General features: G+C 44.1%; 1 protein-coding gene across 1 annotated transcript; it reads right to left on the bottom strand.

Moving 5' to 3' along the window:
• Positions 1 to 52,123: 52,123 nt before the first annotated feature.
• On the bottom strand, positions 52,124 to 53,255 carry LOC123185364 (uncharacterized). Its single transcript, XM_044597255.1, has one exon. It carries the CDS (start codon positions 53,122 to 53,124, stop codon positions 52,546 to 52,548), a length of 579 nt encoding a protein of 192 aa, XP_044453190.1. The 5' UTR covers positions 53,125 to 53,255; the 3' UTR covers positions 52,124 to 52,545.
• Positions 53,256 to 144,179: the final 90,924 nt, after the last annotated feature.

Here is a 144,179-nt window from a genome sequence, read left to right on the forward strand (position 1 = left end):
GGTCTACAAAGAACTACCCACGCATCATCGGAGAGGCACCAATGGAAGTGGTGAACCCCTCCGTGATGGTGCCTAGATTGGATCCGGTGGTCCTGGACTCTGTGGCGGCTGGAATTGTTTTTCATTGACTCCCCTAGGGTTTCTGGAATATTGGGGTATTTATAGAGCAAAGAGGCGGTCCGGGGGCACCCGAGGTGGGCACAACCCACCAGGGCACACCTGGGCCTCCTGGCACGCCCTGGTGGGTTGTGCTCCACTCGGAGCACCCCCAGGCGCTGCCTTGGGCCATTGGGTGTTTTCTGGTTAAAAAAATTCTCCGTAAAGTTTCGTTGCATTTGGATGCCGTTTGGTATTGATTTCCTGCGATGTAAAAACATGCAGAAAACAGCAACTGGCACTTGGCACTATGTCAATGGTTAGTACCAAAAATGATATTAAAGGACTATAAAATGATTATAAAACATCCAAGATTGATAATATAACAGCATGGAACAATCAAAAATTATAGATACATTGGAGACGTATCGACTGCCGTTACACTTTACAATATCCTAAGTTCCAGAAAACATGATCACCAACAACACTAGAGTTACTCTTAGAGGTAAGCCCAGGAACCTAATCTTTATCGTTTATCATTCACACATGCATATGAGTTTTCCACTGAACTGTATATTCCAGAAGCACAAAAGTTATAGCATAGAATATAAATTCTTAATTATGAAAATAGAAATACAATAATACAATGTTATTGCCTCTAGGACGTATTTCCAACAACCACCACACCACCCGGACCAAGCCCAACCTCACCTACCCAGGGCAAGAGTGTCGACCCGCCTTGGGCCTCGATCTGGTCCGCCCGAGCATGAGCCCCATCTCGGAGCCACCGCAGTCGCCTGTGCCTCTGGTACCGCAACCGGCACCCACCGAGCCCCGCATTCTACCGTCTCGAACAAAGGAGAAGAGAAGGCCGCACCACCACCCTGCGCCGCCTACTGGAACACAAGCACACACCACCAAACTCGGTAGCCCACAGTCGCACGAACCCGCGGACCTAGCCAACCTAGCACCCACAACTGCCACTAACCCTGATCCCTCATCACTAATCGACATTTGATCATGTTAGTGATGAGCATTAGCACTGACCAGCCACCATAGCACGTCAGTGATATGTATCATATTCTCGTTTGACAGTTAACACAGACTGGTAAAAAATGACCGGTATGTGATATGTTGTACCCTGATTAAATTGGACAGAATATAATCGCTGATCGACTTCTTTATGTGCCCCATCATCGACTTAAATCTAACCCTTCTATTTTTCCACATGTCAGTGTTGTTTTGTATGCAGCCTATTATATTCATCATTGACTCCCCATTTCCATTCCATACCCTTACTGCCACCGTCCAGTCCCTCCCTCTCATCAGCCTCAGTCTTATCCCTCCTCTACCTTAGGCCTGATATGCGGCGGCCTCTCCAACAGCCCCGCTGCCTTCCTTCCTGGCTGCACCATCTCCACGTTGCCGCTCGTAAGCCATCCGGACGCCGTGGCAACACTCTCCCGTTGGGTCCTTGCCGCATTCTTGTCTATCCATTGTTGCCCTGTCGTGCATGTCACATTAGTGTGCAAACGAATGGCATGATCATCGAGAGGTATATTTTACCGGGGGGAAAAGGAGTTTTATTAAAAATCTATAGTTACAATAAAGAGGCAGCGGATCATCAATAGAAGGTGGGGTATGGTGAAACCACACCACTGTAGTACTCTCGGTGCGACTATAGTGTGCCAAATGACGTGCTACTCTATTTTGATCTCTCGTAATATCTTCTATGGAATAAAGTTCCCAAGAGCCAGCAAGCTATTGATCTCTGCTACTAGTTTCCATAAGATGAGCAAGCTAGATCACCAGAACAAAGGGAATTGATGGCCTCCAAAGAATCAGGTTGAACAATGACTGGAAGCCTTGTATGTTGGATAGCAAGTGCCAAACCTTGCATGATCACATGTAATTCAGCTTACAAAGCCTCGTTGTAGTTGAACAGAACACGAGAGACTAAGAATATGATCGACCTGTCAAGTTTTCGCAACACCAACCCAGCCACCGCTGAGCCATCTAACTCCATGAAAGAGCCATCGACAAACAAGGGCACATGATATGCCAACGGCGGAGGCCATGGAGCGATCAGCAAGGCCGTAGCTCCCTTCGCTAATTCTTGAACTTCAAGTGCATGCATATTCCCTTTCATCGCTTCCTCGACACTATATCTCTGAGTGGATGCAAGTGACTTCATATAACTGTCGAGATAGTCCACTGTAACATAAATGCAGGACACCTCCTTACCACGAATCATATCCATCCGGGGTTGCCCGCAAAAACAACATAATTGCCCTATCATGTGTGTTACTAGTACACTATATGAGCACATTTAGCAACCACTTCCTGTCATTATCAATTAACAGATTGTCATATGCTAGAGGCTAAACCCTCCACATCTCAGCCCACATGTCCCTTTCATGGCGGTAGCTTATTAGTGCATGAAAGTAACACTCTATATCCATTCAGTAGAGGAGGCAAGTGGACCGGGAGGACAGATGACAGCGGGCCATGCATGCGGTCATAGCCATCGCCCTAAGTGTAGTCTTACAAGCCAAGAGTTGCATTTTACAAGGGATGACCGAGCGCTAGATACAACTCCAAATGGATCAGTCCCCAGCTAGGCGGCTATTTGAGGAACCACCAGCATATGCATCATCATGAGCACAGCATATGCATTGTCATAATCTACCATCGCATGAAAATATGCATTCTTGACCATTCAACATCCACTCTTCTCTGGCTGCCAAGCGAAGAAATCTTGGCGGCGGCTTGGCGATGCATGGGTTTTTAGTATGTTGCGCACATCCATGGTCCTAAAATATCCATTCAACCGTTGGACATTCTTGGCGATGCATGGGTTTTTAGTATGTTACGCACATTCATGGTCCTAAAATATCCATTCAACAGTTGGACATTCCAAGCTCCATTCTCGTCCAAAAATCTGAAACCCAGTTAAAACGACAATTACGTTTTGAGATGATTGGCCTAAAGGACGGTCCTAGAGGAATCCATGAGTATCTCCAAGTTTTGATTGATGTACCATCACCCACTTGCCAAATAATTTCTCTTTTAAGCTCGATAACATGCCCAATACCATTCCATGCTGCTGATGAGTTACCGGAAATAAAAATGAATCCAGTAGATTGCCTTTAGGGTGGTACTTTGACCTAGGAGGTGGGTACATAAGCTATTTGGGTTATCCAATAACCTTCAAACCTAGTTTGCATGTAAAGCCTGATTGAAAGCTCACATCCCCCGGATGCCCATACCACCCTTTGACTTTGGTAATCTCATTTTATCCCAACTTAGTCGTGCCTATTTGCGCTTAACCCACAAATATTGTTACATCATCTGTGTTAGATCATCGCAAACTGACGTTGGCAAGCGAAAAACACTTATCACATAGGTGGGAGTGGCTTGAGCTATAGAACCAATTAATAACTCCTTCCTCCCATAAGAAATGTATTGTTTGCTCACATCCCCCGAAAGCCCATACCACCCTTCTACTTAACATCTCTTGTAAGGTCTCAAATCTTCCTTTATGAATCCTCGTCCCCCCCCCCTTCCAGAACTGGCAACCCCAAATACTTGGGTTCAAAAATCTGTTACGTGAACTCCAAAATATTTCTTACTGCCGTTGACACCGTCGGCTGACAGTTATCAGAAAAAATGATGGAGTACTTTAAAGGGTTAATCAACTATCCCACCCAGGACACATAAGTGTTCAAAAAACCTTTAACCAACAATGTCTGCTTCTCAGTAGCTTGGGATTAGAGAAATGAATTATCCAGAAATAGGAGATGCGAGATAACCAGGGCTCTCTCACATATCCTGACACCTTTAAGACCATCCTCAGCCATGGACTTCTTGATTATCGCAGAAAGGGTGTCATTGCTCCCTGACTATAGCGCCAGAAAGCTCCTGTCTGCTAGGACTACATCGGTATTTACCCAAAGAGGAAGGGATGATGTAGCACAGCGAAGGTAGGTATTTCCCTCAGTGATGAAACCAAGGTTATCGAACCAGTAGGAGAACCAAGCAACACAACGTAAACATCACCTGCACACAAATAACAACACCTCGCAACCTGACTTGTTAAAGGGGTTGTCAATCCCTTTCGGGTAACGATGCCAGAAATTTGTAGTAGATTGAAATAATAGATTGTAAATAAAATAAAGTGCAGCAAAGTATTTTTGTATTTTTGGTTTAATAGATCTGAATAAAAATGCAAAGGAAAAGTAGATCGCAAGCAAATATATGAGAAATAAGACCCGGGGGCCGTAGGTTTCACTAGTGGCTTCTCTCGAGAAAGATAGCAAACGGTGGGTAAACAAATTACTGTTGGGCAATTGATAGAACCTCAAATAATTATGATGATATCCAGGCAATGATCATTACATAGGCGTCACGTCCAAGATTAGTAGACCGACTCCTGCCTGCATCTAGTACTATTACTCCACACATCGACCGCTATCCATCATGCATCTAGTGTATTAAGTTCATGGAAAACGGAGTAACGCAATAAGAACGATGACATGATGTAGACAAGATCCATTTATCTATTGCGTAGATAGATATCCCATCTTTTTATCCTTAGTAGCAACGATACATACGTGTTGTTTCCCTTTCTGTCACTGGGATCAAGCACCGTAAGATCGAACCCACTACCGGGCAACTCTTACCATTGCAAGATAAATGGATCAAGTTGGCCAAACAAAACCCAAATACCGGAGAAGAACTATGAGGCTATAAGAGATCATGCATATAAGAGATCAAAGTAACTCAAATAACTTTCATGGATATAAAAAGATATGACTGATCATAAACTCAAAGTTCATCAGATCCCAACAAACACACCGTAAAAGAGTTACATCATATGGATCTCCAAGAGACCATTGTATTGAGAATCAACATAGAGAGATGAAGCCATCTAGATACTAACTAAGGACCCGAAGGTCTACAAAGAACTATTCACGCATCATCGGAGAGGCACCAATGGAGGTGGTGAACCCCATCCAAGATGGTGTCTAGATTGGATCTGGTGGTGCTGGACTCTACGGTGGCTGGATGAATATTTCGTCGACGCCCCTAGGGTTCTGGTATATTTGGGGTATTTATAAAGCAAAGAGGCGGTCCGAGGGGCACCCGAGGTGGGCACAACCCACCAGGGCACGCCTGGGCCTCCTGGCGCGCCCAGGTGGCTTGTCCTCTCCTTGGGACTCCCCCAGGTGCAACCAGGGCCCAACATATTCCTTCTGGTCCATTAAAAAATCCATAAAGATTCATTGCATTTGGACTCCGTCTGATATTGATTTTCTATGATGTAAAAACATGGAAAAAATAGGAACTTGCACTTGGCACTATGTCAATAGGTTAGTACCAAAAATGATATAAAATGACTATAAGATGATTATAAAACATCCAAGATTGATACTAAAACAACATGGAACAATCAAAAATTATAGATACGTTGGGGACATATCAGCATCCCCAAGCTTAACTCCTACTTGTCCTCGAGTAGGTAAGTGATAAAACAGAATTTTTGATGTGGAGTGTTGTTTAACATGTCATATCATATTCTTTTCGTTATAGCATGGACATTTGGACTTTTTATGTGATTCAAAGCAATAGTCTAGTCTTGACATGATAATTTAGATACTCAAGCATATCAACAGGCAACCATGTCTTTCAAAATATCAATGCTAAAATCACTTATCCCTAGCCCATCATGCTCAAACATTGATCCATTCATGAAACACACTCTAATATTATCTACACCCAATACTTAAGTACGATCATATTGCCTCCTGGTTGGTGCTTTTTATAAGAGAAGATGTAGACTCAATTTAAAAATAAAAATTTCATAAACTAAAAGAAAGGCCCTTCGCATAGGGAAGTAGGGATTTGTAGAGGTGCCAAAGCTCAAAGCGAAAAACTCAGAGATAAAAACATTTTGGGAGGTGTATCCATCCCACCAACGAAAACGACTTAGAGTTTCCAATACTTTCCATGCATAGATATATCATAAGCGGTTCCCAAACAGAGAATAAAGTTTATTCCTTTTCCACCATACTTTCACTTTGCATGGCTAACCGTATCCACGGGTGCCCTCCATACCAACACTTTCCAAGGAATTTATTATTTGACAACATAAAGTAAATTCAATTTTTTGCATTTCGGGACTGAGCATCCCTAATACCTTTGCCTTACTCTCGTGCAATGACAAGTGAATAAACACTCATCTTGAGAATAACACATCTAGCATGGAAATTATTAGCCACCCCTCACCGCTCCGCGAGCGAAACAAACACAGTAAAGAGAAGCTTATTTTGAAAATTAGAGATGGCACATGCAAATTTGCTTAGAATGGCAAAAGAATACCGCATATGGGTAGATATAGTGGGCTCATGTGGCAAAACTGGGTTAAGGGTTTTTGGATGCACAAGTAGTGATCATACTTAGTGCAAAATGAAGGCTAGCAAAAGATTGGGAAGCGACCAACCAAGAAACGAATAATCTCATAAGCAAGCATTAAGCATAAATTACACCGAATAATGCACCATAACTAGGATATAATTTCATTGCATGACTATTGACTTTCGTACTTGTATAGGGAATCACAAACCTTAACACCAATATTCTTACTAAAGCATAATTACTCATCAAGATGACTCACATATCACATCATCATATCTCAAAACTATTACTAAGAATCAAGTTTATTTTGTCCAATGATCTTCATGAAAGTTTTTTTCCTTTTCTTTATCCTTCTTGGATATCTAACACTTTGGGACTAATTTTCATGTGTTGCTTTTCATAAGCTCAAACAAATATAAGTGAAGATCATGAGCATAACAAATTTTTCTTTCTCTCAAATTAATTTAAGTGAAGCAAGAGAGAATTTCTTCAAAATTTTACTAACTCTCAAATAAATCTAAGTGAAGCAAGAGAGGATTTCTTCAAATATACTAAGCACACCGTGCTCAAAAAGATATAAGTGAAGCACTAGAGCAAGTCCTAGCTCACAAAAGATTTAAGTGAAGCATAGAGAGCAATTCTAACAAGTCATGACATAATTTTGGCTCTCTCAAATAGGTGTGTCCAGCAAGGATTGATGACTCGAAAAACATAATAAAACAATCAAAGACTCATATCATACAAGACGCTCCAAGCAGAACACATATCATGTGACGAATAAAAATATAGTCTCAAGTAAAATGCCGATGGTCATTACAAGAAAGAGTGGATGCCACTCGGGGGCATCCCCAAGCTTAGTTGGTTGCTCATTCTTGGATAGTAGCTTGGGATTCCGGGGCACCCCCAAGCTTAGGCTCTTCTATCCTTCTTTCATCCATCGTAAGATAACCCAAAACTTGAAAACTGTAATCACACAAAACTCAACAAAACCTTCATGAGATCCGTTAGTATAAGAATAATAAATCACTACTATAAGTACTGTATCAAACCAATTCATATTCTGTTTTTGTATTATATCTACTATATTCCAACTTTTCTATGGAAAAAACTCATCAAAGAAAACCATACAGCCATCAAAATAAGCACACAACACAAAGAAAACAGAATCTGTCAAAACAGAACAGTCTGTAGCAATCTGACTATTTTGAATACTTCTGTAACTCTATTTTTTTGAAAAATTAGGAAGACCTGCGCAAAGCGCTATAGTTTTATGCCCTTAGCTAGGCATAAAGCAAGGATCTAAGTCTTGTCATCCTTGTTCTTAACTTTCTCAGAGGTATTTCCATCATTGAGTTTTGTGAACACAACATAAAACATATTATCCATGGAAACCTCAGCATTCCTAAGTTGGTGTTCATCATAACCCTTTTGATTCCCCGCAACAATCCATGAATAATGTTGATTAACAGCATTGAAAACCTGTTGGATTATATGTAAAATGGGGACTTCCTTTTTAAGATTCTCATCGAAGATTTTATTATCCCCAAGCAAATGTCTTAAAACATAGTCGCTATTGTAAAGAATTTCATCTATCATGGGTTTTTCACAATTCATACCATAAAAGTCAAAGATTTCCCTACCTCTCCGTATTATCTAGTCAAACTCATTCATAAGAACGAGGGTGGCCAACTTTTTAGCTCTAGGATTCTTTATAACGGGGAGCTCAAAAAAAACTTTGCAAGGTAGGATGGGTACGAATAAATTTACTTTCAAGTTTCAGAATTAATGCTGAAATAGCATCCGCATAAGATCTAGTATTTTTAAGTATAGGAGCATCATCAAGACTTAGCTTCCCAACACAATTGACAAATTCTTGGATACGTTTTTTTCCCACAACGTTCCCTTGCCCCAAGATAAAGGTTTTAGCATCTAGATTGCTCGTACGTCCAATTTAAGGAGTTAGGCCATCATCTATTGGTGTCATACCAAAATCTCTCATGATTGCAAGCAAATGATAGATCTGACAAGAAAACAATGAACGAAAAAAGAGAGGCGAATAAAACAGCAAATTTTTGTGAAGTGGGGGGAGAGGAAAACGAGAGGCAAATGGCAAATAATGTAAATTGTGAGGAGATGAGATTTGTGATTAGGAACATGGTATATGTTGAAGATCCTCCCTGGCGACGGTGCCAGAAATTCCTTTTGATTGCTCCCTAATTATAGCGCCAGAAAGCTCATGTCTGCTAGGACTACATCGGTATTTACCCAAAGAGGAAGGGATGTTGTAGCACAACGAAGGTAGGTATTTCCCTCAGTGATGAAACCAAGGTTATTGAACCAGTAGGAGAACCAAGCAACACAACGCAAACAGAACCTGCACACAAATAACAACACCTCACAACCAGACGTGTTAAAGGGGTTGTCAATCCCTTTCGGGTAACGATGCCAGAAATTTGTAGTAGATTGAAATAATAGATCGTAAATAAAATAAAGTGCAGCAAAGTATTTTTGTATTTTTCGTTTAATAGAGCTGAATAAAAATGCAAAGGAAAAGTAGATCGCAGGCCACTATATGAGAAAGAAGACCTGGGGGCCGTAGGTTTCACTAGTGGCCTCTCTAGAAAAAGATAGGAAACGGTGGGTAAACAAATTACTGTTGGGCAATTGATAGAACCTCAAATAATTATGACGATATCCAGGCAATGATCATTACATAGGCATCACGTTCAAGATTAGTAGACCGACTCCTGCCTGCATCTACTACTATTACTCCACACATCGACCGCTATCCAGCATGCATGTAGTGTATTTAGTTCAAGGAATATCGGAGTAATGCAATAAGAATGATGACATGATGTAGACAAGATCTGTTTATCTATTGCGTAGATATAGATCCCATCTTTTTATCCTTAGTAGCAACGATACATACGTGTTGTTTCCCTTTCTGTCACTGGGATCGAGCACCGTAAGATCGAACCCACTATCGGGCACCTCTTCCCATTGCAAGATAAATAGATCAAGTTGGCCAAACAAAATCCAAATACCGGAGAAGAAATACGAGGCTATAAGTGATCATGCATATAAGAGATCAAATAAACTCAAATAACTTCCACGGATATTAGAAGATATGACTGATCATAAACTCAAAGTTCATCAGATCCCAACAAACACACCGCAAAAGAGTTACATCATATGGATCTCCAAGATACCATTATATTGAGAATCAATATAGAGAGATGAAGCCATCTAGCTACTAACTACGGACCCGAAGGTCTACAAAGAACTACTCACGCATCATCGAAGAGGCACCAATGGAGGTGGTGAACCCCATCTGAGATGGTGTCTATATTGGATCTGGTGGTTTTGTACTCTGCGGCGGCTGGATGAATATTTCGTCGACGCCCCTAGGGTCCTGGTATTTTTGGGGTATTTATAGAGCAAAGAGGCGGTTCGGGGGCACCCGAGGTGGGCACAACCCACCAGAGCGCGCCTGGGCCTCCTGGCGTGCCCTGGTGGGTTGTCGCCTCCTCGGGACTCCCCTCTGGTGCAACCAGGGCCCAACATGTTCCTTCTGGTCCATAGAAAATTTCCGTAAAATTTCGTGGTATTTGGACTCCATCTGATATTGATTTTCTGCGATGTAAAAACACGGGAAAAACAGGAACTAGCACTTTGCACTATGTCAATAGGCTAGTACCAAAAAATGATATAAAATGATTATAAAACATCCAAGATTGATAATAAAACAGCATGGAACAATTAAAAAATATAGATACGTTGGAGACGTATCAGGGTGTCAGCAACAAATAGAAATGAAAAGGGAGATAGTATGTCACCTTGGCGAAGGCGTTTGGATGGCATGAAGGGCTCCAGAAGTTTCCCAATAAATTGTATTGAATATTTAACTCAAAAGACACTGCTATTATACGAGAAATCCATAATTATGAGAAACCCACTGGACCAAGGCCTTCTCCAGAAACTCACTATTAAATAACTGAGAGGTATCTTAGTAAATAATAGTGATGTGGGAGGTTTAATAGCACATCATACGTTATTTGAAAAGAATTGTATTCTACTATTTAATCTGCGTATATATCTTATATTGATAAACTTCACTATAAATCACAAAATAGCTATTTCTGCACAGATGTGCTTTCACATCATCATAGTCGCTATATTTACTAGCTTGGTTCACTAGTATCTATTTGACTAGGCATAGGAATCTCTCTATCATGCTACATGCACTCCTGGTTGAAATGAGTGTTAAAATACATTGCATTTAATTGTGATATGAACAACTTTCATGTTAACATTTTATATTTATGCAAAAAATGAAAATCCACATAGTTTGAATCATAAGGATTGAATTTCTATTCTACGGAATGTTTAAAAACTATATATCTAATTCCCAAGTAACATGTGGGGTATCGTCTAATAAAAATGTTCAAGTTGATGTTCGTTCAGCGCTATGTCGATATGACAATCGGTGCTAATCCATTGGAGGGGAACAAACAATGTATTATATAAACCAACTTTAACGAAACAACAACTTTAAACTGGTTTTTCCAAAAATCCTCATCAAACTGATTTTTTTGCCAAAATTGTTTCCAAAAACTAGTTATCTAAACAACCACTTATATTATTTGAACCCGATTTTTGTTGTTGATTAAATCTGTTTTAGTGTACTTAAAATAAAGTTCATGTTCAACCTGCTACAAGGTAAAAACAAAGTGATACCTACAGATCAATATGATCATGTGAGCATTTAGTTATCAGTGATTCCTCAGTTCAATTTCCGTTGTTCTTTCCAACAAAGTTGTCACTAGAGATCATGTAGTGTTTCGGTCCCACAGGCAGGCTCTTGAACCAACTACTTTCTTTCGATGCTTCGGCATGTCATGACAATAAGCGGCGACGTTGGTTGTGTCAAATATGGTTTGGTTAGTTGTACTACGGTTTTCGATCCTTTTGTGTTGCTAGTCTTTCTTCCTAACAATATGGTGTCAAAATAACATTTCAATGACAAGTTGAACATACTATGAGGATGATCAACCTTGTGCGGATTTGATCTTCCATAATACTTTTGTCGGGGTCATGGTGAAACGTTAACATGCAAAAGTTGAAGCTCGACGTCAATCACAACTTTGAAACTCCTTGATGGAAACTTTAGTTTTAGTACAGATGTTTATGATTTTTACGTATCGGTTTGCTTGGTTTGATGTACTTTATTTTGCTTAATTAATAAAATTCACTTATTTTGCAAACAACCAAGAACCATGGTGTGCAGCCATACCTACTTTCTCTAGATTTTTCTTGTGGGGTCTTTAGATTTGTCAAATGTAATATGCATTTTATTGTTGTGTATTTAACTTCTATACTTTGAGGCTAAGAAAAAGAATCCACGAAGGGTCGCTGGAGATGGGTCATTGATGCTCCTTCTGATCAGCAAGTCTAGCATCTTTAAGTGACGGCACGACATCGTACATTGTGGGGAGACATTGTTTCTAATGGTGATGGAGATAGTGCATCCAAGAATAATGCCATAGCTCCATCCCCGTTTTGATGGCATCAAGGAGCTTGTGGGCTCGGTCTCCCATCGATCCTTCTAGAAGGCAATTTTAAGTCTTGCCGGCAGTTGTCATCCCTTACGGTGCCAACGGTGGGCATGATAGGATGGTGGTTCTAGCTCTCGGCTTGCAGCTTGATGGTGGTGGATCTTGTCCTGGGCCTCGACAACTTCAATGACTGAAGGTGGTTGAGGGAATTAAGGAGGATGCGGATGATCTCGGGTCGACACGCCACAACGATATAGGCCCCACTGACTGTGGGCTTCTTCCTCGACTCACTATACCCTTTTGGATTATGGTTCTCCTCCAAAACCGATGATGGTTAGTATGGTAATGATAGTTGTAAGAATTTATAAGGACCTTGATGTAATTTAATATTTTTAAAGGGATTTTTCATAGTACTATGAACATGTGTGCTCCCTCAACCTTTCTTAGGGCATCCCCAAGGCGGACAAACCTGCTGCAACAGTCCAGATCGCGCTATCCAGACCGCCGAAGCCATCCAACGCGGTCCTGTATCGGTCAACGGGGCGGTCCGGACGCGATTTCTCCCACAAAACGGATACAAAAGTGGGGGGACTTTGCGGGAGTCTGGACACGTGAAACATAGGAATCCGACACCCCAGGCCGCCCAAAACCCTTTCCAGACCCCGCGACTCCATCCTCCTCATTTTCTTTCCTTCTTCCTCTCTTGCCGTCGCCGCCGCTCCACCACCCCAACCACCACGCCACACCCCTACCAGAAATCTGCGTCTTCGTCACCTCCGGCGCTCCAGCAGGGCTCCCCGCCGCTTCTCCTCCGTCTTTGTTCAACCCCTGACCTCCGACTGCCCCGCCAGGCACCATCCTCTACCATGCCCGACAACTGCTCGATGAATCGCCGGAGCTAAAAATAGTTGTCCCTTCTTTTTTAAGCAATGGATTCCGATTTGGAGTACATATACGAGCAGTATGTTGAGTCGTCTGACGGCTCGTCGGACAAGGAGGAGTACTCCGATGAGATGATGATGATTCAGGTGGTCCTTGAAGACATGGAGCGTGCGGAGGAGCATGTTCTCAATTTCAAGGGCTCGATCAAGGGTCATAGAGTGCTCAACTACAACAGGGCGCACAAGCATTTGACACTGATGGATGACTACTTTGCCCCTGATGCTCTATTCACTGACCATTTTCATCGGCATTTTTGGATGCGCAAGACTGTCTTCGATAGTTCGTACCATGGCGTCCGGTCCTACGATGACTACTTCATCCCGAAGAAGGACGTCCTGGAAATGATTGGCTTCTCTGGTTACCAGAAGTGCATGGCCGCACTCCCGATGATTGCATATGGCACGACCGCTGATTAGTGGGACAAGTACTTATGAATGTCAGAGAGCACATGCGGAGATGCCATGGCCAGGTTTGCAATTGTCGTGGTCGAGGTTTGCGGACCTAAGTACCTAAGAGAACCAACTATGGCAAAGATGGAGAGGCTCTTGGCAATCTCAGAAGCAAGAGGGTGGCTAGTTTTTGCTTGGATCTCTTGACTACATGCATTGGAAACAGAAGAACTGCCCAAAGGATTTACAAGGGCAATATCAGGGTCATGTTAAGAAGCCCACCATTATTCTTGAAGAAGATTCTTCACAAGATCTTTTGATTTGGCATGCTTTCTTTGGCATTGAGGGAGTCCTGGACTAAGGGGTCCTCGGGCATCCGTCCTGTTATCTATTGGGCCAGACTGATGAAGACATGAAGGCCGAAGAATGTACCTGAGTCCGAATTGGACTCTCCTTGGCGTGGAAGGCAAGCTTGGCGACCGATTATGAAGATTCCTTATGTAACCGACTCTATGTAACCCTAGATTCCCTCCCCGGTGTCTATATAAACCGGAGGGGTTAGTCCGGAAAGGATATACTCATTACCTTAGTCATACAGGCTAGGCTTTTAGGGTTCAGCCATTACGATCTCGTGGTAGATCAACTCTTATAACACTCATATTCATCAAGATCAATCAAGCAGGATGTAGGGTATTACCTCCATAGAGAGGGCCCAAACCTGGGTAAACATCGTGTCCCCCGTCTCTTGTTACCATCGATCCTAGACGCAGAGTTCGGGACCCCCTACCCGAGATCCGCCGGTTTTGACACCGACATTGGTGCTTTCATTGAGAGTTCCACTATGCCGTCAACGAAAGGTTCGATGGCCCCTTGAATTGTCTATAGTGACGCTATCCAAGGAGAAACCTTCCTCCGCGGACAGATTTTTTTGTTCGGCGGCTTCGTACTGCGGGCCAACTCGCTTGGCCATCTGGAGCAGATCGATAGCTACGCCCAACATGACTTAAATCTGTCATTGGATCACGTCCAGGAGATGGTTCCTGTTGCTGCAACGGCCTTAGAACCGAAGCAGATCATGCCATCCGAGGCCACAGAGTCCGCGGCGTTGGAGCCTCACACGGACTCGGCACCCCGCAATACTTGTGTCAATGGAACTCCGAATTCGTCTCCGGCTATAAGTTTCGGATCATGTACGCTTGCGGACACCGAGCTAGATCGGTTATGAATCTTCGAATTCAGTGCCGCAGATGCTTTTCAGCACTCACCTTTGGGTGATGTGCTAAACTCTTTAAAGAACTTGTCATTCATGGGAGACTCGCAGCAAACTATATCGGGCTCGAACTAGGGGCTGACGACGGAGAATTTTGCTTCCCACCCGCCACCCACTGCATGGCTACCGTTGAGGACTTAACCGACGTGCTGGATTATGACTCCGAAGACATCGATGGTATAGATGACGATGCTGATAAGGAGCAAGGCCAAGACCCGCAATTCACGGGACGTTGGACGGCCACCTCTGCATACGATGTGTACATGGTTGATATATCTAAGAATCTAGCGGCGATGACAAAGAAGACCCAGATGTGAATAAACCTTCTGAGACATAGTCCATGCATCGGCACCTTAAACGCCGCTCTAAGCCATGCCGCTCAAAAGATGGCAACACTAGCACCGGAGAAAATAGCACTCCGGACGACGCCGAAAACAACGAAGACCCTATTGGAGCAGCATCCGAACAGGAGGAACGGGACAATGAGCAAGCTAACCCTGATAAACAGGACATGCTGAGCGACCCAGATGACGATAGTTATCGTTCACCCTCCAAGGATGAGGAGAGCCTCGGCAGTGAGGATTTCATCATGCCTAACGCACCCCTACAATAGGAGCGCTTCAAGCGCCAGCTAATAGCCACTGCAAGAAGCCTAAAGAAAAAGCAGCAGCAGCTCCAAGTCGATCAAGACCTACTCATTGACAGATGGACCGATGTCCTGGCAGCCAAAGAAAACGGCCTCAAGCGCCCAACCAAGAGTCACCCAAAGTGCAGACTGCTACCTGAGTTTGATGAGGAGGCACCAAATCCCATACCTCCCTTGCGCAATGCGGAACGACCACCATGCGGTCAGGATAGTTCGGCAGACCGACCACCCCGTGGTCGGGATAAAATGGCAACTCAGGTCGAACAACAAGCGGCCCCACCGCCTCGCAAAAACAGGGATAGTAGGGCAGGACACACCAGATCAATCTACAGATCGCGACGACGCTTCCCCACTCGGGATGACAGCCACCTACTCGGACGTGACAAACTTAATCACACCTGGGCCGATAACCGCAGACGGACTTCATCAGAGGTGCGCCGTGATGCAGCCTGCTATAGGGGCACGCACACCCTCTCTGCTTCACAGATGAGGTGCTGGATCATGAGTTCCCCGAGGGGTTCAAGCCCATCAATATTGAACCATACGACGGAACAACCGATCCCGCAGTGTGGATCGAAGATTTTATTCTTCACATCCACATGGCCCGAGGAGATGACCTCCACGCTATCGAATACCTCCCATTAAAGCTCAAAGGACCAGCTCGATACTGGAATACAACCCAGAGAATCAGCCAGAAAATTCTGGACTAGGTTCCTAACCAAAAAGAACTAAATCGTTGATTGTCCGAATGTCGAAGCCCTGGCGGCCATTAAACAGAGCATCCGTGACGAATGGCTAGCCCGCCACCTCAGCAAAGAAAAGCCGAGGTCCATGGCAGCCCTCACAGCACTTATGACCTGCTTTTGCGCGGGAGAGGATAGTTGGCTGGCTCGCAGTACAAACACAGCCAACAAAGAAGGCCCCTCCGAGGCCAAAAACAGCATCGGCAAGCTCCGGCGCAACAGACACAAACGCCAAAGCAATGGCGATAACACCGATGACACCACAATTCACGCCGGATTCAGTGGCTCCAAATCCGGCCATTGAAAGAAGCCCTATAAAAGGAACGGTGGAGGACCATCCAGCTTGGACCGCAACTCGATCGTTCGTGCCAGATACATGGCACCCCAGACAAACCCGCCAACCGTACTAACAGAGATTGTCGGGTCTTTAAGCAAGCCAACAAGGTAAATAGCACTAACAAGGAAGGGGAATCGCAGAGCGAGGACAATCACGAGGAATCCTGGCAGCCGAACACTAGGGGGCATAAGAAATTCCCGCCTCAAGTCAAAACGGTGAACATGATATATGCTACACACATCCCCAAAAGGGAGTGCAAGCGTGCACTTAGGGACGTTTACGCGGTAGAGCGAGTCGCCCTAAAATTCAACCCATGGTCGTCATTCCCGATCACCTTTGATCGTTGTGATCATCCAACTAGCATCAGTCATGGCGGTTCGGCCGCATTGGTACTCGACCCAATCATCGACGAATTTCACATGACATGAGTCCTAATGGATGGTGGTAGCAGCCTCAACCTGCTCTATCAGGATACAGTACGCAAAATGGGCATTAACCCCTCATGAATCAAGCCCATGACAACTACCTTTAAAGGAGTGATACCAGGCATAGAGGCCCATTGTACGGGCTCGATCACGCTGGAGGTGGTCTTCGATTCCCCGGATAACTTCTGAAGCGAAGAGCTAATCTTCGATATCGTCCCCTTCCGCAATGGCTACCACACACTGCTTGGATGAACCGTGTTTTCTAGATTCAACTTGGTGCCACATTATGCTTATCTCAAGCTCAAGATTCCCGGTCCACGCGGTGTCATTACAGTAAATGGAAACACAGAACGTTCCCTCCGTACAGAGGAACATACCGCAGCCCTAGCAGCAGAAGTATAGAGCGGCCTTCCCAAGCGGCACCATAATCCGGCCACCGAGCCCCTGGACATCGATAAGAAGGTCCGGACTACACCGCAACAGGGCAGCTCGGTTCGTCAAGAGCTGAATTAGTAAATTCAGCCTCTGTCCCAACCCCAATGAGGAAATGGCATCCGTACCGCGCGTACATAACTACGCACTCAAAACCCCATGGGTACGGACGGAGGCATAACTCGCTCGCGATCCACAGTGCGGCTTGACCGACCCTGGGATTCACACACCTTTATTTTTCCTTTTTATTACATGTTTTTTTTTCTTTTCGAAGTCTATGTGGACGACCCATTTGCAGAACACACCAAGGACGCAAGGAGCTCTAGCATACAAGGGAATCCCCAGGTGGTCTCTATTAAACGATTGCCATACTTGTTTTACATACCCGCACGCAGCTCTTCCTTGGTTAGGGCATGTTAAATAGCCTTACTTGCTTATCACATTACTTGCACACAGTACGCTTCGACGTACTAATTACATCACAATGGTGAATAAATGGTGGCATCAGCTTATTACTTAATTTTCCTGTTCCCTCACCTTTGTATATATTACTTATTGCACACGTATACCATGCTACATATTACTGCGCCAGGGGCTTCATTACACCCCGCATTACGGCAATAAAAGTCTGAACACTTTTACAGTATAGTTCGGCACCCCGAACTTATAGCATTATATGCATCGGCTCCGAATCATGTCTTTGCTCAATAGTTGGGTTGCCCGGCTCCTGTGCTTACTACCTTACGTTCCGCTATATCGATTAGGGTAGTAAAGGGAGAACTTCTGCGATTGTGTCCCGGTTCTTCCGGACGAGCACCTCAGTAGAGAAAGCCGAAAATTGACTATAATGATGCGGCGAGAGCTGGTCAGCTGTTCGAGAGGTTCCAAATCGTTAGAGATTTTTCTGCTTCTTGCGAAGAATCGGCTGCTCCGATTAGGCGTGTATAACGCCCCTAGTTCGGCCTTCCGAACACCAGGGGCTTCGCCAATTTTCTTAATTGTCAAACTCCTATGGCTAAGTGAGGGCGGTAAAGGCCGCATAGTCTGATTGCCTTGTTCGTTGCGCTAAACACCTCCTTTAAGGACCAGAATGTGGAGTAAAGAGTGTTTAGATGTATCCCGAACACCCCCATACAACCTACGTGGGGGCAGAAGCCGACGACTGGTCAACCCTCAGATTTCATAAAACGGCCGCACAGGAGGTAAAATGTAAAACATTATAATACATAACATCATTGTTCCATATTACAGGACAGGACAATACAAATGTTCTCATGGGAATATGACATCCTTCAAACATTGCTCCGCCACAAGGCGGAACCCCTCCAGGACGCCATCAAAATAGAGTTCGGGTTGACGATGCTCCTTGCCCTTCGGCGGCCCCTCGATCATCAGCTTCTTGGCATCCATCTTTGTCCAATGCGTCTTGACACGGGCAAATGTCATACGTGCACCTTCAATACAGACTGATTGCTTCACAGCTTTGAGACGCGGACAGGCACTTACAAGCCGTTGAACAAGCCCGAAATAGCTGCTAGGTATAGACTCGGCAGGCCACAACCGGACTATCAGGTCCTTCATGGCTAGCTCTGCCGACCTGTGCAGCTCGACCAACTGCTTTAGCTGGTCGCTGAAGGGCAACGGATGTTCGGGTCCAAGATATTGGGACCAGAATAGCTTCTTAGTAGACATCCCTTCTTCGGCTCTATAATGCTTGGCAGCATCTGATATACTGCGCGGCAGGTCCGTAAATGCCCCTGGAAAACCCAAATTCGGATAAGTACAAGGAATGTTTCTTCTACATACTTGCATTGCATGGTGAAAGAATTACCCGCCGCAATCTCCTTGGCCGCCTGAATTTCCTGGAGGGCGTTCGGGGCTTCGGCTCGTGCATCCTGTGCGCTCTGGGGGCCTTCGCCAGTTCGGACTCTTGCGCCTTACAATTGCGCTCCAAGGACTCAAATCTCTCGATCGCGCCCTGGAGATGTTGCTGCGCCTCGCCAACCTGGGCCTCATGCTTCTCGCACGTGGCGCGTTCCTTGGCCGCTATGTCCTCGGCCTCGGCTAATGCCTTCTTGTGGGCTGCCACCTCGGTCGTGGCCCCTAATAAAGTTTGTGACACCTCAGTCCGGACGGACTATTCATTTTTTTCTTAAAACGTACCCTCAGGTTACTGCATACCTTGGCTATCCTCCAGCTGCTTCTTCACGAGGCCGAGCTCTTCCTCGGCCCGCTCCAGTTTCCGCTTCAGTCCGGAGACCTCCGCAGCATGAGCGGTGGCAGCCTGCAGCGATACCTACTTATTCACATAGACAACTTATGTTAGACTCCTGTGATATTTCTTCTCGATCCTCTGTTCAGCTTTTTCTTTCCGAACACCGAACAGAGCATCAGGTGCTAATGTCCATATTGCGATATTCTTCCTGCAAATGTATTACTTACCTCAAAGCCTGATAGAAGGCTAGTGCAGGCTTCGGTCAATCCGTTTTTTACGAACTGGACCTTCTCTATTACCGTGCCCATAAGGGCGCGGTGTTCATCCACAATGGAGGCGCCTCGTAGCACCTCCAGTAGATTATCCGGTGCCTCTGGTTGGATAGAGGTCACCGGCGGAACAGGCACATTCCCTCGTTTTGGGGAATGCCGTTCGCTAGACTACGGAGCCGCTTAGATCTTCGGAATGGTATCCGGCTCGGGTGTGAAGGGAACTCGGCCCCCCTCACCAGTCCCCATAGGGGCTTTTTTCCCCATGTGTCCGGCGACTAAGGAATCGTCCCGGGGTGCCACCCTGACGATCTCCGGAAGCCCCCCCCCCCCGGTCGGGGAAGGTCTTTTACGACACCACCTCGTCGTCATGCTTGGGAGAGACGAAATGAGCAGGTGGCGGAGACATGCTAGCCATCTCCTTTGAGTCTAGCGACCCCTCTGTCAAGGATCGCGGGGAGCCATCGCGTGGTGGACTGCAATAACAAGGTTTAAGGTATGTCAATATTACGAACCGGGAAGGCCAGATGTTTTCGGATTCTTGTACTTACGAGGCGGCCCGAGGCTTGGCCTAGCGAGGTCGCTCCGGACTGCTATCAACATCCCACACGGAGTTATCCGTGAGGGAGCCTGTAACCCTCCTAGGCGCTTTCGCCTTTGGATCTGTGGGTGCCGCTCTCTTCTTCCTCCCCACTTCAGGTGGGGAGTCGCTTTCCTCTTCCTCTTCGTCGTCATCGTTAGCGAATGAAGAGGAAGTCTCGTCTTCGGACATCACATTCGGAGCGCCTTTTTGGCGAGGGCCCTTCTTGGCCCCTTTGGCCGCTTTCTTGGCCGTCTTCTCTGGCACCTCATAAGGTGCTGGAAAAAGCATTTTTGCCAATAATGGGAATTCTTGGTCTTCAGGCAGCGGAGCCGGACAGTTAATCCCCTTCGCTATCTTGGTCTAGGCCTGAAATCACGGGTAGGAAAGCTTAGGCTTTTTCTCAAAACATGCCCTCATAAGGTGCTGGAAAAAGCATTTTTGCCAATAATGGGAATTCTTGGTCTTCAGGCAGCGGAGCCGGACAGTTAATCCCCTCCGCTATCTTGGTCTAGGCCTGAAATCACGGGTAGGAAAGCTTAGGCTTTTTCTCAAAACATGCTAGTAAAGGGTATGCCTTGAAAACATTAAAAGAGCTTACCGGGTTAGCCTGGCGTTTTAAGCTAAGCCCGTGATCTTCGATCGTGGGCGGTGGCATCTCGCCGGCCTTGAAGAGCACTTTCTAGATTTCTTCGTGTGTCATGCCGAAGAGCTCTAGTAGCGTATGGTTCTTGGCCGGATTGTACTCCCACATATAGCAAGTCCGACGTTGGCACGGAAGGACCCGGTGAATGAGCATGACCTGGACCACGTTGACGAGCTTGATTTTCCTATCTATCATGCTCTGGACGTACGTCTGGAGCCCAGTCAGCTCGTCCGAGGGACCCCAGGTTAGGCCCCTCTCTTGCCAGGTGGTGAGCCACATTGGGATTCCGGATCGGGATTCGGGGGCCACTACCCAGTTGGCGTCATGCGGCTCGGTGATATAGAACCACCCCGATTGCCACCCTTTCACCGTCTCTGCAAATGAGCCTTCGGGCCAGGTAACGTTGGGCATCTTGCCTACCATGGTGCCTCCGCACTCTGCTTGTTGACCTCTCACCACCTTTGGCTTCACATTGAAGGTCTTCAGCCATAGGCCGAAATGAGGCGGGATGCGGAGAAAGGCCTCGCTCACGATAATGCATGCCGTGATATTGAGGATGAAGTTGGGGGCTAGGTCATGGAAGTCTAGCCCGTAGTAAAACATCAGCCCACGGACGAAGGGGTGAAGAGGGAAGCCCAGCCCGCGGACGAAATGTGTGAGGAACACAACCCTCTCGTGGGGCTCTGGAGTAGGGACGATATGTCCCTTGGCCAGGAGTCGGTGAGCCATCTCCTTGGCCAGATATCCGTCCTCTCGAAACGCCTTGACATCCCTCTTCTTGACGGAGGAGGCCATCCACTTGCCCCCAGCTCCGTATCCGGACATCTTTGGAGTGCTCTCTCTGACGAGGGAAAGGCTAAAAGCTTGGGCGCTAGAGCACAGGGACGGAAGGACTGGGGAGGAGCAGGGGTGTGGGTAAAAAAGGGAATCCTTATCACCTTATGAAGGCCATGAATATCATGCGTCTCCCCACTCACCTTAAACTCGCATATTCCCAAGGGCCGTGCAAACGACACGGTTGGGTCGCCCACGCCCATATTGATGAGAATCTCGTAATAGGGGGACACAATCCCTACTTCAACAAGACGTGTCGATGGCAACCACGTCTCGAAACGTGGAGCGTCAAACGAAAAACGGTTCGAAATTATGACCGGACAGACGTGAGGTCATCAGCAGATTAGACTCGTGTAAAAATATATACTCTCTCTGCAGCTATGTATGGTGTATGTGACAGGTCCGGATACTATCATCGCATCCGAAGACTATCTTGAAGTTCGGATAGAAGGGAACCCGCCTTCCAATGCGGAAGACAATCTGAGCGCCGGACTCCTCGTCATTGAAGCCAGGTTCAGGGGCTACTGAGGGAGTCCTGGACTAAGGGGTCCTCGGGCGTCCGGCCTGTTATCTATTGGGCCGGAATGATGGGCTGTGAAGACATGAAGGCCGAAGACTGTACCTAAGTCTGAATTGGACTCTCCTTGGCATGGAAGACAAGCTTGGCGACCGATTATGAAGATTCCTTCTTATGTAACCGACTCTATGTAACCCTAGATTCCCTCCCAGGTGTCTATATAAACCGTAGGGGTTAGTCCGGAAAGGATATACTCATTACCTTAGTCATACAGGCTAGGCTTTTAGGGTTTAGCCATTACGATCTTGTGGTAGATCAACTCTTATAACACTCATATTCATCAAGATCAATCAAGCAGGACATAGGGTATTACCTCCATAGAGAGGGCCCGAACCTGGGTAAACATCGTGTCCCCCGTCTCTTGTTACCATCGATCCTAGACGCACAGTTCGGGACCCCCTACCCGAGATCCGTCGGTTTTCACACCGACAGGCATGTCTGGGACTCACAATAACATCACTGTGTTGCAACGATTGCTGTTGTTTGCGAGGCTGACTGGAGGAAAAGCTCCTCCTTGCCACTATATTGTCAATAGACATGAGTACAACATGAGCTACTATCTGGTTGACAGTATCTATCCTCCATGGGCTACCTTTGTCAGCACCATCTCAAACCCATTTTTCAAACAGGGGCACTTTATTCCTTAAATAATTTAAGCATTACACCCAAGCTCTCCATAACTAAGATGCACAGAGCCAAACAAGGTCCTCTCATAGAAACAAAAAATAAAAGGCAAAATACAAAGAAACACGTAGAGTCCGTATAACGCCTAAAGTGAAGGGGGGCAATCCTATGATCATGTTGCCACCCATGTTGGGTAAAAGTATCCCTCGCTGTAGCCTCCAATCATGTATACACCTCCGTAAACAGGTCTCGATTCTCCACGCTTGTAGAGAGGACCATAGACGAAGAGTCCCAGTACATCTATAGATAACCTGCAACCAGGAAGTACTTTTATCGCTAAAAACCTTATCATTTCTACATAGCCGAAGCGACCAAATAACAGCAAGAGCTCCCACCTTGAGAAGAGTTCTAAACCTGTGATCAATCCCATGTAACCAGTTGCCAAATACATTAGCAACACTATAGGGAGGATACAATTCAGAAGCTATTTGGATGACTAACCATATAGAATGAGCCAATTTGCATTAGAAGAATGAATGTTTTATTGCCTCATCATGGTCTTAAAAAACACATTTCGGACTTCCATGTCAATTCTTCTTAATAAGGTTTTCTTTAGTAAGAATGACTCCGCCATGAAGATACCATGAAAAGGTTGCATTCTTAAGAGGTATCTTCATCTTCCAAATCTTCTTGTTATTATCAACTGGCACATCAAACTGTATTAACACTCTATACATAGACTCCACTGAGAATTTTCCATTCCCATGGAGATTCCATCGAAATACATCAGACCCATGTGACAATTGCACCGCGGACAACCGCTGGAGCAGGATGTTCCATGATTGGACTCTGGGTTCAATTAAATCTCTTCTGGAAGTCACATTTGGTGGAAATTATTCCGTTACTATGGCGATAGTGTCACCCTTGTGGCGCAAACGCCGTATAGAGCCGGATATTGTTCTCGAAGTGTGGCATTTTCTAGCCACTTGTCATCCCAGAATCTAATTTCCGAGTTGTTCTTAATCGAGAAGGATCCATAGCAGAAGAAATATTTATTCATAGCTATTAGACCCACCCAAAAGTGGGAATCCTCAGGCTTCTAGTGTACTTAGGATACCGCCTTGGAACCCACATATTTTCTCCTTAGGAGGGTTTGCCATACACCATCTTCTATCAGTAATTTAAACAACCATTTGCTGAGGAGGGCTCTATTCTTAACCTCAAGGTCATGAATGCCCAACCCGCCTAGGTTTTTGGGATGACAAACCACACTCCATTTAGCCAGTCAATATTTCCTTCTCTCACTATCTCCTTGCCAAAATAATCTTGATCGGAAGTAATCCAATCTATGTAAAACTCATCTCAACAACTGGAAGAAGGAAATCATATATAGTACCATATTACTTAGTACTGAATTTATGAGGAACAATCTTCCACCTAGAGATAGCAGTTTACCTTTCCAACTGCTAAGTCTTTTCCGTAGTCTCTCCTTGATGTGTTTCCATTCGGCATTTCTGAGTCTCCGATAATGTATCGGTATCCCCAACTATGTGATCGGAAACTGGCCCAACCCGCATACTGGTGGGCCTCCTCTTGGGCCTCACCAAAGCAAAACAATCCACTTATATGAAAATTTATCTTAAGACCCAAGAGTTACTTGAATGCTGATAAAATTAGTTTCAAATTTCTCGCTTTCTCGAGGTCATGATCCATGAAGAGAATCGTATAGTCGACATACCGAAGTATAGAGAGGTCACCATCAACTAGATGATTTACTAGCCCATCGATTTGGCCATCAACCTTGGCACGATCAATCATGATCGCTAGCATATCCGCCACTATATTGAATAGCATGGGCGATAATGAGTCACCTTGTCGTAATCCAATCTTCGTTTGGAAATAGTGTCCAATGTCATCATTGACCTTAATGGCAACACTACCTCCAAAAATGAAGCTATGGATCATAGTGCTCCACTTTGCAGAAAATCCTTTCATTTTGAGAGTCTGTTGAAGAAAGGTCCACTTGACTTTGTCATAAGCCTTTTCAAAGTCTATTTTGAGTACCACCACATTTAATTTTCCGGTGTAATTCATGGACTATTACATGAAGGATAACAACTCAATCTTGGATTTGTCTGCCTTGCATATAAGTTGTTTTCGAAGGCTGAACTACATGTTCGACAACCGAATTTAGCCTAAAAGCCGCAACCTTCGTGAATATTTTAAAACTAACATTAATGAGGCAAATAGGTCTATACCATTGTATCCTTTCAGCCTCATTAACCTTAGGTAATAAAATAATCTCACCAAAGTTTAAGCGAAACAATTCTAGTTGGCCAACATGTAGGCCGCTAAACAAAAGTTGGAGATCCAGTTTGATGACTTCCCAGAAGTTCTTATAGAACTCAGCAGGAAAACCATCCAGACATGGGGCTTTGTTATGCTCCATTAGGAAAACCGCCTTCCTAACTTCCTCCTCCGAATATGGGGCTGTTAGAAGGTTGTTTTCCTCATTAGGGACCTGTGGGATGTCATCTGTTCGAGACTCATCCATCAAGAAGTTTCCTTCCTCTAGGGCTCCGAATAGATTTTTATAATAATTAGTGATATAAGATTTAAGTTGCTCATGCCCGTCAATCGACCTTCATCCTGTTGTAGGGAATGAATAATTTTCTTCTGGTGTCTGCCATTGGCTACTCCATTAAAATACCTAGTATTCGAATCACCTTTCAAGATAAATTGAGAGTTGGAATGTTGATACCATTTGAGTTCTCTTCACGCAACATGTTAGCTATTTGTGCATTCGAATGATTCTTCATCTCGATTTCATGCTCAGATAGAGGTAAACCTGGCAATGGTTTGTACTGAAACTATAGTTTCAGTTAGTTTTCCTGTTGGACAGCTTTGGATTGGATGAAATAGGCTAATCCCCAAAGATAGTTTAGTTTAGTCTGGGCTCTACCTATTGTGGGATTGGTTCACTTTAGTCTGGACAGACACTGATCGGTCTTGAACAATTTTAACGCATAGACGGAAACCAAATCGTAGAACCAGTCCGGCAGCGCGTTGTAGCAAAACAGCACGTACATCGACGAAAGCATCCCTGGATGCATGCGTGATGTGCATGTCCACCAGGCGGAAGCAGCAGCATCAAGTGCATGCTGATGACTGACCTGGAGCGCTACGGTCAAGCCTACTCGTTGCGGCAACGCAAGAAGGCCTAGCGTATTGCCGATGCCCAGCTTCAGTGCGACCATGATGACAGTGCACATGGCGGCCTCGCACGACACGACATGTCGTGCCTTGCTTCGACGCTCCAACGATCGAGGTGCTCGTGCGATCCCTGCATGCCTCCATGTGCCCCTCACACGCGGACCCTCCGCCGCCGCTGCCGCAGGGCCGTATGCCGCGGATTACTGCAAATGTCGCCACGCCAGCCGAGACATGCCGCCTAGCTAGCCCACGATCTGTGTGCACATGTGCATGTGTCCATAGTTTGAAATTTGGACTCAAACAATGTTCGGGGAATGGATTGGTTGGGTTTGACTTCAAAACACAAACAATTTGGTTTGGTTTGGATTCTAGCACTAATAGTTTGGATTGGTTTGGTTAGGCTAGTGGATTTGTACATGTATGGGTTGGTTTCGATTTGGTTTGGATTACAAACTATTCCCAGGTTTAGATAGAGGTCTAACCTTTGTCAAAGCTTCTAATTCATGAATGATAGATGAAAGGCGAAGCTTCTCATTTTTAAGGATACCCACCGTATGCCTAGCCCAACCACCAAGGAATTTACGTAATGCACGCATTTTGTTATTCCATCTGTGTATTGGGTAGGCCCGACCATTGGTTTCTCTCATGCCTCCTTTACCATGTCATGGAAGCCATCCCGAAGCAACCACCCAAGTTCGAACTTGAACTTGCTTCTATGTTGTGGACAAGGCAGCCCAGTAGTTAGGACTAGGAGAATGGGTGTGTGGTCTGATATAGCCTCGATACGAGGTAGAGCACGGACATACACCATCGGAAATTTAGATTCCAAGTCGGTATCCATTAAAACATGATCTAGTTTCTCATATGTCGCTTCCGGAAGACTGTTCACCCAAGTGAATTGTCTTCCAATCATGGAAACCTCCCGCAGATCTAGACTGTCGATGACAACATTGAAAAGGAAAGGCAATGATTATCAAACCTACCATGGCTTTTGTCATTTGGAAATCGAAGCAAATTGAAATCCCCAGCTATAAGAATGGGATAGGGATTACCTTTCGCCAGATGAACCAATTCACGGAGAAAATTGACCTTGAACTCATCCTGGTTGCCCCATACACGGCGACGAGGGTCCATGTGAAGTTGTCGGCCTTGTTGCGAATATGGAGTTTAACGTGAAACTCACCATCCGAACTAGCCAAAACATCCATGGTCCCTGTATTGACGCCAAGTAAAATGGCCCCAGGACGACCTCTAAGCGGTCGTGAAACCCAAGTAAAGTATATCCCACCAGAAAGACGGTTAAGCAGACTTACTGAGAAATCACGTCCCCACGTTTCAGAGATAGCCAAAAAATGTAAAATGTATTCCCTATTACATTTCGCAATGAATAAATGTTTAGCCAAGTCACGAAGACCTCTACTATTAAAAACATTCCATTCATGAGGAAACAATAGGAGATTTAGAACACTTCGCCCTCTTATGGGACTTATAATCTTTTTTCAAATGTGCGGTCTTTGATTTACATCTGGGTGTTGTAATCTCAATCAATGAACCAAGTTCGAGTTTATCTAGACCCACGTTCGAAACCGCTCCTACTCAATGAGAGAGTAGTTGGCCATCTGATGTGGCATGCAGCTCCTCATCGGTATGGGGGCATAAGACTTGCTAGAAACACGTGGAATAACTTTTAGTCGGTCATATTTCAAATGTGGCAAAGCGTTACTCAAAATCGAAATATCCTTCTGATTCTTTCCAAGACTAACACCCACATTATTCAATTTAGAAATGATGGCAGTATTGGAAAAGGCTAAAAATGATTTGGATGACGACGTAATTCCTTGCTTGTCGAGGTTGTGCGCTGCTTTACGCCGCATAGCCTTGGTCAAGGAGTCCTCATCTGTGTCCGTAGAACCTTCGTCGGCAACCATGTGCCAACAACTACGGCGTGTAGGAGTCAACCCCAGTTGTGGTCGTGGCGCCGGTTCTGCTGCCAAAGGAGGGGATGATGGTGAAGTAGCAACCCCCTCCCCAACAGTCTCAATTGTTGGCTCTAGCGACGAGGCTACCGTCAGAAGCATGTCAGGGACCGGATCCACGTGTGGTTGAAGGTTGGCCAACGACATAGCGGCACGTGGCTGCACATCCAAAGGCGGGCGAACTAGTCCTCGCTCGTGGGTAGCCAACGCGACTGGCTCAACGTGAGCCACCCCGTACAGCAACATGTGGTTGCACCGCCGCATCTGGCTCCTCCTAAGACGAGTGGCGGGTCGCCACCATCTGAGCCACCGGTGAAGCAACTCAAGGATGCACGCCCGAGATCGGCTCCTCCTGAGCTGAGGGCTAGGTGGCCTCCACATGAGCCTTCGCCTGCGGCCGCTCCGGAGATGCAATCGAGCGCTCCACCGGGCCGCCGGTGGCCTGTATCGCCGCGCGGGGCGGCAGTTGGCCATAAAATGGCTTAGTTTGCCCAAAGACAAGAAGCAATTAGAAAGGATGTCAAGAGGGCATTTGGAGTTCCGCAGACCTGTTTTGCAGTTTTCCGTGGACCTACTAAACAATGGGATCCGAAAACCTTCTGGGAGGTGATGACATGATGTGTGATCATGCACAACATGATCATCGAGGATGAGGGTGACAATGTTGCTGCAGCTCTGGAGTTTGAGAATATGGGTCATCATATCCAACTTCCGGATCAGAATCCGGCCACATTTGAGGAATTTAGTCAAATGCATCAACAAATTCGACATCGACCAAATCACAAGCAGCTGAAGGAAGATCTTATTGAGCATTAGTGGGCAGTGAAAGGGGGACAACAATGTTGGGATGTAATATTTGAACTTTTAAAATTTTAGAGGGACCACCACTTGATCGTGTGGACTAGGAAAAAGTTCGAAAGACCAAATGTATGTGACTATGATTGGATGACTGCCTCGTGCGTGCGGGCCCGAGCACGACGGCAGATTTGGAGCGCATGCACGCTGCCACGTACTACTACCACCAGTAGTGTCTATTAGCAGATGAAATGAGGTGCACTAGTTTTTTCTTAATCTAAACAAGTCAATAATTCAGCACAGTGCTTGCTGTCTGTTCCTCCCCTGAACCTGAAGCTGATTATTCCTTCACGTGGACTCATGATGCACCGTCGCTGCCTGCGTCGCTGGCTTGCCCCAGCTCAACAGTTGTTTGGTACTCCTGATTTCACTGCTCACCACATTATTGTTATCGGCACATGTTTTTCACTCTGGATCTTGGCCCGATTGTTCCAGACAAAGTTTATGTGCAGCGTCGCGGCAGTAAACCATCTTGTGATCCCGGCAGAGACACGTCTCCCTATACTATGCAGAGTTGGATTGATTCATGGCACGGTCGATCTGGTAGGCAGCTTTTCCCCATTTGTATGCATGGATAGAAAAAGGACATACAGTATACTACTCCTAGAAAGCATCATTCAAGAAAAGACAAGAGGCAAGAGCACACGCACCGTGCTACTTCTCCTTTGACCACGTGATGCTAATATGCGACAAGAGGAGTACGAGGCAACGCTTGCGATTAGATGCCTTTGCGATGCGTCTCTATTGGCGCGTTTCCGTCCGAGGAAACAAATCCCGTGCAATAACTACGAGGTGGAGGAACCATGGCCACTGGTTGCCGCTACCTAAGTACATGTACAATGATTAATAATATAGTTTTATCTTAAATCTTACGTGTAATTTAGAAATTATAAAAAATATCTATAATGGTCCATTTCTTAGCTTTATCTTCAATGACTAGCTATTCCTAAAAACGTGGTGAGACATATTGTGCTAAAAAATCATCTCTTGTCTTCTCTTAAATAAGATACGACAATCCTTTTCTTATGAGTTCCCTCTCTTTCACCTCATCATTTATCCTACGTGGTACTCTTAAGATAACACCATTGTACGTGCCCTAAAAACGCGCATGAGTTTATGTAAAACCGTCTCATTTTGCCTGCTTTGACTTTTGACAGACGCCCCACTACTTTTCCACTTTATCCCTTTATTACCGGTAGCTTTCATACAGTACATCAGTCCAAAATATATAGCACTAGCATCCTTGCCGGAAGCTAGTGTGATATTTTGGCCAGTTTAACAAGAAACATTCATTTTGTCAAATACAGTAAGTAATGCGTGGAGGAAACGATCTTACCGTGGATGGCTCTCCCCTCTCCCCTCCTCCTTGTAGCGACGGCGCCGCCGAGCTTGCCTTCTCCCCCCTCTCATCTGACGCCTTCCCCCCGCTCCCCTCTGGCTTCGTCCCCCGCCCATCCCCCTGCCCCGTCGGCCTCGCCCCGCTCCATCCTTCCTGTTCCTCCCCCGCCCAACAGGTTTTGGGCGCTCGACTCTGTGGATTCGGGATCAGACTCTGATGCTCCCCCTCCCCCCTCGTTCGGTGCTTGTGTGCGGTCTCCCTGTCGTCTCGGCTCCGGGTCATTTCTCGTAGGTGTCGCCGTGCTCCTGCTATGTCTCCGGCGCGGGGGCTCCTGGGCCCTGGCGGGGGTGGCGTGGTGGTGTCGGGCCCGCCCTCCCCCTCCCCTCTGGTGCCTTCCCCTGCTTGCGCTTCATCGGGGGGCTCACTGCTGCTTTCGTCGTCGACAACGGCGGCGTCGTCAACCCTAGATCTCGCGTTGGTGTCTGTGGAGGGCCCTGTCCCTGGGCCGCAGGCCCACGAGTCGCCTACTGGGTGTAACACCCCGGATGTAACTTTCCCAATTTGTACTCCAACTCTTGCCGTTTCCGGCGTTAAGTTATATTTATTTTCTCGGGTTCGGGTTTTTGTCTCCGGTGTTGTTATCATTGTCATGCATATCATATCATGTCATCATGTGCATTGCATTTGCATACGTGTTTGCCTCACGCATTCGAGCATTTTCCCCGTTGTCCGTTTTGCATTCCGGCACTTCGTTCTTCTCCGGTGGCCATTTCTAGCTTTCTTTCGTGTGTGGTGATTAAATATTTCCGGATTGGACCGAGACTTGCCAAGCGGCCTTGGTTTACTACCGGTAGACCGTCTGTCAAGTTTCGTACCATTTGGACTTCATTTGGTACCCCAACGGTTAACCGAGGAACCGAAAAGGCCTCGTGTGTGTTGCAGCCCAACACCCCTCCAATTTTGGCCCAAAACCCACCAAACTCTACTCCATGTCCTAGAGCGTTCGATCACGATCGCGTGGCCAAAAACCGCACCTCATTTGGACTCTCCTAGCCCCCCTCTACCTATAAATATGTGCTCCCCTCCCGAAATTCGCGGATGAACCCTTGCCATCTTCCTCCTCGCGCCACCGGACGTGTCCATCCCGCCGCTGGAGTGTCCACCGCCGCCGCCACATCACCCCGACGAATCAGGGTCCGCCACATCTGCCGCGCCACCGCTCCGGCCCAATCGGACACCGCCACCTCATCCCAGCCGCCTCCTCTCTCTCCTCCCCACAGCGCCGGCCCGCGGGGCCCAAGGCAGGCCCGCGCGGGCCCAGATCCGCCGCCGCCCGAGCTGCCCAGCTCCGCTCGCCTTGCCGGATCTTCGCCGTCGCCGGTGACCAACTCCGGCGACCGGAGCACGCCGCCGCCGTCCTCCGCCTCGCCAGCCTCCCGGCCTCGCGCCTCCGCCGCCCGCCGCCAAGGCCAAGCTCGCCGGAGCCGGCCGCCGCCTCCATGCCGGCCCCGCCGCCCTTCGTCCGGCCCCGCCGCCCCGGCCATCGCCGGCCCCAGGCGACGCTGGCCGCTGCCTCCTCCCTCCACTCGCCGGCTGCTGCTTGCTTCTTCCCCGACGAACAGCTACAGTGCCGCCGCCGCCTCAGTTTCCGTGCCAACCCTAGATCTGGGGTTGTTTTTTTTCTCCAAGTCCTTCAATTTTCAGTCCATATGCCCCTGTTCGCGACCCCGTAACTTTGCATTCGTAGCTCTGATTTGGGCATATAGCATATCAAAATGCTCACCTCAGAGAGTACATCTTTTAATTCCATTGCATCATTTTCATTTGAGTTCATCTTGATGCCCGAAATGCTGTTAGAAGAGGGCTACTTGAGTTAATTGTCAGATCTGCTACTCCGTTTAGCACTTTTGTCATTTTTGCCATGATTAATGTGTGCATGATATGCCCGTGAGTTCTTCATATGTTTTGTTAAGGGTTTTGTCATCTATCCAGAGGTGCAACCCATGTATTTTTAGGATGTGTGTGGTGACTTGTGCAAGCTTGCAAAGTGGTGCACTTGCTAATTCTGTTTTCAGGGACTTAGTAATTTCACTAAGTCCTGGGATTGTTTAGTTCATGATGCCATATGTTCTTGTTGTTTCCTAGTGATCCGTGCCTCTTTTGAGCATGATCAGTAAGGGAATTCTGTTAATCTTGTAATGCTCTATCCATCCATGTCCTTCTTTGCAATTATGGAGCACCCTAGCTTGAGACAATCGAGCTCTACTTTTGCTTCGTTACGAATCTGGGCAGATCGTCAACTTGTTTGCGATTTTGCCGATGTTATTGTAGTTGATCCGTGCATGCTATGCCATTGTTCTTGCCATGTCTAGCTTGTATTTTATGCCTTCTTAAGGTATGTATGCTTGTCTTGCCATGACTTGCACCGTGGTGAGTTTATCGAGCTCGTAAACATGCCTTCGTGAGTTATGTTTCAGCATGTCCCAGTTTTCATTAACTCTGAAAATTGATTATGTTTTTGCTATGTTCGTGTGCTTGTTAGTATATTTTGTGATCCCTTTTGGCTCAAGGTCACTAAGGGACTTTTGTTAAGCTTGTTGAGTAGCTCCATGCCATGTCTTTCTTTGTCATGTTCAGGTCCTGTAGCATGTTGTTTTGTTGCTCCAAAGAGGGCTATATGATCTGAAATTCCAGACAAGTGTTAATTTCACTAAGTCTGAGATCTATTTTACCATTTGCGTTTTTGCCATGCTTGTTTGAACCTCCTAATGGATGAATTGGTCGTAGCTCAGTGTTAGACTTTTGTTAAGCATCTTGTGTGCATCCCTGCCATGTATTTTGTTGTCATGTTTGGGTGATGTAGCATGTTCATCTCATTGCATTTAGATGCCTACTTGCTGTAAATCGCAGACCGGTGTCATTTTTGAATCGCTTGCCATTTCCAAACCGTAACTCCGATTCCGGCGTTCTTTATATCGTTTTCAAGCGATTTCATCTCATCTTTCCAGTGACACACTTGAAATCCCAAGTCGAGGCCAGGTTCATGCGTTTCCTGTCATATCTTGCATTTTGCATCCCGCATCGCATCCCGCATAGCATATCATCATTTCATCATATTGCTTGGTCTTGCACGTGGTTGATTGTATCCTTGTTGCTTGTTTGTCTTGTTTGGGTAGAGCCGGGAGATGAGTTCGCTAACGAGGAGCCCGTTGAGTTTGCTTTTGAGGATCCAGTCAACTCTGACAACTGTGCAGGCAAGATGATCATACCCTCGAAATCACTACTATCTTTGCTATGCTAGTTTGCTCGCTCTTTTGCTGTGACATTGCTACGATGCCTACCACTTGCTTGCAAGCCTCCCAAATTGCCATGTCAAACCTCTAACCCACCATTGTCCTAGCAAACCGTTGATTGGCTATGTTACCGCTTTGCTCAGCCCCTCTTATAGCGTTGCTAGTTGCAGGTGAAGATCAGAGGCCGTTCCTTGTTGGAACATCTTTTATTTACTTGTTGGGGATATCATTATATTTCCATGTTATCTTAATGCATCTATATACTTGGTCAAGGGTGGAAGGCTCGGCCTCTCGCCTAGTGTTTTGTTCCACTCTTGCTGCCCTAGTTTCCGTCATATCGATGTTATGTTCCCGGATTTTGCGTTCCTTACGCGGTTGGGTTATAATGGGAACCCCTTGATAGTTCGCCTTGATTAAAGCTTTTCCAGCAATGCCCAACATTGGTCTTACCATTTGCCACCTAGCCTTTTCTTTCCCTTGGGTTCTGCAGACTCAAGGGTCATCTTATTTTACCCCCCCCCCCCAGGGCCAGTGCTCCTCTGAGTGTTGGTCCCACTGAGCGATGTCCGGGGGCTACCAGGGGCAACTCTGGGCTGGCCTACCCGACGTCTTGCTCATCTGAGTGTGCCCTGAGAACGAGATATGTGCAGCTCCTATCGGGATTCGTCGGCACATTCGGGCGGTGTTGCTGGATTGGTTTTAACCTGTCGAAGTGTCTTGAATTACCGAGATACCGAGTCTGATCGGAACGTCTTGGGAGGAGGTCTATTCCATCGTTGACCGTGAGAGCTTGTCATGGGCTAAGTTGGGACTCCCCTGCAGGGATTGAACTTTCGAAAGCCGTGCCCGCGGTTATGGGCAGATGGGAATTTGTTAATGTCCGGTTGTAGATAACTTGAACCTTAATTTAATTAAAATGAATCAACTGAGTGTGTTACCGTGATGGCCTCTTCTCGGCGGAGTCCGGGAGGTGGACACGGTGTTGGAGTAATGTTTGCGCAGGTTGCTCTCTAGTTTCTCGCTCGCGCTTTGCCTCCTCTTCTCGCTCTCCTTTGCGAATAAGTTAGCCACCATACTTGCTAGTCGCTTGCTGCAGCTCCACCCATATTTTACCTGGCCTTACCTATAAGCTTGAATAGTCTTGATCGCGAGGGTGCGAGATTGCTGAGTTCCTGTGGCTCACAGATTACTATATCACCAGATGTAGGGCCTGATGATTCCACTCCAGGAGACGCGTACAAGCTCAAGTGGGAGTTCGACGAAGACTCTCAACGATACTATGTTTCCTTTCCTGACGATCAGTAGAGGTGCCCAGTTGGGGATGAACGGGACCGTTGTCGCATGTTGGGTTCTCTTTTATTTTGGCGCCGTAGGTGGGCCTTGAGTGTATGGATGATGTAATGTTATTTATGTACTTGATTGACGTGGCGAGTGTAAGCCAACTATGTTATCTCCCCTTTTATTATTATTACATGGGATGTTGTGAAGATTGCCTAACTTGCGACAAATGCCTTCAATGCGATTATGTCTCTAAGTCGTGCCTCGACACGTGGGAGCTATAGTCGCATCGAGGGTGTTACAAGTTGGTATCAGAGCCTTCCCCGACCTTAGGAGCCCCATTGCTTGATCGTTTTTAGCGGTCGAGTTGTGTCTAGAAAAATATTTTGAGTCTTTAGGAATTATATATCGGAGAGTTTAGGAATTCTTTTTACTTCCCAGTCTCCTCATCGCTCTGGTAAGGCATCCTGACGTAGAGTTTTGACTCTTCTCTTCTCAAATTTTACTAAATTTTTTTTTAGGATCACGCGGGTATCTTGGAATCGTTCCGATGGTTTTATGATGAGAACATTGTCTTGGTGCCTCCTGTCAGGGGTTTAGTGGAAGTGTCCCGGGGAGTTGAGCTCTGAGGTGTTGTCATCATAATTTAATCGTTACAGTTCTGGAATACCTGAGTCTAGTACGCCGACATCGAAAATCTCTTTTATGCAGTTCGTTGGTGAGATAACCTCGACGCCACCCAGTACTGGGGCGGGAGTTCGGGAGTATCGCCATAACTTGTATAACGGATGCTTTTCGAAGGTTGAGGTAGATGGTTTCCCAAGGTTTCTTGGTTATGTGTTGAAGGATGGATACAGCTGGATGTAAGATTTGCTAGTTTGGGTGAGATATTATGCTTCCCCTGTATCCCCATCACCTGATTGCATAACCGGAAAGGTTCGGAAGTTTCATAGGTGGGAATTCTAGTAGCTTTAGTTTTTCTTCCACGGATATTGGTTTGAGATTGGGATTTCTTACCGATTATTCGTTCTTGATCCGTACCTTGTTGATTTATTTCTCTACCTTAATTCTACGTGGCTTCTCAATTTATGGATATGTGACCATTTCAAGAGGAATGCATTCGTTCATTTTGTTCGGATGTGAAGACTATATGTTGCAATTTTCATTCCGTTGGATTCAGCTTCAATATTTTATCTATCAATGTGCTAATGGTGGTCACCCTCTTCAGGATGGCTCCTCCAACGCGCACGACTCCGAATCCTGATCCGCCACCACCTCCACCTCCTCCAGAGGCGTGGCAAGCTGTGATGGCCGCAACCAATGCAAACACACAGTTGATCATGCAAATTCTTCAAGAGCGCAATTAAGGCAGTCAAGGGAATCAAGGCAGCAATCAGAGTCACTTTGCTACACTCAACCAGTTCCTTGCTAACGGGCCAAAGACTTTCAGCAATTGTGTTGAGGCAACCGATGCCGACGATTGGCTTGTGGATCTGTGTAAGCATTTTGAGTGTAGTAACGTCAGGCCTGAGGACTTTGTTAAGTTTGCTTCCTTCCAACTCAAAGATCAAGCTGCAGAATGGTTCCAGCAGTACAAGGACTCCAGAGGTGGACGTGTTATCACTTGGGATGATTTCCGTCGAGATTTCCGAGCTCATCATATTCCGCAGAGCGTGGTTGAAAGCAAGCGTGAGGAATTCCGCAATCTGAAGCAAGGCTCTTTGTCTGTCTATGACTACAACAAGTTGTTCCAGAAGCTCGCCCGCTTTGCCAAGCAGGACGTCCCTGATGAGAAGAGCATGATATATCAGTTCAGGGGTGGTCTTAGAGAAGATATTCAGCTCGCTCTTGTTCTCTTCGAGCCCTTGAGATACGATGAGTTCTACAACATGGCACTGAAGCAAGAGGCTGCTCAGTTGAGGTGTGATGCTTCCAAGAAGCGATTCAGAGATGTTACTCCTTCTTCCTCTACTCAAGTGGCCAAGCAGCAGAAGTTTTGGCTTCCTCCTCCTCCGTTCCGTCAGCCGTATCAGCAGAAGAGTAAAGGTGGCAGTGGTTCTTCCCACCCACCCAACCCTGGCTTTCAGAACAAGACTTCGTCTCAACTCCAAGATCGAGTGCTCCGTATCACCGTCCGCTTTCAGAGGTCACGTGCAACAAGTGCCAACAGAAGGGTCACTATGCCAACAAGTGTTTCAACCAGAGGCGTCTTCCTCCTCCTCCTCCTGTTAGATCGGCAAGTACAACTGTGGTCAAGCATAACCCCAAGTCCGCCAAGGTCAACTTGCTGAATGCAGCTCAGGCAGAGGAATCACCAGATGTGATAATGGGTAACCTTCCTGTTAATGACATTCCCGCAAGAGTTCTTTTTGACACTGGTGCATCTTTATCATTTTTGTTGAAGCCTTTTGCATCCATGCATGATGTGCATACTATTGATTTGCCTAAGCCGATAGCGGTTTCTTCTCCGGGTTTGTTCATGAACACCAAAATGATGGCTCCGGATGTTACTATCACATTGGGCGACTACAAGTTCCTTTCTTCTCCTATGGTGCTTGGTAACTCAGATATTGATCTTATTCTCGGAATGGATTGGCTTTCTAAGCACAAGGCTTAGCTTGATTGTGCAGCCAGGCTGATTCAATTGACTCATTTGTCTGAGGATGTTATTATCTTTGCGGCTCGGGATAATACAATCCGTCTGTTTTCTCTCAATGAGAAGGGTGAATTGGATGCCATCTCTCAAATTCCAGTCGTTTGCGAATATCAAGACGTCTTTCCAGAAGAGCTCCCAGGAATGCCTCCGCACCGGCCAGTTGAATTCGTTATTGATCTTGAGCCTGGTACGGAACCTGTTTGCAAGCGTCCTTACAAGCTCGGACCTGAAGAGTTGAAGGAGCTGAAGAAGCAACTCGATATGCAAGAGAAAATGGGTCTCATCCGGCCTAGTTCTTCTCTATGGGGTTGTGGTGTTCTTTTTGTGAAGAAGAAGGATGGAACGGACCGACTTTGTGTTGATTACCGTCTAGTGAACAAGAATACCATCAAGAACAAATACCCACTTCCCAACATCAATGAGCTGTTTCGAACAACTCAAAGGTGCCCAAGTATTCTCCAAGCTTGATCTCCGTATGGGTTATCACCAGATTCGCATTCATGAAGAAGATATTCCCAAGACAGCATTCAGAACAAGCTTTGGTTCATATGAATACACTATCATGTCTTTTGGCCTCGCCAACGCTCCTCTGACGTTCTCTCGCATGATGAACTTCATCTTCAACACCTACACCAATGACTTTGTTTTGGTCTATCTCGACGACATTCTGGTTTTCTCGAAGAACAAGGAAGATCATGCCAAGCACTTGCGTTTGGTTCTTGATAAGCTCAGAGAACATCAGTTCTACGCCAAGTTCTCCAAGTGTGAATTTTGGCTTGATGAGGTTCTTTATCTTGGTCATATCATCTCTGCCAAGGGCATTGCCGTGAATCCTGAGAAGGTGTCTGCAATTGTGAATTGGGAACCTCCTCAGAACGTGAAGCAACTCCGTAGTTTTCTCGGTCTCGCAAGCTATTGCCGAAGATTCGTTGAAAACTTTTCTAAGATCGCGAAGCCTCTCTCAAATCTTCTCCAGAAGCATGTCAAGTACGTTTGGTCTCCGGAGTGTGATATTGCTTTCAACACTTTGAAAGAGAAATTGATCACTGCTCCAGTTCTGACTCCGCCTGATGAATCCAAGCCGTACGAGGTCTTTTGTGATGCCTCTCTCCAAGGTCTTGGCGCAGTATTGATGCAAGAGAAGAAAGTTGTTGCTTATACATCTCGCCAGTTGAAGCCTAATGAGAAGAACTACCCCACTCATGATCTCGAGTTGGCGGCAGTTGTGCATGCTCTTTTGACTTGGAGACATCTTCTATTGGGAAGAAAAGTGGACATTTTCACTGATCACAAGAGTCTCAAGTACATCTTCACTCAGCCTAATCTCAACCTCAGGCAAACTCGTTGGGTCGAAATGATTCAAGAGTATAATCCGAGTATTGAGTATACTCCAGGCAAGGCCAATGTGATTGCTGACGCTTTGAGCAGGAAAGGCTACTGCAACAGTCTGATTCTCAAGCCTTATCAACCCGAGCTTTGTGAAGCTTTCCGCAAACTTAACCTGCAAGTTGTTCCTCAAGGTTTCCTCGCCAACCTTCAAGTCTCTCCTACCTTAGAAGACCAGATTCGCCAAGCCCAGCTTCTTGATGCTATGGTGAAAAAGGTGAAGATTGGGATTGCCAAGAGTCAGTCCAAGTACAAGTGCTACCGCCTTGATGACAAGGACACTCTCTTCTTCGAGGATCGTATTGTTGTACCCAAAGGTGACCTCCGTAAAGTGATCATGAACGAGGCTCACAATTCTCTCCTCTCCATCCACCCTGGGAGCACGAAGATGTATCAGGACCTTAAGCAAGCTTATTGGTGGACTCGAATGAAGCGCGAGATCGCTCAATTCGTGAATGAATGTGATGTCTGCAGAAGAGTGAAGGCAGAACACCAAAGGCCAGCAGGTCTCCTCCAACCTCTTGCCATTCCAGAATGGAAGTTTGACCACATTGAAATGGACTTCGTGACTGGGTTTCCAAAGTCCAAGCGTGGCAATGATGCTATATTCGTTGTCATCGACAAACTCACCAAAGTGGCTCACTTTCTGCCTATCAAAGAGTCGATCACTGCAGCTCAATTGGCGGAACTCTATACCTCTCGCATTGTCTCTCTGCACGGTATTCCTCAAGTGATCTCTTCAGACCGTGGCAGCATCTTTACCTCGAAGTTTTGGGATTCTTTTCAGAAGGCCATGGGCACCAACATCCGCTTCAGCACAGCTTTCCATCCTCAAACTAGCGGTCGAGTCGAGCATGTCAACCAGATTCTTAAAGATATGCTCAGGGCTTGTGTGATCTCCTTTGGCATGAAGTGGGAGGATTGTCTTCCTTATGATGAATTCTCCTACAACAACAGTTTTCAAGTAAGTTCGGGCAAGGCCCCTTTTGAAATTCTGTATGGCAGGAAGTGTTATACCCCTCTCAACTGGTCTGAAACCGGTGAACGTCATCTTTTGGGTAATGACTTAATCACAGAAGCAGAAGAAATGTGCAAAGTCATTCGTGATAACCTCAAAGCGGCCCAATCCCGCCAGAAGAGCTACTATGATAGTAAGCACCGTGATTTGGCTTTCGAGATCGGAGATCATGTTTACCTCCGTGTCTCTCCTATGAAAGGTACTCGTCGCTTCGGTATCAAAGGGAAGCTTGCCCCTAGATACGTGGGACCTTTCAAGATTGTCAGCAAGAGAGGCAACCTCGCCTATCAACTCAAGCTTCCTTCAAACTTTGCAAATCTTCATGACGTGTTCCATGTCTCTCAGCTTCGAAAGTGCTTCAAGACTCTTGAGCGCACCGTCAACTTCGAGGACATTGAGCTCCAAGAAGATCTCTCTTATCGTGAGCACCCAGTTGGTATTCTTGAAGAGACTGAACGCAAGACTCGCAACAAGTGAATCAAATTTCTCAAAGTCAAGTGGTCACACCATTTCGACCATGAAGCTACCTGGGAACGCGAGGATCACCTCCGTTCTGAGTACCCGGCGTTCTTTCAGTCCTAGATCTCGGGACGAGATCCTTTCGTAGTGGTGGAGTGTTGTAACACCCCAGATGTAACTTTCCCAATTTGTACTCCAACTCTTGCCGTTTCCGGCGTTAAGTTATATTTATTTTCTCGGGTTCGGGTTTTTGTCTCCGGTGTTGTTATCATTGTCATGCATCTCATATCATGTCATCATGTGCATTGCATTTGCATACGTGTTCGCCTCATGCATTCGAGCATTTTCCCCGTTGTCCGTTTTGCATCCGGCACTTCGTTCTCCTCTGGTGGCCATTTCTAGCTTTCTTTCATGTGTGGGGATTAAACATTTCCGGATTGGACCGAGACTTGCCAAGCAGCCTTGGTTTACTACGGTAGACCGCCTGTCAAGTTTCGTACCATTTGGACTTCATTTGGTACCCCAACGGTTAACCGAGGAACCGAAAAGGCCTCGTGTGTGTTGCAGCCCAACACCCCTCCAATTTTGGCCCAAAACCCACCAAACTCTGCTCCATGTCCTAGAGCGTTCGATCACGATCGCGTGGACGAAAATCGCACCTCATTTGGACTCTCCTAGCCCCCTCTACCTATAAATATGTGCTCCCCTCCCGAAATTCGCGGATGAACCCTAGCCATCTTCCTCCTCGCGCCGCCGGACGTGTCCATCCCGCCGCTGGACGTGTCCACCGCCGCCGCCACATCACCCCGACGAATCAGGGTCAGCCACATCAGCCGCGCCACCGCTTCCGGCCCAATCGAACGCCGCCACCTCATCCCAGCCGCCTCCTCTCTCTCCTCCCCACCGCGCCGGCCCGCGGGGCCCGAGGCAGGCCCGCGCGGGCCCAGATCCGCCGCCGCCCGGCCGAGCTGCCCGAGCCGCCCAGCTCCGCTCGCCTTGCCGGATCTTCGCCGTCGCCGGCGACCAACTCCGGCGACCGGAGCACGCCGCCGCCCGTCCTCCGCCTCGCCAGCCTCCCGGCCTCGCGCCTCCGCTGCCCGCCGCCAAGGCCAAGCTCGCCGGAGCCGGCCGCCGCCTCCACGCCGGCCCCCCGCCCTTCGTCCGGCCCTGCCGCCCCGGCCATCGCCGGCCCCAGGCGACGCCGGCCGCCGCCTCCTCCCTCCACTCGCCGGCTGCTGCTTGCTTCTTCCCCGACGAACAGCTACAGTGCCGCCGCCGCCTCGGTTTCCGTGCCAACCCTAGATCTGGGTTGTTTTTTTCTCCAAGTCCTTAAATTTTCAGTCCATATGCCCCTGTTCGCGGCCCCGTAACTTTGCATCCGTAGCTCCGATTTGGGCATATAGCATATCAAAATGTTCATCTCAGAGAGTACATCATTTCATTCCATTGCATCATTTTCATTTGAGTTCATCTTGATGCCCGAAATGCTGTTAGAAGAAGGCTACTTGAGTTAATTGTCAGATCTGCTACTCCGTTTAGCACTTTTGTCATTTTTGCCATGATTAATGTGTGCATGATATGCCCGTGAGTTCTCATATGTTTTGTTATGGGTTTTGTCATCTATCCAGAGGTGCAACCCATGTATTTTTAGGATGTGTGTGGTGACTTATGCAAGCTTGCAAAGTGGTGCACTTGCTAATTCTGTTTTCAGGGACTTAGTAATTTCACTAAGTCCTGGGATTGTTTAGTTCATGATGCCATATGTTCTTGTTGTTTCCTAGTGATCCGTGCCTCTTTTGAGGATGATCAGTAAAGGAGTTTTGTTAATCTTGTAGTGCTCTATCCATCCATGTCCTTGTTTGCAATTATGGAGCACCCTAGTTTGAGTCAATCGAGCTCTACTTTTGCTTCGTTGCGAATCTGGGCAGATCGTCAACTTGTTTGCGATTTTGCCGATGTTATTGTAGTTGATCCGTGCATGCTATGCCATTGTTCTTGCCATGTCTAGCTTGTATTTTATGCCTTCTTAAGGGATGTATGCTTGTCTTGCCATGACTTGCACTGTGGTGAGTGCATCGACCTCGTAAACATGCCTTCGTGAGTTATGTTTCAGCATGTCCCAGTTTTCACTAACTCTGAAAACTGATTATGTTTTTGCTATGTTCGTGTGCTTGTTAGTATATTTTGTGATCCCTTTCGGCTCAAGGTCACTAAGGGACTTTTGTTAAGCTTGCTGAGTAGCTCCATGCCATGTTTTTCTTTGTCATGTTCAGGTCCTGTAGAATGTTGTTTTGTTGCTCCAAAGAGGGCTATATGATCTGAAATTCCAGACAAGTGTTAATTTCACTAAGTCTGAGATCTGTTTTACCATTTGCGTTTTTGACATGCTTGTTTGAACCTCCTAATGGATGAATTGGCCGTAGCTCAGTGCTAGACTTTTGTTAAGCATCTTGTGTGCATCCCTGCCATGTATTTTGTTGTCATATTTGGGTGCTGTAGCATATTCATCTCATTGCATTTAGATGCCTACTTGCTGTAAATCGCAGACCGGTGTCATTTTTGAATCGCTTGCCATTTCCAAACCGTAACTCCGATTCTGGCGTTCTTTATATCATTTTCAAGCGATTTCATCTCATCTTTCCAGTGGCACACTTGAAATCCCAAGTCGAGGCCAGGTTCATGCGTTTCCTGTCATATCTTGCATTTTGCATCCTGCATCACATCCCGCATAGCATATCATCATTTCATCATATTGCTTGGTCTTGCACGTGGTTGATTGTATCCTTGTTGCTTGTTTGTCTTGTTTGGGTAGAGCCGGGAGATGAGTTCGCTAACGAGGAGCCCGTTGAGTTTGCTTTTGAGGATCCAGTCAACTCTGACAACTATGCAGGCAAGATGATCATATCCTCGAAATCACTACTATCTTTGCTATGCTAGTTTGCTCGCTCTTTTGCTGTGCCATTGCTATGATGCCTACCACTTGCTTGCAAGCCTCCCAAATTGCCATGTCAAACCTCTAACCCACCATTGTCCTAGCAAACCGTTGATTGGCTATGTTACCGCTTTGCTCAGCCCCTCTTATAGCGTTGCTAGTTGCAGGTGAAGATGGAGGCCGTTCCTTGTTGGAACATCTTTTATTTACTTGTTGGGATATCATTATATTGCCATGTTATCTTAATGCATCTATATACTTGGTCAAGGGTGGAAGGCTCGGCCTCTCGCCTAGTGTTTTGTTCCACTCTTGCCGCCCTAGTTTCTGTCATATCGGTGTTATGTTCCCGGATTTTGCGTTCCTTACGCGATTGGGTTATAAAGGGAACCCCTTGATAGTTCGCCTTGATTAAAGCTTTTCCAGCAATGCCCAACATTGGTCTTACCATTTGCCACCTAGCCTTTTCTTTCCCTTGGGTTCTGCAGACTCAAGGGTCATCTTATTTTACCCCCCCCCCCCCGGGGGCCAGTGCTCCTCTGAGTGTTGGTCCCACTGAGCGATGTCCGGGGGCTACCAGGGGCAACTCTGGGCTGGCCTACCCGATGTCTTGCTCATCTGAGTGTGCCCTGAGAAAGAGATATGTGCAGCTCCTATCGGGATTTGTCGGCACATTCGGGCGGTGTTGCTGGTCTTGGTTTTAACCTGTCGAAGTGTCTTGAATTACCGAGATACCGAGTCTGATCAGAACGTCTTGGGAGGAGGTCTATTCCTTCGTTGACCATGAGAGCTTGTCATGGGCTAAGTTGGGACTCCCCTGCAGGGATTGAACTTTCGAAAGTCGTGCCCGCGGTTATGGGCAGATGGGAATTTGTTAATGTCCGGTTGTAGATAACTTGAACCTTAACTTAATTAAAATGAATCAACTGAGTGTGTTACCGTGATGGCCTCTTCTCGGCGGAGTCCGGAAGTGGACACGGTGTTGGAGTAATGTTTGCGCAGGTTGCTCTCTAGTTTCTCGCTCGCGCTTTGCCTCCTCTTCTCGCTCTCTTTTGCGAATAAGTTAGCCACCATACTTGCTAGTCGCTTGCTGCAGCTCCACTCATATTTTACCTTGCCTTACCTATAAGCTTAAATAGTCTTGATCGCGAGGGTGCGAGATTGCTGAGTCCCTGTGGCTCACAGATTACTATTACACCAGATGCAGGGCCTGATGATTCCGCTCCAGGAGACGCGTACGAGCTCAAGTGGGAGTTCGACGAAGACTCTCAACGATACTATGTTTCCTTTCCCGACGATCAGTAGAGGTGCCCAGTTGGGGGTGAACGGGACCGTTGTCGCATGTTGGGTTCTCTTTTATTTTGGCGCCGTAGTCGGGCCTTGAGTGTATGGATGATGTAATGTTATTTATGTACTTGATTGACGTGGCGAGTGTAAGCCAACTATGTTATCTCCCCTTTTATTATTATTACATGGGATGTTGTGAAGATTGCCTAACTTGCGAAAAATGCCTTCAATGCGATTATGTCTCTAAGTCGTGCCTCGACACGTGGGAGCTATAGTCGCGTCGAGGGTGTTACACTGGGCATGTTGGGCCTGGGGATGTTCTCCCCCTGTGACGCGTGTCTGATTTCCCCCTCCCTCTTCTGGTGCCTGGGCCGCAGTTGTCCCAGCCCCCCCCCCGCTCCCCTTCGGCCCTTCTTGGTGGCCCAAGCCTGGCTCGGTCCGGATATATATGGGTCCGGAAGGGTTCGATTCCCCCATTTCTAGGGTTCCCTGCTTCCTCCTCTGACCTCCGCCGTCGTCGTTCCCCCATTCGCTTCTTCTCCAGATCTACTCCTCCCCCTCCCCTTTCCCTCTCGTTTGCGGTGGTGGTCTCGATGGACTGCTCGCGCGGGTCCTCCAGTGAGGCTGTCTCCGGCCAGAAGCAGAGGAGGGAGGGCTCAGGCAAGGCGGTGGCGGATCTGGAGTATGAGGTTGTGCTACGCTCCAAGCTCCTGGCGGCGCGTGCTCCGGCTGCTGGGACGGCGTCGGCGATGGGTTGCTCCCCCTTGCTTGGATCTGGATCGATGGCGGCTGATCCCTCGGTGCCTTTGGCCTGTGTGGCGGCGGTCTCTTCAGATCCTTGGGAGGTGGCGGCTGCGGCCAGCAGGGCTGGCTCCTCTGGTCTGATCCCGCCGCCCCCTCTGCATGGTGCTGCGCCCCGGGGGGTGGTCCGTTGTGGGCTCCGGCGGCTCCTGGGGGGCATCGCTTTTCGTGCCTTGTGGTGCGTCAGGGGCACCGGCTCGTCGCCCCGGTGGTGGTGCTGGTGGTCGATGTGGCGGTCCCGCGTCTGGTCCTGCTGGTGATGGCATCCTTCCCCTCCTCCTCTTGGATCTTCGCGCGCTCCTTCCCAGTCCAATGTTGCCAATCCTACCCTCACCTGCTTCGTGTGCCATCATCCTGGGCATTTCCAATCTCACTGCCAAAACCCCCCCTTTTTGCCTTATCTGTAGGGAAGACAGGCACCTTACTGTTGATTGTCGCAATCGATCCAAACCACCAAGCTTTGTTCATTATGGTCTTGGTCTCCTTGGTTGCTCCTTTTTCGCCTTAGATCGTGAGGTTTCGGATGTTGCTCCAATCCCAGCGCTCTCCAACTCCGGTATTATCTCTGTTCAGTCCAAACGCATCTCCCCCCAGATCCTTCTTGATGAACTCCAGCTCTGGGACGATGGGGGCTGGGAGTGGCAAGTTCGCCAGTTGTCGGATTTTGAATTTGCTACGACTTTCCCCTCTAAGGAAAGCCTTCGGATGATCTCCTTCTATACTAGCTTCACACTTCCCCTCAATCAACTGGTAATTTCTGTCAAGGCTGCGTCTAATGGCTCTAAAGAGATTTCCTCCCTGTCTGAAGTTTGGGTCCTAGTTGATGATGTTCCACCTGCTCTCCGCTCCACTGCTTTTGTCATGGCCTTCGGTGTTCTTATTGGCAAGCCCATCGAGGTTGATCAAGAATCTTTGGCTGTTCTCGGGCCGGTGCACCTGCGGGTGTGGTGTGTGGCTCCTCTCTGCATCAGTGGTTCCATCGACGTCTTCCCCTCGGCCGGAGGCTTCCGGCTTATGGTTCGGGTCGAGGGAGACACGGGTCCAACGTCGCCTCCACCTCCTCCCCCGCATCCTGCTTCCGGTAATGACGACAAAAGCAAGGACGACGATGGCCTCCAGGATGACTCACTTCACGACAATGATCCGCGCTTTACCCAGTCAGAGTGGGATGGGCCCTCACCTGAAGATCAGGACCTGCTTAAGGAAAGTGCCTCGGCTGCTGGGGGTGCCAAAGACCCGCTGCCTGCTTCTGGTGGGGAAGCCGCGACATCTGGTGGTGTGAAGGGCACACCATTCTCTACGGTGTGCTCTAATCTGCCTGCGTGCCCCGCCTCTCCCTTGCTCTCGGGTATCGAGGATCTGCCCCCGGCCGGCCCCCTGGCCACGAAGAAGAAGAAGAAGAAGGCGTCCGTCAAAAAGTTCTCCGCTCGCAGCAGGGCGTCTGGTGACTCCAAGCAGTCTGCGGCTGGGTTGTGCCGCAGGCTGGACGCTGACTTGGGTGCGGCCTCGAGGCCGTCTTTTGCCGCGGCGTCCGCCATTCGTGCTCGTCCGGCGTCGTTGTGCTCGCCTGCCTCCACTGCCCGCAAAAGTGGCCGCGTCTCCAACAGCGGCAAGCGTGTTGCTGATCGAGCGGCGCGGCACGCTGTGGCCAGGGATCTGCCCCCTTTAGGTTCGCCCCCATGCTCCCCTTCTCCTTGCCCTCATGTTCTTTCCCGTGTGCGTTTAGTGCTCCCTTATCAGTCGTATGATCATCTTTTACGTATTTTAGAGGACGTAGGCATTACTTGTGATCCTAGTTTCGGTGCTCCTTCTTCATTGCTAGATATTATTTGGGCTAATGAAATTGCTCAGGCAGACATCGCCAAAGCCAAGGAGGCTGTGTTGGGCCCTGTTGCCCCACTGGTTGTGGCCGGTGGGGGTGTGGAGGAACCTGATAGGGTTCAGGTTTCTTCGGTTGTGCCTAAACATGGAGCTGGCAAACGATCTAAATCATGCGTGGCTCCTATCAGGTCAAGTCTTTGTATTAAAAACCTATCTCATAGATGAAGGCCTTATTTTGGAACATTAGGGTTTTCGGCGCTAGGGGGTGCCGGGATCAGCTCAAAGACTTGGTTCACTCTGAGAATATTGATATCATTGGGCTTGTTGAAACTCTGAAATCTTCCTTCTCCCCAAATGAGTTATCCGCTGCCACCGATCCAACAGAGAACTGCAACTGAGCCCCGCTGCCACCGATGATCGTGTGGGACTCTCCCGGTGACTTCGTACGGCGGCGGCAGGGGACGAAATTGGAGATGAGAAGGCGCTGGGAGGATGAACGGAACGCCACCCGTGTCGTCTGTCCGGACGACGCAGGGCAGTTAGTATATGCACGGATTGATCTGTTCAATTGTTCATCGTTACCCTGGTCATGAGTCACGGGGACGAAGAACACATGCACAGTGGCTGTTCAAAGTCTTTGCAGTCTGAAGATGTACTACAAAATCAATTCACGTTAGTTAAAAGAAAAATGCAGTTCCCTCAAATAAAAAAAAGTAGTCCAGAAAAAGGGAAGATGACAGGGCGGGTGTGAAGTAGCAATGGAACCGTTGAAGATATGGGCGGACGGACGCCGTTAGAGCAATTACAACATCAGGCTTATAGCCCGCCTGCATGGCTATTTTATTTATATGAAGGAGAGAGACATGAAAAGAACAGAGAAATGACTTTCATGCAAGAGACTAGTTATATGTGAATCCTAGGCCGATACAATAAACATGAGAAAGAAATAGAGAAAAGAGAAGAAAATCAAAAATACAGAGCTAAACATGAATGCGCGTGCACCCACGTGAATAGTAAATTCATAAAATAATACTAGAAAAAATAAAAAATTTCTTTAGGATATGAACCTTAGTCGATCGTTCTACTCACGTATGAAGTTTCATGATGTATTGATACCCATGTTATTCTTAGTGAAGAAAATACAAATGCGACCATACTATTCATTAAACATTGTTTTCTAACATAACTTCAATTTTGTTATTTTTTGTCCAGATTATCACGAATGTGATTTCTTCGTGAAACTTTATATGCAGTATACCAGTTGACTATGTATATCAAAAAAATAAATTCAGATTTTTTCTAGCATTTTTCTAACTTTACTATTCATAAAATGTGTGCACACACCCATGTTCATCAAATCCGTGTCAAAAACAGTACTTTTATAACTAACCTTATTATATAAGGAACTATAAATAATAATTATATATGACATGACAACATTACAGAGCCAGTTGACTATACTATTAACCATGCTCTTAATCCTTAAAAAACGATGCTCTTAATGTCACCATAGCTGGTGCACAGTCTGAGTAAGTACTACAGTAGCGCGAGCGATCTGCACGAGTGAGACGGGACAGCGACACCATGCCCGCGTTGACCTTGAGACATATGCCAGACACTTTTTTGCCTCAAAAAAGTTCCTAGTACGTCCGTCCACACAAGTAAGAGCGACCTGCGAGTCCACAGGAGCCGTCGCGCCTACGTTACGGTACCGCTCCCGTGTGAAGCTGTTGAGCACGAAAAGGAAAGGAGGAAGGTGTGTACGTAGCGTCGCTTTCTCTGTAGCTGCGTGCATGCTGCCGTGACCGTGCGATATGACTTCCTCGCTGATGCTGACGCCCATGACCCCTCAATCTAGCTTAAGAGGAACTCTCCTGTTTCCAGCCAGTCAGGTAGAGAAAGCTAAAAGCAAATAGTATTATCATGTGAGCACGGGCACATTGAGCCTTTTTTTAAGCTAAAAACATGATTTTTATGGCCTGAATTTGAATTTTTTTTGGGCATGCATGTATAGCAGTGTAGTACATCGGGCTAAATCTTCATCAATATACATGCTTGCATGTGAGAGATAAAAAAACAAATACATTCAAAAAATAGGCTTGTTTTCGTTGATTTTGGGGCCGAAACTTTGTCTTTTTTTGTGCGGCGTATAATATAACGTATTAGTGAAATGAAGTTCACAAGTACTTATACCACATGCATGTGTATTCACGCCAAAATCTAAAAATATCAGATCTTTCAACCATCATTTTTAGGGGTTCAAACAAACATTCTCCAACGCACCCGTGCTCCTCCGAAAGTCCGCTTTAGAGCTAAGAGGCTCTATTTTTTTTTGAATGTTAGCAGTTGCTCTGCCAAATTCATTGATCAGTAGGGGAAAACAAAATACAGGGGAGACCCAAGAGGCGGGTCAGCGCCAAACCCAAGCGCGGGGTCTGAAACGAAAGGAGAGAAAGAGAAAAACAGCAAAAACAAAAAACCCGAAGACGAAGAAAAATCAGCTTGGGTCAAAAGGTATTCCAGCACCCGCCAGGTTCCACATCTTGATCTCATCCCTGATGTGCCCAGTGAAGCTGCTCAGGCCCCAGGCTTCTTGCTGAAAATTTCGCCTATTTCGTTCAAGCCAAATCTCCCAAGCGGTCAGATGGATAAGTGAAATCAATCCCTTCTTCTTGTCCTTTGGGGTTTGCAAGTGGCAGCACTCTATCCAGCTCAAGAGGTGAGTTGTTTGAGTCCACGAATGTGGCTGCAGCGCCGGCATACAGGCCAAGGAGCCGATCGAGTCCCAAACGGAACGCGACCACGGGCAATCGATGATGAGATGCATCGGTGTTTCCAGATTTCTCTCACACAGCGGGCAGAAGTAATTGTTCTCCCATCGGCGCCGCAGAAGTGTGTCCGCCGTTAGCAGCTTCCCAAGCGCTGCAGTCCAAATAAAGAAGCGGCATTTGCCTGGCGCCCAAGCTGACCAAATTAGCCTGTATCCCTGCATGTGTACTGAACCTTCAAATTGCAAATGGTAGGCTGACTTGGCGCTATATTCCCGATCATCCGTGAACCTCCACGCAATGGTGTCAGGTTGATCATTGTTCAGAATGACCCCATCCAGTAGTTCGGCCAGAGAAGAGAGTTCAGTGAGCATATTCTGTATTGCATAGCTAGCGCATTTAGTGGCTATGACACTGCGGCCGGGTACAAGCCTTTGCAGGTGCTCTTTTTTTCACTCGTCTTGCCTATTCTAATTTATACTCCGATGGTTTGATTCAAGATAAACTCCCCGTGAAAATGATGCACATCGATGTTATGATTTCATTTCGTGATTAGCTCTTATTTGTATTGAAGGTAAATCTTTAATTTTGTGTTTATGTTGAAGCTCTTTTAGATGAATTTTGTCAAATTTGTCACACACGGTCGACCGTTTTAATTTTACTTTGAGGAGTAGCTTCATCTCACCATTTTTACGTGTACATAGCTTGGTATGAAAATACATACCGCTCATTTACCTACATGAGACAACAATTTTGACCAACATGGAAGGTACTCACATGGTCATAAAAAAGGCATTATATTTTGTCAGAAGTCAAATAGTGCCTTTTTATGACTTTTATGAACCATCTTCATTATTTGAGAACAACAAATTCAAATTCACTCTAATCAAATTCTTAATAGATAACATAGAGAACTATTTATAACATAGAAAGGATGAAAGCTATTGTCCATTTTAGTTTTATTAGAATGAATTTACGGTTATGGGTGACTTCGAGAATTCCAGGCACACACACCACAAGCAATTTAGTCTTATGGTTCTTCATCATCTGCGGTGACAGCTCTTGACCATCGTGCGGGCGAGTTCGAGCTCAAATGAGGTAGAGGCGCAACCGGAGGTGACAACCTAGGTAGGAGGCATGGACACAATTGTCGAAGCTGAGCTTTATGACGAATGTCGTGGCGCATTGCGGATGCAACGGAGCGTGAGAGCGCGGAAATGGAGATGCAATGCTTCCCAGAAGCAGCCATGGTGCGGTGGCGTCCACACCTCCTGGCGGCACATCGGCTCGCGCTCGTCCTTCCTCTCCTCCCTATGGGTTGATTCCATCACAAAGAATCTAACCATCTGAGGTATGCTTAGTTCACAGAAAACTTCCTACTCGTTGTTGTTGATGTTTGGAATACTCTTATCTTTTTTTGAGAGAGAGGGTATTTGGTATGAACAACACTATACGTACGACAGTTTTGTCGTATATATACATGTTGTATGGGGAAAGAACGTTACAGTAAGAACGTCCGAACTTGTAGGCAGGCCAATTAAGTGGAGCAGTCATGCCAGCAGCAAGTGCATGGCCTGTTCGCCGCAGCCTACACGTCGCCGCACGGCGATCTGCACAAGTAGGCACAGCATGGGGCCAAGTTGACCTTGAAACGCGAACCACAAACTTTGCCCTCCATGTCTAAACAAATTTTTTTTGCCCTTATTACAAATTCAACGACGCGTCACAGTAAGTATACATGAGCCGTCGGCCGTCGCGGGTTTAATCTACACGGCCGTCCGGCAGAGGATGCGGCAGTCTGCGCAGCAACGTGGAATAGTTCAGATCGAACACAGAAACACATCGGCGCGCGGAGTAGTCCCAGTTGTCTTTTTCGAGCCTCATTTTAACTAAAAGCGCCGTGTGTACATGAAGCCCTTAATCATAGAAATGGCAAATGTTTAGTACTACTAGTTTGCTTTAAAAATGTAGTACTAATTTAATTGCAAGTTTCGAACGTCCCAGAACAACAAACGGATCAAAACAGAGCAATACACAAGCAAGCGCACGTTTAGGCAAAAGTTGAGTACTCTAGTTTATGTTCACTGTTTATATTTGCCTCCATACTTCGTTCTCAGAGCGCCTGCTCAACTAACGCGATCAAAATTTTGCTCCTACGAAATATACACATGCTAAATCTCTGAACCGACTTCCCGCAAAACAAAACAAAAAACTCTGCGCCGACGTTATGCCATCTTCATCTTCCGCGCCAAGCCACTGAAGCCAGCAGCCTCCGTCCGATATGGATCATACGGCCTTCCGCTTTGTCGTCCGCTGATGCCGTCCCGCCAGGCTGGCGACATCAATTCCCACCTGCCTTGCTCTCTTCCCGCTGGTTCCAGAATTGCCGGAGCTTCTCCAGAATCGAGTTCGCCCCCGGATTTTTGTTGTAGCCACGACCGATGGGTCGATCCATCCGCCAAGGCCGGTTTACTCGCATTCAGGAATGGCGGTCAGATCCGGGGCGAACCTCGGCTGCATTCTCCCGGCGCTCTTTACGCGCGCCACCGGGCGCCTCTTGACTACCAGCGCCGGCACGGTCTTGTAGGCAAGAGTCTCGTCCACCTCCGGCGGCGGGGCGAACACGAGCGGAGAGACAGAGCCGGCGCGTCTCCTCCGTCCGCCGCTGCCGGAGGCGTTGGTGTTGGCCTTGCTGACGAGCGCCGCGGACGCCCTGACGGCAAGTGCGGCCACGTCCTCGCGGCGGAGCCCGTTCCTCTTAACCTCGGCGGGGAGCACGAAGTAGATCTGGCCCGGGCGGAGTTCCTCGCCCCCGCCCACGGCCGCCACGGGACCCTCGAACCCCATCGCGTCGGCGTCGCACAGGAACCACCCGGCGGAGCCGTCTCCTGCCTCCACGGAGTCCTGGAGGGCTTGCGCCGCCGTCGCAGGGCGCGGGTACTCGCGCAGCTCCCCCGTTGGCAGCAGCACCATCGCCGTCGAGGTGGCCAGCCCCTCCGAGCGCACCGCCGCCACCGTCGCCCCGCCGCTAGACATGCAGAGCCCCATTGCCGCGACGTGTTAGTGTATATTTGAGGGAAGAGCTGGTGCCGTCGTGAACCGTATGTATGATATGAAATTGTTGTCGTTGCTGCTGGAGTATGTGAGAGGAGGAATGCTATTGCTGAGACTGAGATGGCGATGGAGTTGGGTTTGGGTTGGGGGGAGTGGGGGCGCTGGTTATATAGGAGGAGGCGAGGAGGGAGAAGGGGTGGGTTTGTCGCGCAGCTTGGGGAAGAAGGAGCGCGACAGGCTGGCGTTTGGCTGGGGCCAGCGTGCGTGGTTGGGCTCGGGATATTTTGTTTTTTCTCGATTAGTATGTACTATTATTTTTAGATTTTGTTTTTACTGCGGCTATCTGGTGTGGTGTGGGAGGAGTAGCGTGCACGTACGTGGTGAATATATACGCCTACCTACGTACTGACCCGGCAGACGGCGGCAAGAAACCTGGAGTACTACTCCTGCATACAGTATGTCGTGAAACCGCGGTAGTTACTCATAGCTGAATGCACAGCTCGTGCTCAAAGACTCACGCGCTTCATGTGCCCATATTACTGTAAATTATTGGTAACCTGAGCACGCACTGCAGCACAAAGACGAAATCACGGTCCTGTTGGAGCAGCACTGAAATCAGATCCACCAAATCACACTGTCAATTATTTATAGTTTTTTTTTGCGGGTAACAATTATTTATAGTTGTATATATAGGGTGTTATTATAAAACCATGTGTCACAGCAATTTGTCGTATGCCGCTACAATCAGAATACTACAAACATCTTACTCATGTAACTCAAGACATCTTAATCGGCAAATAAGCTGCAAAACCACACAAGCTTGCTTCTCAGCTAGGCAAACTTACCATGCAAGTTTCTTCCTCACCAAGAAATCTTGGCACCTTGCACACCAAGTTCAATAAGCGAAGTAAGCTTACTTGTTTTTACCCTGGTCCTTGTAAGAGTTTTAGTGAGACATGGCCTTTAATTGTTGAGACTTTTATTTTGCCATAAAGACTACATCGAACCCTCTAATTAACGACGCTAATACCCAGTCCCCAGTGAACGTTAGCTGACACGCATGACCTCTGCGAACCTGCCAGATGGCAGAAAAAAAACATGGCAGTTGTTTATTTTTGGTGCAATTTTCATCAATAATTGTCATTCTTTGGCCATCTGGATCGCCAGGCTCTCTGGGTGTTCGCTAGGAGTGAGACTCGAGAGGAGGGGGGCGGGATCTCTCCCGGCGAACGTTCGCCAGATATCATTGCCACTAATTAATTCATCGTGGCATAAAAAGGTAAATAGTAATGCACATTATTGTCTCTTTCCTAAATAGATTGTGGAACATTTTATTCATGAAATCAAGGGGATCACATCGATTAAATCAACATATTTTGGATATGAAACATACGAATATATAAGGAGCTTTGACTTCCCATATTATTTCACCAGAGAAATGCAAGGATCTGACATATTTAAAAAGGCAATGACATCAGCAAATCAAATCAAATATGTTTGGATCGATGGATGAAACAAATTATTTGTGTCTTCAAAGATACCTTTTAGGTGGAACAAACTATTGTCACTGGATTCTGGAGCTTTGTTTTTAAAATAGCTCAATCTGATTCGAAACCAAATGCAATAATTCAAAATTGTATGCGGCATTTCCATTTTCTAAAAAAATTATCAACCTTGCATACACCATGGTGCGTATATGCAAGTTTAAGTACATACTTTTTCACTTAATGCTTGATAAGGTAACCGTCCATGAAAAAAAAACACATATTGTTAATGGGAGTCGTTCCAAAAAACAAAACTATATTGTCTATTTAGTACTTTTATACCTCTCACAAGGTAAGACATCACTATGGCCCTTGGATGAAACAATACGAAGGGCTTAAATCTAGCAACCTTGTGAAGCAAGATTCATTGTAGGATAAGAAAATTGATGGCTATAGCCTTCCATGGGGGAGTTTTGGAATACATGGTGCTTGTTTTTAAGTTGCTCACCACATGGGCCATACGATTTGAAATGCCTAGTGTTGTGGGAATAACTAATCATATTTGGCTGTATGTGGTGAATAACATGCTTTGAACTAGTAGGCATAATCCATGTGGAAAATTTACTAAGATGCTCGTCTTTAGTGAAGTAACCAACAACTTGCAACTTGTCGATATAACTTGAAAGGAAGAAAAATCACTTGGTGTAATATGCAGAAATCCCATATCCAGGAGAAACTGGACATGTTTTTTACTTCTCCTACTTTTGTTAACTACTCTAATGCAATGGTCTTCCCATTGTTTTTTTTTTTGCGAAAAAACTTCTGATATATTCATCTTCAATCATGGCAGTACAACGAACACCAGAAATAATAAAATTACATCTAGATCCATAGACCACCTAACAATGACTACAAGCACTGAAGCCAGCCAAAGGCACGCCGCCGTCATCGCCCCTTCCTCGTCAGAGTCGGACAAAACTTGTTGTAGTTGATAGTTGGGAAGTCGTCGTGCTAAGGCTCCATACGACCAATGCACTAGAACAACAACCGCCACTACCGAAGAGTAGCGTAAATTGGAAGGATCCAACCTAAAAACACAACAACGTAGACGAACTACGATCAGATTCCCAGTAAATCCACCAAGTTCAGATCCGCTGGAGACACACCTCCAGATGCCCAGCGACGATGCTAGAAGCACCACCAGGATGGGGTCTTGGCGGGAAGAACCTTATTCCATCTTCACGGAGCTGCCACCGTCTCGTTTTCGTAAGAAGGACACAAACCCTGACAAAATTCGAAGGAACATCTAAAAACGGCACCCTCTTGCCGGCAAGGGCCGGGATCCACCGCACCACCATAGCCATAAGGCCACCGGAGACGAGGTGGACCAGCGGCGCCGACGGGAGGCAGAGAAACCCTAATCTTTTTTCCCGAGTTGATTTATAGGCATCATGGCCTGCAAGCTTTAGAAGCTGTGATTACTTCCGATGAGATTGATGATAACATAAAGTATATTCCTTCCAATAAGTCTCCTGTCCCTAATGGATTTCACACAGGTATGATGAAGGACTTCCATGATTTATGTTCTCTATTCCATGAAGGTTCTCACCCGCAAAAAAACTTCCATAAAGGTTCTCTCTGTATTCAAAGCATCAATGCATTTCTCATCACTCTCATTCCTAAAGTTGATGGGCTATCGGGGTGAATGATTTTATGCCCATCTCATTGCTAACTGTAACCTAAATATCATTACCAAATTATTGGCAAATAGACTGCATGCAGGTATTCTCTAGTAGGTACTTCCTCTATAAATAATATGAGACATATTGGACCACTAGTGTAGTGATATAACATATTATATTAGTTTATAAAGGGAGTACATGTTAATCAACATGGTTTTATCAAATATAGGGCCATCGAGAATTGTGTAGCTCGGGCTCTTGAATACTTGCATCAATGCTAAAGATCAAAATTAAATTTCTCGTTACCAAACTAAACTTAAAAAAAACTTTGGCAAACTTGAGCATCACTCTGTCCTAGACATTTTGAGATGTAGAGGCTTTGGAGACAAATGTTGTGTTTGGATTAGTCAAATTGTGAGCTATGTTTCTTCTCAAGATCTTCTTAATGATGAGGCTGCAAATAAGTTCGGATGCAAAGGTGACGGTGAGGGTAGACAAGGAGACGCCCTATCTGCATCACTCTTTATTCTAGATTGTTGCTGACTACACCCTCCATCCCATAGCTTGAAAACGATATTATATTATGGGACGGAGGGAGAATCTACTATCCATGATAAACAAATCTATGCATGAAGTTTACTTGGAAAGACCAATTGCCCTTTTCTCTTGCCTTGACATCCCTATGGTGTAATATGTAGATGATACTCTACTTATTATGAAAGCCTCTGGCAGTGAGTTGCAACACTTGAATGACAGTTGTTCTACGGAAAATTATATTATATAAGTAAAGTTATGTACAAAAGGAGCAAAGGAGCAAATAAAAAAGATAGAAATGTAAGCCAATGTCGGCTCTAGGGAACATAAAGAAAATTACAAATGAAGTTCAGTTCAGGACTTTAATTTCTGTGCCTTTGCTGGTTTTGCTTCGATGATAACCTTCTCAATTCCTTTTGAGAAATGATGCAGCCAATCCTGAATGGAAGGATTCATTGCCTCGAAAGATTTTATCATTTCTGACAGACCAGATACCCCAACGGCCTGCAATGATAATGTCCATAGCAATCTCATGAGGTAGCTTGTCTACTGTGAGACCGAGTTCATCATATTGTGAGATGCCTCTCTGTTTATTAGGGATAATCTGGTACCAGCATTCTGAGGCAAAGTTGCAGTCCCAAAAGAGGTGCACCACTGTTTCCTCAATCTTTTCATTACAGAGTGCACGATTATAATCTGGTATTCTGTGGAGTAAATTCCTGGTGTTCACTCTGTTATACACGAGCAACCAAATAAAGATCTTATGCCTGAGTTGTGCAGAGCTTTTCCAGGTCCATTTGAAAATCATATGGGCATTACTTGGACCCATCATTGCCTTGTACAGCTTGATGGAAGAATAACTGGTTGAATTCCATTGATATCTCCAAATATCTTGACTTGACCGACTAGAATAAAGTTCTGGATATGCAATGTTGAGGCTTTGATCATTCCATCTGTCAATTCAAAAGAGCATAGTACTGCCATTGCCAGGGTGGCATCTTGAGTATGATTTGAAAGTGGGCATGAGTTTGATGACATCTCTCCACCAAAAATATCCCACAAGTTTGTCACTCGGTGGGTTGACAGAGCAGTAAGTTTCCCATATGATGTTCACCCATGGTGTGTCTTCTGTATTAAGAAATTTGTGGAGGAAATATCAAGCACTCCAAGCCCACCATCAGATTTTGGTAGGCGGACTTCTTCCCAAGCAATTATAGGCATGCCTTTTTCTTTAGAGCCATATTTCTTCCATAAATAGTGTTTGAGAAGGATATTAATTTGATGAGCAATTGACTTTGGCAATGATAGGGAACACATGAAAAGATTGGGAGGCTTGAAAACACAGATTTCACCAATGTCAGTTTATCTCTAGTGGAAAGCAAAGTGGAAGATCCAATGAGTCTATTAGCTATCCTTTTGAGCAAAGGAGCATAATCTTGGGCTCTTGGTCTTAAGATGAATGATACAAAAACAACACTTTACTCTATCAACACTTTAGATGTTGCATGGCACCATGTGCTCAATCTCTCTGATGTCAAATTGGTACAATGCTCAATCCAAGCGGTTTATAATAGGAAGTGTTATCTATGTAAAAAGTGCACTGATAGCTCCCATATATGATAGAATGCACACTACTCCACAGTTAGCACAATGTGGATCTCTTGCTTAAAATGCGGTAAGAAAATACTGATACATGTATGCGGTTGTCCTGACTCCTGCTCAGCCGACGAGCACAAGATTTTAGTCATTCGCATGACAATCCTAATTTATCGAGTGATAGAATCTTAATATGACGCGGCATCAACCACATACAATTCTCCTGCATGGGCTGCATGGCTCAAAAAACATGGGCATGGCATCAAACACCCGTAATACACGCATTACTTGTTGTAGTTGACAAAATGAATGTTTCTTGTTAAATTGGCCAAAATATCACACTAGCTTCCAAGAAGAATGCTAGTGCTATATATTTTGGACTGTTGTGCTGTATGAAAGCTACCGGTAATAAAGGGATAAATGGAAAAGCAGTGGGGCGTCTGACAAAAGTCAAAAGCGGGCAAAATGAAATGGTTTTGCAGAAACTTGTGTGCATTTGGCATGTACAATGATGGTATCTTAGGAGTGTCATGTAGGATAAATGATGAGATAAAGGAGAAAGAACTCATAAAAAAATCTTGCCTTCTCTTATTTAAGGGAAGACAAGAGAAAATGTCTTAGCATAATATGTCTCACCATGTTTTTAGGAATAGCTAGTTATTGAAGATAAGGCTAAGAGATGACCCGTTGTAAACACTTTTTTGTTATCTCTAATAAATTACATGCAAGATTTAAAATAAGACTATATTATCAATCATTGTACATGCCCTTAGACTAGCCACAATGGAGAGTAACATACACTAGTAACATACACATATCCCTAGCATCAATAAGCGAAGTAAGCTTACTTGTTTTTGCCCTGGTCCTTGTAAGAGTTTTAGTGAGACATGGCCTTTAATTGTTGAGGATTTTATTTTGCCATAAAGACTAGATCAAAACCTCTAATTAAGGACGCTAATACCCAGTCCCTGGTGAACGTTCACTGACACGCATGACCTCTGCGAAACTGCCAGATGGCAGAAAAAAACATGGCAGTTGTTTATTTTTGGTGCAATTTTCATCAATAATTGTCATTCTTTGGCCATCTGGATCGCCATGCTCTCTGGGTGTTCGCTAGGAGTGAGGCTCGGGAGGAGGGGGGCGGGATCTGTCCCGGCGAACATTCGCCAGATATCATTGCCACTAATTAATTCATCGTGGCATAAAAAGGTAAATAGTAATGCACATTATTATCTCTTTCCTAAATAGATTGTGGAACATTTTATTCATGAGATCAAGGGGATCACATCGATTAAATCAATATATTTTGGAGATGAAACATACAAATATATAAGGAGCTTTGACTTCCCATATTATTTCACCAGAGAAATGCAAGGATCTGACATATTTAAAAAGGCAATGACATCAACAAATCAAATCAAATATGTTTGCATCGATGGATGAAACAAATTATTTTTTGTCTTCAAAGATACTTTTTAGGTGGAACAAACTATTGTCACTGGATTCTGGAGCTTTGATTTTAAAACAGCTCAATCTGATTCGAAACCAAATGCAATAATTCAAAATTGTATGTGGCATTTCCAGTTTTTGAAATTTTTATCAACGTTGCATACACCATGGTGAAGGAAATATGCCCTAGAGGCAATAATAAAGTTGTTATTTATATTTCCTTGTATCATGATAAATGTTTATTATTCATGCTAGAATTGTATTAACCGGAAACTTAGTACATGTGTGAATACAAAGACTAACAAAGTGTCCCTAGTATGCCTCTACTAGACTAGCTCGTTAATCAAAGATGGTTAAGTTTCCTGACCATAGACATGTGTTGTCATTTGATGAACGGGATCACATCATTAGAGAATGATGTGATGGACAAGACCCATCCGTTAGCTTAGCATAATGATCGTTTAGTTTTATTGCCATTGCTTTCTTCATGACTTTTACATGTTCCTCTGACTATGACATTATGCAACTCCCGAATACCGAAGGAACACCTTGTGTGCTATCAAACGTCACAATGTTACTGGGTGATTATAAAGATGCTCTACAGGTGTCTCCAATGGTGTTTGTTGAGTTGGCATAGATCGATATTAGGATTTGTCACTCCGTGTTTCAGAGAGGTATCTCTGGGCCCTCTCGGTAATGCTCATCACTATAAGCCTTGCAAGCAATGTGACTAATGAGTTAGTTGCGAGATGATGCATTACGGAACGAGTAAAGAGACTTGACGGTAACGAGATTGAACTAGGTATGATGATACCGATGATCGAATCTTGGGCAAGTAACATACCGATGACAAAGGGAACAATGTATGTAGTTATGCGGTTTTACCGATAAAGATCTTTGAAGAATATGTAGGAACCAATATGAGCATCCAGGTTCCGCTATTGGTTATTGACCGGAGATGTGTCTCGGTCATGTCTACATAGTTCTCGAACCCGTAGGGTCTGCACGCTTAACGTTTGATGACGATTTGTATTATGAGTTATGTGTTTTGATGATCCGAAGTTTGTTTGGAGTCCCGGATGAGATCACGGACATGACGAGGAGTCTCGAAATGGTCGAGAGATAAAGATTGATATATTGAAAGGTTATGTTTGGACACCAGAATGGTTTTGGAAAGGTTCGGACATTTTCCGGAGTACCGTAGGGTTACCGGAACCCCCGGGGGGTTAATGGGCCTTCATGGGCCCTAGTGGAAGAGAGGAGGCGGCGGCCAGGTGGAGGCGCGCGCCCCCCAAGCCCAATCGGATTGGACTAGGGTTGGGGGGCTTTCCTTCTTCTTCTCCTTCTCTTTCCTCCTTCCCCCTTCTCCGGAAAGGAAAGGGGGGCGGCGAATCCTACTTGGACCGGGAGTCAAAGTAGGACTCCCCCCATGGCGCGCCCCCCTTTGGGCCGGCCACATCTCCTCCCCCTATATATTCGTGGGAGGGGGCATCCCAAAGGCACACAAAGTCTTCTCTTAGTCGTGTGCGGTGCCCCCTCCACAGTCACACACCTCGGTCATATCATCGTAGTGCTTAGGCGAAGCTCTATGCCGGTAACTTCATCATCATCGTCGCCACGCTGTCGTGCTGAGGGAACTCTCCCTCGTCCTCAACTGGATCAAGAGATCGAGGGACGTCATCAAGATGAACGTGTGCTGAACGTGGAGGTGTCGTACGTTCGGTGCTTGGATCGGTTGGATCGCAAAGACGTTCGACTACATTAACCGCATTACTAAACGCTTCTGCTTTTGGTCTACGAGGGTACATGGACACACTCTCTCCTCTCATTGCTATGCATCTCCTAGATAGATCTTGCGTGATCGTAGGATTTTTTTTGAAATACTGCGTTCCCTAATAGTGGCATCCGAGCCAGGTTTATGCGTAGATGCTATATGCACGAGTAGAACACAAAGAGTTGTGGGCGATAATAGTCATACTTCTTACCAGCAACTTCTTACTTTCATTCGGCGATATTGTTGGATGAAGCGGCCCAGACCGACATTACATGACCGCGTTTATGAGACTGGTTCTACCGACGTGCTTCGCACACAAGTGGCTAGCGGGTGTCTGTTTCTCCAGCTTTAGTTGAATCGAGTTTGACTATGCCCGGTCCTTGTTGAAGGCTAAAATAGCACACTTGATGAAAAATCGTTGTGGTTTTTGATGCGTAGGTAAGGACAGTTCTTGCTAAAAGCCCGTAGCAGCCACGTAAAACTTGCAACAACAAAGTAGAGGATGTCTAACTTGCTTTTGCAGGGCATGTTGTGATGTGATATGGTCAAGACGTGATGAGATATAAATTGTTGTATGAGCTGATCATGTTTTGTAACAGCTATCGGCAACTGGCAGGAGCCTTATGGTTGTCGCTTTATTGTATGAAATGCAATCGCCATGTAATTGCTTTACTTTATCACTAAGTGGTAGCGATAGTCGTCGTGGAAGCAATAGTTGGCGAGACGACAACGATGCTACGATGGAGATCAAGGTGTCAAGCCGGTGATGATGGTGATCATGACGGTGCTTTGGAGATGGACATCAAAGGCATAAGATGATGATGGCCATGTCATATCACTTTTTTGATTGCATGTGATGTTTATCTTTTATGCATCTTATTTTGCTTAGTACGGCGGTAGCATTATAAGATGATCTCTCACTGAATTTCAAGGTACAAGTGTTCTAACTGAGTATGCACTGTTGCTATAGTTCATCGTGCCGAGACACCACGTGAAGATCAGGTATGATAGGCTCTATGTTCACATATAACGGGTGTAAGACAGTTTTGCACACGCATAATACTTGGGCTAAACTTGACGAGCCTAGCATATGTAGATATGGCCTCGGAACACTGAGGTTGAAAGGTCGAGCGTGAATCATATAGTAGATATGATCAACATAGTGATGTTCACAATTGAAAACTACTCCATCTCACGTGATGATCGGACATGGTTTAGATGATATGGATAACGTGATCATTTAGATGACTAGAGAGATGTCTATCTAAGTGGGAGTTCTTAAGTAATATGATTAATTGAACTTTAATTTATCATGAACTTACTACCTGATAGTATTTTGCATATCTATGTTGTTGTAGATCAATGGCCCGTGCTACCGTTCCCTTGAATTTTAATGCGTTCCTAGAGAAAGCTAAGTTGAAAGATGATGGTAGCAACTACACGAACTGGGTTCGTAACTTGAGGATTATTCTCATTGCTGCACAGAAGAATTATGTCATGGAAGCACCGCTAGGTGCAAGACCCGCTGCATGAGCAACTCCGGACGTTATGAACGTCTGGCAGAGCAAAGCTGATGACTACTCGATAGTTCAGTGTTCCAGGCTTTACGGCTTAGAACCGGGATTTCAACGACGTTTTGAACGTCATGGTGCATATGAGATGTTCCAGGAGTTGAAGTTAATATTTCAAGCAAATGCCCGGATTGAGAGATATTAAGTCTCCAATAAGTTCTACAACTGCAAGATGGAGAAGAATAGTTCTGCCAGTGAACATATACTTAGAATGTCTGGGTACCACAACCACTTGACTCAACTTGGAGTTAACCTTCCTGATGATAGTGTCATTGACAGAGTTCTTCAATCACTGCCACCAAGCTACAAAAGCTTCGTGATGAACTATAATATGCAAGGGATGGATAAGACAATTCCCGAGCTCTTCGCGATGCTAAAGGCTGCGGAGGTAGAAATCAAGAAGGAGCATCAAGTGTTGATGGTTAACAAGACCACTAGTTTCAAGAAGAAGGGCAAAGGAAAGAAGGGGAACTTCAAGAAGAACGACAAGCAAGTTGCCGTTCAAGTGAAGGAGCCCAAGTCTGGACCTAAGCCTGAGACTGAGTGCTTCTACTACAAAGGGACTGGTCACTGGAAGCGGAACTACCCCAAGTATTTGGCGGATAAGAAGGATGGCAAAGTGAAAGGTATATTTGATATACATGTTATTGATGTGTACCTTACTAATGCTCGTAGTAGCGCCTGGGTATTTGATACTGGTTCTGTAGCTCATATTTGCAACTCAAAATAGGGGCTACCGATTAAACGAAGATTGGCTAAGGACAAGGTGACGTTGCGCGTGGGAAATGGTTCCAAAGTCGTTGTGATCGCTGTCGGCACGCTACCTCTACATCTACCTTTGGGATTAGTTTTAGACCTGAATAATTGTTATTTGGTGCGAGCGTTAAGCATGAACATATATCTGGATCTTGTTTGATGCGAGACGGTTATTCAGTTAAATTAGAGAATAATGGTTGTTCTATTTATACGAGTAATATCTTTTATGGTCATGCACCCTTGATGAGTGGTCTATTTTTGTTGGATCTCGGTAGTAGTGATACACATATTCATAGTATTGAAGCCAAAAGATACAAGTTTAATAATGATATTGCAACTTATTTGTGGCACTGCCGTTTAGGTCATATTGGTGTGGAGCGCATGAAGAAACTCCATGCTGATGGACTTTTGGAATCACTTGATTATGAATCACTTGATGCTTGCAAACAATGCCGCATGGGCAAGATGACTAAAACTCCGTTCTTCGGAACAATGGAGCGAGCTACAGACTTGTTGGAAATAATACATACTGATGTATGCGGTCCGATGAGTGTTGAGGCTCGCGACGGGTATCGTTATTTTCTAACCTTCACAGATGATTTGAGCATATATGGGTATATCTACTTGATGAAACATAAGTCTGAAACATTTGAAAAGTTCAAAGAATTTCAGAGTGAAGTGGAAAATAATCGTAACAAGAAAATAAAGGTTCTACGATCTGATCGTGGAGGTGAATATTTGAGTTACGAGTTTGGTCTTCATTTGAAACAATGCGGAATAGTTTTGCAACTCACGCCACCCAGAACACCACAATGTAATGGTGTGTCCGAACGTCGTAATCGTACTTTATTAGATATGGTGCAATCTATGATGTCTCTCTCTGATTTACCGCTATCGTTTTGGGGTTATGCTTTAGAGACAGCTGCATTCACGTTAAATAGGGCACCATTGAAATCCATTGAGATGACACCATATGAACTATGGTTTGGCAAGAAACCCAAGTTGTCGTTTCTTAAAGTTTGGGGCTATGATGCTTATGTGAAAAAGCTTCAACATGATAAGCTCGAACCCAAATCGGAGAAACGTGTCTTCATAGGATACCCAAAGGAGACTATTGGGTACACCTTCTATCACAGATCCAAAGGCAAGATATTCGTTGCTAAGAATGGATCCTTTATAGAGAAGGAGTTTCTCTCGAAAGAAGTGAGTGGGAGGAAAGTAGAACTTGATGAGGTAATTGTACCTTCTCCTGAATTGGAAAGTAGTTCATCACAGAAATCAGTTCCTGTGATTCCTACACCAGTTATTGAGGAAGCAAATGATGATGATCATGAAACTTCTGATCAAGTTACTACCGAACCTCGTAGGTCAACCAGAGTAAGATCCGCACCAGAGTGGTACGGTAACCCTATTTTGGAGGTCATGTTACTTAACCATAAACGAACCTATGAACTATGAGAAAGCGATGATGAGCCAGATTCTGCGAAATAGCTTAAGGCCATGAAATCTGAGATGTGATCCATGTATGAGAACAAAGTGTGGACTTTGGTTGACTTGCCCAATGATCGGCAAGCAATAGAGAATAAATGGATCTTCAAGAAGAAGACTGACGTTGACGGTAATGTTACTGTCTACAAAGCTCGATTTGTTGCGAAAGGTTTTCGACAAGTTCAAGGAGTTGACTACGATGAGACCTTCTCACCCGTAGTGATGCTTAAGTCTGTCCCAAACATGTTAGAAATTGTCGCATTTTATGATTATGAAATTTGGCAAATGGATGTCAAAACTGCATTCCTTAATGGATATCTTAAAGAAGAGTTGTATATGATGCAACCAGAAGGTTTTGTCGATCCAAAAGGTGCTAACAAAGTGTGTGAGCTCCAGCGATCCATTTATGGACTGGTGCAAGCCTCTCGGAGTTGGAATATATGCTTTGATAGTGTGATCAAAGCATATGGTTTTATACAGACTTTTGGAGAAGCCTGTATTTACAAGACAGTGAGTGGGAGCTCTATAGCATTTCTGATATTATATGTGGATGACATATTGTTGATTGGAAATGATACTGAATTTCTGAATAGCATAAAAGTAATACTTGAATAAGAATTTTTCAATGAAATACCTCGGTGAAGCTGCTTATATATTGCGCATCAAGATCTATAGAGATAGATCAAGACGCTTAATTGGACTTTCACAAAGCACATACCTTGATAATGTTTTGAAGAAGTTCAAAATGGATCAGTCAAAGAAAGGGTTCTTGCTTGTGTTACAACGTGTGAAGTTGAGTCAGACTCAATGCCCGACCACTACAGAAGATAGAGAGAAAATGAAAGTCATTCCGTATGCCTCAGCCATAGGTTCTATCATGTATGCAATGTTGTGTACCAGACCTGATGTGTGCCTTGCTATTAGTTTAGCAGGGAGGTACCAAAGTAATCCAGGAGTGGATCACTAGACAGTGGTCAAGAACATCCTGAAATACCTGAAAAGGACTAAGGATATGTTTCTCGTTTATGGAGGTGACAAAGAGCTCATCGTAAATGGTTACGTCGATGCAAGCTTTGACACTGATCCGGATGACTCTAAGTCACAAACCGGATACATATTTATATTGAATGGTGGAGCTGTCAGATGGTGCAGTTCCAAGCAGAGCGTCGTGGCGGGATCTACGTGTGAAGCGGAGTACGCAACTGCTTCGGAAGCAGTCAATTGATGCAGTTTTAAGCAGACCGTCGTGGCGGGATCTACGTGTGAAGCAGAATACATAGCTGCTTCGAAAGCAGCAAATGAAGGAGTCTGGATGAAGGAGTTCATATCTGATCTAGGTGTCATACCTAGTGCATCGGGTCCAATGAAAATCTTTTGTGACAATACTGGAGCAATTGCCTTGGCAAAGGAATCCAGATTTCACAAGAGAACCAAACACATCAAGAGACGCTTCAATTCCATCCACGATCAAGTCAAGGAGGGAGACATAGAGATTTGCAAGATACATACAGATCTAAATGTTGCAGACTCGTTGACTAAGCCTCTCCCATGAGCAAAACATGATCAGCACCAAGACTCCATGGGTGTTAGAATCATTACTATGTAATCTAGATTATTGACTCTAGTGCAAGTGGGAGACTGAAGGAAATATGCCCTAGAGGCAATATTAAATTTGTTATTTATATTTCCTTATATCATGATAAATGTTTATTATTCATGCTAGAATTTTATTAATCGGAAACTTAGTACATGTGTGAATACATAGACAAACAAAGTGTCCCTAGTATGCCTCTAATAGACTAGCTCATTAATCAAAGATCGTTAAGTTTCCTGACCATAGACATGTGTTGTCATTTGATGAACGGTATCACATCATTAGAGAATGATGTGATGGACAAGACCCATCCGTTAGCTTAGCATAATGATCGTTTAGTTTTATTGCTATTGCTTTCTTCATGACGTATACATGTTTCTATGACTATGAGATTATGCAACTCCCGAATACCGGAGGAACACCTTGTGTGCTATCAAACATCACAATGTAACTGGGTGATGATAAAGATGCTCTACAGGTGTCTCCGATGGTGTTTGTTGAGTTGGCATAGATCGAGATTAGGATTTGTCATTCCGTGTTTTGGAGAGGTATCTCTGGGCCCTCTCGGTAATGCTCATCACTATAAGCCTTGCAAGCAATGTGACTAATGAGTTAGTTGCGGGATGATGCATTACGGAACGAGTAAAGAGACTTGCCGGTAACGAGATTGAACTAGGTATGATGATACCGACAATCGAATCTCGGGCAAGTAACATATCGATGACAAAGGGAACAACGTATGTTGTTATGCAGTTTGACCGATAAAGACCTTCGAAGAATATGTAGGAACCAATATGAGCATCTAGGTTCCGCTATTGGTTATTGACCGGAGATGTGTCCCGGTCATGTCTACATAGTTCTCGAACCCGTAGGGTCCACACGCTTAACGTTCGATGACGATTTGTATTATGAGTTATATATTTTGATGAAGCGAAGTTTGTTCAGAGTCCCGGATGAGATCACAGACATGATGAGGAGTCTCAAAATGGTCGATACATAAAGATTGCTATATTGGAAGGTTATGTTTGGACACCAGAATGGTTTCGGAAAGGTTCGGACATTTTTCGGAGTACCAGAGGGTTACCGGAATCCCCCGGGGGTTAATGGGCCTTCATGGGCCCTAGTGAAGAGAGGAGGCTGTGGGCACGTGGAGGCGCGCGCCCCCAAGCCCAATCCGAATTGGACTAGGGTTGGGGGGGTGGCCCCCCTTTCCTTCTTCTTCTCCTTCTCTTTCCTTCTTCCCCCTTCTTCGGAAAGGAAAAGGGGGGCCGAATCCTACTTGGACCGGGAGTCCAAGTAGGACCCCCCATGGCGCGCACCCCCTTTGGGCCAGCCACCTCTCCTCCCCCCTTTATATACTGAAGGAAATATGTCCTAGAGGCAATTATAAAGTTGTTATTTATATTTCCTTATATCAAGATAAATGTTTATTATTCATGCTAGAATTGTATTAACCGGAAACTTAGTACATGTGTGAATACATAGACAAACAGAGTGTCACTAGTATGCCTCTACTTGACTAGCTCGTTGAATCAATGATGGTTATGTTTCCTGACCATAGACATGAGTTGTCATTTGATTAACGGGATCACATCATTAGAGAATGATGTGATTGACTTGACCCATCCGTTAGCTTAGCACGATGATCATTTAGTTTGTTGCTATTGATTTTTCCAAAACTTATACATGTTCCTATGACTATGAGATCATGCAACTCCCGAATACCGGAGGAACTCTTAGTGTGCTATCAAACGTCACAATGTAACTGGGTGACTAGAAAGATGCTCTACAGGTGTCTCCGATGGTGTTTGTTGAGTTGGCATAGATCGAGATTAGGATTTCTCACTCCAAGTTTCGGAGAGGTATCTCGGGGCCCTCTCGGTAATGCACATCACTATAAGCCTTGCAAGCAATGTAACTAATGAGTTAGTTACGGGATGATGCATTACATAACGAATAAAGAGACTTGCCGGTAACGAGATTGAACTAGGTATTGAGATACCGACGATCAAATCTCGGGCAAGTAACATACCGATGACAAAGGGAACAACGTTGTTGTTATATGGTTTGACCGATAAAGATCTTCATAGAATATGTGGGAGCCAATATGAACATCCAGGTTCCGCTATTGGTTATTGACCAGAGACGTGTCTCGGTCATGTCTACATAGTTCTTGAACACGTAGGGTCCGCACGCTTAACGTTCGGTGATGATCGGTATTATGAGTTTATGTGTTTTGATGTACCAAAGGTAGTTCGGAGTCCCGGATGTGATCACGGACATGACAAGGAGTCTCTAAATGGTCGAGACATAAAGATTGATATATTAGATGACTATGTTTGGACATCGGAAAGGTTTTGAGAGAGTTCGGGCATATACCGGAGTACTGAGGGGTTACCGGAACCCCCCGGGGAGTCAATGGGCCTTAATGGGCCATATTGGAAAGGAGGAGGAGGCAGACAAGGTGGGGGCGCCACCCCAAGCCTAATAAGAATTGGGAAGGGGGCCTGATACGTCTCCAACGTATCTATAATTTTTGATTGTTCCATGCTGTTATATTATCAACCTTGGATGTTTTACATGCATTTATATGCTATTTTTATATGTTTTTTGGGACTAACCTATTAACCTAGAGCCCAATGCCAGTTTCTGTTTTTCCTTGTTTTTGAGTTTTACAGAAAAGGAAAATCAAACGAAGTCCAATTGACTTGAAACTTCACGGAACTTATTTTTGGACCAGAAGAAGGCCATGGAGTGAAAGAGTTGGGCCAGTAGAGTCTCAGGCTACCCACGAGGGTGGGGGGTGCGCCCACCCCCCTGGGCGCGCCTCCCTACCTCGTGGACAGCCCGGAGACCCCCCTGACTTGTTCTCGACACCAAAACCTCTTATATATACTGAAACCTCCAGAACATAACCTAGATCGAGAGTTCCGCCACCAGAAGCCTCCGTAGCCACCGAAAACCAATCTAGACCCATTCCGGGACCCTGCCGGAGCGGGAAATCCCTCTCTGGTGGCCATCTTCATCATCTCGGTGCTCTCCATGACGATGAGGGGGTACTTCACCCTCGGGGATGAGGGTATGTACCAATAGCTATGTGTTTGATCTCTCTCTCTCTCTCTCTCTCGTGTTCTTGATATCGCACGATCTGGATGTATCGCGAGCTTTGCTATTATAGTTGGATCTTATGATGTTTCTCCCCCTCTACTCTCTTGTGATGAATTGAGTTTTCCCTTTGAAGTTATCTTATCGGATTGAGTCTTTAAGGATTTGAGAACACTTGATGTATGTCTTGCATGTGCTTGTATGTGGTGACAATGGGATATTCACGTGATCCACTTGATGTATGTTTTGGTGATGAACTTGCGAGTTCCGTGACCTCGTGAACTTATGCATAGGGGTTGGCACACGTTTTCGTCTTAACTCTCCGGTAGAAACTTTGGGGCACTTTTTGAAGTTCTTTGTGTTGGTTCAATAGATGAATCTGAGATTGTGTGATGCATATCGTATAATCATACCCACGGATACTTGAGGTGACATTGGAGTATCTAGGTGACATTAGGGTTTTGGTTGATTTGTGTCTTAAGGTGTTATTATAGTACGAACTCTAGGATAGATTGAACGGAAAGAATAGCTTTGTGTTAATTTACTACGGACTCTTGAATAGATCGATCAGAAAGAATAACTTTGAGGTGGTTTCGTACCCTACAATAATCTCTTCGTTTGTTCTCTGCTATTAGTGACTTTGGAGTGACTCTTTGTTGCATGTTGAGGGATAGTTATATGATCCAATTATGTTATTATTGTTGAGAGAACTTGCACTAGTGAAAGTATGAACCCTAGGCCTTGTTTCCACGCATTGCAATACCATTTTCGCTCACTTTTATCATTAGTTACCTTGCTGTTTTTATATTTTCATATTACAAAAACCTATATCTACCATCCATATTGCACTTGTATCACCATCTCTTCGCCGAACTAGTGCACCTATACAATTTACCATTGTATTGGGTGGGTTGGGGACACAAGAGACTCTTTGTTATTTGGTTGCATGGTTGTTTGAGAGAGACCATCTTCATCCTACGCCTCCCACGGATTGATAAACCTTAGGTCATCCACTTGAGGGAAATTTGCTACTGTCCTACAAACCTCTGAACTTGGAAGCCCAACAACGTCTACAAGAAGAAGGTTGTGTAGTAGACATCAGGGCTGGCCCCCTTTCCTTCTCGCTTTCTCCCCCTTCCTTCCCTCTCCTACTCCAACTAGGGAAGGGGGAATCCTACTCCCACCGGGAGTAGGACTGCCCCCTTGGGTGTGCCTAGGAGGCCGACCCTCTCCCCGTCCTCCACTCCTTTATATACGGGGGTAAGGGGGCAAACCATAGACACACAAGTTGATCATTGATCCCTTTGCCGTGTGCGGTGCCTCCGATACGTCTCCAACGTATCTATAATTTTTTATTGTTCCATGCAATTATATTATCTGTTTTGGATGTTTAATGAGCTTTATTATGCACTTTTATATTATTTTTGGGACTAACCTATTAACCGAAGGCCCAGTGCAAATTGCTGTTTTTTTGCCTATTTCAGTGTTTCACAGAAAACGAATATCAAACGAAATCCAAATAGAATGAAACCTTCGCGAGGATCGTTTTTGGAACAAACGCAATCCTGGAGACTTGGAGTGGATGTCAAGGAAGCAGCAAGGAAGCCACGAGGCAGGAGGGCGTACCCCAAGGGGGTGGACGCGCCCCCACCCGCATGGGCCCCACGTGGCTCCACCGACCTACTTATTTTACCTATATATACTCATATACCCTAAAAACATCCAGGATCACCATGAAACCATATTTCCATCGCTGCAATCTTCTGTACCTGTGAGATCCCATCTTGGGGCCTTTTCCGGTGCTCCGCCGAAGGGGGAATCGATCACGGAGGGCTTCTACATCAACACCATAGCCTCTCCGATGATGTGTGAGTACTTTACGACAGACCTTCGGGTCCATAGTTATTAGCTAGATGGCTTCTTCTATCTCTTTGGATCTCAATACAATGTTCTCCTCGATTCTCTTGGATATCTATTCGATGTAATTCTTTTTGCGGTGTGTTTGTCGAGATCCGATGAATTGTGGGTTTATGATCAAGATTATCTATGAACAATATTTGATTCTTCTCTGAATTCTTATATGCATGATTTAAATATCTTTGCAAGTCTCTTTGAATTATCAGTTTGGTTTGGCCTTCTAGATTGATCTTTCTTGCAATGGGAGAAGTGCTTAGCTTTGGGTTCAATCTTGCGGTGTCCTTTCCCAGTGACAGCAGGGGCAGCAAGGCACGTATTGTATTGTTGCCATCGAGTATAAAAAGATGGGGTTTATATCATATTGCTTGAGTTTATCCCTCTACATCATGTCATCTTGCCTAATATGTCACGCTGTTCTTATGAACTTAATACTAGATGCATGCTCGATGGCGGTCGATGTGTGGAGTAATAGTAGTAGATGCAGAATCGTTTCGGTCTACTTGTCACAGACGTGATGCCTATATACATGATCATGCCTAGATATTCTCATAACTATGCGCTTTTCTATCAATTGCTCGACAGTAATTTGTTCACCCACCGTAGATTATGCTATCTTGAGAGAAGCCACTAGTGAAACCTATGGCCCCCGGGTCTATTCTCCATTATATTATTTTCCCGTCAACTTGCCTATTTCTGTCACCATTTATTTTGCAATCTTTACTTTTCAATCTATACAACAAAAATACCAAAAATATTTATCTTATTATCTTTATCAGATCTCACTTTTGCAAGTGGCCGTGAAGGGACTCACAACCCCTTTATCGCGTTGGTTGCAAGGTTCTTGACTGTTTGTGCAGGTACGAGGGACTTGCGTGTAGTCTCCTACTGGATTGATACCTTAGTTCTCAAAAACCGAGGGAAATACTTACGCTACTTTGCTGCATCACCCTTTCCTCTTCAAGGGAAAATCAAAGTATGCTCAAGAGGTAGCAAGAAGGATTTCTGGCGCCGTTGCCGGGGAGATCTACGCACAAGTTAAGACATACCAAGTACCCATCACAAAATCTTCTCCCTCGCATTATATTATTTGCCATTCGCCTCTTGTTTTCCTCTCCCCCACTTCACCCTTGCCGTTTGATACGTCCATTTTGCATCATGCTTTTATATCAATATTTATTGCATTATGGGCTGCTATTACACATTATGTCACAATACTTATGCCTATTCTCTCTTATTTTACAACGTTTACAGTAAGAGGGAGAATGCTGACAGCTGGAATTCTGGGCTGGAAAAGGGGCAAATATTAGAGACCTATTCTGCACAACTCCAAAAGTCTTGAAACTTCATGGAAGTCAGTTTCAGAATATATAAAAAATATTGGGCGAAGGAAGCACCAGAGGGGGGCCACCCACCATCCACGAGGGTGGGGGCGCGCCCCCTGCCTCGTGGGCTCCCTGGCAGGCCTCTGGTGCCCATCTTTGTCTATATGAAGTCTTTCGACCTGGAAAAAATCATAAGCAAGCGCTCGGGACGAAACTCCACCGCAACGAGGCGGAACCTTGGCGGAACAAATCTAGGGCTCGGGCGGAGCTGTTCTGCCGGGGAGACATCCCTCCGAGAGGGGAAAATCATCACCATTGTCATCATCATCGATCCTCTCATCGGGAGGGGGTCAATATCCATCAACATCTTCAATATCATGATCTCATCTCAGACCCTAGTTCATCTCTTGTATCCAGTCTTTGCCTCAAAACCTCAGATTGGTACCTGTGGGTTGCTAGTAGTGTTGATTACTCCTTGTAGTTGATGCTAGTTGGTTTATTTGGTGGAAGATCATATGTTCAGATCCTTTATGCATATTAATACCCCTCTGATTATGAACATGAATATGGTTTGTGAGTAGTTACATTTGTTCCTAAGGACATGGGAGAAGTCTCGCTATAAGTAGTCATGTGAATTTGGTATTCGTTCGATATTTTGATGAGATGTATGTTGTCTCTCCTCTAGTGGTGTCATGTGAACGTCGACTACATGACACTTCACATATTATTTGGGCCTAGGGGAAGGCATTGGGAAGTAATAAGTAGATGATGGGTTGCTAGAGTGACAGAAGCTTAAACCTTAGTTTATGCGTTGCTTCGTAAGGGGCTGATTTGGATCCATATGTTTCATGCTATGGTTAGGTTTACCTTTTGTAGTTGCGGATGCTTGCAAGAGGGGTTAATCATAAGTGGGATGCTTTTCCAAGGAAGGGCAGTACCCAAGCACCGGTCCACCCACATATCAAATTATCAAAGTACCGAACGCGAATCATATAAGCGTGATGAAAACTAGCTTGACGATCATTCCCGTGTGTCCTCGGGAGTGTTTTCCTTTATATAAGAGCTTGTCTAGGCTTGTCCTTTGCTAAAAAAGGATTGGGCCATCTTGCTGCACCTTATTTACTTTTATTACTCGTTACCCGTTACCAATTATCTTATCACAAAACTATATGTTACCGATAATTTCAGTGCTTGCAGAGAATACCTTACTGAAACCGCTTATCATTTCCTTCTGCTCCTTGTTGGGTTCGACACTCTTACTTATCGAAAGGACTACGATAGGTCCCCTATACTTGTGGGTCATCAAGATTCTTTCTGGCGCCGTTGCCAGGGAGCGAAGCGCCTTTGGTAGGTGGAATTTGGTAAGGAAAAATTTATATAGTGTGCTGAAATTTATTGTCACTTGTTATGATGGGAAGTAATCCTTTGAGGGGCTTGTTCGGGGTATCTTCACCCCGACCAGTAGAGCAAAGAGTTTCTCCTGAACCTACAGAAAATGTTTACATTGAAATTCCTTCGGGTATGATAGAGAAACTGCTAGCTAACCCTTTTACAGGAGACGGAACATTGCATCCCGGTTTGCACCTAATCTATGTGGAGGAAGTTTGTGGATTATTTGAGCTTGCAGGTACGCCCGAGGATGTTATCAAGAATAAGGTCTTCCCTTTATCTTTAAAGGGAAAGGCATTGACATGGTTTAGGCTATGTGATGATATGGGATCGTGGAACTACAAATGATTGAAATTGGAATTTCATCAGAAGTTTTATCCTATGCATCTAGTTCATCATGATCGTAATTATATATATAATTTTTGGCCTCACGAAGGAGAAAGCATCACTAAAGATTTGGGGAGGCTTAAGTCAATGTTATATTCATGCCCCAATCATGAGTTCTCAAGAGAAATTATTATTCAAAAATTTTATGCTCGGCTTTCTCTCAGTAATCGCTCCATGCTCGATACTTCTTGTACTGGTTCTTTTATGATGAAGTCTACTGAATTCAAATAGGATTTATTGGAAAGAATTAAATGCAACTCTGAAGATTGGGAACTCGACGAAGGTAAGGAGTCAGGTATAACACCTAAGTTTGATTGTGTTAAATCTTTTATGGATACCGATGCTTTTCATGAATTTAGCACTAAATATGGACTTGACTCTGAGATAGTAGCTTCTTTCCGTGAATCATTTGCTACTCATGTTGATATCCCTAAGGAGAAGTGAATTAAATATCATCCTCCCATTGAAGTAAAAGTAGTTGAACCTATTAAAGTTGAAGAAAAGACTGTCACTTATAATGTTGATCCTATTGTTCCTACCGCCTATATTGAGAAACCACCTTTCCCTGTTAGAATAAAGGATCATGCTAAAGCTTCAACTATGGTTCGTAAGAGTAATACTAGAACACCTACACTCTCCGAGCAAGTTATAGTTGAACCTAGTATTGCTATCGTTAAAGATCTCTTGTCTGATAATATTGATGGGCATGTTATTTACTTATGTGATGAAGTTGCTAGAATTGCTAGACCTAATACTAAAAATAAACACAGACCTGTTGTAGGCATGCCTGTTATTTTTGTTAAAATAGGATATCATTGCTATCAGGGCTTATGTGATATGGGTGCTAGTGCTAGTGCAATACCTCATTCTTTATATGAAGAAATTATGCATGATATTGCACCTGTTGAGATAGAAGGTATTGATGTTACAATTAAGATTGCCAATAGAGATACTATTTTACCGATTGGGATTGTTAGATGTGTTGAAGTCTTGTGTGGGAAAGTTAAATATCCTGCTAATTTTCTTGTTCTTGGTTCCCCCCAAGATGAGTTTTGTCCCATTATATTTGGTAGACCCTTCTTAATACTGTTAATGCTAAGATAGACTGCAAAAAAGGATATTGTTTCTGTTGGTTTAGGGGATATGTCTCATGATTTTAATTTTGCTAAATTTCGTAGACAACCCCATGATAAAGAATTGCCTAGTAAAGATGAAATTATTGGTCTTGCTTATATTGCCGTGCCTCCTAATGATACTTTAGAACAATATTTGCTAGACCATGAAAATGATATGTTTATGAATGAAAGAAGGGAAATAGATGAAATATTCTTTAAACAGGGACCTACTTTGAAACACAACTTGCCTATTGAAATTCTAGGGTCCCGCTCCACCCAAGGGTGATCCCGTGTTTGAGCTTAAACCATTAGCGGATATATCATGTTATTATTAGTGCTAACCTTTCAGAGCAAGAAGAGGAAAATTATTGAAAACTCTGAAGAAGCATCATGCTGCTATTGGATATACTCTTGATGATCTTAAGGTCATTAGTCCCACTCTATGCCAGCACAAAATAAAATTGGAGAAAGATGCTAAACCGGTTGTTGATCACCAACGACGGTTAAATCCAAAGATGAAAGAAGTGGTAAGAAAAGAAATACTAAATATTCTGGAGGCATGTATAATTTATCCCGTTGCTGATAGTCAGTGGGTAAGTCATGTCCATTGTGTCCCTAAGAAGGGAGGTATTACTGTTGTTCCTAATGATAAAGATGAATTGATCCCACAAAGAATTGTTACAAGTTATAGAATGGTAATTGATTTCCACAAATTAAATAAAGCTACTAAAAAGGATCATTACCCTTTACCTTTTATTGATCAAATGCTAGAAAGATTATCTAAACATACACATTTTTGCTTTCTAGATGGTTATTCTGGTTTCTCTCAAATACATGTGTCAAAAGAGGACCAAGAAAAGACCACCTTTACTTGCCCTTTAGGTACCTTTGCTTATAGACGTATGCCTTTTGGTTTATGTAATGCACCTGCTACCTTTCAAAGATGTATGTCTGCTATATTCTCTAACTTTTGTGAAAAGATTGTTGAGGTTTTCATGGATGATTTTCTCGTATATGGAACTTCTTTTGATGATTGATTAAGAAACCTTGATCGAGTTTTCCATAGATGTGAAGAAACTAATCTTGTCTTGAATTGGGAGAAGTGCCACTTTATGGTTAATGAAGGTATTGCCTTGGGGCATAAAATTTCTGAAAGAGGTATTGAAGTTGATAAAGCGAAAGTTGATGCTATTGAAAAGATGCCGTGTCCTAAGGACATTAAAGGTATAAGAAGTTTCCTTGGTCATGCCGGTTTTTATAGGAGGTTCATTAAAGACTTCTCAAAAATTTCTAGGCCTCTGACTAATCTCTTACAAAAAGATGTTCCTTTTGTCTTTGATGATGATTGTGTAGAAGCATTTGAAATACTTAAGAAAGCCTTGATTTCTGCACCTATTGTCCAACCTCCTGATTGGAATTTACCCATTGAAATTATGTGTGATGCTAGTGATTATGCTGTAGGGGATGTTCTTGGACAAAGAGTTGATAAGATTTCAAATGTTATCCAATGTGCTAGTAAAACTCTAGACAGTGCCCAGAGAAATTATGCTACTACTGAAAAGGAATTTTTAGCAGTTGTATTTGCTTGTGATAAGTTCAGACCTTATATTGTTCATTCTAAAGTAATTGTTCACACCGATCATGCTGCTATTAAATATCTTATGGAAAAGAAAGATGCTAAACCTAGACTTATTAGATGGGTTCTCCTACTACAAGAATTTGATTTGCATATTATTGATAGAAAGGGAGCTGAGAACCCCGTTGCATACAACTTGTCTAGGTTAGAGAATGTTCTTGATGACCCACTACCTATTGATGATAGCTTTCCCGATGAACAATTAGCTATCATAAATGCTTCTCTTACTGCTCCATGGTATGCTGATTATGCTAATTACATTGTTACTAAATTTATACCACCTAGTTTCACATACCAGCAAAAGAAAAAGTTTTTCTATGATTTAAGACATTACTTCTGGGATGACCCACACCTTTATAAAGAAGGAGTAGATGGTGTTATTAGACGTTGTGTACCTGAGCATGAACAGGAACAGATCCTATGCAAGTGTCACTCCGAGGCTTATGGAGGACACCATGTGGAGATAGAATTGCACATAAGGTATTGCAATCCGATTTTTATTGGCCTACTCTCTTCAAAGATGCCTGTAAGTTTGTCTTATCTTGTGATGAATGTAAAATAATTGGTAATATTAGTAGACATCAAGAAATGCCTATGAATTATTCACTTGTTATTGAACCATTTGATGTTTGGGGTTTTGATTATATGGGACCGTTTCCTTCCTCTAATGGGTATACACATATTTTACTTGCTGTTGATTACGTTACTAAGTGGGTAGAAGCTATTCCAACTAGTAGTGCCTTTCATAACACCTTTATTAAGATGCTTAAAGAAGTTATTTTTTCGAGGTTTGGAGTCCCTAGATACTTAATGACTGATGGTGGTTCACATTTTATTCATGGTGCTTTTCGTAAAATGCTTGCTAAGTATGATGGTAATAATAGAATTGCATCTCCATATCATACGCAGTCTAGTGGTCAAGTAGAACTGAGTAATAGAGAGCTTGAATTAATTTTGCAAAAGACTGTTAATAGATCTAGAAAGAATTGGTCCAAGAAACTTGATGACACATTATGGGCCCATAGAACTGCATATACAAATCCTATGGGTATGTCTCCATATAAAATGGTTTATGGAAAAGCATGTCACTTACCTCTCGAACTAGAACATAAGGCATATTGGGCCATTAAAGAGCTCAACTATGACTTCAAACTTGCTGGTGAGAAGAGACAATTTGACATTAGCTCACTTGATGAGTGGAGAACCTAGGCTTACGAGAATGCCAAACTGTTTAAAGAAAAAGTTAAAAGATGGCATGACAAAAGGATACAAAAACGTGAGTTTAATGTAGGTGATTATGTATTGTTATACAACTCTCGTTTAAGATTTTTTGCAGGAAAACTCCTCTCTAAATGGGAAGGTTCTTACATTATCGAGGAGGTCTATCGTTCCAGTGCCATAAAAATCAACAACTTCGAGGGCACAAATCTGAGGGTGGTTGATACGTCCATTTTGCATCATGCTTTTATATCGATATTTATTACATTATGGGCCCTTACTACACATTATGTCATAATACTTATGCCTTTTCTCTCTTATTTTACAAGGTTTACATGAAGAGGGAGAATGCCGGCAGCTGGAAATCTGGGCTGGAAAAGGAGCAAATATTAGAGACCTATTCTGCACAACTCTAAAAGTCCTGAAACTTCACGGGAGCATGTTTCGGAATATATAAAAAATATTGGTGAAAGAATTAACCAGAGGGGACCCACACAATGGGCATGAGGGTGGGGGGCGCTCCCCTATCTTGTGGGCCCCCTGGCGACCCACCGGTGCCCATCTTCTACTATATGAAGTCTTTCGTCCGAGAAAAAATGATAAGAAAGCTTTCGGGACGAAACACCGCCGCCACGAGGAGGAACCTTGGCGGAACCAATCTAGGGCTTCGGCAGAGCTGTTCTACCGGGGAAACATCCCTCCGGGAGGGGGAAATCATCACCATCGTCATCACCATCGATCCTCTCAGCGAGAGGGGGTCAATATCCATCAACATCTTCACTAGCACCATATCCTCTCAAACCCTAGTTCACCTCTTGTATCCAATCTTTGTCCCAAAACCTCAGATTGGTACCTGTGGGTTGCTAGTAGTGTTGATTACTCCTTGTAGTTGATGCTAGTTGGTTTATTTGGTGGAAGATCATATGTTTAGATCCTTTATGCATACAAATACCCCTCTGATTATGAACATGAATATGATTTGTGAGTAGTTACATTTGTTCCTGAGGACATGGGAGAAGTCTTTCTATAAGTAGTCATGTGAATTTGGTATTCGTTTGATATTTTGATGTGATGTATGTTGTCTTTCCTCTAGTGGTGTTATGTGAACGTCGACTACATGACACTTCACCATTGTTTGGGCCTAGAGAAAGGCATTGTGAAGTAATAAGTAGATGACGGGTTGCTAGAGTGACAGAAGCTTAAACCCTAGTTTATGCGTTGCTTCGTAAGGGGCTGATCTGGATCCATATGTTTCATGCTATGGTTTGGTTTACCTTAATACTTCTTTTGTAATTGCGGATGCTTGCAATAGGGGTTAATCATAAGTGGGATGCTTGTCCAATAAAGGGCAATACCCAAGCACCGGTCCACCCACATATCAAATTATCAAAGTAACAAACGTGAATCATATGACCGTGATGAAAAATAGCTTGACGATAATTCCCATGTGTCCTCGGGAGCGTTTTCCCTCATATAAGAGTTTGTACAGGCTTGTCCTTTGCTACAAAAAGGATTGGGCCATCTTTCTGCACCTTATTTGCTTTTGGAACTTGTTACCTGTTACAAATTACCTTATCACAAAACTTTCTGATACCGATAATTTCAGTGCTTGCATAGAATACCTTACTGAAAACCGCTTGTCATGTCCTTCTACTCCTCGTTGGGTTCGACACTCTTACTTATCGAAAGGACTATGATAGATCCCCTATACTTTTGGGTCATCAATACTCTTTTCTGGCGCCATTGCCGAGGAGTGAAGCACCTTTGGTAGGTGGAATTTGGTAAGGAAAAATTTATATAGTGTGCTTAAATTTACTGTCACTTGTTACTATGGAACATAATCCTTTGAGGGGCTTGTTCAGGGTATCTTCACGCCGACCAGTAGAGCAAAGAGTTGCTCCTCAACCTACTGAACCTAGTGAAAATGTTTACTTTGAAATTACTTCGGGTATGATAGATAAACTGCTAGCTAATCCTTTCACAAGTGATGGAACATTACATCCCGATTTGCACCTAATCTATGTGGATGAAGTTTGTGGATTATTTATGCTTGCAGGTATGCCCGAGGATGTTATAAAGAAGAAGGTCTTCCCTTTATCTTTGAAGGGAAAGTCATTGACATGGTTTAGGCTATGTGATGATATGGGATCATGGAACTACAACCAATTGAAATTGGAATTCATCAGAAGTTTTATCCTATGCATCTGGTTCATCCTGGTCGTAATTATATATATAATTTTTGGCCTCGTGGAGGAGAAAGCATCGCTCAAGCTTGGTGGAGGCTTAAGTCAATGTTATACTCATGCCCCAATCATGAGCTCTCAAGAGAAATTATTATTCAAAAATTCTATGCTTGGCTTTCTCTCAATAATCGCTCCATGCTCAATACTTCCTGTACTGGTTCTTTTATGATGAAGACTATTGAATTCAAATGGGATTTATTGGAAAGAATTAAACACAACTATAAATATTGGGATCTCGACGAAGGTAAGGAGTCAGGTATAACACCCAAGTTTTATTGTGTAAAATCTTTGCTGGATACGGATGTTTTCCGTGAATTTAGCACTAAATACGGACTTGACTTTGAGATAGTAGCTTCTTTCTGTGAATCCTTTGCTACTCATGTTGATCTCCCTAAGTAGAAGTGGTTTAAATATAATCCTCCCATTGAAATAAAAGTAGTTGCACCTATTAAAGTTGAAGAAAGACTCACTTATAATGTTGATCCTCTTGTTCCTACTGCTTATATTGAGAAACCACCTTTCCCTGTTAGAATAAAGGATCATGCTAAAGCTTCAACTATGGTTCCTAAGAGTAATACTAGAACACTTACACCCCCTAAGCAAATTAAAGTTTAACCTAGTATTGCTATGGTTAAAGATCTCTTGGCCGATAATATCGATGGGCATGTTATTTACTTCTGTGATGAAGCTGCTAGAATTGTTAGACCCGACACTAAAAATAAACATAGACCTGTTGTAGGCATGCCTGTTATTTCTGTTAAAATATGAGATCATTGCTATCATGGCTTATGTGATATGGGTGCTAGTGCAAGTGTAATACCTCATTCCTTATACAAAGAAATTATGCATGATATTGCACCTGCTGAGATAGAGGAAATTGATGTTACAATTAAGGTTGCCAATAGAGACACTATTTCACCAGTTGGGATTGTTAAAGATGTTGAAGTCTTGTGTGGGAAAGTTAAATATCTGGCTGATTTTCTTGTTCTTGGTTCCCCAGAAGATAAATTTGTCCCATTATATTTGGTAGACCCTTCTTGAATACTGATAATGCTAGGATAGATTGCAGAAAGGATGTTGTTACTATATGTTTGGGGGATATGTCTCATGAGTTTAATTTTGCTAAATTTTGTAGACAACCCCATGATAAAGAATTGCCTACTAAATATGAAATTATTGGTCTTGCTTCTATTGCCGTGCCTCCTAATGATCCTTTAGAACAATATTTGCTCGACCATGAAAATGATATGTTTATGAATGAAAGAAAGGAAATAGATGAAGTATTCTTTAAACAGGGACCTATTTTGAAACACAACTTGCCTGTTGAAATCCTAGGGGTTCCTCCTCCACCCAAGGATGATCCCGTGTTTGAGCTTAAACCATTACCTAATACTCTTAAATATGCTTATCTTGATGACAAAAGATATATCCTGTTATTATTAGTGCTAACCTTTCAGAGCATGAAGAAAAGAAATTATTGAAAACTCTGAAGAAGCACCGTGCTGCTATTGGATATACTCTTGATGATCTTAAGGGCATTGGTCCCACTCTATGCCAGCACAATATAAAATTGGATAAAGACCCTAAACCGGTTGTTGATCACCAACGACGGTTAAATCCTAAGATGAAATAAGTGGTAAGAAAAGAAATACTAAAGCTTATGGAGGTAGGTATAATTTATCCCGTTGCTGATAGTCAGTGGGTAAGTCCTGTCCATTGTGTCCCTAAGAAGGGAGGTATTACTATTGTTCCTAATGATAAAGATGAATTGATCCCACAAATAATTATTATAGGTTATAGTATGGTAATTGATTTCTGCCAATTAAATAAAGCTACTAAAAAGGATCATTACCCTTTACCTTTTATTGATCAAATGCTAGAAAGATTATCTAAACATACACATTTTTGCTTTCTAGATGGTTATGCTGGTTTCTCTCAAATACATGTGTCAAAAGAGGACCAAGAAAAGACCACTTTTACTTGCCCTTTAGGTACCTTTGCTTATAGACGTATGCCTTTTGGTTTATGTAATGCACCTGCTACCTTTCAAAGATGTATGACTGCTATATTCTCTGACTTTTGTGAAAAGATTGTTGAGGTTTTCATGGATGATTTTCCCGTATATGGAACTTCTTTTGATGATTGCTTAAGCAACCTTGATCGAGTTTTGCAGAGATGTGAAGAAACTAATCTTGTCTTGAATTAGGAGAAGTGCCACTTTATGGTTAATGAAGGTATTGTCTTGGGGCATAAAATTTCTGAAAGAGGTATTGAAGTTGATAAAGCTAAAGTTGATGCTATTGAAAAGATGCCGTGTCCTAAGGACATCAAAGGTATAAGAAGTTTCCTTGGTCATGCTTGTTTTTATAGGAGGTTCATTAAAGACTTCTCTAAAATTTCTAGGCCTCTAACTAATCTCTTACAAAAAGATGTTCCTTTTGTCTTTGATGATGATTGTGTAGAAGCATTTGAAATACTTAAGAAAGCCTTGATTTGTGCACCTATTGTTCAACCACCTGATTGGAATTTACCCTTTGAAATTTTGTGTGATGCTAGTGATTATGTTGTAGGTGCTGTTCTAGGACAAAGAGTTGATAAGACATTAAATGTTATCCAATATTCTAGTAAAACTCTAGACAGTACCCAGAGAAATTATGCTACTACTGAAAAAATAGGAGTTGTATTTGCTTGTGATAAGTCCAGACCTTATATTGTTGATTCTAAAGTAACTATTCACACTGATCATGCTGCTATTAAATATCTTATGAAAAAGAAAGATGCTAAACCTAGACTTATTAGATGGGTCCTCTTGCTACAAGAATTTGATTTGCATATTATTGATAGAAAGGGAGATGAGAACCCCGTTGCAGAAAATTTTCTAGGCTAGAGAATGTTCTTGATGACCCACTACCTATTGATGATAGCTTTCCTGATGAACAATTAGTTGTCATAAATGCCTCTCATACTGCTCCATGGTATGCTGATTATGCTAATTCTATTGTTGCTAAATTATACCACCTAGTTTCACATACCAGCAAAAGAAAAAGTTTTTCTATGATTTAAGACATTACTTCTGGGATGACCCACACCTTTATAAAGGAGTAGATGGTGTTATTAGATGTTGTGTACCTGAGCATGAACATGAACATATCCTATGTAAGTGTCACTCCGAGGCTTATGGAGGACACCATGCTGGAGACAGAACTGCGCATAAGGTATTGCAATCCGGTTTTTATTGGCCTACTCTTTTTAAAGATGCCCGTAAGTTTGTCTTGTATTGTAATGAATGTCAAACAATTGGTAATATTAGTAGACATCAAGAAATGCCTATGAATAATTTACTTGTTGTCGAACCATTTGATGTTTGGGGATTTGATTATATGGGACCGTTTCCTTCCTCTAATGGGTATACACATATTTGAGTTGATGTTTATTATGTTACTAAGTGGGTAGAAGCTATTCCAACTAGTAGTGCTGATCATAACACCTCTATTAAGATGCTTAAAGAAGTTATTTTTCCGAGGTTTGGAGTCCCTAGATACTTAATGAATGATGGTGGTTCACATTTTATTCATGGTGCTTTTCGCAAAATGCTTGCTAAGTATGATCATAGAATTGCATCTCCATACCACCCATAGTCTAGTGGTCAAGTAGAACTGAGTAATAGAGAGCTCAAATTAATTTTGCAAAAGACCGTTAACAGATCTAGAAAGAATTGGTCCAAGAAACTTGATGATGCATTATGGGCTTATAGAACTGCATATAATAATCCTATGGGCATGTCTCCGTATAAAACGGTTTATGGAAAAGAATGTCACTTACCTCTCGAACTAGAACATAAGGCATATTGGGCCATTAAAGAGCTCAATTATGATTTCAAACTTGCCGGTGAGAAGAGGCTTTTTTACATTAGCTCACTTGATGAATGGAGAACCTAGGCTTATGGAAATGCCAAACTGTTTAAAGAAAAAGTTAAAAGATGGCATGACAAAAGGATACAAAAGCGTGAGTTTAATGTAGGTGATTATGTTTTGCTATACAACTCTTGTTTAAGATTTTTTGCAGGAAAACTCCTCTCTAAATGGGAAGGGCCTTACGTTATCGAGGAGGTCTATCATTCTGGTGCCATAAAAATCAACAACTTCGATGGCACAAATCTGAAGGTGGTGAACGGTCAAAGAATCAAACATTATATCTTAGGTAATCCAATAAATGTTGAAACTGAAGTTATTAAAACCGTAACCCCGGAGGAATATATAAGGGACACTTTCGGAACGTTTCAGACACCAAAAAGGAATAGGTATGTGGTACGGTAAGTAAACCGACTCCGAAACAGTTCTGATAGCAATTTTTCTCCGTTTTGGAATATTTAAGAAAATAGGAAAATAAGAAGTAGTTCGAGAAGGACACGAGGTGTCCACGAGGGTGGAGGACGCGCCCTACCCACCTGGGTGCGCCGCCTACCTCGTGGGCACCTCGTGTGCTCTCCGGACTCCGTTTTCTTGAACGATACTTCTTTCAGTTGATAAAAATTCACTATATATACTCCCGATGGTTTTGACCACCGTACCACATAAATATCCTCAGTTTTTGTTTCGAGTTGTTTCTACAGCAGATCTAGAGCAAGATGTCTTCTCAAGAGTCAGTCGGGGAGAGTCGGGTGTCTCATCAGATACCGGGGCCAAGAGCAAACAACGATGCTGACCACTTTGGGCCATCAACTAAGGAAGAGATGGAGGCCGACTTGAAAAGGATAGATACCATGGAGGAGGATCAAGAAGTTACTTCTTATTTCCGAGCCGGATTCACGATGGGGGAACTACAGAGCTCAGCTATTCCAAACTTGGTCATCCCTTCCAATGTTAGATTTCTTTCTTATGAAAATATGAAAAAGAGTGTTACTTGTTCTCCCGCAGCTATGCAACAACCTTGGGTGAAAGGAGCTTTAGCCGTCACGGGCAAGCTCTGTAAGGAAATAATGGACCTCAAGCAGCAAGTCAATAAGCTCGAGGAACAGAATCGTATCCTAAAGGGCATCATCGCCAAGAATATCACATCACCACCCCCGAAGAAAGACACATGAACACATGGGTATGGGCACTCCCCTTGGCAACTGCTAAGCTTGGGGGAGGTGCCCCGGTATCATATCACCATCACACTCCTATCTTTACCATTTTTCTTAGTTCGATCCTTTTGGTAATATCTTGATCTAGTAGAATAAAGTTTTAGTATGATTTAGTTTTGAGTTTTGCTTTATGATCCTACTAGTAATCGAGTCCGTGAGCTATATATAATAAAGATTAGTTTCGAGTCAAGGGATTTGGTTATCTTACTACGATCTTGAGGGAATAAAAGAAAGAATAAAAAGAATTAAAGAGATCATATTGATCTTATGGAGAGTAATGACTTCACATATAAAGAGTATGATGAATAAAAGTTCTTGAGATTTGACAAACATAGTTTTGGTCATCATTGCAATTAATAGAAAGTAATAAAGAAAGAGAGGTTTTCACATATAAATATACTATCTTGGACATCTTTTATGATTGTGAGCACTTATTAAAATATGACAGGCTAAAGAGTTGATGTTGGACAAGGAAGACAACATAATGGGTTATGTTTCCTTATATCTGAAATAAACTATATTGTCATGGATCATCCAACATGTTGAGCTTGCCTTTCCCCATCATTCTAGCCAAATTCTTTGCACCAAGTAGAGATACTACTTGTGCTTCTGAACATCCTTAAACCCAGTTTATCCGTGAGAGTCCACCATATCTACCTATGGATTGAGTAAGATCCTTCAAGTAAGTTGTCATTGATGCATGCAATAAAAATTGCTCTATAAATATGTATGATTTATTAGTGTGGAGAAAATAAGCTTTATACGATCTGGTGATGTGGAAGAAATAAAAGCGACGGACTGCATAATAAAGGTCCATATCACAAGTGGCAATATAAAGTGACGTTCTTTCGCATTAAGATATTGTGCATGTAACACAAAAACACATGACAACCTCTACTTCCCTCTGCGAAGGGCCTATCTTTTACTTTTGTCTTACACCTTATACAAGAGTCATGGTGATCTTTACCTTTCCTTTTTACATTTTATCCTTTGGCAAGCACATTGTGTTGGAAAGATCCTGATACATATATCCAATTGGATGTAAGTGATAACCCACAAGTATAGGGGATCGCAACAGTTTTCGAGGGTAGAGTATTCAACCCAAATTTATTGATTCGACACAAGGGGAGCCAAAGAATATTCTCAAGTATTAGCAGCTGAGTTGTCAATTCAACCACACCTAGAAACTTAATATCTTCAGCAAAGTGTTTAGTAGCAAAGTAATATGATAGTAGTGATAATCGTAGCAAAAGGTAACAATAGTAAAAGTAATGTTTTTGGTATTTTGTAGTGATGATAGTAATAGCAACAGAAAAGTAAATAAGCGAAGAACAATATATGGAAAGCTCGTAGGCAATGGATCGATGATGGAGAATTATGCCGGATGCGGTTCATCATGGAACAGTCATAACCTAGGGTGACACAGAACTAGCTCCAGTTCATTGATATAATGCAGGCATGTATTCTGAATATAGTCATACATGCTTATGGAAAAGAACTTGCATGACATCTTTTGTCCTACCCTCCCGTGGCAGCGGGGTCCTTACGGAAACTAAGGGATATTAAGGCCTCCTTTTAATAGAGAACCGGAACAAAGCATTAACATATAGTGAATACATGAACTCCTCAAACTACGGTCATCACCGGTAAGTATCCCGATTATTATCACTTCGGGGTTGACGGATCATAACACATAATAGGTGACTAGACTTGCAAGATAGGATCAAGAACACTCATATATTGATGAAAACATAATAGGTTCAGATCGGAAATCATGGCACTCGGGCCCTAGTGACAAGCATTAAGCATAGCAAAGTCATAGCAACATCAATCTCAGAACATAGTGGACACTAGGGATCAAACCCTAACAAAACTAACTCGATTACATGATAGATCCCATCCAACCCATCACCGTCCAGCAAGCCTACGATGGAATTACTCACGCACGGCGGTGAGCATCATGAAATTGGTGATGGAGGATGGTTGATGATGACGGTGGCGATGGATTCCCCTCTTCGGAGCCCCGAACGGACTCCAGATCAGCCCTCCTAAGAGGTTTTAGGGCTTGGCGGCGGCTCCGTATCGTAAAACGCGATGATTTCTTCTCCCTGATTTTTTCTCTCTGAAACTCAATATATGGAGTTGGAGTTGGAGTCGGAGAGTCATCAGGGGGCCCACGAGGTAGGGGGGCAGGCGCGCCCCCCACCCTCGTGGAGAGGTGGTGGGCCCCCTGGCCTTCATCTTTTGCAGGTATTTTTCTTATTTTCTGAAAAGTGGCTCCGTGAAGTTTCAGCTCATTTCGAGAATGTTTGCTCCTGCACATAAATAACACCATGGTAATTCTGCTAAAAACAGCGTCAGTCCGGGTTAGTTCCATTCAAATCATGCAAGGTAGAGTCCAAAACAAGGGCAAAAGTGTTTGGAAAAGTAGATACATTGGAGACGTATCAACTCCCCCAAGCTTAAACCTTTGCTTGTCCTCAAGCAATTCAGTTGATAAACTGAAAGTGATAAAGAAAAACTTTTACAAACTCTGTTTGCTCTTGTTGTTGTAAATATGTAAAGCCAACATTCAAGTTTTCAACAAAGATTATAACTAACCACATTCACAATAATGCATAGGTCTCAAGTTTACTCATATCGACAGCATAATCAACTAGCGAGCAATAATAATAAATCTCGGATGACAACACTTTCTCAAAACAATCATAATACGATATAACAAGATGGTATCTCGCTAGCCCTTTCTGAGACCGCAAAACATAAATGCAGAGCACCTTTAAAGACCAAGGACTGACTAGACATTGTAATTCATGGTAAAAGAGATCCAGTCAAGTCATACTCAATGTAAACTAATAGTAATGAATGCAAATGACAGCAGTGCTCTCCAACTAGTGCTTTTTAATAAGTGGATGATGACTCAGCATAAAAGTAAATAGATAGGCCCTTCGTAGAGGGAAGCAGGGATTTGTAGAGGTGCCAGAGCTCGGTTTTGAAACATAAGTGAATAATATTTTGAGCGGTATACTTTCATTGTCAACGTAACAACCAAGAGATGGCGATATCTTCCATGCTACACACATTATAGGCAGTTCCCAAACAGAATGGTAAAGTTTATACTCCCCCTTCCACCAACAAGCATCAATCCATGGCTTGCTCGAAACAACGAGTGCCTCCAACTAACAAGAGTCCCAGGGGGAGTTTTGTTTGCAATTATTTTGATTTAGTTTGCATAAAGCATGGGACTGGGCATCCCGGTGACCAGCCATTTATCTCGTGAGTGAGGAGCGGAGTCCACTCCTCTTGAGAATAACCCGCCTAACATGGAAGATACAGACAGCCCTAGTTGATACATGAGCTATTCGAGCATACAAAACAGGATATTTATTTGAAGGTTTAGAGTTTGACACATACAAATTTACTTGGAATGGCAGGTAGATACCGTATATAGGTAGGTATGGTGGACTCATATGGAATAACTTTGGGGTTTAAGGAGTTTGGATGCACAAGCAGTATTCCCGCTTAGTACAGGTGAAGGCTAGCAAAAGACTGGGGAGCGACCAGCTAGAGAGCGACAACAGTCATGAACATGCATTAAAATTAATCAACACCGAGTGCAAGCATGAGTAGGATATAATCCACCAGGAACACAAATATCATGAAGGCTATGTTGATTTTGTTTCAACTACATACATGAACATGCGCCAAGTCAAGTCACTTAAATCATTCAGAGGAGGATACCACCCTATCATACCACATCATAACCATTTTAATAGCATGTTGGCATGCAAGGTAAACCATTATAACTCATAGCTAATCAAGCATGGCACAAGAAACTATGATCTCTAGTTGTCATTGCAAACATGTTTATTCATAATAGGCTGAATCGGGAACGATGAACTAATCATATTTACAAAAACAAAAGAGGTCGAGTTCATACCAGCTTTTCTCATCTCAGCCAGTCCATCATATATTATCATAATTGCCTTTCACTTGCACGACCGAACGATGTGAATAATAATAGTGCACGTGCATTGGACTAAGCTGGAATCTGCAAGCATTCAATAAACAGGAGAAGACAAGGCAATATGGGCTCTTTTGTCAGATCAACAATAATGCATACAAGAGCCATTTCAACAATTTAATTATGGTCTTCTCCTATCGACCCCCAAAGAAAAGAAAAGAAATAAAACTATTTACACGAGAAAGCTCCCAACAAGCAAAAAGAAGAACAAGAAATATTTTTGGGTTTTCTCTTTAATTACTACTACAAGCATGGAAAGTAAATTAATTAAAAGCTACAACTAATTTTTTGTTTTTTCTTAATGTTTATTAAACACACAAGAAGAAAGCATGAAAAGGAAAGTAAACTAGCATGGATGATACAATGAAAAAGTATGAGCACCGACATCTAGCAATGAGTGTGTGAACATAAATGTAATGTCGGTGGGAAATACGTACTCCCCCAAGCTTAGGATTTTGGCCTAAGTTGGTCTATGGCCACGACTGGCCTGGCGGATATCCATAATAATAGTTGGGGTCATACTGTGATGAAGAAGAGGAAGACTCCGATTGCCACTTGCTGACAATCATCTCCGGATCCCACTGGTAATTAGACTGTCGTCAAGGATCAACTTGTGGTTCCGGCTCTGGCTCCTCAGCTGGTGCAGGGTTCCGGTAGGCGTGAATAGCCTTCAACGAAACAAGGTACATGCCTATAGACAAATCAAACAAAGAAGGAGCAGGCAGGGTAATAGTCTCAGGATGATGTTTGTTAAAGAAAAATTGATATTTAAGTTCTCCTTCCCTATTCTTAACAATAAAATCATGTGCCACCATACTTTTATAATCTAAATAAACACGAGGCAACACTTTTTCTTCCTTCTCAGAATGCCTAATAGGTATGTTAAAATGTGCAGCTAGGCGTGAGGCATAGATGCCTCCAAAGATGAGGTCCTTGGTACAGTTCAGACTTAACCGTTTAGTAATAATGCCGCCCATACTAAAAGTGTTATCACCATATAAACCTTGGAGCAAAATAATAATACCAGGGATACTAAGGTTTCCATTGTTTCCGCGACCAATTAAGCAACGACTAGCAAATAATGCAAAGTAGCGTAAAACAGGAAAATGTATGCTAGTGATTCGTGCATCGGAAACCTTCCTTGTTTCCCCTACAGTGATAGTATCAATAAACCCCTCCACATCATCACAATGTGGTTCTTCTGTCTTGCCCTCAAAAGGGACTAAACAAATTCAACAAAAATCATAAAGCGACATCTCCTTATGCTCATCATATAAATGAAACTCCACCGTAGGTGGTGAGTTCCTAGAATGAAAATGAAAGTTTTGCATAAAGGTATTTGTGAGTAAGAGATACTAATCGCATTGGTCGTGGAGGAAAGTGGTGAGGCCTGCATTATGAGCCAATTCATGAAAATCTTCATAAATCCCGGCTGCTCTCAAGAAATCCTCGGAAGGCCATTCACACGCCCGAACCTCCGCGGTGCGAGGCAGATCATACTTAGGCTTTGGTGCCTTTTACTTAGAGCTTTGGCTCGATGAGCCCCTCAAAAGTCTCCTCATCATTTTCTGAAAAATTCTGAAATTTTTAGTAACTTCAAAATAAAAGTAAACCAAACTCAATAATATTGATAACAACTACTCCTACAAGTGCCTAGGGCCTATATCATGCATCAAAACTACTTTTGACCATATAAATTTGACATGCAAGCTCAAGAACGGGGTCACCTAAGAAACACAAATTTGCAATGAATAAAGCACTAGAACAAAAACTAATTGGACCAATGGAGGAGTGACATACCAAGGAACAATCTCCCCAAACAGTTTTGTGAGAGGTGCTTTGAGCAAGGAGATCGAAAATGGTAGCAAGATGATCTAGAACTCGTGCTTGAGCTGGATATTCGTGTTTGTGGGAGGAAGATGAAGTGTGTGGGTGCAGGAATAAGTGGAGGAGGGCCACCGTGGGCTGTGACGCACCGACACCGCTGTGCCAGGTGTCCTCCAGTTATTCGCTGTTGCTGCCTTGTCATTGCTTGCGTGTCATGCATTGCATATCATGTCATCATGTGCATTTCATTTGCATACATGTTCGTCTCATGCATCTGAGCATTTTCCCTGTTGTCCGATTTGCAATCCGGCGCTCCTATGTCACCCGATGTTCCTTTCTACCTCTTTTCGTATGTGGGGGTTAAACATTTCCGGATTGGACCGAGACTTGCCAAGCGGCCTTGGTTTACTACCGTTAGAACGCCTGTCAAGTTTCGTGCCATTTGGACTTCGTTTGATACTCCAACGGTTAACCGAGGGACTGAAAAGGCCTCGTGAGTGTTGCAGCCCAACACCCCTCCAAAGTGGCCCAAAACCCACCAAGACCCCTTCTATCATCTAGAGCATTCAATAACGATCGCGTGGCCAAAAACCTCACCTCATTTGGAGCACCCTAGCTTGAGTCAATCGAGCTCTACTTTTGCTATTTCGTGAATCTGGGCAGATTGTCTACTTGTTAGCGATTTTGCCGAAGATGTTGTAGTTGATCCGTGCATGCTATGTTGTTGTTCTTGTCATGTCTAGCTTATATAATGTGTATTCTTGATGGTTGTATGCTTAGTTTGTCATGCCTTGCTTTGTAGTGAGTGCATCGAGCTCGTAAACATGCCTACTTGATATCTGATTTGCATGCTCCAGTTTTTCACTAAGTCTGTAATCTGATTATGTTTTTGCCATGTTCACATGCTTGCAATTGGTTTCTCTGATCCCTTTTGTCTCAAGGTCACTAAGGGACTTTTGTTAAGCTCTTTGAGTAGCTCCATGCCATGCCTTGCTTTGCCATGTTAAGTTCCTGTAGCATATAGTTTTCATGCTCCAAAGTGTGCTACCTGATCTGAAATTCCAGACAAGTGTTAATTTCACTAAGTCTGAGATCTGTTTACCAATTGCACTTTTGCCATGCTTGTTTGAACCTATTAATGGATAAATTGGCCGTACCTCAGTGTTCATCTTTTGTTAAGCATCATGAATGGATTCCTGCCATGTATTTTGTTGCCATGTTTGAGTGTTGTAGCATGTTTGTCTTGATGCATTTAGATGGCTACTTGCTGTTTATCGCAGACCGGTGCCATATTTGTTTTGCTTGCCATTTACGAACCATGCATCTGATTCCGGTGATCTTTATATTGATTTCAACCGAAATCACCTCACCTTTCCAGTGGAACTCTTGGATTTCCAAGTTGAGGCCAGGTCCAATCATTCCTTTCCAAATCATGCATATGCATCACATACCGCATCCCGCATATCATACCATGTTCATGTGTTAGGTTGTTTACTATGTTGTGTTCTTCTTTCCGGTGTTGCTCCTTCGGGTTGTTTCTGGTAACGTCGCGTTTGTGAGGACCGGTTCGTCTATGTTCGTTTGTCTTATTCATGGACTCGTTCTTCTTCCTTGCGGGATTTCAGGCAAGATGATCATACCCTCGGAATCACTTCTATCTTTGCTTGCTAGTTGCTCGCTCTTTTGCTATGTCTATGCTGCGATACCTACCACTTGCTTATCATGCCTCCCATATTGTTGAACCAAGCCTCTAACCCACCTTGTCCTAGCAAACCGTTGTTTGGCTATGTTACCACTTTGCTCAGCCCCTCTTATAGCGTTGTTAGTTGCAGGTGAAGATCGAAGTTTTGTTCCTTGTTGGAACATGGAGATGTTGTTCCTTGTTGGAACATGTTTACTTGTTGGGATATCACAATATCTCTTATTTAATTAATGCATCTATATACTTGGTAAAGGGTGGAAGGCTCGGCCTTATGCCTGGTGTTTTGTTCCACTCTTGCCGCCCTAGTTTCCGTCATATCGGTGTTATGTTCCCGGATTTTGCGTTCCTTACGCGGTTGGGTAATAATGGGAACCCTTGATAGTTCGCTTTGAATAAAAGTCCTCCAGCAAGGCCCAACATTGGTTTTACTATTCGCCACCTAGCCTTTTTTCCCATGGGAGTCGCGCATCCCGAGGGTCATCTTATTTAACCCCCCCTCGTTTGAGTGTTGGTCCAACCGAGCGATGTTCGGGGCTACCAGGGGCAACTCTGGGCTAGCCTACCTGACGTCTGGCTCATCTGAGTGTGCCCTGAGAATGAGATATGTGCAGCTCCTATCGGGATTTGTCGGCACATTCGGGCGGTGTTGCTGGACTTGTTTTACCATTGTCGAAATGTCTTGTAACCGGGATTCCGAGTCTGATCGGGTCTTCCCGCTAGAAGGAATATCCTTCGTTGACCGTGAGAGCTTGTCATGGGCTAAGTTGGGACACCCCTGCAGGGATTTGAACTTTCGAAAGCCGTGCCCGCGGTTATGGGCAGATGGGAATTTGTTAACGTCCGGTTGTAGAAAACCTGAAGTTGACCTTAATTAAAATACATCAACCGTGTGTGTAACCGTGATGGTCTCTTTCCGGCGGAGTCCGGGAAGTGAACACGGTGTTGGAGTTATGCTTGACGTAGGTTGTTCTAGGATCACTTCCTGATCATACTTTTATCGACCATGCCTTGCCTTCTCTTCTCGCTCTCATTTGCGTATGTTAGCCACCATATATGTTAGTCGCTTGCTGTAGCTCCACCTCATACATTTTACCTTACCCGTAAGCTTAAATAGTCTTGATCGCGAGGGTGTGAGATTGGTGAGTCCCCGTGACTCACAGATACTTCCAAAACCAGCTTGCAGGTGCCGTTGAACCGTGCAGATGAAGCAACCAAGCTCAAGGAGGAGCTCGATGAAGATCTTGTCCTTTGTGTTGTTTTGTTCTAGTTGATCAGTAGTGGAGCCCAGTCGGGTCGATCGTGGACCTTGTCGCATTTGGGGTTCTTCTTTTATTTTGGTTCCATAGTCGGACCTTGATTGTATCTGTTTGATGTAATGCTTTATTCATGTAATTGGGTGAAGTGGCGACTGTAAGCCAACTATGTATCTCTTTCCCTTATGTATTACATGGGTTGTTTGAAGATTACCTCACTTGCGACATTGCTTTCAATGCGGTTATGCCTCTAAGTCGTGCTTCGACACGTGGAAGATATAGCCGCATCGAGGGCGTTACAAGTTGGTATCAGAGCCTTCCCCGACCTTAGGAGCCCCATTGCTTGATCGAATTAGCGGACGTTGTTGAGTCTAGAAAAATGTTTTGAGTCATTTAGGAATTATATATCGGAGAGTTTAGGAATTCTTTTTACTCCCCAGTCCCTTCATCGCTCTGGTAAGGCATCTTGACATAGAGTTTTGACTCTTCTCTTCTCAAATTTCACTAATTTTTTTTAGGATCACGCGGGTATCTTGGAATCGTTCCGATGGTTTTGTGACCAGAACATTGTTCTTGGTGCCTCCTGACATTTAGGGGTTGTGGCAGTGTCCCGGGGTGTTGAGCTCCGAGGTGTTGTCGTCACAATTTTATCGTTGCAGTTCTGGAATACCTGAGTTTAGTTTTGCTGACATCGAAAATCTCTTTTATGCAGTTGTTGGTGAGATAACCTCGACGTCACCCAGTACTGGGGCGGGAGTTCGGGAGTATTGCCATAACTCGTATAACGGATGCTTTTTGAAGGTTGAGGTAGATGATTTCCAAAGGTTTCTTGGTTATGTGTTGAAGGATGGATACAGCTGGATGTAGGATTTGCTAGTTTTGGGTGAGATATTATGCTTCCCGTGTATCCCCAACACCTGATTGCATAACCGGAAAATTTCGGGAGTTTATAATTGGGAATTCAAGTAGCTCTTAGGATTTCTTTCCAACAGATGTATGATACAAAATTGGGGTTCGACGTCTAGTGGTCCACCTATTCATGGTTGGTTTTACAGTGGTCTTGTTGTGTCTTAAAGAGTCCTTGGCTATGCCGACTCGGGGACGCTTCGTATGTCATGTGCACTGCCTTGTACATGATGGTGCTGTACGATCGAGCCCATGTAGTCCCCACCATGGAAACTTCGGACGAAATCTCTATCATATGTTTGTTCCGGCTTATTTTGCAAGCCAATCCTTTGTTTTGTTTTGAGTTGTGGTATTCGAGTTGCTTTGATGTCAAATGTTGATTCCATACCTTTCCTAAGTGGTGTTCTCATACTCCGATGTGAATACCAATCATTCTCGATCATCAAGATTGTTTTTGTCAATCCCTTTTAACCGGCGTGTTTCTCTTCAAGTGGATCTAATCATTTCAACATCCGCAATATTAATTCTAAGTTTCTCAACGGTGTTCGTTTCTTCCATTCCAAATTGTCTTTGTTTTTCCCACCCTCCCTCCCTTTGTTTTTTGTCAAGGACTCATATTTATTATTCAAGTATCCTTTTTATTGATGGAAGTCTCTCCATTCCTTTTCCGTCAATGATCTTATCCGGTGATTCTCAGGAAGATTGTATCGACGCTTCAAGTTCAATATTCTCCATTCTTTTCATCTCCGGTGGATTCAATTCAAGCTTTTGGTGTTGATCATATCCTTTAACTCATTTCAAATGTCTTCTCATGCCGGTGCACCACGTAATCATCCACTTCTCGCTATTCTTTTGTTCCGAAGTGCTGAAGATATCTCAGAAGATTCGTATTTTCATTCCTAATTCATTCAAGATATCTCGAGGGTGTTATCTCATTCAAGTCATTTAATTCAACCGGTGCAATCTCTCTTCAAAACCTTTTCAATGGTGTATCTTTTGAGTGGGTCCTAACCCACAGGTCTTTTCTAGGATCTTACCCGACTCTTCAAATTTTCCCGGTGTTACTCTCAAATTCTTTTCCAAGTTTGACGTAAGAATGAATTATCATCAGTCTCATGTTTTTTCTCCAAGATCTGTCAAATTCTTTTCATCGTTGGCTCAACCTCTTCGTTTTGATTCTTCCGGAGTGTCTAAATAATTCATGGTGGTGTTTCTCGTCGTCATTCTCGGAATTTTGAAGACGGAAGAAGAGTTTCTCTTTCATCTTGCTCCATAATGTTCAAGATTCATGGTGCTAGCCTTATGCCGTCCTCTGATAATTGTTTTCGTTCGTGATAATTATTTTCACCCATCCGGAGCAATTCAGGAGTCTTTTCAGTTTGATTCTTCGGAGCCCATCATCTCATAATTATTCATCCTCAGCTTCTAGCTCTAATTCTCTAAATCTTACCGGTGCATCATTCAAATATACTCTAATCAACTCGTGATTTTTCGTTCACTTGCATCTAAATTCTCTCAAGTTTCTTCGTTCATTTCATAATTCTTCCCGGTGTTTCTTTACCTTTTACTTCATTCTTTTCCAATTCATACGGTGGTTCGTTGAAGATCTCTCTTCCTTGGCTATCATATCAATTCTTTTGTTCTCTCAAATTATACGGGTGGATTCGTGGAAGACCTTCCCAAGTTCATGCTATATATCTCTTCAATCCGTTGCAACTGGAATAAGTAGTATGCGAAATCCGTTTCTTGTCATCAATTTAATTGGTGAAGGTTAAGCATAATGTAATTCTTATTCTTGTTTCATCCATATGTTAATCTTTTCTTCCGGAGTTTGTTCACGATGATTAAATTCTTAGTTTCAAGTGCTCATCTTTCTTTCCCGAAGTTCCAAGCTCTAATTATCACGGAGATCCATCTAAATCATTACAAGGTTGCACCTTGTGTTCCAACCTCTCTTTCTTCCATTTGATCGTCCTTTTTGTTACCGGAGTTCTTCATGAAGGTTCTACATGATGGTTCATCAAGGGATTAATTCCTTCTCGAAGCGTTCATCAACTCTCCTTTCAGAGGAACTCAAATTTTCTTCATCTTGCAATCCGGAGTGCAATTCTTTCTACCATATCATTGGAGGTGGTATTATGTCATTCTCGAGAATTTGAGTTCATGTTTCCTGATTCACATGTTATTAAGAATGAGGTTAAATCCATCAATCTCTTCTTTGGAGTTATCTTGGGTTATATTTCACCTAAAGCCTTCCCTAAGGATTGTTGCTATCTATGGTGCTTATAAATGATCCAATTTCTTCATTTATCCTTTCCGGTGCGATATAGTTTCTCGTCTCCTTGTTGATATCAATCCAATTCTTTTTCCCGTGAGTGGCAGGCTGTCACCTCATAATTTGAGATGTATTCCACAAGACCATATCAAGCTTATTCTTTTCATTGTTGGTTTTGCAACAACTCCGTTCGACCCTTCTCCTAAGGATGCCTTTTCAAGCTCAATTGTGGCAGGAGTTGCCTTTTCTCTTCTCCATTCTTTTATTTCAACGATATATCTTCTATTTTTCAGGAGGCATTGCGATGCTGCTCTTTTCAACCTATCATTTTGTTTTGTCAAGTTCAGACTTCTTTCTTTTGCTTATCCATTTAACCGGAGTGTTTTGTCCTTTTTGCTCAAGTTCCTTTCGCCTTATCAAATCTTGCATCCCTTCTAAACCGGAGTGCTACCCGAATCGGTTCTTTCCTTTTCCCCTTTCTTAACGGAGTTCTTTCAACTTCGTTTATCTCCGTTGTATTCTTTTCTCGAAATGGCTTAATCTCTCAAGGTTCTTGGTTTCACTCGTTTGTCAAAGAAGCAACTTAGTTTTACCTCTTCTCTTTCTCTTCCATTTGTCCCTCCGGTGCCATTCTAGATCTCGGGACGAGATCCTCTCGTAGTGGTGGAGTGTTGTGACGCCCCGAGACCGTTGTGCCAGGTGTCCTCTAGTTATTCTCTGTTTTTGCCTTGTCATTGCTTTCATGTCATGCATTGCATATCATGTCATCATGTGCATTTCATTTGCATACATGTTCGTCTCATGCATCTGAGCATTTTCCTCATTGTTCGATTTGCAATCCGGCGCTCCTATGTCACCCGGTGTTCCTTTCTACCTCTTTTCGTATGTGGGGGTTAAACATTTCCGGATTGGACCGAGACTTGCCAAGCGGCCTTGGTTTACTACCGGTAGACCGCCTGTCAAGTTTCGTGCCATTTGGACTTCGTTTGATACTCCAACGGTTAACTGAGGGACCGAAAAGGCCTCGTGAGTGCTGCAGCCCAACACCCCTCCAAAGTGGCCCAAAACCCACCTAAACCCCTTCTATCATCTAGAGCGTTCGACCACGATCGCGTGGCCAAAAACCGCACCTCATTTGGAGCACCCTAGCTTGAGTCAATCAAGTTCTACTTTTGCTATTTCGTGAATCTGGGCAGATTGTCTACTTGTTAGCGATTTTGCCGAGGATGTTGTAGTTGATCCGTGCATGCTATGTTGTTGTTCTTGCCATGTCTAGCTTATATAATGTGTATTCTTGATGGGTGTATGCTTAGTTTGTCATGCCTTTCTCTGTAGTGAGTGCATCGAGCTCGTAAACATGCCTACTTGATATCTGATTTGCATGCTCCAGTTTTTCACTAAGTCTGTAATCTGATTATGTTTTTGCCATGTTCACATGCTTGCAATTGGTTTCTCTGATCCCTTTTGTCTCAAGGTCACTAAGGGACTTTTGTTAAGCTCTTTGAGTAGCTCCATGCCATGCCTTGCTTTGCCATGTTAAGTTCCTGTAGCATATAGTTTTCATGCTCCAAAGTGTGCTACCTGATCTGAAATTCCAGACAAGTGTTAATTTCACTAAGTCTGAGATCTGTTTCCCAATTGCACTTTTGCCATGCTTGTTTGAACCTGTTAATGGATAAATTGGCCGTAGCTCAATGTTCATCTTTTGTTAAGCATCATGAATGGATTCCTGCCATGTATTTTGTTGCCATGTTTGAGTGCTGTAGCATGTTTGTCTTGATGCATTTAGATGGCTACTTGCTGTTTATCGCAGACCGGTGCAATATTTGTTTTCCTTGCCATTTCCGAACCGTGCATCCGATTCCGGTGATCTTTATATCGATTTCAACCGAAATCACCTCACCTTTCCAGTGGCACTCTTGAATTTCCAAGTTGAGGCCAGGTCCAATCATTCCTTTCCAAATCAAGCATATGCATCACATCCCGCATCCCGCATATCATACCATGTTCATGTGTTGGGTTGTTTACTATGTTGTGTGCTTCTTTCCGGTGTTGCTACTTCGAGTTGGTTCCGGTAACGTCACGTTTTTGAGGACCCATTCGCCTACGTTCGTTTGTCTTCTTCATGGACTCGTTCTTCTTCCTTGCGGGATTTCAGGCAAGATGATCATACCCTCGAAATCACTTCTATCTTTGCTTGCTAGTTGCTCGCTCTTTTGCTATGCCTATGCTGCGATACCTACCACTTGCTTATCATGCCTCCCATATTGTTGAACCAAGCCTCTAACCCACCTTGTCCTAGCAAACCGTTGTTTGGCTATGTTACCGCTTTGCTCAGCCCCTCTTATAGTGTTGTTAGTTGCAGGTGAAGATCGAAGTTTTGTTCCTTGTTGGAACATGGAGATGTTGTTCCTTGTTGGAACATGTTTACTTGTTGGGATATCACAATATCTCTTATTTAATTAATGCATCTATATACTTGGTAAATGGTGGAAGGCTCGGCCTTATGCCTGGTGTTTTGTTCCACTCTTGCTGCCCTAGTTTCCGTCATATCGGTGTTATGTTACCGGATTTTGCGTTTCTTACGCGGTTGGGTAATAATGGGAACCCCTTGATAATTCGCCTTGAATAAAACTCCTCCAGCAAGGCCCAACATTGGTTTTACTATTCGCCACCTAGCCTTTTTTCCCTTGGGAGTCGCGCATCCCGAGGGTCATCTTATTTAAACCCCCCCGGGCCAGTGCTCCTTTGAGTGTTCGTCCAACCGAGCGATGTCCGGGGCTACCAGGGGCAACTCTGGGCTAGCCTACCCGACGTCTGGCTCATCTGAGTGTGCCCTTAGAACGAGATATGTGCAGCTCCTATCGGGATTTGTCGGCACATTCGGGCGGTGTTGCTGGACTTGTTTTACCATTGTCGAAATGTCTTGTAACCGGGATTCCGAGTCTGATCGGGTCTTCCTGCTAGAAGGAATATCCTTCGTTGACCGTGAGAGCTTGTCATGGGCTAAGTTGGGACACCCCTGCAGGGATTTGAACTTTTGAAAGCCGTGCCCGCGGTTATGGGCAGATGGGAATTTGTTAACGTCCGGTTGTAGAAAACCTGAAGTTGACCTTAATTAAAATACATCAACCGTGTGTGTAACCGTGATGGTCTCTTTCCGGCGGAGTCCGGGAAGTGAACACGGTGTTGGAGTTATGCTTGACGTAGGTTGTTCTAGGATCACTTCTTGATCATACTTTTATCGACCGTGCCTTGCCTTCTCTTCTCGCTCTCATTTGCGTATGTTAGCCACCATATATGCTAGTCGCTTGCTGCAGCTCCACCTTATACATTTTACCTTACCCATAAGCTTAAATAGTCTTGATCGCGAGGGTGTGAGATTGCTGAGTCCCCCTGACTCACAGATACTTCCAAAACCAGCTTGCAAGTGCCGTTGAACCGTGCAGATGACGCAACCAAGCTCAAGGAGGAGCTCGATGAAGATCTTGTCCTTTGTGTTGTTTCGTTCTAGTTGATCAGTAGTGGAGCCCAGTCGGGTCGATCGGGGACCTTGTCGCATTTGGGGTTCTTCTTTTATTTTGGTTTCGTAGTCGGACCTTGATTGTATCTGTTTGATGTAATGCTTTATTCATGTAATTGGGTGAAGTGGCAATTGTAAGCCAACTATTTATCTCTTTCCCTTATGTACTACATGGGTTGTGTGAAGATTACCTCACTTGCGACATTGCTTTCAATGCGGTTATGCCTCTAAGTCGTGCTTCGACACATGGGAGATATAGCCGCATCGAGGGCGTTACATGGGCCCACGAGGCAGGGGGCGCGCCCTAGAGGGGTGGGCCCGCCCTCCACCCTCGTGGGTAGGTGGTTGACCCCCTGGTGTGTTCTCAGTTCCATAAATCCTCAAATATTCTAGAAAAAATCATATTTAAATTTCAAGGCATTTGGAGAACTTTTATTTTCGAGGTATTTTTATATTGCACGGATAATCAGATAACAGATAGGAAAATATTTATTTTTATTTTATTTAATATAAATAACAGAAAGTAAAAGTGGGGTACAAAAGGTTGTGCCTTCTAATTTCATCCATCTCATGATCATCAAAAGGAATCCACTAACAAGGTTGATCAAGTCTTGTTAACGAACTCATTCCGAATAACATGAAACCGGAGAAATTTCGAATAACACTATGTTACCTCAACAGGGATATGCACATCCCCAATAATAAGAATATCATATTTCTTCTTGACAGTAGGAAGAGGAAATTCAAAACCTCCAAATATAATCGATGGAACTTTTACAATAGAGTTGATACTATGAACTTGAGGTTGTTTCCTCGGAAAGTGTACCGTATGCTCATTACCATTAACATGAAAAGTGACATTGCCTTTATTGCAATCAATAACAGCCCCTGCAGTTTTTAAAAAGGGTCTTCCAAGAATAATAGACATACTATCGTCCTCGGGAATATCAAGAATAACAAAGTCCGTTAAAATAGTAATGTTTGCAACTACAACAGGTACATCCTCACAAATACCGACAAGTATAGCAGTTGATTTATCAGCCATTTTCAAAGATATTTCAGTAGGTGTCAACTTATTCAAATCAAGTCTACGATATAAAGAGAGAGGCATAACATTAACACCGGCTCCAAGATCACATAAAGCACTTTTAACATAGTTTCTTTTAATGGAGCATGGTATAGTGGGTACACCGGGATCTCCAAGTTTCTTTAGTATTCCGCCCTTAAAAGTATAATTAGCAAGCATGGTGGAAATTTCAGCTTCCGGTATCTTTCTTTTATTTGTAATAATATCTTTCATGTACTTAGCATAAGGATTGGTTTTAAGCATATTAGTTAATCGCATACGCAAAAAGATAGGTCTAATCATTTCAGCAAAGCGCTCAAAATCCTCATCATCCTTTTTCTTGGATGGTTTGGGAGGAATAGGCATGGGTTTCTGAACCCAAGGCTCTCTTTCTTTACCATGTTTCCTAGCAACAAAGTCTTTCTTATCATAACGTTGATTCTTCGATTGTGGGTTATCAAGATCAACAACAGGTTCAATTTCTATGTCATTATCATTACTAGGTTGAGCATCATTATGAACATTATTATTAACATTATCAGTAGTTTCAGGTTCATTACCAGATTGTGTTTCAGCATCAGAAATAGAAATATCATTTGGATTCTCAGGTGTTTCAACAATAGGATCACTAGAAGCATGCAAAGTCCTATCATTTTTCTTTTTCTTCCTTTTAGAAGAACTAGGTACATCTATATTATTTCTCTGAGAATCTTGCTCAATTCTCTTAGGGTGGCCTTTAGGATACAAAGGTTCCTGAGTCATTCTACTAGTTCTAGTAGCCACTCTAACAACATAATCATTATCTTTACTATTCAATTCATTGAGCAAATCATTTTGAGCTTTAAGTACTTGTTCTACTTGTGTGGTAACCATAGAAGCATGTTTACAAATAAGTTTAAGTTCACCTTTAACATTAGCCATATAATCACTCAAGTGTTCAAGCATATTTGAATTGTATTTCAATTGTCTACCAAAATAAGCATTAAAGTCTTCTTGCTTTGCCATAAATTTATCAAACTCATCTAAGCATGGGCTAGCAAACTTAGTAAATGGGATTACAGCTTTATCATATCTATAGAGAGAATTTACCTTTACTACCTGTGTCGGGTTATCAAGACCATGTGTTTCTTCAATAGGTAAAGGATTAAGATCATATGTTTCTTCAACAGGCGGTAAATTAAGACCATGTATTTCTTCAATAGGAGGTAAATTCTTAACATCTTCAACTTTAATACCTTTTTCTTTCAAAGATTTCTTTGCCTCTTGCATATCTTCAGGACTGAGAAATAGAATACCCCTCTTCTTCAGAGTTGGTTTAGGAATAGGCTCAGGAATTGGCTCCGGAGGTGTCCAATTATTTTCATTTGTCAACATATTATTCAATAGAATTTCAGCTTCATCTGGTGTTCTTTCCCTGAAAACAGAACCGACACAACTATCCAGGTAATCTCTGGAGGCATCGGTTAGTCCATTATAAAAGATATCAAGTATTTCATTTTTCTTAAGAGGATGATCAAGCAAAGCATTAAGTAATTGGAGAAGCCTCCCCCAAGCTTGTGGGAGACTCTCTTCTTCAATTTGCACAAAATTATATATATCCCTTAAAGCAGCTTGTTTCTTATGAGCAGGGAAATATTTAGCAGAGAAGTAATAAATCATATCCTGGGGCCTACGCACACAACAGGATCAAGAGAATTAAACCATATCTTAGCATCACCCTTTAATGAGAACGGAAATATTTTAAGGATATAAAAGTAACGAGTTCTCTCATCTTTAGTGAACAGGGTAGCTATATCATTTAATTTAGTAAGATGTGCCACAACAGTTTCAGATTCATAACCATGAAAAGGATCAGATTCAACCAAAGTAATTATATCAGGATCAACAGAGAATTCATAATCCTTATCAGTAACAAAGATAGGTGAGGTAGCAAAAGCAGGGTCAGGTTTCATTCTAGCATTTAAAGATTGCTTACTCCATTTAGCTAATAATCTTTTGAGTTCAGTTCTATTTTGGCACACTAAAATAGCTAAGGAAGCTTCTTGATCAAAGACATAACCCTTAGGAATAACAAGTGATTGTTCATCATCACTTTCATCAGTATCATCAGATTCAATATTTTCAGTCTCTCTAGCCCTAGCAAGTTGTTCATCAAGAAAATCACTAAGTGGCACAGTAGTATCATGCATAGAGGTAGTTTCATCATAAGTATCATGCATAGCAGAAGTGGCATCATCAATAACATGCGACATATCAGAACGAATAGCAGAAGCAAGTGTAGGTGTCGCAAGCTTACTCAAAACAGAAGGTGAATCAAGTGGAGAGCTAGATGGCCGTTCCTTACCTCCCCTCGTAGTTGAGGGATAGATATTGGTTTTTGATTCTCTCAAGTTCTTCATAATGATAAGCGGATATATATCCCAAGTGACTCAAAGAATAGAGCTATGCTCCCCGACAACGGCGCTAGAAAATAGTCTTGATAACCCACAAGTATAGGGGATCGCAACAGTTTTCGAGGGTAGAGTATTCAACCCAAATTTATTGATTCGACACAAGGGGAGCCAAAGAATATTCTCAAGTATTAGCAGCTGAGTTGTCAATTCAACCACACCTGGAAACTTAATATCTGCAGCGAAGTGTTTAGTAGCAAAGTAATATGATAGTAGTGATAATGGTAGCAAAAGGTAACAGTAGTAAAAGTAATGTTTCTGGTATTTTGTAGTGATGATAGAAATAGCAATGGAAAAGTAAATAAGCGAAGAACAATATATGGAAAGCTCGTAGGCAATGGATCGGTGATGGAGAATTATGCCCGATGCGGTTCATCATGTAACAGTCATAACCTAGGGTGACACAGAACTAGCTCCAGTTCATTGATATAATGTAGGCATGTATTTCGAATATAGTCATACGTGCTTATGGAAAAGAACTTTCATGACATCTTTTGTCCTACCCTCCCGTGGCAGCAGGGTCCTTACGGAAACTAAGGGATATTAAGGCCTCCTTTTAATAGAGAACCGGAACAAATCATTAACATATAGTGAATACATGAACTCCTCAAACTACGGTCATCACTGGTAAGTATCCCGATTATTGTCACTTCGGGGTTAACGGATCATAACACATAATAGGTGACTATAGACTTGCAAGATAGGATCAAGAACACTCATATATTGATGAAAACATAATAGGTTCAGATCTGAAATCATGGCACTCGGGCCCTAGTGACAAGCATTAAGCATAGCAAAGTCATAGCAACATCAATCTCAGAACATAGTGGACACTAGGGATCAAACCCTAACAAAACTAACTCGATTACATGATAGATCCCATCCAACCCATCACCGTCCAGCAAGCCTACGATGGAATTACTCACGCAAGGCGGTGAGCATCATGAAATTGGTGATGGAGGATGGATGATGATGATGATGGCGACGGATTCCCCTCTCCGGAGCCCCGAACGGACTCCAGATCAGCCCTCCCGAGAGGTTTTAGGGCTTGGCGGCGGCTCCGTATCGTAAAACGCGATGATTTCTTCTCCCTGATTTTTTTCTCCCCGAAACTCAATATATGGAGTAGGAGTTGGAGTCGGAGAATCAACAGGGGGCCCATGAGGTAGGGGGCGCGCCCTAGGGGGCAGGCGTGCCCCCACCCTTGTGGAGAGGTGGTGGGCCCCCTGGCCTTCATCTTTTGCAGGTATTTTTCTTATTTTCTGAAAAGTGGCTCTGTGAAGTTTCAGGTCATTCCGAGAACGGTTGCTCCTGCACATAAATAACACCATGATAATTCTGCTGAAAATAGCGTCAGTCCGGGTTAGTTCCATTCAAATCATGCAAGTTAGAGTCCAAAACAAGGGCAAAAGTGTTTGGAAAAGTAGATACATTCGAGACATATCAGTAAGTTAGCATGAACTATTATTGTTGACATTACCCTTGAGGTAAAAGGTTGGGAGGCAACACTATTAGCCCCTATCTTTCTCTATGTCCGATTAAAACTCCATACCCACAAGTATTGCATGAGTGTTAGCAATTGTGAAAGACTAAATGATAGTTGAGTATGTGGACTTGTTGAAAAGCTCTTATATTGACTCTTTCCGATGTTTTGATAAATTGCAATTGCTTCAGTGAGCAAGATTATAGTTTGTTGGTTTTTAATGAAGTTTCTGATTCATATTTTACATTGGGAATAGATTATTACTTGTGCATAAGAAATCATATGACAATATTTAGATATGTTGCTGTTATAAGAATGACCATGATGCCCTCTTGTCCGTATTTTATTTTATCAACACCTCTATCTCTAAACATGTGGTCATATTTTTCGTTATCGACTTCCGCTTGAGGACAAGTGAGGTCTAAGCTTGGGGGAGTTGATACGTCCATTTTGCATCATGCTTTTATATCGATATTTATTGCGTTATGGGCTGTTACTACACATTATGTCACAATACTTATGCCTTTCTCTCTTATTTTACAAGGTTTACATGAAGAGGGAGAATGCCGACAGCTGGAATTCTAGGCTGGAAAAGGAGCAAATATTAGAGCCCTATTCTGCACAACTCCAAAAGTCCTGAAACTTCACGGGAGCACGTTTCGGAATATATAAAAAATACTGGCGAAAGAATTAACCAGAGGGGTCCCACACCCTAGCCACGAGGGTGGGGGGGCGCCCCCTGTCTCGTGGCCCCCCTGGCAGGCCTCCGGTGCCCATCTTCTGCTATATGAATTCTTTGATCCAAGAAAAATGATAAGAAAGCTCTCGGGACGAAACACCACCGCCACGAGGCGGAACCAATCTAGGGCTCCGGCGGAGCTGTTCTGCCGGGGAAACATCCCTCCGGGAGGGGGAAATCATCACCATCGATCCTCTCAGTGGGAGGGGTCAATCTCCATCAACATCTTCACCAGCACCATCTCCTCTCAAACCCGAGTTCATCTCTTGTATCCAATCTTTGTCCCAAAACCTCAGATTGGTACCTGTGGGTTGCTAGTAGTGTTGATTACTCCTTGTAGTTGATGCCAGTTGGTTTATTTGGTGGAAGATCATATGTTAAGATCCTTTATGCATATAAATACCCCTCTGATTATGAACATGAATATGATTTGTGAGTAGTTACGTTTGTTCCTGAGGACATGGGAGAAGTCTTGCTATAAGTAGTCATGTGAATTTGGTCTTCATTTGATATTTTGATGAGATGTATGTTGTCTTTCCTCCGGTGGTGTTATGTGAACGTCGACTACATGACACTTCACCATTGTTTGGGCCTAGAGGAAGGCATTGGGGAGTAATAAGTAGATCATGGGTTGCTAGAGTGACAGAAGCTTAAACCCTAGTTTATGCGTTGCTTCGTAAGGGGTTGATCTGGATCCATATGTTTCATGCCATGGTTAGGTTTACCTTAATACTTCTTTTGTAGTTGCGGATGCTTGCAATAGGGGTTAATCATAAGTGGGATGCTTGTCCAAGAAAGGGCAGTACCCAAGCACCGGTCCACCCACATATCAAATTATCATAGTAACGAACGTGAATCATATGAGCGTGATGAAAAATAGCTTGACGATAATTCCCATGTGTCCTCGGGAGCGTTTCCCCTCATATAAGAGTCTGTCCAGGCTTGTCCTTTGCTACAAAAAGGATTGGGCCATCTTGCTGCACCTTATTTACTTTTGTTACTTGTTACCCTTTACAAATTACCTTATCACAAAACTATCTGTTATTGATAATTTCAGTGCTTGCAGAGAATACCTTACTAAAAACCGCTTGTCATTTCCTTCTGCTCCTTGTTGGGTTCGACACTCTTACTTATCGAAAGGACTACGATAGATCCCCTATACTTGTGGGTCATCAGTGGTGAACGGTCAAAGAATCAAACGTTATATCTCAGGTAATCCTATAAAATGTTGAAACTAATGTTATTGAAACCGTAACCCCGGAGGAGTATATTAGGGACACCTTCCTGAACGTTTCAGCCTTCGAAAAGGAAGAGGTATGTGGTACGGTAAGTAAACCGGCCCCAAAACAGTTCTACTAGCAATTTTTCTCCATTTTGGAATATTTAAGATAATAGGAAAATAAGAAGCAGTCCGGAAAGGACACGAGGCATCCGTGAGGGTGGAGGGCGCGCCCCCTGCCTCGTGGGCACCTCGTGTGCCCTCCAGACTCCGTTTTCTTGCATGATACTTCTTTTGGTCGATAAAAAAATGTTACATAATCCCCCGAAGGTTTTGACGAAATATCCTCTGTTTTTGTTTCGAGTTGTTTCTACAGCAGATTTAGAGCAAGATGTCATCTCGAGACTCCGATGGAGAGAGCTATGTCTCACATCTCATTGCTGGCCCAAAGGCCTATGGGGACCTATCTCCTTGTGGTCGAACTACAGATGATGAGGAGGATGCTCATTTGAGGAGGATCAATGATTCAAGTTCGGAGGAGGAGGATGTTCCTCTACCTCAACCTGGGGATATGCACGTGAAGTTCAAGAAGTCTAGTCTCCCTAAGAGGGCTAAACTGTCTAACAACTGATCTATTCCTTCTCATTTTCCTCAGAAAAGTAAAGGAGATTTATGTGACAAGATCTTGAAGCTGGAATTGGTGGTCGATGATTTAAAGGAGGAGATTGCTCTTCTCAATTACAATATGAAAAAGCTGAAGGCACAATTGTCATCATCATCACCATCTCCTTCACCTCCGAAGAAAGAGACATAAATACATGGGTATGGCACTCCCCTTGGCAACTGCCAAGCTTGGGGGAGTGCCCCGGTATCGTATCACCATCACACTTTTATCTTTACCGTTGTAACACCCATGATGCGACTATATCTCCCACGTGTCGGAGCACGACTTAGAGGCATAACCGCATTGTAGGCATGTCGCAAGAGGGGTAATCTTTACACATCCCATGTACTGAATAAGAAAGAGGTACAGAGTTGGCTTACAATCGCCACTTCACACAATACATAAATATAGCATAACATCATCCAGACTACAATCAAGGTCCGACTACGGAACCAAAATAAAGACAACCCCAAATGCATAAGATCCCCGATCGCCCCAACTGGGCTCCACTACTGATCGTCTGGAAAAGAAACGTAGTAACGTCCTGAGTCCTCGTCGAACTCCCACTTGAGTTCGGTCGCATCTCCTGGAATGGAATCATCGGCACGTGCATCTGGTTTTTGAAGTAATCTGTGAGTCACGGGGACTCAGAAATCTCACACCCTCGCGATCAAGATTATTTAAGCTTATGGGTCGTAAAAGGTAGTGAGGTGGAGCTGCAACAAGCACTAGCATATATGGTGGCTAACTTACGCAAATAAGAGCGAGAAGAGAAGGCAAAGCACGGTCGAGAAGCTACAAAGATCAAGAAGTGATCCTAAAACTACTTACGTTCAAGCATAACACGAGACCGTGTTCTCTTCTCGGACTCCACCGAAAAGAGACCGTCACGGCTACACACGATGTTGATCCATTTTAATTTAAGTTAAGTGTCAGGTTCTCTAGAACCGGATATTAACAAATTCCCATCTGCCCATAACCGCGCGCACGGCTTTTGAAAGTTCAAAACCTTGCAGGGGTGTCCCAACTTAGCCCATCACAAGCTCTCGCGGTCAACGAAGGATATTCCTTCTCCCAGGACGGCCTGGTCAGACTCGGAATCCCGGTTACAAGACATTTTGACAATGGTAAAACAAGACCAGCAAAGCCGCCCGATGTGCTGACTAATCCCAATAGGAGTCACAAGTATCTCGTTCTCAGGGCACAACGGATAGCTCAAGCTACGAGTAAAACCAACCCTCGAGTTGCCCCGAGGTGGCCCCACAGGCTTCCTGTTTCGGACCAACACTTAGAGGAGCACTGGCCCGGGGGGGGGGGGGTTAAAATAAAGATGACCCTCGGGCTCACGAAAACCCAAGGGAAGGTTATAGGTTGTTAGGCAAATGTAAAACCAAGGTTAGGCCTTACTAGAGGAGTTTTATTCAAGGCGAACTGTCAAGGGGTTCCCATTATAACCCAACCGCGTAAGGAACGCAAAAATCAAGGAACATAACACCGGTATGACGGAAACTAGGGCGGCAAGAGTGGAACAAAACACCAGGCAAAAGGCCGAGCCTTCCACCCTTTACCAAGTATATAGGTGCATTAAAGTAAACAAGATATAATAATGGTATCCCAACAATAAACATGTACCAAAAAGGAACAAACTCCAATCTTCACCTGCAACTAGCAACGCTATAAGAGGGGCTGAGCAAAGCGGTAACATAGCCAAATAACGGTTTGCTAGGACAAGGTGGGTTAGAGGTTTGGCATGGCAATATGGGAGGCATGATAAAGCATGTGGTAGATATCGCGACATAGGCATAGCAATAGAGCGAGCAACTAGCAAGCAAAGATAGAAGTGATTTCGAGGGTATGGTCATCTTGCCTGCAAAGTTCTCCGAATTGACGTAAACTTGATTCTCGTAAGCGTACTCAACGGGTTCCTCGATCTCGTACTCGTCTCCCGGCTCTACCCAAGGCAAGTACACAAGCAAAGGAAACCACAATCAACCACGGTGCAATGCGCAAGCAACATGATGCAAAACATGGCATGATATGCGGGATGTACTATGCAATGCATATGCGTGCTCCGGAAGGAAAAGATTGAACTAGGCCTCAACTTGGCGAACCAAGAGCGCCGCTGAAAAGATGAGTTGATTTTGGTCAAAATCGATATAAAGATCATCGGAATCGGATGCACGGTTTGCAAATGGCAAGCAAAACAACAATGGCACTATTCTGCGATTAACAGCACGATGGCATGTAGAATGCAACAAGAAACTAAGCTACTGCACTCCAACATAGCAACCAAGCACATGGCAGGGATCTACTCAAGATCCTTGACAAAAAATGAACACTGAGCTACGGCTAAATCACACAAGAGCAGGTTCAAACAAGCATGGCAAAAGTGCAAAAGATAACAGCATCACAGACTTAGCGAAAATAACAACATGTCAGGAATTAACATCAGGAAGCAATGTTTAGAGCAAGATAACAACATGCTACAGGACCAGATCATAGCAAAGCAAGGCACAGAATGAATCTACTAAAAGCATATAACAAAAGTCCCTTACTGACCATAAGCCAAAAGGGATCAAAAAATATGATGGCACCCATGTAGACATAGCAAGTTTCGTTAATAGATTCAGACTTAGCAGAAAACAGGACATGGCAAAAACAGAGTTACCTAGGCATGTTTGCGAGCTCGATGCACTCACCACGAGAAGACATGATCAAGAAGCTAAACATGGCAAGAACAACCTCATAGCATGCATGGATCAACTACAACAACCTCGGCAAAATTGATTAACACGTAAATAGTCTGCCAGGAACATTCTATAGCACAAGTAGAGCAAGATTGAGTCATGCTAGGGTACTCCATAATTACAAACAAATACATGGATGGATAGAACATAACAATATCTCAAAATCATCCTTACTGAAGATTCTCAAAAGAGGCATGGATCACTCTGTAGCAACATGAATACATGGCATAAAAATAACATCAGGGAAATGACTTAGAAGAATTCTAAGTCCCTGAAATCAGCAGCATCACGAGAGCTACTTTGCATGCTTGTGCTAGTTACCACATTGATCACAAAAATACGTGGCATACACTCATGTAAAAATGGCATGGCATAGCCCAAAACACATGTAGGGCTCAAGTTCATAGGAGGCACACAAAAATCATGGCAAAAATGACCAATGCCCATAATCTGTTAAGAAACAAAAACTAACATTTTATAGCACTCTTGCAACAGCATTTTAGGCATCAAGATGGAGTCAAACAAGCATGGTGCAATGGAACAAAATGAAGAGCACATCCTAAGGAACAATTTGATATATTACACGCCCAAAACAGAGCTACGGATGCAGAGTTATGATGCGATGAACATGCCATGAAAATGTTAGGGACTTAGGCAGAAAACGGGGTCAACCCTAGATTTTGGATCTGGATCTGGCGTGGTTCCCGAGCACGGACTTCGAGGTTCGTCGTCGAGGTCACCGGAGAAGCCACCGCAGAGGAGGGAGACGACGGGGCGGCGAGGTCCCGCCGAAGGGTAGCGCGGAGGAGACCGGGCGGCGCGGCGCGCGCACCGACGAGGTTCGGCGGTGGCTGCCGGAGTCGCGGGGCGGTGGCGCGCGGGCACCGGCGGGCACCGGCGCACGGAGGCGGGCGGCGGGCGGCGGGGCGGCAACCGGAGAGGCGCGACGCGACCGGAGTCGCGGGGACGGCACGTCGGCCGTTGCGGGCGCGGGGAGGCGCGGGGGCGCTGGCAGCGGCGATGGGCCGGGGGGGCCCGATCTAGGCTCGCCGGGCCGGCAGCGGAGGCGGGCTGTGCGGCGACAGGTGGCGGAAGGCTATTGGCTGGCGCGGACCGGCGGACGTGTCCGGTGGCGCGGGGTGGAAGAAAGCTAGGGTTACATCCGCGAATTTCGGAGGGGGAGGCCTATTTATAGATTCTGGGAGCTAGGAGAGTCCAAATGGAGTGCGGTTTTCGGCCACACAATCGTGATCGAACTACCGAGAGGATGGAGGGGGTTTAGCTGGGTTTTGGGCCACTTTGGAAGGGTGTTGGGCTGCAACACACACGAGGCCTTTACGGTTCCTCGGTTAACCGTTGGAGTATCAAACGGACTCCAAATGGCACGAAACTTGACAAGCGGTCTACCGGTAGTGTACCAAGGCCGCTTGGCAAGTCTCGGTCCAATCCGAGAACATTTAACACTCGTACACGAAAAGAGGCAAAAAGGGGACGCCGGAGGACGTAGGAGTGCCAGAATGCAAAACGGACAACGGGGAAAATGCTCGGATGCATGAGACGAACACGTATGCAAATGCGATGCACATGATGACATGATATGAGATGCATGACATGAAAAAAAAATGCAAAATGAAGACAAAACCCAACCAGGAGGGAATAACATAACTTAGAGCCGAAAATGGCAAGAGTTGTAATACAAATATGGCAAGTTACATACGGGGCGTTACAACACTCCACCACTACAAAAGGATCTCGTCCCGAGATCTAGGTATGGAAAAACTCCAGATTTCCGGAACGAAGGTGGTCCTCGCATTCCCAGGTGGCTTCTCGGTCAGAATGATGTGACCAATTCACTTTCAGGAATTTGATAGACTTGTTGCAAGTCTTGCGCTCAGTTTCTTCAAGAATAGCAACGGGATGTTCATGATAAGACATGTCTTCTTAGAGATCAATCTCTTCAAAGTTGATGGTGCGGTCAGGAGTCTTGAAACACTTGCGAAGCTGAGACACGTGAAACACGTCATGCACGTTTGCAAAATTGGACGGAAGCTCAAGTTGATAGGCGAGATCGCCTCTTTTTCCAATGATCTTGAAAGGACCCACGTATCTAGGGGCAAGCTTCCCTTCGATACCGAAACGACGAGTACCTTTCATTGGAGAGATGCGGAGGTAGACATGGTCTCCGATCTCGAAAGCCAAGTCACAATGCTTGCTATCATAGTAACTCTTCTGGCGCGATTGCGCGGCTTTGAGATTTTCACGAATGACTTTGCACATTTCTTCAGCCTCTGTGATTAAGTCATTGCCAAGAAGTTGGCGTGCACCAGTCTTTGACCAGTTAAGAGGAGTACGACACTTTCCGCCATAGAGAATCTCGAATGGGGCCTTGCCCGAACTCGCTTGGAAGCTGTTGTTGTAGGAGAACTCGGCATATGGAAGACAATCTTCCCACTTCATACCGAAAGAAATGACACATGCCCTGAGCATATCTTCAAGAATTTGATTTACTTGCTCGACTTGTCCACTAGTTTGAGGATGGAAGGCTGTGCTGAACCGAATGTTGGTGCCCATGGCCTTCTGGAAGGAATCCCAAAACTTAGAGGTAAAGATGCTTCCACGATCTGAAGATATCAACTATGGAATGCCGTGCAAAGATACAATCCTGGAGGTATATAGCTCTGCCAACTGAGCTGCTGTGATAGATTCCTTGATAAGAAGAAAATGAGCCACTTTAGTGAGCTTGTCGATGACAACGAAGATACCATCATTGCCACGCTTGGACTTGGGAAATCCAGTCACGAAGTCCATCTCAATATGGTCAAACTTCCATTCTGGAATGGCAAGAGGTTGGAGGAGACCAGCTGGCCGTTGGTGTGTTCTGCTTTCACTCTTCTGCAGACATCACATTCATTCACGAACTGAGCAATCTCTCGCTTCATTTGAGTCCACCAATACGAGTGCTTGAGGTCATGGTACATCCTTGCACTTCCAGGATGAATAGATAGGACTGAATTGTGAGCCTCGTTCATAATGACTTTACGAAGGTCACCCTTAGGAACAACAATGCGATCCTCGAAGAAAAGAGTATCTTTGTCATCAAGGCGATAGCACTTGTACTTGGGTTGGCTCTTGGCAATCCCAATCTTCACCTTCTTCACCATTGCATCAAGAAGTCGAGCCTCACAAATCTGATCTTCCAAAGTAGGAGAGACTTGGAGGTAGGCAAGGAATCCTTCAGGAACAACTTGGAGATTAAGTTTGCGGAAAGCTACACAAAGGTCCGGTTGGAAGGGCTTGAGAATCAAACTGTTGTAGTAAGCCTTCCTGCTCAAAGTGTCAGCAATGACATTGGCCTTGCCTGGAGTATATTCAATACTCGGATTATACTCTTGAATCATTTCGACTCAACAAGTCTGCCTGAGGTTGAGGTTGGGCTGAGTGAAGATGTACTTGAGACTCTTATGATCAGTGAAGACGTCCACTTTTCTTCCCAACAAGAGATGTCTCCATGTTAAAAGAGCATGGACAACTGCCACCAACTCCAGGTCATGAGTGGGGTAGTTCTTTTCGTTGGGCTTCAACTGGCGAGAGGTATAGGCCACAACTTTCTTCTCTTGCATTAACACAACACCGAGACCTTGTAGGGAGGCATCACAGAAAACCTCGAATGGTTTGGATTCATCAGGGGGAGTCAGAACTGGAGCTGTGACTAACTTCTCTTTGAGGGTGTTGAAAGTGATGTCTCATTCAGGCGTCCAGACATACTTCACATGCTTCTGGAGGAGGTTTGAAAGAGGCTTCGCGATCTTAGAGAAATTCTCAACGAATCTTTGACAATAGCTTGCGAGCCCAAGAAAGGTGCGGAGCTGCTTCACATTCTGAGGCGGTTCCCAATTCACAATTGCAGACACCTTCTCAGGATTAACAGCTATGCCCTTGGCTGAGATGATATGCCCAAGGTAGAGAACCTCATCGAGCCAAAACTCGCAATTTGAAAACTTCGCATAGAACTGATGTTGTCTGAGTTTGTCCAGCACCAATCTCAAATGCTTGGCATGATCCTCCTTGTTCTTGGAAAAGACCAAAATGTCATCGAGATATACCAAGACGAAGTCATTTGTGTAAGGGTTGAAGATGAAGTTCATCATGCGAGAGAATGTTGGAGGAGCGTTGACAAGGCCGAAAGACATGACAGTGTATTCATAGGAACCATAGATTGTTCTGAATGTTGTCTTGGGGATGTCTTGCTCACGAATGTGAATTTGATGATAGCCCATACGGAGGTCAAGCTTGGAGAATACTTGAGCACCTTTGAGTTGTTCGAAAAGCTCATTGATGTTGGGAAGTGGGTACTTGTTTTTTATGGTCTTCTTGTTCAATGGACGGTAGTCGACACAAAGTCGGTCCGTTCCATCCTTCTTCTTGACAAAAAGAACACCACAACCCCATGGAGAAGAACTTGGTCGGATCAGACCCATACGCTCTTGTATATCAAGTTGCTTCTTGAGATCCTTCAACTCTTCTGGTCCAAGCTTGTAAGGACGTTTGCAAACAGGTTCTGTGCCAGGCTCAAGATCGATGACGAATTCAACTGGCCGGTGAGGAGGCATTCCTGGAAGCTCCTCTAGAAAGATGTCTTGATATTCACAAACGACTGGAATCTGAGAGATGGCATTCAACTCGCCCTTCTCGTTGAGAGAAAACAGTCGAATGGTATCATCACGAGCGGCAAAATGATCACATCCTCAGATGAGTGTGTCAATTGAATCTTTTCCTGGTAGCACAATCAAGTTGAGCTTTGTGCTTAGAAAGCCAGTCCATGCCGAGAATTAGATCAATATCCGAGTTACCAAGGACCATTGGAGAAGACAAAAACTTATAGTCACCCATCTTAATAGAAACATCTGGAACCACCAAACTGGCACTCAACCGTTTACCCGGAGAAATGATATCCATGGATTTGCCCAAATGAGAAGAAGTGAATTTGTTCTTGGCAAAAAATGGTCTTGACATGAAACAATGTGATGCACCAGTATCAAAAAGAACTTTTGCAGGAATATCATTAACAGGAAGGTTACCCATGATCACTTCTGACGAGTCCTCTACCTGAGCTGCGTTCATCATGTTGACCTTGGCATACTTGGGATTATGCTTGACCACTGCATTGCTGGCAGATCTCCCAGGAGGAGGAGGTGGAAGACGCCTCTGGTTGAAGCATTTGTTTGCATAGTGACCCTTCTGCTGACACTTGTTGCACGTGACCTCTGAGAGCGGACGGTGATAAGGAGCACTTCACCTTGGAGCATGAGACGAAGCTTTGTTCTGAAAGGTTGGGTTGGGTGGGTGGGAAGATCCATTGCCACCTTTGCTCTTTTGCTGATAAGGCCGACGGAACGGAGGAGGAGGAGGCAACCGGTACTTTTGCTGCTTAGCTGCCACTTGTGTTGAAGAAGAAGAAGGAGTTGCATCCCTGACTCTCTTCTTGGAAGCATCGCACTTGAGCTGAGCGGTCTCTTGCTTTAATGCCATGTTGTAGAACTCATCATACTTTCTCGGCTCAAAAAGCACAAGGGCTAGTTGCAGATATTCTCTGAGGCCACCTCTGAATTGATAAATCATGCTCTTCTCGCCAGGGATGTCTTTCTTGGAGAAGCGAGCGAGCCTCTGGAACAGGATATTGTATTGGTAAACAGACAAGCTGCCTTGCTTCAGATTGCGGAACTCCTCACGCTTACTCTCAACAACACTTTGAGGAATGTGGTGAGCTTTGAAGTCTTGGCGGAAATCATCCCAGGTAATCACACAACTTCCTCTGGAATCTTTGTATTATTTATACCACTCAGCAGCTTGGTTTTTGAGTTGGAACGAAGCAAACTTGACAAAGTTCTCACGCCTGATGTTGCTACACTCAAAATGTTTGCAGATATCCATGAGCCAATCGTCAGCATCTGTGGCCTCGACACAGTTACTGAAAGACTTCAGCTGGTTTGCAAGGAACTGGTTGAGGGTAGCAAACTGAGTTTGATTTTTGCCATGGCCTTGATTTCCTTGTTTGCGCTCTTGCAAAAGTTGCATAATCAACTGCGTGTTGGCATTGGTAGCGGCCACCACAACTTGCCATGCCTCCAGAGGTGGAGGTGGTGGCGGAGGTTCTGGATTCTGACGCATTGGAGGAGCCATCCTGAAGAGGGTGACATCCGTTAGCATCTTGACAGACATATATTCAAGCTGAATCAATGGATCGAAATTGCAACATATAGCCTTAACATTCCAACAAAGATGAACGAATGAATTCCAAATTAAATGATCACACTTCCATAAATTGAGAAGCCACTTAGATAGAGATAGATGAATAAAACAACAAGGTATGGAACAAATAATTGGTAAGGATTACCCAATCACAAACCAAATATCTGCGGAAGAAATACTAGAGCTACATGAATTCCCACCTATGAAACTCCCGAAACTTTCTGGTTATGCAATCAGGTGTTGGGGATACAAGGGAAGCATAATATCTCACCCAAAACTAGCAAATCCTACATCCAGCTGTATCCATCCTTCAACACATAACCAAGAAACCTTCGGAAATCATTTACCTCAATCTTCGAAAAGCATCCGTTATACGAGTTATGGCAATACTCTCGAACTCCCGCCCCAGTACTGGGTGGCGTCGAGGTTATCTCACCAACAACTGCATAAAAGAGATTTTCAATGTCGGCGAACTCAGGTATTCCGATGTTATGATAAATTGCAATTGCTTCAATACCTGAGATTATAGTTTGTTAGTTTTCAATGAAGTTTCTGATCATACTTGAAATTGTGAATGAATTGTTACTTTAGCATAAGAAATCATATGAAAATTCTCAAAAATTTGGGAATTTATAAGTGGGAATTCAAGTATATCGTGTGAATGAATTTATAAGTTTTCAATGAAGTTTCTAATCATACTTGAAATTGTGAATGAATTGCATAACCAGAAAGTTTCGGGAATTTATAAATGGGAATTCAAGTATATCATAAGAATTCTTTCCAACAAACACATGATACGATATGGGATCTATCATATGTTTGTTTCCGGCTTAATTTGCAAGCCCATCCTTTGTTTTGTTTTCAGTTGTGGTATTCGAGTTGCTTCGAAGTCAAGTGTTGATTCCATACCTTCCCTAAGCGGTGTTCTCATATTTCTATGTGGATGCTAATCCTTCTTGATCATCGAGATTGTCATGTCAATCCTTTTCCAACCGGTGTGCTTCTCTTCAAGTGGATCCGACCATTTCGACATCCGCAAGATCTATTTTAGGTTCGCTCAATGGTGTTTGTTTCATCCGTCCCAAGTTTCCTTTGTTTTTCCTGCCCTCCCACCCTTTTTCTTCAAGGACCCAGATTTCTTAATCAAGTATCCATCTTATTGATGGGAAGTCTCTCCATTCTTTCCCGTCAATGTCCTTACCCGATGGTTCTCATGAAGATGCTCTACTAGTTCATCATTCTCCATTATTTTCTTCTCCGGCGGATTCAATTCAAGTTTTTGGTGTTTGATCATATTCTTTTCCTTGTTTCAAATGTTTTCTCATGCCGGTGCACCTCATAATCATCCACTTCTCGCTATTCAATTGTTCCGGAGTCCTCAAGTTATCTCAAAGATTCGTGTTTCCACTCTGCTTTCGTTCAAGCTCTTTCGAGGTCTTACCTTATTCAAGCCATTTAATTCAACCGATGTAATCTCTCTTTTAAATCGTCCAACGGTGTTTCTTTTGAGTGGGCCCTAACCCACAGGTCTTTTCCCAGGATCTTACCTGACTCTTCTAATCTTCCCGGAGTTACTCTCAAATTCTTCTCCAAGTTTGACGTAAGAATGAATTATCATCAGTCATTTGTATTTCTCCAAGATCTGTCAAATTCTTTCATTGTTGGCTCAACCTTTCCATTCTTCATTCCGGAGTGCCTCAACAATTCATGACGGTGTTTCTCGTCGTCATTCTCGGATTTTGAAGACTGAAGAAGATTTTCTCTCTCAATCTTGCTCCATTCTCTTCAAGATTCATGGTTCTAGCTTGATGCCATCCTCTCATAATTGTTTTCGATTGTGAGAATTCTTTTCACCCATCCAGAGCAATTCAGGAGTCTTTTCAGTGTGATCATCCGGAGCCCATCATCTCAGATTTATTCATTCCAGCTTTCAGCTCTCGTTCTCCAAATCTTACCGGTACATCATTCAAATTTGTCTAATCAGCTCGTGATCTCTTCATTCACTTGTATCTAAATTCTCTCAAGTATCTTCGTTCATTTCATAATTCTTCCCGGTGTTCCTTTATCATTTCTTCGGTCATTTTAATTCTTACGGTGGTTCGTGCAAGAGTTCTCGTCATTCGTTATCATATCAATTCATTTGTTCTTTCCAATCCTACCGGTGGTTCGTTGAAAACCTTCTCAAGTTTGCGCTACGAGAATAAGTAGTGTGCCAAATCCGTTGCTTCTCATCAATTTAAATTGGTGAAGGATACGCATAATGTAATTCTTATTCTTGTTTCATCCAAGTGATTAATTCCTTATTCCGGAGGTTCATCAAAATTCTTGTTTTCATTTGTTCAGCTTTCTTTTGGAGTTCGAAGTTTTCTCGGTTTTATCATCGTGAAGCTTCATCTAATCATTGCAAGACTTGAATCTTATTCTTTTCATCCTTCACTTCTTTGTGATCATTCTTTTTACCAGAGTTCTTCATGGAGGCTCTACATGATGGTTCATAAAGGATTTAATTCCTTCTTGAAGTGTTGATCGAGATTCTTTTCAGAGTAGCTCAAGCATTCTTCATCTTGCAATCCGGAGTGCAATTGTTCTCCCTTATCTTTTGAGATGGTGTTATGTCTTTCTTGACAATTTCCCTTCATGTTTCATGATTCAAAAGTTGTCAAGAATGAGATATTTTAAATCCACCAATATCTTCATTCGAGTTATCTTGGGTTATATTTCACCTAAAGCTTTCCCTAAGGATTGTTGCTTTTATGGTGCTTATAAATGACCCAAGTTCTTCATTTATCCTCCCGGTGAAATAAGCTTCTCATCTCCTTGTTGATATCAATCCAATCTATCGTTTCCGTCAGTGGCAGAATTTCACCTCAGTTTTGAGATGTTTTCCATAAGCCCACAACAAGCTTACTCTTTTCATTGTTTGTTTTCCAACAAATCCGTTCGAACCTTCTCCTAAAGATGATTTTTCAAGCTCATTTGAGGCATAAGATGTTGTTTTCTCCTCCGTTCTTTTGATTCCATTCTTACATTTGTTCCAGAGGCAGTGTGTTGTTGATTTCATCAAGTATCCTCTCAGCTTGTCAAGATCATATTATATGCCTTCCTTTTCCAACCGGAGTGTTATCGTAATCGACCTTTATCGTTCCTTGTACATCTCGTTTCTACAGGAGTGCTTGCATGTACGTCTTGTTCATTGCAACCATTTTCTTAGGTCTTTCAACCTACAAGGTTCTCGTAATGTTCCATGTTCCTCTTTTCTAACGGAGTGTTTTTAACTTCGTTCATCTCCGTTGTATTATTTTCTCAAAATGGCTTAACCTCTCAAGGTTCTTTGGTTTCACTCATTTGTCAAATAAGAAACTTAGTTTTACCTCTTCTCTTCCTCTTCCGTTTTCCCCGGTGCCATCCTAGAGCTCGGGACGAGATCCTCTCGTAGTGGTGGAGTGTTGTAATGCCCCAAGACCGGAGCTTCAGATGCCTTCCAGGGTTTCCGGGATCCGTCGTGTGATTTTTTTGGTTCATTGCTTTCATCATTGCATCATGTGCATTGCATCATGTCATCATGCCATCATGTCATTTCTTTTTCTTAACTCAACTAAATAAATGGTGTGGATCTTTTATCCATTTAAACCGAGAGAATTCATGTGGTGATTCTCTTTATAACATATCCTCCCAATGTTAGGGGGCTATATTAAATATTCCTTTATTTTGGAATTCACCATAACACACTTGCAAATTATCCCAATGCCTTTGTTATCTTAATTCTTGGTCTCCAATCTTGCCATATATTCTTTCATCATATTCTGGAGCTCCACCAAAAACTTCAACATTTTTGGACCTCCCTATCACCTACTTCCTATGCAAAACCATTTGAATTAAATTCAAATGAGTTTGTTTCAAACTTCACCCACGTGTTCATTTCCATTTTTCGTGGATCAGGCTCATTTTTGTGACTCTGAGAAAATTTACTTCATGTCCAAACTCCACTGCAATCCCTCTCGGCTTTTCTTCCAAGTTTCTTTTCTTTTATATAGTTATAAAAAGAGTAAATGTGAGAAGAGAAGTGAGAAGAGAGAGCCAGGCCGACCCATTTACCTCTAAGCTCATAGCCAGGCCTGCCCGTTTCCCACCTAACCCTAAACCTCTCCCTGGCCCGACCCCATCTCCTTGTTCTCCTCTCGATCCCTATAGGCCGTCGCCTCCGCACACACGCCCGATCCACACACGCCCCATGCCTTGCCTCCCATGGCACCCGAAGCCATGCCCCGTCGCCCCTCCGGCTGGCGAGTCCAGGCAGCCCTGTGCACGCGATCACATCAGCCTCCCCGTCCTTAGCTCCTCCTCCACCTCGCCTTGGCACGCGAGCCCGCGTCCCTCCTCCTTCTCCCTCTGCATCGCGCCCTCCTCCTTGTAGCTGGGCCCGCCGCCACCGCCCGGGCGAGCACCGCCCCTGAGCTCCTCGCCATGGCCTCTCTTGCGCCTCCTCCGAACCTCCCTCCGTTTTCCTGCACCACGGTATCATCCAGCGCCGCATCGAGCTCGTCGGCCTTGGCCTCTGCATCGCACCTCCCGACGCCACCCCACCTCCATCGCCCTGCTGCAGATGCTCTTCCCGGCGCCGCCCGTCACCGCCACCCGGCCACCTCGTCGCCTCGCCGCCATGGTTGCTGCCTGTATGTCCCCCGACCGTCGGATCAGACAAGCTCCGCCCTCGCCGGACCTGCTCCATCATCCGCTGATGCCGCGAGCCCACCATGGCGATGCTGCTATGCTTGCTGCCGCACCTCCCGCTGGCCCCTGCTAATGCCATGGCATGTGCCCGCGCTTGTTGCCTCCAGCCCGACCACTTGTCTGCTTCTGGCCAGAGGCTCTTTGGTTTTGTGTTGTTTTGGGTCAGCAGGAGAGACGCCCAGACTTGTAACCGGGACTGTCAGGCATCTTCTTTGAGATTTTTGCCAAGTACCACGACGACGCGTCTTGTTCATCTACCGTCGTTTTCGGAACCGCTAAGAACGACAAGTACCTTGACGCCCAAAGCATAGAACAACTACCGTCGCCGACGACCTGAGTACCACTACCGTCGACCCTCGAAGACCCCGTGGACGTCAAGTTCCGTCTCGTGACCCCGAACCTCTACGAAAACGTTGTACGACTACTTCCGTGGCCAAAGACCCGTGTACAACTACCGTCGCCATGTACGACTACCTCCACTACGAACGTCTCGAGAACGTCTACTTCCTCTACTTTGCACCGAACGAGAACCGTCCCGTTTGCACGCTTTGAAGGTATAACCCCGAGACAAAGCCCGTGAACGAATGAATGCATGTTGTATGAGATGCACCCTTTGTCTGCATCGTGTCCGTAGTGTCTCTCGCTTCCATGCCATCGACTCATGGGAACCCGGTTACCGGGATCACCCCACCATCTTGCATGTCACGCTCACGTCATTTTTCCCTTTGCACCGGTATCTCCGTGAGCTACCAGAACCAATATGTTGCCGTGGCATCATTTTTGGATTCATCGTCGTCGCACCCTTTCTTTCCACCACGGTGGCAAATGCTTCATAATGTTCTTATCAACATTTTCATAAAACTTGCATAAACTTGCATATGTCATCTGCATCATGATAACAACATTTAAATATGGTTTAAATTGTTGTTTGCATTAATTTGCTAAATGCATATGGGAATTTACCGGATTTGTTGTTTGTTATATCTGGCCCCATTTAAATTGATTAGATAGTATAGTTTTGTTATGCTTCACCTCTTGTCATGTTAATCAACATTTAATATTGTTGAGTACATAACCAGGAGTGAACTAAATAATTGATGTGTTGCTCCGTCAATATGCAACTTGTTGCATATTGGGCTCCACTTAACTTGTAGTTTTGTTTGTGCACTTTGCCATGCCATGCATATTTAACCGGACATGCATCATACTTGATTGTGCATCATGCCATGTTTATGTGGTGGTTTTTTACCATGTTGTTTGCTTCTTTCCGGTGATGCTTCTTCGGGTTAGTTCCGTTAACGTGGCGTTTGTGAGGATCCGTTCGACTACGTCCGTTTGTCTTCTTCATGGACTCGTTCTTCTTCCTTGCGGGATTTCAGGCAAGATGAACATACCCTCGAAATCACTTCTATCTTTGCTTGCTAGTTGCTTGTTCTTTTGCTATGTTGCGATACCTACCACTTTCTATATCATGCCTCCCATATTGCCATGTCAAGCCTCTAACCCACCTTTCCTAGCAAACCGTTGTTTGGCTATGTTACCGCTTTTGCTCAGCCCCTCTTATGGCGTTGTTAGTTACAGGTGAAGATTGGAGTTTGTTCCTTGTTGGAACTTGGATATTTTGTTGGGATATCACAATATATCTTATCTACTTAATGCACCTATATACTTGGTAAAGGGTGGAAGGCTCGGCCTTATGCCTGGTGTTTTTTTTCCACTCTTGCCGCCCTAGTTTCCGTCATACCGGTGTTATGTTCCTTGATTTTGCGTTCCTTATGCGGTTGGGTTATAATGGGAACCCCTTGACAGTTCGCCTTGAATAAAACTCCTCCAGCAAGGGCCAACCTTGGTTTTACATTTGCACTAACAACCTATCACCTTCCCTTGGGTTTTCCAGACTCAAGGGTCATCTTTATTTTAACCCCCCCGGGCCAGTGCTTCTTTAAGTGTTGGTCTGACCTGAGCGATGTCCGGCGCCCCCTGGGCAACCAGGGTCTATGCCAACCCGACGTCTTGCTCATCCGGTGTGCCCTGAGAACGAGATATGTGCAGCTCCTATCGGGATTTGTCGGCACATTCGGGCGGCTTTGCTGGTCTTGTTTTACCATTGTCGAAATGTCTTGTAACCGGGATTCCGAGTCTGATCGGGTCTTCCTAGGAGAAGGAATATCCTTCGTTGACCGTGAGAGCTTGTGATGGGCTAAGTTGGGACACCCCTGCAGGGTTTTGAACTTTCGAAAGCCGTGCCCGCGGTTATGGGCAGATGGGAATTTGTTAATGTCGGGTTGTAGAGAACTTGACACTTAACTTAATTAAAATGAATCAACCGCGTGTTTTGTTCCACTCTTGCCGCCCTAGTTTCCGTCATACCGGTGTTATGTTCCTTGATTTTGTGTTCCTTACGCAGTTGGTTGTTATGGGAACCCCTTGACAGTTCGCCTTGAATAAAACTCCTCCAGCAAGGCCCAACCTTGGTTTTACCATTTGCCACCTAGCCTTTTTCCCTTGGGTTCTGCAGACTCAAGGGTCATCTTTATTTTAACCACCCCAGGCCAGTGCTTGTCTAAGTGTTGGTCCGAACCTGTCAGCAGCCGGTGGCCACCAGGGGCAACTCTGGGCTGGCCTACCGGAATCTTGGACAATCCGGTGTTGCCCTGAGAACGAGATATGTGCAGCTCCTATCAGGATGTCGGCACATCGGGTGGCTTTGCTGGTCTTGTTTTACCATTGTCGAAATGTCTTGTAACCGAGATTGCGAGTCTGATCGGGCCGTCCTGGGAGAAGGAATATCCTTCGTTGACCGTGAGAGCTTGTGAGCTAAGTTGGGACACCCCTGCAGGGTTTTGAACTTTCGAAAGCCGTGCACGCGGTTATGGGCAGATGGGAATTTGTTAATATCCGGTTGTAGAAAACCTGACACTTAACTTAATTAAAATGAATCAACAGTGTGTGTAGCCGTGATGGTCTCTTTTCGGCGGAGTCCGGGAAGAGAACACGGTCTCGTGTTATACTTGAACGTAAGTAGTTTCAGGATCACTTCTTGATCTTATAGCTTCTCGTCCGTGCTTTGCTTCTCTTCTCGCTCTCATTTGCGTAAGTTAGCCACCATATATGCTAGTGCTTGCTGCAGCTCCACCTCACTACCTTTTCCTACCCATAAGCTTAAATAGTCTTGATCGCGAGGGTGTGAGATTGCTGAGTCCCCGTGACTCACAGATTACTTCCAAAACCAGCTTGCAGGTGCCGATGATACCAGTGCAGGTGACGCATCCCAGCTCGAGTGGGAGCTCGATGAAGATCGTGTTCATTGTGTTGTTTCGTTTTTAGTTGATCAGTAGTGGAGCCCAGTCGGGCCGATCGGGGACCTATGCATTAGGGGTGGTCTTTCTTTATTTTGGTTCCGTAGTCGGACCTTGATTGTGTTCTGGATGATGTAATGCTATACTTATGTATTGTGTGAAGTGGCGATTGTAAGCCAACTCTTTATCCCTTTCTTATTCAGTACATGGGATGTGTAAAGATTACCCCACTTGCGACATGCCTACTATGCGGTTATGCCTCTAAGTCGTGCTCCGACACGTGGGAGATATAGCCGCATCATGGGTATTTCAAGTCCTTCTCTATCAAGTCCGTCACAGGCTTTGCAATCTTTGAGATATTCTCAATGGACCTCTGATAGTATCCTGCGAGTCCATGAAAACTCCGGATCTCTCCAACTGACGTGGGTGACTCCCAATTTTTCACAGTGACAACCTTGGTGGGGTCTACCGCTATTCCTTCTCCGGATATAACATGTCCAAGGAATCCAACTTCCTTCAACCAAAACTCACACTTGCTGAACTTGGCGTATAGCTGATGTTCTTCGAGTTTCCCAAGTACCAAACGCAAATGCTCTTTATGTTCTTCTTCATCCTTCGAGTAGACCAGAATATCATCAATGAACACCACGATGAACTTATCCAAAAACTCCATAAAAACCTTGTTCATCATGTTCATAAAATAGGCAGGTGCATTAGTCAGGCCAAATAACGGTATACTCATATAGCTCGTACCTCATGGTAAAAGTTGTCTTAGGTATATCCTGCTCTCGAATCTTCAGCTGGTGATACCCTGATCGCAGATCGATCTTGGAAAACACCTTAGCTCCTTGCAGCTGGTCAAACCAATCATTGATCATCGGCAGTGGGTACTTGTTCTTGATTGTCACTTCATTCAATCCTCGATAATCAACAACCATCCTTAACGATCCATCCTTATTCTCCACTAGAAGTACTGGGGATCTACAAGGTGAAGAACTTGGGCGAATATATCCTTTATCCAGTAACTCCTTAATCTGCTTCTTAATTTCCTCCAAATCCTTTGCGGGCATTCTGTATGGTGTCTTAGATATTGGCCCTGTGCCTGGAAAAAGCTCAATAAAAAACTCAATGTCTCTATCCGGTGGCATGCCTGGCAACTCTTCTGGAAATACATCTGGAAAATCCTTCAGCACTGGTACTTCCTCCTGTACAACTCCTGGTAAGGAATTTACTTGAGTCCTATTCGGCACATGCCTGGATACATACTTGATCATTCTTCCTTCTGGGGTGGTGAGCAAAATCGATTTACTAGCGTAGTCAATGTTCCCTCCATACTTCGATAACCAATCCAAGCCTAATATCACATCCAATCATTGTGACTCCAATACTATTAGGTCTGAGGGGAACAGGTAGTTATCAATCCTTAATGGTAACCGATCACACCATAGGCTAGCCATATACTCTGCTCCTGGCAAGGTTACTAACATGGGTGACCTAAGGGCTTGGGTTGGCAGTTTAAACTTATCCACGAATTCCCTTGATATGTATGAATGCGATGCACCAGTATCAAAAAGTACGACTGCAGTAAATGACTTAACCAAAAACTTACCTATTACTGCATCTGGCTGGGCTTCAACCTCCTCCACGTTAACGTGGTTCACTTGTCCCCTAGTGAAAGGGTTGGGCTTCTTCCGAGAGCTTCCATTGCCATTTCCATTCTTAGCTTCAGGACACTCATTGGCGTAATGTCCGGTCTTCTGGCACTTGTAGCAAGTAACGTGGCTTAGATCTTTCTTGGCGGGTGTTGTCGGGTTGGAACAGTTCTGTCCGCTGCTTCCTCCATTACCATTCCCGTTCTTGGATCCATTATGGTTATGCGAACTTACTCCATTATGAGTGTGGCCTCCATGGTTATGGACAAGTCCTCCCGAGTTCGGGGTAAAACAAGGTCTCTGGTGAGCTCCAAAATTATACTTCCCCTGTCCATACTTCCTCTTGCGGCTGTCAATCTGCTGATGCTTCCCTTCAAGCATGAGAGCTCTACCCACCAACTCCTGGTCGTTATTGAAATTTGCCACCATCAACTGCATACTTAGCTCATCATTCAATCCTTCCAGAAACTTCTCCATCTTAGCTGCATCTGTAGCGATGTTATCTAGGGCATAATGTGCTAGCTTACTAAAGTCATCCACATACTGGCCAACGGTGCGCCCTCCTTGGCATAAGTTGCGAAACTCACGCTTCTTCATGGCCATAGCTCCTGCTAATACATGGGCAGTGCGAAAAGCTTGCTGGAACTGGTCCCATGTAATAGTGGCTATAGGATAGGTGACAGTGTAATTCTCCCACCATGAGGCTGCTGGTCCATCCAATTGGTGCACGGCAAAATGCACCTTCTCAGCATCTGTGCATCCTGCAGTGGTTAACTCCCTTCCAATCCTACAGAGCCAATCATCTACTACTATCGACTCGGTGCTACTGGAAAACACCGGCGGCTTCAACCTAAGAAAACGGGCTAAGTTGTCAACTAGGGGGGTGGTGGTGGGTTGTTGTTGCCTTGGTTCTGAACTAACAACTGCATCAGGGTATTCTACTGATGGATCAACTGAGTGAGCTTTGGTGGAAAAGTAAATCCGGGGTCATGTCTTGGAGGCATCTGAGGGTTTAGAGGGAAGAGGAATAGAATAGAATGAGGTCTAGTCAGAAGACACTACCCATATGCACATGAGACAAACACAATCATATCACTCACTCAATCAATCAAGGGCATACAATCGGTCTAGAACTATCGTTACAAAAGTGCTCGGACTATACTATATACATGGTGGAATACTACTACTGATATGGTGGTGTACTAGAAATATTGATCGGTCGAAGACTCCATGATATCTGCTCCAGCTTCATCAACATAGTTATCATCGCTATTGTCAGGGTCCAAGTCGGTGTCGTCGATGATGATGTAGTTCTCCGGGCAAGTGGAACCATCATCTTCTCCTCCTGGCGCAGGGTCTCCCATGAATACTCCTAGCTTCCTTGTCAGGTCGTCATTCTTTTCCACTAGTACGACGATTTCCTCCTCATAATCTTCGCGAGTAGCCTTGAGTTCTTCCTCTAGTTCCATGATCCTTGTCATCGCCTTCTTCAAATATTTCATGCCTGCACACATCTGGTTCTCCTGGCGTCGAATGTGATGGTTTAACTCCTGGATGAAAGCTGCAATCGATCTATCCTTCCTGGTGTTGATCATCTCCCATTGCTCATCTCGGCGTCCAAAAATCTGGTAGATAGTATCCTTGAGATCCTTGTGGCAAACTTCTCCAATGCGTCGCATGGTGATGTGGACTGCCGTACTCTTTCCTAGACTCCGGGTTGGTGCGTCAAAGGAAAACTCTATGGGCTCAGTGACTCGCGTGAATGTCCTTCCTGGAACTTGAACTTGAATCATCCAGCGCTCCTCTTCTGGTAAAGTGGCATTGGAAGTCTCGGTGAAGCTTGGTATTCCAATGTTCAAGTACCTAGTAACTTCCTTCAAGTGGCGTCCAAAAGGGGTGTCTTCATCCGGTTGCGTGGACTTGATCCTTGCATCTGCCATCCTAAAGAGTAGAAAATCGAGAGGATTTAGAAATGAGAAGAGATTAGTGATCTAGGGCTTTAGCTTAGTGGTCGTGTCCTACAGTGAGTGTGTGCTCTGATACCATCTTGTAGCGACCAGACCTCAAACAGTCTAATCTCTGTGCATCAGTGTCATCCCTGGATCGGTAATGCTGACACGCACAGTACTTGAAGGATTTATAACAAAGTAACAATCACACACTTATTACATTGAATGTCTCAAAAGAGAACTTATTACCATAAATATGGCATAAGGCCATCTAATATGATAACAGCGGAAGGCTTGGAAGATAAAGTGAGTCCATCAACTCCAACGGCATCACAGAGTGAAAGACCACGACCTAAGGCTCCTTACTCGTCGTCTAAAAAGTCTGCAACATGATACGTTGCAGCCCGAAAACGGGTCAGCACATGGAATATGCTGGCAATGTAACACAAAAGAGTAATGAACAAAATAATGCTATCACTACATGCATATATGGCTGGTGGAGGCTGTATGGTTAATATGTTTTGCGAAAAGCGAATTTTTCCCTACAACAAAGGAATAAACTTTATTTAAACTATCATGGTGGTTGTTAAACATTGAGAATGGTAAACCCCATCTCAATCCCAATTAAAAGGTATAATAATAACCCAATGAAATTTTATAATTAAAAGTGTTGAGATCCACATGATAATCCAAGAACTAGATACTCAAGATGTCCATAACCGGAGACACGGCTAACCATGATTAGATTGTACTCTCTGCAGAGGTTTGCATACTTTTCCCACAAGACTCGATCTCCTCCTTAGATTTCTCGCACTACATGGTGTTTGAGAAACGGATGACCGAGACACAGTCTTTCAGAAGCGTTAGCACCTTACGATGGGTAGAGAGTACCACCTACATCCCCTACATCTGCTAGTCTACCACTTTAAGAGTTCACACGACTTCATCAACTATGCCAGAGCCCATAATGGCTTGTGGATGCACACGGAAGTTTCTAGCATGAATAATCTCATGATCCCTTTGAGCCTGGGTGGCAGTCCATAGGAGAATCACACGGTACCCCGGGATTTCCAAAAAAATACAGGCAATCAACGGGTTCCCCAGGTGCCTCAATCCACCTAGATGTGTATTAAAGTTGCCACCTTAAGTTAACCATTATTTAACAATACTCACATCTGTCATGAATACACTCAAACCCAATCTACGTCTACGAGCATAGCATAGCAATATAAGCAACGTAGAAGTAACTCCCAAAGGTTTGATAATAAACAGGAGAATAGGTACTACCTCAACTACTTCCCAGCCCACAATCTAATTCAGATCCTAACCATGCAATTGTTTGAGGATTGATTGAATGCAATAAAACTATGTAGTAAAGAGGTATGATCAAAGTGTTACTTGCCTTGCTGATAATCCGCGAAACCTAGAGACTCGTAGTAGCATGCTTCGCACTCCGGGTACTCTATCGCAAACAAACAAGCATACAATGAGCAATCAAGCAAGGGCACGGGTTAAACACAAATAAGAGATCTAACCAGAAATTCAACTTAAGAACTCCGGTTTGCAAAAAGAATCAAATCAAACGAAGCAACAAAACTCAAACGGCTATAGAAACAAGCTTCGTTCACTAATCTGGACTAAAGTCAAATTTTACAGTAGCAAAAACTTGTTCAAGTTGGTTAAACAGAAAGAGGGCTTCGAGACGAAACTCTAGGCGCTTGAATCGCCTGATTCAGATAAACGAGCGAAAAGATAAACTAAAACGAAAATCGGATCAAAAATCGCGATCGAAAATAATCGTGGAAAAATCCGAGAAAAATAAAACTGACGAACAGGCTAACAGACGAACGTTCGCTGTCTGCAGCTAAAGGGTGAAAACCATTCGTTAAAACAAATGTACGGACGAATGTCCGCTAAATAACTAAACCGGAAAAAATAAAACGGAACTAATGAAAATAAGCCGGAAAATAATAAAAAAACCGGGGTTTACCGAAGAAAACCGACCGGTCAAACGACGGTCAACGGTGACTAGATCCGGCGGCGCGGCGGTGGCGGCGGCTAGGGTTGGGCATGGGGCGGGCTGCAGGGCTGGGGCGGGGCTTATTAGAGACATATTCCGCACAACTCCAAAAGTCTTGAAACTTCACGGAAGTCAGTTTCAGAATATATATAAAATATTGGGCGAAGGAAGCACCAGAGGGGGGCCACCCACCATCCACGAGGGTGGGGGGCATGCCCTACCCCCCTGGGCGCCCCCTTGCTCGTGGGCCCCCTGGCAGGCCTCCGGTGCCCATCTTCTGCTATATGAATTCTAAATGATAAGGAAGCTTTCGGGACGAAACACCGCCGCTACGAGGCGGAACCTTGGCGGAACCAAGCTAGGGCTCCGGCGGAGCTATTCTGCCGGGGAAACATCCCTCCGGGAGGGGGAAATCATCACCATCGTCATCACCATAAATCCTCTCAGCGGGAGGGGTCAATCTCCATCAACATCTTCACCATCACCATCTCCTCTCAAACCCTAGTTCATCTCTTGTATCCAATCTTTGTCCCAAAACCTCAGATTGGTACCTTTGGGTTGCTAGTAGTGTTGATTACTCCTTGTACTTGATGCTAGTTGGTTTATTTGGTTGAAGATCATATGTTTAGATCCTTTATACATATTAATACCCCTCTGATTATGAACATGAATATGGTTTGTGAGTAGTTACGTTTGTTCCTGAGTACATGGGAGAAGTCTTGCTATAAGTAGTCATGTGAATTTGGTATTTGTTCGATATTTTGATGAGATGTATGTTGTCTCTCCTCTAGTGGTGTCATGTGAACGTCGACTACATGAAACTTCACCATTGTTTGGGCCTAGGGGAAGGCATTGGGAAGTAATAAGTAGATGATGGGTTGCTAGAGTGACAGAAGCTTAAACCCTAGTTTATGCGTTGCTTCGTAAGGGGCTGATTTGGATCCATATGTTTCATGCTATGGTTAGGTTTACCTTAATACTTCTTTTGTAGTTGCGGATGCTTGCTAGAGGGGCTAATCATAAGTGGGATGCTTGTACAAGGAAGGGCGGTACCCAAGCACCGGTCCACCCACATATCAAATTATCAAAGTGCCGAACGCGAATCATATGAGCGTGATGAAAACTAGCTTGACGATAATTCGCATGTGTCCTCGGGAGCGTTTTCCTTTATATAAGAGTTTGTCCAGGCTTATCCTTTGCTACAAAAAGGATTGGGCCATCTTGCTGCACCTTATTTACTTTTATTACTTGTTACCCGTTACCAATTATCTTATCACAAAACTATCTGTTATCGATAATTTCAGTGCTTGCAGAGAATACCTTACTGAAAACTGCTTATCATTTCCTTCTTCTCCTCATTGGGTTCGACACTCTTACTTATCGAAAGGACAACGATATATCCCCTATACTTGTGGGTCATCACCATTTTATTCACCTATTTTCCGTTTGCCCTTTTTCTGTTCGCCTTCTTTCGCTTGCCTCTTGTGTGATTGTGTGTTGGATTGATTGTTTGTCATGATGGCTCAAGAGAATACTAAATTGTGTGACTTTTCCAATACCAACAACAATGATTTTATTAGCACTCCGATTGCTCCTCTGACCGATTTTGCTGAATCTTATGAAATTCATACAGCTTTGCTGAATCTTGTCATGAAAGATCAATTTGCTGGCCTTCCTAGTGAAGATGCCGCTACTCATCTAAACAGCTTTGTTGATTTATGTGATATGCAAAAGAAGAAAGATGTGGATAATGATATTGTTAAATTGAAGCTATTTCCATTTTCGCTTAGAGATCATGCTAAAACTTAGTTCTCCTCTTTGCCTAAAAATAGTATTAATTCATGGAATAAGTGCAAAGATGCTTTTATCTCTAAGTATTTTCCTCCCACTAAGATCATCTTGTTGGGGAACGTAGTAATTTAAAAAAAATCCTACGCACACGCAAGATCATGGTGATGCATAGCAACGAGAGGGGAGAGTGTCGTCCACGTACCCTCGTAGACCATTAAGCGGAAGGGTTATAACAACGCGGTTGATGTAGTCGTACGTCTTCACGATCGATCGATCCTCAGCACCGAACGTACGACACCTCCATGTTCAGCACACGTTCAGCTCGGTGACGTCCCACGAACTCATGATCCAGTAGAGCTCGAGGGAGAGTTTCCTCAGAACAACGGTGTGGTGATGATGTTGATGAAGCTACCATCGCAGGGCTTCGCCTAAGCACTGCTACGATATAACCGAGGTGGATTATGGTGGAGGGGGGCACCGCACACGGCTAAGAGATCAACAGATCAATTGTTGTGTATCCAAGGGGTGCCCCCTCCCCTTATATAAAGGAGGGAGAGGAGGGGGGCGGCCAAGGAGGAGGAGGCACGCCCAAGGGGGGCAATCCTACTCCAAGTAGGATTCCCCCCTCTTTCCTAGTCCTACTAGGAGAGGGGAAGGAAGGGGAGGAGAATAAGAAGGAAAGGTGGGTGGCCCCCTAGTCCAATTCTGTTTGGGCTAGGGGGGTCGTGCGCCCCTAGCTGGCCATGTCTCCTCTTCCTCCACTTGGGCCCATAAGGCCCAATAACCCCCCCCCCGGAGGTTCCGGTAACCTCCCGGTTCTCGGGTATATATCCGATAACCCCCGGAACTCATCCGGTGTCCGAATATAACCTTCCAATATATCGATCTTTATGTCTCGACCATTTCGAAACTCCTCGACATGTCCGTAATCATATCCGGGACTCCAAACTAACTTCAGTACATCAAAACACAAAAACTCATAATACCGATCGTCATAGAACTTTAAGCGTGCAGACCCTACGGGTTCAAGAACTATGTAGACATGACCGAGACACGTCTCCGGTCAATAACCAATAGCGGAACCTGGATGCTCATATTGGTTTCTACATATTCTACGAAGATCTTTATCGGTCAAACCGCATAACAGCATATGATGTTCCCTTTCTCAACGGTATGTTACTTGCCCAAGATTCGATCGTCGGTATCTCCATACCTAGTTCAATCTCGTTACCAGCAAGTCTCTTTACTCGTTCTGTAATGCAACATCCCGCAACTAACTCATTAGTCATATTTTTTGCAAGGCTTATAGTGATGTGCATTACCGAGAAGGCCCAGAGATACCTCTCCAACAATCGGAGTGACAAATCCTATTCTTGATCTATGCCAACTCCACGAACACCATCGGAGACACCTGTAGAGCACCTTTATAATCACCCAGTTACGTTGTGACGTTTGGTAGCACACAAAGTGTTCCTCTGGTATTCGGGAGTTGCATAATCTCATAGTCATAGGAACATGTATAAGTCATGAAGTAAGCAATAGCAGTAAACTTAAATGATCAAGTGCTAAGCTAATGAAATGGGTCAAGTCAGTCACATCATTCTCCTAATGATGTGATCCCGTTGATCAAATAACAACTGATGTCTATGGCTAGGAAACTTAACCATCTTTGATCAATGAGCTAGTCAAGTAGAGGCATACTAGTGACACTATGTTTGTCTATGTATTCACACATGTATTATGTTTCCGGTTAATACAATTCTAGCATGAATAATAAACATTTATCATGAAATAAGGAAATAAATAATAACTTTAATATTGCCTCTAGGGCATATTTCCTTTAGTCCCCCACTTGCACTAGAGTCAATAATCTAGATTACACAGTAATGGTTCTAACACCCATGGAGTCTAGGTGCTGATCATGTTTTGCTCATGGAAGAGGCTTAGCCAGCAGGTCTACAACATTCAGATACGTGTGTATCTTGCATATCTCTATGTCTCCCACCTGGACTTGATCCGGGATGGAATTTAAACATCTCTTCATGTGCTTGGTTCTCTTGTGCAATCTGGATTCCTTTGCCAAGGCAATTGCACCAGTATTCTCACAAAAGATTTTCATTGGACCCGTTGCACTAGGTATGACACCTAGATAGGATATGAACTCCTTCATCCAGACTCCTTCATTTGCTGCTTCCGAAGTAGCTATGTACTCCGCTTCACACGTAGATCCCGCGACAATGCTTTGTTTAGAACTGCTCCAACTGAAAGCTCCACCGTTCAATATAAACACGTATCTGGTTTGCGATTTAGAATCGTCTAGATCAGTGTCAAAGCTTGCATCAAGGTAACCATTTATGACGAGCTCTTTGTGACCTCCACAAACGAGAAACATATCCTTAGTCCTTTTCAAGTATTTCAGGATGTTCTTGACCGCTATCCAGTGATCCACTCCTAGATTACTTTGGTACCTCCCTACTAAAGTAATAGCAAGTCACACATCAGGTCTGGTACACGGCATTGCATATATGATAGAGCCTATGGCTGAAGCATAGGGAACACTTTTTATTTTCTCTCTATCTTCTTCAGTGGTCGGGCATTGAGTCTTACTCAACTTCAAAACTTGTAACACAGGCAAGAACCCTTTCTTAGCTTGATCCATTTTGAACTTCTTCAAAACTTTATCAAGGTATGTGCTTTGTGAAAGTCCAATTGTGCGTCTTGATCTATCTCTATAAATTTTGATGCCCAATATATAAGTAGCTTCACCAAGGTCTTTCATTGAAAAACTCTTATTCAAGTATCCTTTTATGCTATCCAAAAATTCTATATCATTTCCAATCAACAATATGTCATCCACATATAATGTTAGAAATGCTACAGAGCTCCCACTCACTTTTTTTGTAAATACAGGCTTCTCCAAAAGTTTGTATAAAACCATATGCTTTGATCACACTATCAAAACATTTATTCCCACTCCGAGAGACTTGCACCAGTCCATAAATGGATCGCTGGAGCTTGCACACTTTTTTAGTACCCTTTGGATCAATAAAACCTTCAGGTTGCATCATATACAACTCTTCTTCCAGAAATCCATTCAGGAATGCAATCTTTACATCCATTTGCCAAATTTCATAATCATAAAATGCGGCACTTGCTAACATGATTCGGACGGACTTAAGCATCGCTACGGGTGAGAAGGTCTCATCATAGTCAACTCCTTGACCTTGTCAAAAACCTTTTGCAACAAGTCGAGCTTTGTAGACAGTAACATTACTGTCAGCGTCAGTCTTCTTCTTGAAGATCCATTTATTCTCGATGGCTTGCCGATCATCGTGCAAGTCAACCAAAGTCCACACTTTGTTCTCATAGATGGATCCCATCTCAGATTTCATGGCTTCAAGCCATTTTGCGGAATCTGGGCTCATCATCGCTTCCTCATAGTTCGTAGGTTCGTCATGGTCAAGTAACATGACCTCCAGAATAGGATTACCGTACCACTCTGGTGCGGATATTACTCTGGTTGACCTACGAGGTTCAGTAGTAACTCGATGTGAAGTTTCATGATCATCATCATTAGCTTCCTCACTAATTGGTGTAGGTGTCAGCGGAACAAGTTTCTGTGATGAACTACTCTCCAATAAGGGAGCAGGTACAGTTACCTCATCAAGTTCTACTTTCCTCCCACTTACTTCTTTCGAGAGAAACTCCTTCTCTAGAAAGAATCCAGTCTTAGCAACAAATGTCTTGCCTTCGGATCTGTAATAGAAGTTGTACCCAACAGTCTCCTTTGAGTATCCTATGAAGACACATTTCTCCTATTTGGGTTTGAGCTTATCAGGTTGAAGCTTTTTCACATAAGCATCGCAGCCCCAAATTTTAAGAAACGACAACTCTGGTTTCTTGCCAAACCATAGTTCATAAGGTGTTGTCTCAACGGATTTCCATGGTGCCCTATTTAACTTGAATGCAGTCGTCTCTAAAGCATAACCCCAAAATGATAGCGGTAAATCAGTAAGAGACATCATAGATCGCACCATATCTAGTAAAGTACGATTACGACGTTCGGACACACCATTACGCTGTGGTGTTCCGGGTGGCGTGAGTTGTGAAACTATTCCAGATTGTTTCAAATGTAGACCAAACTCGTAACTCAAATATTCTCCTCCACGATCAGATCATAGAAACTTTATTTTCTTGTTATGATGATTTTCCACTTCACTCTAAAATTCTTTGAATTTTTCAAATGTTTCAAACTTATGTTTCATTAAGTAGATATACCCATATCTGCTTAAATCATCTGTGAAGATGAGAAAATAACGATACCCGCCGCGAGCCTCAATATTCATCGGACCACATACATCAGTATGTATGATTTCCAACAAGTCTGTTGCTTGCTCCATTGTTCCGGAGAACGGCGTTTTAGTCATATTGCCCATGAGGCATGGTTCGCAAATACCAAGTGATTCATAATCAAGTGATTCCAGAAGTCCATCAGTATGGAGTTTATTCATGCACTCTACACCAATATGACCCAAACGGCAGTGCCACAAATAAGTTGCACTATCATTATCAACTCTGCATCGTTTGGCTTCAACATTATGAATATGTGTATCACTACTATCGAGATTCAACACAAATAGACCACTCTTGAAGGGTGCATAACCATAAAAGATATTACTCATATAAATAGAACAACCATTATTCTCAGATTTAAATGAATAATCGTCTCGCATCAAACAAGATCTAGATATAATGTTCATGCTTAACGCTGGCACCAAATAACAATTATTCAGGTCTAAAACTAATTCCGAAGGTTGATGTAGAGGTAGCGTGCCGACGGCGATCACATCGACTTTGGAACCATTTCCTACGCGCATCGTCACCTCGTCCTTAGCCAGTCTTCGCTTAATCCGCAGTCCCTGTTTCGAGTTGCAAATATTAGCAATAAAACCAGTATCAAATACCCAGGTGCTACTGCGAGCTCTACTAAGGTACACATTAATAACATGTATATCACAATACCTTCGTTCACCTTGTCATCCTTCTTATCCGCCAAATACTTGGGGCAGTTCCGCTTCCAGTGACCAGTCCCTTTGCAGTAGAAGCACTCAGTTTCAGGCTTAGGTCCAGACTTTGGTTTCTTCTCTTGAGTAGCAACTTGTTTGCTGTTCTTCTTGAAGTTCTCTTTCTTCTTCCCTTTACCCTTTTTCTTGAAACTAGTGGTCTTGTTGACCATCAACACTTGATGCTTCTTCTTGATTTCTACCTCCGCAGCCTTTAGCATTGCGAAGAGCTTGGGAATTGTCTTATCCATCCCTCGCATATTATAGTTCATCAGAAAGCTCTTGTAGCTTGGTGGCAATGATTGAAGAACTCTGTCAATGACACTATCAACTAGAAGATTAACTCCTAGCCGAGTCTAGTGGTTATGATATCCAGACATTCTGAGTATATGTTCACTGACAGAAATGTTCTCCTCCATCTTGCAGCTGTAGAACTTATTCGAGACTTCATATCTCTCAAACCAGGCATTTGCTTGAAATATTAACTTCAACTCGTGTAACATCTCATATGCTCCATGACGTTCAAAACGTCGTTGAAGTCCTGATTCTAAGTCGTAAAGCATGGCACACTAAACTATTGAGTAGTCATCAGCTTTGCTCTGTCAGACATTCATAACATCTAGCGTTGCTCCTGCAGCGGGTTTGGCACCCAGCGGTGCTTCCAGGACGTAAATCTTCTGTGCAGCAATGAGGATAATCCTCAAGTTACGAACCCAGTCCGTGTAATTGCTACCATCATTTTGCAACTTTGATTTCTCAAGGAACGCATTAAGATTCAACGGAACAACAACACGTGCCATCTATCTACAATAACATAGACAAGCAAAATACTATCAGGTACTAAGTTCATGATAAATTTAAGTTCAATTAATCATATTACTTAAGAACTCCCAGTTAGATAGACATCCCTCTAATCATCTAAGTGATCACGTGATCCATATCAACTAAACCATAACCGATCATCATGTGAACTGGAGTAGTTTTCAATGGTGAACATCACTATATTGATCATATCTACTATATGATTCATGCTCGACCTTTCGGTCTCAGTGTTCCGAGGCCATATCTGCATATGCTAGGCTCATCAAGTTTAACCCGAGTATTCTGCGTGTGCAAAACTGTCTTACACCCGTTGTAGATGAACGTTGAGCTCATCACACCCGATCATCACATGGTGTCTCGGCACGACGAAATTTGGCAACGGTGCATACTCAGGGAGAACACTTGTACCTTGAAATTTAGTGAGATATCATCTTATAATGCTACCGTCAAACAAAGCAAAATAAGATGCATAAAGGATAAACATCACATGCAATCAATATAAGTGATATGATATGGCCATCATCATCTTATGCCTTTGATCTCCATCCCCAAAGCAACGTCATGATCACCATCGTCACCGGCGCGACACCTTGATCTCCATCGTAGCATCGTTGTCGTCTCGCCAACTATTGCTTCTACGACTATCGCTACCACTTAGTGATAAAGCAAAGCAATTACATGGTGATTGCATTGCATACAATAAAGCGATAACCATATGGCTCCTGCCAGTTGCCGATAACTCCGTTACAAAACATGATCATCTCATACAATAAATATAGCATCATGTCTTGAACATATCACATCACAACATGCCCTGCAAAAACAAGTTAGACATCCTCTACTTTGTTGTTGCAAGTTTTACGTGGCTGCTATGGGCTGAGGAAGAACCGTTCTTACCTACGCATCAAAACCACAACGATAGTTTGTCAAGTTAGTGTTGTTTTAACCTTCTCAAGGACCGGGAGTAGGCACACTCGGTTCAACTAAAGTTGGAGAAAACTGACACCCGCTAGCCACTTGTGTGCAAAGCACGTCGGTAGAACTAGTGTCGCGTAAGCGTACGCTTAATGACGGTCCGGGCCGCTTCATCCAACAATACCGCCGAACCAAAGTATGACATGCTGGTAAGCAGTATGACTTGTATCGCCCACAACTCACTTGTGTTCTACTCGTGCATATCACATCTACGCATAAACCTGGCCCAGATGCCACTCTTGGGGAACGTAGTAATTTCAAAAAAATTCCTACGCACACGCAAGATCATGGTGATGCATAGCAACAAGAGGGGAGAGTGTTGTCCACGTACCCTCGTAGACCGTTAAGCGGAAGCGTTATAACAACGTGGTTGAAGTAGTCGTGCGTCTTCACGGTCGACCGATCCTCAGCACCGAACATACGGCACCTCCGCGTTCAGCACACGTTCATCTCGGTGACGTCCCGCGAACTCACGATCTAGTAAAGCTCGAGGGAGAGTTTCGTCAGCACGATGGCGTGGTAATGATGTTGATGAATCTACCATCGTAGGGCTTCGCCTAAGCACCACTACGATATAACCAAGGTGGATTATGGTGGAGGGGGGCACCGCACACGGCTTAGAGATCGACAGATCAATTGTTGTGACTCCAAGGGGTGCCCCCTCCCCGTATATAAAGGAGGAAGAGGAGGAGGGGCGGCCAAGGAGGAGGAGGCGCGCCCAAGGGGGGCAATCCTACTCCAAGTAGGATCCCCCCCCCTCTTTCCTAGTCCTAGTAGGAGAGGGGAACGAAGGGGAGGAGAAGAAGAAGGAAAGGGGGCTAGTCCAATTCGGTTTGGGCTAGGGGGGGCTATGCACCCCTAGCTGGCCGCCTCTCCTCTTCCTCCACTTGGGCCCATAAGGCCCAATAACCCCCGGGAGGTTCCAGTAACCTCCCGATTCCCCGGTATTTATCCGATAACCCCCGGAACTCATCCGGTGTCCGAATATAACCTTCCAATATATTGATCTTTACGTCTCGACCATTTCGAGACTCCTCGTCATGTCCGTGATCATATCCGGGACTCCGAACTACCTTCGGTACATCAAAACACAAAAACTCATAATACCGATCGTCACAGAACTTTAAGCGTGCGGACCCTACGGGTTCGAGAACTATGTAGACATGACCGAGACACGTCTCCGATCAATAACCAATAGTGGATCATGGATGCTCATATTGGTTCCTATATATTCTACGAAGATCTTTATCGGTCAAACCGCATAACAACATACGTTGTTCCCTTTGTCATCAGTATGTTACATGCACGAGATTCGACCGTCGGTACCTCAATACCTAGTTCAATCTCGTTACCGGCAAGTCTCTGTACTCGTTCCGTAATGCGACATCCCGCAACCAACTCATTAGTCATATTTTTTGAAAGGCTTACAGTGATGTGCATTACTGAGAGGGCCCAGTGATACCTCTCCGACAATCGGAGTGACAAATCCTATTCTTGATATATGCCAACTCCACGAACACCATCGGAGACACCTGTAGAGCACCTTTATAATCACCCAGTTACGTTGTGACGTTTGGTAGCACACAAAGTGTTCCTCCGGTATTCGGGACTTGTATAATCTCATAGTCATAGGAACATGTATAAGTCATGAAGAAAGCAATAGTAGTAAACTTAAACGATCAAGTGCTAAGCTAACGAAATGGGTCAACTCAATCACATCATTCTCCTAATGAAGTGATCCCGTTGATCAAATAACAACTCATGTCTATGGCTAGGAAACTTAACCATCTTTGATCAATGAGCTAGTCAAGTAGAGGCATACTAGTGACACTATGTTTGTCTATGTATTCACACATGTATTATGTTTCCGGTTAATACAATTCTAGCATGAATAATAAACATTTATCATGAAATAAGGAAATAAATAATAACTTTATTATTGCCTCTAGGGCATATTTCCTTCACATCTCTCTTAGAAACGATATTATGAATTTTAAGCAACTTGATCATGAGCATGTAGCACAAGCTTGGGAGAGGATGAAATTAATGATACGTAATTGCCCTACACATGGTTTTAATTTATGGATGATTATAGAAAAAATTTATGTTGGATTGAATTTTGCTTCTAGAAATCTTTTAGATTCGGCCACGGGAGGCACTTTTATGGAAATCACTTTAGGAGAAGCTAATAAACTCCTAGATAATATTATGGTTAGTTATTCTCAATGGCACATCGATAGATCTACTACTAAAAAGGTTCATGCCATAGAAGAGATTAATGTTTTGAGTGGAAAGATGGATGAACTTATGAAGTTGTTTGCTAATAAGAGTGCTTCTTATGATCCTAATGATATCCCCTTGTCTACTTTGATTGAAAATAATAATGAATCTATGGACATGAATTTTTTTGCTAGGAACAATTTTAGTAACAACGCGTATAGAGGAAATTTTAATTCTAGGCCGTTCCCTAGTAATCCCTCTAATAATTATGGTAATTCCTACAACAACTCTTTGTTGGGGAACGTTGCAAAAAACAAAAAATTTCCTACGGTTTCACCAAGATCCATCTATGAGTTCATCTAGCAACGAGTGATCGGATTGCATCTACATACCTTTGTAGATCATGCGCGGAAGCGTTCAAAGAACGGGGATGAGGAAGTCGTACTCGACGTGATCCAAATCACCGGAGATCCTAGCGCCGAACGGACGGCACCTCCGTGTTCAACACACGCACGGTCAGCGTGATGTCTCCTCCTTCTTGATCCAGCAAGGGGGAAGGAGAGGTTGATGAAGATCCAGCAGCACGACGACGTGGTGGTGGATGCAGCAGTCACCGCAGCAGGGCTTCGCCGTTCTTCTGCGAGACGGAGAGGTGTAGCAGGGGAGAGGGAGGCGCCAAGAGTCAAGGGTGTGGCTGCCCCTCCCTCCCCCCCTTTATATAGGCTCCCCTAGGGGGGGCGCCGGCCCTAGGAGATGGGATCTCCTAGGGGGGCGGCGGCCAAGGGGTGGAGTGCCCCCCAAGCCAGGTGGGGCGCCACCCCACCCTAGGGTTCCCAACCCTAGGCGCATGGGGTGGGCCAAAGGGGGCGCACCAGCCCACTATGGGCTGGTTCCCCTACCCACTTCAGCCCATGGGGCCCTCCGGGATGGGTGGCCCCACCCGATGGACCCCCGGGACCCTTCCGGTGGTCCCGGTACAATACCGGTGACCCCCGAAACTCTCCCGATGGCCGAA

The sequence above is a fragment of the Triticum aestivum genome, chromosome 2A (assembly GCF_018294505.1).
Source record: "Triticum aestivum cultivar Chinese Spring chromosome 2A, IWGSC CS RefSeq v2.1, whole genome shotgun sequence".
Taxonomy (NCBI): Eukaryota; Viridiplantae; Streptophyta; class Magnoliopsida; order Poales; family Poaceae; genus Triticum; species Triticum aestivum.

Bases quoted from the DNA above. Each gene is read 5' to 3' on its own strand.
- LOC123185364 (XM_044597255.1), bottom strand. From the start codon at position 53,124: ATGGGGCTCTGCATGTCTAGCGGCGGGGCGACGGTGGCGGCGGTGCGC.